Here is a 121,896-nt window from a genome sequence, read left to right on the forward strand (position 1 = left end):
CAAAATACTTATTTTAAGATTCAAATCCAGGAACGGATTTTCACATTTTTCCCACTGAAATTTCCTTAACCATTTATTGATTTATTTTCCTATTTCCTTCACATATTCATAAACATAAATAATTAATTTATATATTTAAAAATTTCAGGGTATTACATTATCATAAACGGACGGCATATAAACTTTCTTTAACGAAGGCGACCTTAACTTCAAGTTATACTTGAGAAAAAAATTTATGGTAGTAGAATATCTTCTATAATTTCATTGCATTTCATCAAGCCACAACTTGTAGATATTTTTTTTTTTCACAATGATGCTTACAGAAGGAGCAAAGAACATGTGTACCATATTATTCGTGTTTCTTCAAATGAAATATAAAGTGAAAGACACATGATTTGTTAGGAAGTGATTTTAAATCCTTGGTAAAAATCCAAGTTAATTTAAAAAAACGTTGGTAGTGCTTCTTGGAAGAATATAACATCCATATACAATTACTACACACGATCCCTACAAGAATGATCGTCCGGTTTTTGTTAAATTGAAATGAGATTCCTTATGAGAAGAAGCTCGTGCTCCATTCTTGGTGGGAGAAACATCTCATAGAACAGTCCATAAATGAAATAAAAAACGCTGTTAAAAAAGATGAAGAAGGAATACCAATCTTTGATGAGCATATTGGACAAGGAGTCCCATATGCAGTCAATACATTGTTATTCACAATTATAGAACATTTCATAGAAACACTTAGTAATGTCATCTTCAGGATCCATGATCAACTCAGCAATCTAAGATGTCCTACTCTAAGCGACTTTAGATGGTACAAAGATGTGTTCATGTATAGAGTCATGCTCAGAGAAGACAGTAATCAACCATTTTGGAAAGAAAAATTTATATATATATACGTCTACTATGTTTTCAACACACGAATAATTTTTTTTTTTTTTTTTTTTAAGAATAACATCTAAAGCCAGACTATTCCTTGAAATGCTTGGAATTTCATATGCTAGGTGTCACATCCTGGCTCGGGCCCCATCACATCCTGGGCTCGACTTCACCGTAGGACGATATTATTCGCTTTGGGCTCCGACCACGCCCTCATGGTTTTGTTTTTGGGAACTCACACGAGAACTTCCCAGTTGGTCACCTATCCAGGGATTGCTCTGGCCCCGTACTCGCTTAACTTCGGAGTTCCTATGGAACCCGAAGCCAATGAGCTCCCAAAAGGCCTGGTGCTAGGTAGAGATGAGAATATACATATAAGGCTTACATGATCCACTCCCTTGGGCAATGTGGTATGTTACAATCCACCCCTCTTAGGGGCCCAACATCCTCGTCGGCACATTTCCGGTCAGGGATTAGCTTTGATACCAAATTGTCACATCCCGCCCTGGGCTCCCATTACATCTCGGGCTCGACTCTATCGTAGCACGATATTGTCCGCTTTGAACCCCGACCATGCCCTTACAGTTTTGTTTCTGGGAACTCACACGAGAACTTTCCAGTGGACCACCTATCCTGGGATTGCTCTGGCCCTGTACTGGCTTAACTTCGGAGTTCCTACAGAACCCAAAGCCAATGAGCTCCCAAAAGACCTCGTGCTAGATAGAGATGAGAATATACATATAAGCTTACAGAATCCACTTCCCTAGACAATGTGAGATGTTACAGTAGAACTATTATTGCAATTCACTTTGCAGCCAAAATTGAAGTTTGGTAGTAGACATAATATGGGAAGAATCAAATTAAAGCACTTTCATAATTTCATGTGTAGATGGAATCCGTGTTGGCCCATCTCGACCGTGCATGAATCCTGGGTGGATGAGCAATATTAAGAAACCCTATCACCATTCTTCAAATGTATGGTGCCATCTAATCAATCCATGCATTGTATACCAATTTCAAGCCGCTTTCTTACCGCCATAGGTAGTGGAATTTTAGGCGTGGGAAATCCCAAATTTTAACTTCTTATTTTTAATTATTTATCTATACGTATGATTAGACATTTTTTCTTTCTAATAGTAAGGAACCTACAATTTCCATCCCCAATTTTATAAATTGTTAAACTTTTATATTTCTTTGATTTTTTTTCGCTAACAATTTTGGAATTAGTTTTTGTATAATGTACGAACATTTTGATGTAAAATAATTTGAATTCCGAGAAAAATATTTGGTAGTGAAATATGAGAAAATTGGATTTTTATGGATTAGTGAACAAATGGATGAGTATTTATAGAGTTTTGGAGGAGTTTTGATCTAATTTGAATTAATTAATAATATTACTTTGACTGTTGGATTTAAATTTGAGCCATTGAATCTTTTTATTACCGTTAATATTGATTAAATTGGATGTAAGTCGTTGAATTGGATATAGTTGGGCTAGCCGCATTGGATCAAAACTCAAGAGGTACACCAACCTTTGGGTGCTAGCAACGCTTTAATCTGGGTTGTAGAAAACATACTTTCCGTGCGCTTGCTCGCAGATAATTCGTCTGCCCTATTGCATCTGTTGCACGAGCCGTTGAGCTAGTCTTCACGTGCTGCAGCAGATAAGCTGGGGGCCTCAACCTACTTGTTTCCTTATCCATCCGAGGGGCCTCAGTATTTAGGTCATCTCCAACTGAAGGGTCCAGATGACTAGAGGGCCGAAAATAGCCCGAAAATCGTCTCCAACCGAGGGCTAGGCCAGAGGGCTCTGAAATCTGAGAAGGCCCCATAGAATCGAAGAGGGCTAGATGGCTGGCCAGAAATACTGGGAATCTTGTCGGTTATAACCGACAGGAATGCTTAAGAAAAAATTCAAATGCAACGGCTAGCTGACGTCAACTAGCCGTTGCATTTGAATATTTTTTTTTTTATAGTTTTATTTTTTTTTATTTACAAAATTTTTCCTATAACTTCTATTTTAATATTTTTTTTTTTTAAATTTCATTTTTTCCTATAACTTCTATTTCACATAGTTGCTTTATTTTATTTTAAATTCTATTTTTATCCTATAACTTCTATTTCACAAAATTTGTTTCATATTTTTTTTAAATTATATTTTTTTCCTATAACTTCCTAAGCCATTATACAACATTAAATTAAATTAAGTAACATGAAACAACATTAAACAATATGAAATAACATTAAATAACATTAACCAACATACAAATTATACAACATAAAAAAAAAACATTTAACAACATGAAACTTAAACAACATTTTAAAAAACATTTAATAACATAAAACTTAAACGCCTACTCCATGCTTCTTTTGACCCAAAGATGTGCAACAAGATCATGTTGTAGGTACTTGTTTGTGGCACAAGAATGTATCATTCTATAGCCTCATGTACTCATTTATAGAGATACTACCAGTTCTTGGATTGAAAGGCAAATTAGGCCCATCATATATTTTTCCACGAGCCCTTCTTGACCTATTTGGATCTTCTTGGTCGTCATCGAACTCTCCATCAATATACTCATCTTGCTCATCCTCCACTATTATATTGTGTAATATGATGCAAGACATCATGATGGAGTCCAAATTTTCTCTACTCCACCCTCTTGCCGGTTCGTTAATAATCTTCCACCGTGATTGTAGAATACTGAAAGCTTTCTCAACATCTTTCTAGTATGCCTCTTGGTGTAAGGTAAACAACTTTTATGCATCATTCCTAGGGTTTGGAATTGCTTGCACAAGTGTCGCCCACTTTGAGTATATGTCATCTGCCAAGTAATACCCCATATTGTATTGACAATTGTTGATGTAGTAGTGAAGTTGAGGTGCTTTACCTTTCGTCAAGTTATTGAAGAGGGGTGAACGCCCAAGAACTGTAATGTCAGTTTGGGATCCAGGGACTCCAAAGAAAGCATTCCAAATCCATGTGTCATATGAGGCAACCGCCTCTAACACAACAGTTGGCTTTCTCGACCTTCCGCTAAAGCCTACTTGCCATCCGGTATGACAGTTCTTCCAATCCTAATGCATGCAGTCTAATGACCCTATCATGCTTGGAAACCCATGGTTTTCAGCTTTGCGAAGGAGCCGATTCAGATCTTCTTGATTTGGCTCTCGGAGGTACTCTTCTTTGTGAACCTGAACAATTGTGTCACAGAATTGTTGAAGAGTATCAAGGCATGTAGACTCAGACATACCATGGGTTTCATCCATAGAATCAGTTGGGGAGTCACCATCATTCGAAGTGCAACAGTAACCTTCTGATGAAGTGAGAAACCAAGGCGGCTTGCTCTGTCCAGCTTTTGTCGAAAGTATGGTTTGACTTGTTGGACATCACGAAGTAAACGCTCGAAGACATGACGTCTCATCCGGAAGCGACGTCTGAAATCCTCTTCTGTGTACACCGAGTTAGGGTTGAAGTAGTTGTTAATCAGATAGGCATGCGACATCGCTCTATTTCGTGATTTGTAAGAGGGACCAGCAATAGAGCCACCTCATTGAGGTTGTTCCTCAGTTGGCTGACACACCATGGTTGCTGCCATGTTTTATTTGTTGCGCCTTACTTGAACTTCTTCATCACACTCCTCATCTTCTAGTCTCATTTGCGCCCATTTTGCTTCCAATTTGGAATTGGATGAAGACCCTCAGTTGGAATCCGAAGAGGATCCAAAGTTGGAATTCATTGCAAACTTGAATTGAAAAAGATTGAATTGAAAGATATTGAATTGAAAATAGATTGAATTCAAAGTTGTGTGAATTATAGCCCAATATCCACCCTATTTATAGCAAAAGAAAAATTCAAATCCAACGGCTAGCTGACGTCACTTAGCTGTTGGATTTGAATTTAAGTTGTAGTTTTTAAATAATAAATTATGTTTGACCCTCGGTTGGAGACGATTTTTTGTGGCAGGGTTAAAACGAGCCCTCTGACCCTCGGTTGGAGACGGAGGCAAATATGGCCCTGTACTGTTCATTAAAATATTAATATCTTGAAGAATCTTGGAGGGCCAAAAGGCTAAAACGAGCCCTCTGACCAGCCATCGGTTGGAGATGGCCTCACGTGAGAAATCTTACAGTGTAATAAGTTACACATATATTTTTCTTTTTCTATTTCTCACATCACACGAAAAATTTTACCATGCAACTAGTCGTACATTTTTATCTTTTTATCTCCACATGAGGGATTCTTGCGTTTAACTAATCATACGTCTTTATATTTTTATCTTCCACATCAAGTGAGGGATTTAACTAGTTTTACATTGTCTTTTTTCTATCTCTTGTATAACCTGAGAGATTTTATTGTGTAAATAGTTATACATTTATTTTTTTCTTTCTATTTCACAAATCATGCAAGAAATTTCACCATGCAAACGGTTGCATACGTGAGGAATTCTACCGTTTAACTAGTCATACATCTTTATATTTTTATCCATCACTCAAGCAAGGGATTTACCATGCAACTGGTTATGACTACAAGTCAGGATAGTTGAGAAAGGCTATGTAACCGTTCTTATAAATAAGTTCAAATTTTTATCCCGTCAATAACAGTATATTAGAAACATGCTATTATTAATACTCTAAAAAATTTATTGTACACTCTAAATTTCTATATTTAAAAAAGAAAAAAAACACTTATAAGCGTCGATAACAATACCATTACTTTTAAAAACAACTTATTTTCTTATTACCGCTGCTCCATAGTTCTTCCCCATTAGCACTCTCTACTTTATAAGGGCATTTCTGCAATAATCATCACCATTGTGTCCATTGTTCTTTCATTTCAAGACTCAAAAGCTAAAAAATAAGCAGGAAAACCCAGTTAATCAAAAAAGAAAAATGAAAAAGGAAAATTTGCAAAACCTTCTCGTCTAAAAATCTGACACTTTCTCTCTCATACTGTCCCTAAAGTCTTTCATAAATTACTTGTTCCCTTGGTATAAAAAAGACAGCCAAAAATAATGGCGGTTGTGCTTTTGATTGATTGAAGCTGAGAGAGAGAGAGAGGTAAAGCAATACTGGCAAAGCGAGCAAGCACTAGTGGTGTACTAGAACAATCACTACCACCACCACCGCTTACCACACCCAGCAGCAAACCTTGTGTTTCCATTAGTGGAAAGTTTGGAAGCAAACCCAACTCTTGGATTCTCCATCTGTGCATATATTCTTCCTCAACAGTCTCTGTTTCTGTCATCTGCTAGCCTATTTTGTGCAGAGTTGATCATCGCGTACCTTTCAGTTTCCTCTCAGAATAATGCACAGGCCATTTGATTGCATCTTGCTTTTACTTGGGCTCCTTGCTGTTTGAGATCTGGTCCTTTCCTGCTTTCATGCTGGCACAAGCAACTTTGTGTTCTGAGGCTGAGATCTGGGGATTCTGTTAGCACAGTTAGGGTTTTAGGCTTCTGGGTTTTGCCGGGTTATTGCTGTAATTGCTCGGTTTCTGAGATTGGACTATCTGGGAGTGTACAATCTGTGACTTTGAAGCTCTGTTAGTCACAAATGGTGATGTGGGTTTGTTGAAGATTGTGGCATGAAGTTTTTGGTTGCAGATTGGACATTTTGGGTGGTTTGATTGAGGCTGACTAAGTGCGAATGAGGCTGAAATTGATCGTTCTTATCAGCGAAACCAGTTTCATTTGAAGTTTCAGGACTTGGGGAATTGAGGGTTCTTTTGTTTAACTTTGCATGAATGTGAAGCTTCATGCTTTTGTGATTTCCTGGTAAAGTTTTGCATGAAAGTTTGTTTCTTTGGGGGGTTTGAATGTGTGATGGTGAAATATGATATTTTGCAGTAAAAAAAAAGAGGGGAAGAAAAGGATTGTCCTGTAATTTGGGTGAATTTTGGTGTTAAATTGTTGTGATTGTGACTGGGGTTGAATAACTTTTTGTGGAGTCAATTTTTAGGCTTCCAGTGTTTTTGAATCTCTGCGAATAATGAGGCTCTCTTCTGCTGGTTTTAGTCCTCAATCCCAGGAAGGTATGGTCAATTAATGTTGCTTGCAGAATTGTTCTGTGTGTATTTTTAATTTTTGCCAGGATTTTAAACTGAGATGTAGATATAGTTGTAATATGTTGTATGGATTTAGGATGTTGATAGTTCTGTTTGGTTGCCAAGAAATTTTGGGGAAAAATTAGATTTTAGAATTTTCATAACCCAAGTTAGCAGTTGTATTAAGCTCTCTCTCTCTCTCTCTCTCTCTCTCTCTGTTTTCTACTTTTCCTTTGCTCCTGGAGACCCAAATCCCAGAAAGCTTCTTATTTATTGTTTGGTTTCTTCTCTTTCCACCATTTTCTCAGCATGGCAGGGGCTTGATTTGGCTTTCTTTCTAAATTTGGAAGATAAAAAATTAGTGTGAAATTTGAAAGTTAACCATAATTTCCAGAAGTCCATATACGGATGGAAAATTTATTTCCCTCCATAATAAGGCCCTCGGATGACATTTTAGTATTTATTTGTATTCTTTAATTGGTGGATTTGTAATCAAATTCTGAAACCAAGTGTTGGCTTTAATTGGTCTTTGTTTTCTTGAATTCCATTTTGTAGGGGAGAAGAAAGTTTTGAATTCTGAACTTTGGCATGCTTGTGCCGGTCCCCTTGTTTCTTTGCCCGCTGTTGGGAGCCGTGTAGTTTATTTTCCTCAAGGTCACAGCGAACAGGTTTGTATAAATAATTTGTCAGTTCTTCCTTGCAAATTTAGTGGCGTGTCGTTTTATTTGTCAATTTATGTTTGCGAAAGGATGAATTTGTTTTTGCCAACTTTTTATGCAACAGATGTGATATTCTGTGTGATCAATCCTCTGTAAATGTTCTACTTTTTATTCATTTTCCTTCTATGCAAACTGTAATGCTTCATAATGTAGGTTGCGGCATCAACCAACAAGGAAGTGGACGCTACATATTCCCAACCATCCAAGCTTGCCACCGCAGCTTATCTGTCAACTCCACAATGTGACAATGCATGTAAGGCTTGTTTGGTTTGGTTAGTTCTGGTTCTTAATATTCCTATATGCTGGTTTCTAAAAGATCGATGTTGGTAACTGCAGGCAGATGTTGAGACCGATGAAGTGTATGCACAAATGACTTTGCAACCGCTAAATCTGGTATGCCACTTTGCCTTGATTGGCTTTGAAATTTTTGTTCTTTATCCTTTGCTCTCATGCTGTATATAACCTTCATCTGCAGCAAGAGCAAAAGGATGGCTACCTTCCAGCAGGATTGGGCAGCCCAAACAAACAGCCAACAAATTATTTTTGTAAAACCTTGACAGCCAGTGACACAAGTACCCATGGTGGTTTCTCTGTTCCTCGCCGGGCAGCTGAAAAAGTGTTTCCTCCATTGGTAAATTCTCTAATTAACTATATGCAGTATGACCTTCACTTTTGAGCTAGTTACTAGGGTTTGTACAATAGTTCTGGCACTTGGTCTCAGGGAAAAATGACGGTTAATGGTTCTGTCTGAATATTAAAGTATTTTCCATGTTTTTAATCTCTATTTTGTTTCTGAATATATATTTTTTGACATGCAGGATTTCTCCCAACAACCACCAGCGCAAGAGTTAATTGCAAGGGATTTGCATGATAATGAATGGAAGTTTAGACACATTTTTCGGGGTGAGTTTGCTAAGAGAATTTTCATGAAAAGTGGAGAAAATATTAAACCTCTCTTCGTATCTTGAATGAGTGAAGTAGACTGAGAATTAAGTTTGACTTTAGATGAGTACTTTCCCGCCATTGCAACTTCTTTTAGTTTCCCGACTTGAATAGTGAGAATATCATGTTACAAGGCCTTTCATTCCATGAAGTGATTATTGACATGTTTGTTGATTTTTTTTCTATTTTAGGCCAGCCCAAAAGGCACCTTCTTACAACGGGTTGGAGTGTGTTTGTAAGTGCTAAAAGACTTGTTGCTGGAGACTCAGTCCTTTTCATCTGGTAGGCTGTTCACCCGTTCTCTGCTGTGTTCTTTTGTTTTGGTCATATAAACAATGTGATCTTTTGCAATGTTCATACTATTTTTTTGCCTGCTTGCAGGAATGAAAAGAATCAACTACTCCTTGGCATCCGGAGAGCTAACCGACAACAAACTGTGATGCCTTCATCAGTTTTATCAAGCGATAGCATGCACTTGGGACTTCTTGCTGCTGCAGCTCACGCAGCTGCAACAAGTAGTCCTTTCACCATATTTTATAATCCAAGGTATGAGTCTATGTAGGCTGATGATACCAGGTCTTTTAGGTTTATCACTTCCCCTGAAACTTACTCACCTTTCATGCAGGGCTAGCCCATCTGAGTTTGTCATTCCCCTGGCCAAGTACATTAAAGCGGTCTATCATACCTGCATTTCTGTTGGCATGCGTTTTCGGATGTTGTTTGAAACAGAAGAATCAAGTGTCCGCCGGTAGGTCCTAAACTTTTATTTCGTTAAGGATGTTATAGACGATTACTAGATAATTCCGAATGCTTCTTCTCTCCTTTCAATAAGTCTTGGATGCCTGTAATCTCGTTACGAAAAAAATAATAAATTTATGGGTTGGGTGTTGGTACATTGAACACTGCTAGCCTCCTTCATATTATTTTTATTCTAGAAGTTGCAAGTTTTATTGGTTGGTATCTGACAATTATACATTATCAGCTACATGGGAACAATAACTGGCATAAGTGACCTAGATCCAGCTCGGTGGCCTAATTCACATTGGCGTTCAGTCAAGGTTTGTTGTATAATTATTAATAATTATACATATACATCTATATATATAAGTAGATCTGTATTGCATATCGTAAACTGAATATTTTTTTTTTGGATAGATCCGGGTTAAGTTCCTTCAGAATATTTTTTTTTTTTACATCTTTTGCAACTTTGCTGGAACATTCATGGATAATCTTAACTTAATTCAGGTGGGTTGGGATGAATCCACGGCAGGGGAGAGACAGCCAAGAGTCTCACTGTGGGAGGTTGAACCATTAACAACATTTCCCTTGTATCCATCTCCTTTCCAGCTTAGGCTTAAGCGACCATGGACACCTGGACTACCCTCTTTCAATGGTATGCTCATTTACCGCTAGATCTAGGCTATTTAACTCCCAATTTTATATCTTCTAGAATTGAGGCAGTAAGAAAATCTTTATTCTCTCAGGTATGAGGGACGACGACCTTGGCATGAATTCTCAACTTGTGTGGCTTCAAGGAAACAATGGAGACCGTGGAATGCAATCGCTGAACTTTCCTGGCATGGGGGTCACACCATGGATGCAGCCAAGACATGATGCTTCTATGATTGGCTTACAATCAGACATGTACCAAGCTATGGCTGCAGCCGCTCTTCAAGAGATGAGGGCTGTAGATCCTTCCAGACCGCTACCTACATCCCTTCTGCAGTTCCAGCAGCCGCAAAGCCTCCCTAATAGTAATAGGTCTGCTGCCTTGATGCAGCCCCAGATGGTGCAAGAATCTCATTCTCAACAAGCCTTTCTCCAAGGTGTTCAAGAGAACCATCGCCAGTCACAGCCTCAGGCGCAAACTCAGTCTCACCTTCTTCAGCAGCAATTGCAGCATCAGAATTCTTTCAGTAATCAGCAGCAGCAGCAATTAGTTGATCATCAGCAGATTCCAAGTGCTGTCTCTTCCATGACTCAGTTTGCTTCCGCCTCTCAATCCCAGTCGCCATCTTTGCAAGTTGTCACAACGCTATGCCATCAACAGAGTTTTTCTGATTCTAATGGGAACCCTGCTACCAGCACTGTTATATCTCCCTTGCACAATCTCATGGGTTCATTTCCACAGGATGAATCATCCCACCTGCTTAACCTGCCTAGAACCAATCAATTAATATCTTCTGATGGCTGGCCATCAAAGCGAGCAGCGATTGACTCTCTTCTTTCCTCTGGAGTTTCTCAATGTGTTCTGCCCCGGGTGGAACAGTTTGGACCTCCCCACACTACTATGTCTCAGAATTCTATTTCGTTGCCACCTTTCCAGGGAGAGAGTGCTCATTAGACCAAGAAGGTGGTACCGATCCTCAAGGCCATCTTTTATTCGGTGTCAATATAGAGTCCTCACCTCTTATAATGCAAGGCGGGATGTCAAATCTTAGAGGAGTTGGTGGCGATTGTGGTTCTACAACCATGCATTTTCCTTCTAATTACATGAGCACTGCAGGCTCTGATTTTTCACTTACTCCAGCAGTTACACCTTCTAGTTGTATTCATGAATCAGGTTTCCTGCAGTCTTCAGAAAATGCAGACAATGGAGACCTGCTAAACAGAAATTTTGTTAAGGTAAGTTGCAATGGCCTGTTTAAGGTTATATTATTTTGTAAAGTTAAATTTTCAACTAGACCTCAAGTGATATGATAGTGGCCTTAAAATGTTGTCGTCTTCTAAACAAAACCATAATTATTTGCAGGTTTATAAGTCAGGGTCCTTTGGGAGGTCACTTGACATTACCAAGTTCAGCAGCTACCAAGAGCTACGTAACGAGCTTGCTCGTATGTTTGGCCTTGAAGGCGAGTTGGACGACCCTGTGAGATCAGGCTGGCAGCTTGTATTTGTTGACCGGGAGAATGATGTTCTTCTCCTCGGGGATGACCCCTGGCCGTGAGTTCCCACTTCTATAATTTAATTTTTTTCCTAGCTATGAATTGTAGGATAAAAAAATGCATGAGTCCACTTGAGTCTGAACTTTCGGAGACTTAAAACAAGAGTTCCTCTAGCTGTAAGTTGTGCAGAGTTAAGACTGGGCGTTGTTGAGAATACTTGTTTAGTATTTTTGTCATTGCTTAAATGTTCCAAGTAGGAACGAGTTAATTTCCATGTGGACTAGGTTTCCAATTTTGTAGCGAATGACTTGCATATATTTAGGCTCGATTGAAATATTGACCGCTTGACAGTAAACTTTCCGGTGCACCCCAAAATTACTTTTGTCTGAATTCTGTTATTGATTGTCTGACTCTAGATTCGTTGTGTTTATGCTGATACCAGGGAGTTTGTAAATAGCGTGTGGTGTATCAAAATACTCTCACCACAAGAAGTTCAGCAAATGGGAAAACGAGGCCTTGAACTTCTAAAGTCAGTCCCAAATCAGAGGCTCTCAGACAATAGTTGCGACGACTATGGAAGCCGGCAGGACTCAAGAAACTTGAGCAGCGGGATAACGTCCGTGGGGTCACTCGAGTATTGAACAACTTAACCGGTTAAGATACATTCTCTTATGTAATATTTGCAGCTCCTCCCAACTTCTCCAACCCTTTTTGAAGAGTTGGGAGGGCGCCTTAATACTGTAGCTTTAAAGCTTAGTTTATATATAAGCTAATACTGTAATTAAACGATGCGTATCTCTTTTCGTTATTTCCTTGTATTCAAATACGTACAACGCATATGTAGTAGGAGACTTGAATGTTTGTGAAAATAGCCTTAAAATGGTATATTGCAGCATGTTCAGTGACTGTATGGCATTCTCTAAATTGTATATGAACCGTCATATATGCATGGCTTTTTCTAAGCAATATTGGAGGAGGGGGAAATGAACTCGGAATTTTGGCTGTAAGAGTGAATGCTCTACACACTACATGCATATCAAAATACCTGATTTTCTCATGTTTCATGTACACATGATTCATGGTTCATTTGAATGTTCATATATACACATGATTCATGGTTCATATGTGCATTCAAAAGCAGAATATCATGATTACTTTTCTTGATCTCAAAAGTCTAAACCAATGACACTTATGTTTTTATCAAAACCTTCATTCACAATTATTTGAGGTCCCATGCTGTGTCGGCATGCATGTTCTCAAAATTAAACGCTATTTTTTTTATTTTTTATTCGAGTAATGTTACACTTGTCACTTATTTATACCATCTATCTAGTAGAGGTAACGTCCACCAGCATATGTAGGTTTTTTCTCTATTAGAGATGTGGTACAAATAGACATTAAGAATATCATTTTATTAAATAAATTGTCGAGCATGTATATTTATAGCAGTCAAATAAAGGGTCGAATAAATGAGTTCAAATCTTTTGCATCGAAAATCCTCAGTGGCCTCTTTGTGTCCTATCTACTTCAGTGACACGTGTTCTTTGGACTTAATTTATCTTTAGTTTTTAATATTTTTGTTGAACAAATAAGTTGAAGAGCTAACACTGTTAAGTGTCATTCAAATGAAGAAACAAATGTCAACAAATGAGATAAGTCACAAAGAGTGCATTTTGATTCAAAAGATGGTCAAAAAATATAACTTGGTTATAGCATTTACTTATCAGATAGTGTATATATTAAGTAAATGTATGTACCGTAACTAACGTTTAACTTAAAGTTTGATGGTCAAAAAAGTTTACCACTAAAGTGATTAGTGGACCTGATGGTGAATGAGTAAAGGTGAAATTGATAGCGATAGTCTGGGTTTTCTGATGCATGTTGTGGGGCTATCTACACAGAGGGGACTTTTAAGAGGGATGGAATGGTGACAGAGGTAGGGCACCCTCTTCAGCAATGATAGGACCCAGCCCTTGGAAAAGGTAGGTTGGCCATACAATTATACGAAGGGAGCAGTGACTCAGTAACCTTTTCCTTGAACTAGTATTGTAATTTGCATGGTCAGTTTTCTGCAAGACCCCATCTGCTTTGTCATCCACAGCAGCATCACTGAACCAAAGTCTCCATCTTTGTGTAAACAGACAAGATGAGCATCAACGCTTTAAGTCACCTTTATTGTGTGAGGGGTGGTTCGGTATGGGATACCATACCGAAACTAGTATCCCGAATTCCAAACCAAAATTTTTCGGGACGAGAATTTGAAGACCAATCCCAAACCAAATTTTCGGGAATCCCAAATTTCGGGAATTCCGAAATATTTTCGGGATTTTGGGACAAATCGGGAATCCCAAATTGAAATATGAAATTATGAATTGTTCTTCAAATATATAATTCAAGAACACATTCATGAACTAGGAATTTCATTTCATTCACACTACCATTTAATTGAACACTGGCATGCCTGACTGTTTTTATCATAGTTAAAATTCAAATTAATTAAACCCTTTTTGCAATCTGTTGAGAGACAAAAGAATCAAGCCTTCTGAAATCATCAGCCATGGCAACATCAATAATAAAATCCACATGAATATCAAACAGAACATGAAAAATATGCAAGGTGTAGGGCATTCCAGGTTGCAAAGCATGAATTAGAAACTACTAGCATCAATTATAAAAGAATAATATATATAATAATTAATATTATATATTTTCGGTTCGGTATGGGATTCCCAAAATATCGAGAAGCCAATCCCGAATCCCATACCGAAATTTTGGGAAATTTCGGTTTGGGAAATTTTTGGTTTGGGATCGGGATTTTTTCGGTTCGGTTCGGGATTTTTGGGAATTTTTTCCACCCTTGTGTCTACCTGAATGAAGCTCGGTCCAAAGCCTTTGGAGAAAATAAATTATATATGATCTCAACATTTTAAGCAAACTAACAACAAAAAGTTCTCAAAAACTTTAGTTTTAATAAAAAAATAAAATAAAGGTGTAAGTAAATAATACCAGGAATGACTTTTCAAGATAAAAATGTCTTTAACGTTAAAAATGAACAGTACCGAAAGTGTTTCATTAAGATTTCCAACATTTTATTGTTAAGAGTTTTTTTATTTTTATTTTTTTATTTATTTTAATTTCTTCCAAATGTTGTGTCCTAGACTCCTAGTTGATGCTTTAATCTTGATTTCGAAGGGGGAAAAACATAATGGAACTTATTCTTGATTCTTTAGGCATCTGATTACAAATTTTAAAGTGAAACTTCCATTTTTCTTTCAATTTTATATGCGTTAATAAACGCACGAAGACGTTAAGAATCAAATAATTTTGGTACCTAATTTTATCAACTGCAAGAAAGTAAAGAATCAGGATGATTATATAATTTCAATACCTAATTTTAGTAAACATATAACGAGTGGCACGAATAAAAATTTCTTTGCTTGCAAGGATTGTTAATGTAAACATAAGCAACCCAGAAGGTATGATTATGGAGGGAATTATTATTTAGTTTATCAGAAAACAAATTCCAAAAAGTGGATGCTCAAAATTGTATGTTAAGCCATGATTGAAGCATGCCTACAGGAGTTTAGGTTGGAACTTTCTTAGGTGCTATGGAGTCCGTACTCATAATGTTTTAGCTGTTAAATTTAACAATAAAACACCCAAATTACCGAATACTCCGAAGCATCAATAAAGCTTTGGTCTAGATTATGTGGCCTGGCCTGGGCATTGTTGGCCTAAGTCATAATGTTTTAACCGTTAAATTTAACAATAAAACACCCAAATTACCGAATACTCCGAAGCATCAATAAAGCTTTGGTCTAGATTATGTGGCCTGGCCTGGGCATTGTTGGCCTAAGTCATAATGTTTTAACCGTTAAATTTAACAGTAAAACACCCAAATTACCAAATACTCCAAAGCATCAATAAAGTTTTGGTCTAGATTATGTGGCTTGGCCTAGGGATCATAATGTTTTAACCGTTAAATTTAACAATAAAACATCTAAATTATTGAATACTCTGGAGCATCAATAAAGTTTTGGTCTAGATTACGTGGCCTGGCCTATGGCATTGTTGGTGCCAAATATAAAAGAGCCCTCCAACTCTCGGGGTGTGCACAGGCATGTGGGTTTGATTAAACAATACACAAAGGGGAAAGCTTTTTGTCATTGAGGTAGGAAGACTGACTTGGGAATTGAAAGGTGTCCTATTGAATTTCAAGTGGGACTGGGCACACCTATATCCAGGTATCTTAGGGCTAGGATCCCAGGATTTTCTAGACTGCTTTTCTTTTTGGGTTGAAATAGGTTCAAGAATTTGATGGTAGTGGGCCATAATTTAAGGTAAAGTGACCTTCACCTTGAGGTAGTCTCTTATGCAGATCCTAATTGTGCGCATGTAAGTGCGGCTGTGAGAGGCCAGTCGAGGACTCAATATTGTTGGTCGACCGACGACTCAGTACTATTGGTTGACCGGCCACTCACATTCCCTACATGATGCACACCGTTGAGAGTTTGAAAGAGAGAATTTCCGCTTTCGGTGGTACCAGTCTAGCGACAAAGACGATCATCTCTAGAAAAGAATTATGATAATTTAGCTTAACCCCATAAAATTTTAAGAAAAACTAATGAAAAAAAAGTTTGAAAACTTTGACTTTTAATGATAAGAACAAAATAAAACATATAATGAATAGTATAAGTGACTTTTTAATGTAAATATATGATTTTTCATTCAAGTGAACAGTACCGTGAGCATTTCGTTAAAACTTCCAAAATTTTACTCTCGAATGGCTTTTAGATTTTTCTCTCAACGGTTCCTATTTATTCTCTTCTTTTCCTCCAATCTCAGATAGTTGGGGGGAGAGAGGATGCAAACAATGTTGGAACATAGATACCTCAACATTCATATGCATCTACTGAAAAATCTACTTCATCTAACAACACACTGTGGTTGCTCTGTGGATATAAAGTTTGTATATCATACACAAACTCCTTCAATCATAATGTGTACTGAAAACATACGCTCATCGTACGAAGCTTTTCTTCTATATTTTGTTTCAGGTTTTATCACAACCAACCGCAACAAATGTAATGAGATGATGGCACTCGTCCAGTCTGGCGGATGTATTCTGCTTGAGCTGCAGTTTTCTCTGCACTTTGATTCTTTCTAGCTTCAGCTGCTGCCCGTTTCTCTTCGGATATTTGCCTTGCTAGTGCTATCTTCTTCATTATCTTGGATTGAGCTTGCGCTCTCATTTGTTCAACTTGAGCCTGAAAAGTAGTCCTGAATTAGTCAAGACAAACAAAAGTTTCCAACCACAAAATCCTCCGTATCATATCCATATTGTTACGAAGTACCAACGCATTTTCTTGAGAGTCAAGAAAAGCATAAATCACAATACTTCCCAATCGCCTGGTATAAAGTTAATAACTGGAGCTCGCTGAACCAGTTCAATACAATTCAACAGAAATATCGGCCAAGGTTTCAGACTCGAAAATAGAACAGTTCTGCTGGCTAGAGATGCGAAATGAAAAGAACTTTAAATACCTCTATTCTCCGCATCTCTGCTTCGAGTTTTGCCTTCTGCTGACTTTCCCATGCTTGGATTTGGATTTCATCGCGCTTGTATCTGAGAAATGTTAGCATTCTCAAGTAATGTTAGGATGGCAGAACATACGTACATGGTTTCTAGTACAAAAGCATTGCAGTACTCTATTACAAAGCAACGAAAAAAGGTGATCCAAACGAAGTTCTAAAAGAAACCTTGCTGTATGTCTACATTTTTCAGCTTCCTCCCAGGCCGCTGCTCGTTTTTCAAACTCAATCCGCTCAAGTTCGGTCGCATCAGCTTTTTCAGCGGAAAGTTTCTTCTCCTGCTCCTCTTTACTTGCCCAAGCGGCAATGTTCATCTTACCAAGCTGAACACCAAGTTCTACGATCTCCCTTCTTGTCTTGAGCTTTAATTCTTCTTCTGACAATTGTCTTTTGTTGTTTTCAAATCGTGGCTGTGATTCGCCATCCGTGGTAGGTGTGGGAGCCGGTGCACCTCCTCTGGGAGTTGACGGCACTGAAGAAGTTGGGCTGCGGCGTGGGGTTGTTGCCCCTTCAGGAGTAGCAGTCCTTGAAGGCTCTTGACTCGGGATCGGTGTCATTTCTGTTCCCATATCTCTCATTGAGACTGATCTTATGGCAGCAGTGCCTGCATAAACCGAAAGCAAATGGTCAACTTCCTCTGCCTCTGGCTATACACATTGAAGTCTACGAACAAGGAAGCTAAAAGTAATGCAACCACAAGAAGTACAAATCCTACATAACATAACAAAGTACCACATGAAGTTCTTAAAGCCAATGAAAGCGTACCTGCAGCGTTTTCCACAGTACTTTTAGAACACATAGCATTCCCCTCGCAAGCTTGACCTGAACTGAAGTGAGACTCCGACGGGACAAAAGAGAACTTATCGAATCCAATCTGCGATGCAGGCTGACAGAAATCGACCCGCTTTGTGTCTGCTCCTCTGCCATTTGGCTTATAATCGTAGTTAGCAGACTCCGGAGCCACCCTCACCATACATGTCACCGGCAAACGAATTGTTTGGTTTTGTAAATTACTCTTTCTGGGAAAATTTGCTTGTACAATTTGCTTGTTCATTATCCGTTTCTCGGCATCGTTCCACTTCGATGGCATAGTTCTTGAAAGCGTTCTCGAGAGGTGCTTATGTACCGACTTCTCCCCTTTATGAAACTCGAAACTGGATGAACTAGCATTACTATCATAGTCAAGGTTTTCGTCATCCATCATTCTCACGGGGTGAATTGCGCATGAATTACCGCTCTCACCCTTTGAATAATGCTGCAATTTAACACGACCGCCATCGCCATTTTCTCGTGGCAACGACTCCTTTGGTTGACAAGAAGGTTGATCACTTTGTCCAAGGTCCAATGCCGCTGCACTCGACAAATTCATGGACACAACTTCCAAACTGGACGATTGAACTGGACAGCATAAGACTTAATCAGTAAACGGTTTAGCATTTGCGCAACGCATGGGAAATCCATTGGAGAACTAAGCTGGGATTAATCGATGCTCGTGTTACGAATTTTTGAATCAAAAGAGGAAAGACAAACCTTCCTCATCTCCATTCATGGGGTCTAACAAGCTATTCTTCACGAACTCGGAATCGGCAAGCTTCGAGGGCGAAGTTCTTGAGGAGTTACTGTTTGATCCATCCTTCGTTTTATGATGGTGAGGCCCTATAAGCTTCATCCTCAATTTACTGGGAGAAATTATACCAGTCTGAAAGAGGAAAGAAAAATGAGACAGTAAAGGTAATTACCCTTTCAGTCCACTACTTAAAAAATGCTAAAAGCTATCATCTTTGTGAACAAAACCAACTAATTAAACAAACCCAATTAATCAAATTACTAAAATCATATCCAAATTTGATTAAGCACATATATATTACAGCAGAAGCCAGTCCAAGGGTTTCTTTTTTTTTTTTTTTTTTTTTTTTTTGGAAATACAAGTTTCAACCAAATTCATGCAATTTGGAAACAACCCCTGAAAGTAAAATTCGTTCACAAAAAGTTCCACAACCAAAGAGAATAAAGCTCCATTCATCTCCAAAAGAACATAAAAAAGGAGAGTTAGAAAAAACAGACATGGGTTTTTGTTAAATTTACCTGAGCTTTGTGTATCCTCTCGTACTCCATTAGATCTCTCTCTCTCTAACTTTCTCTCTCTAAAAGAACCTTCTTTTCTCTCTACAATATCATTCTGAGGAACAACAACAAAGAAAGAAGAAACCTTTAAATGGGTAGAATCCTCTCTCTCCTCTCTCTCTCTCTCTCTCTCTCTCTGTATTTTTTTGGTAGGCAGACAGAGACAGGGGTGTTTTCAAAGTTCCTAGTTATAAACTTACAAGATAGGATGATTTTCGTTTAGTTCGGCTCCTCTGCAGCATAAGGCCGTGCTGTACTTCTTTCTGATCCTGACACGTCATTACTTGGACCCACATTCACCGGGACCATATGACGTGGCACAAATCTGCAGACCAGCCTCTTAAATTGTGGCTGGCGGGCTTCCTAACCAGAGGCAACGAGGAATTGCCGATTTTTAAGAGACCCAATTATTATTATTTTTTCTTTTATATTATATATATATTTGAATGTTCGAAATTTTTTTGAAAGTAGAATCCTTTGTGAATTTATGCCCATCTTATTTTTTAACATAATATTTTATAAGATTAACGTAAAAAATAACGTTGAACTGTTATGTATCAAAAAATTCATATAGAAATTTACTTCGAGACAGCCCTTTTTTTCGTTATTTCCCTTGTCTTTTAGCAAGAGGACAAAGTAAATTATGTAAATGGAACAAATGATTAAAGTCAGAGGGGTTTCGAACAGTGGCAATGATGAAAAGTGCGATTTCAGTTTGCTCTGCATAGAAACTGAACTGTGCATGTGGGTCAAAAATCAATCAATCAATCAAAAAAATTTACTATAAAAAGAATTTTACCCTTCTGCTTTAAGAAAATCACAGTGAAAAATAAAAATTACTGGCCAATCTAATCTAATCACCTAATTTGTGACCCCTAATCTTTGATTATCTTCAATCAAGCTTATCTTAATGGATGATCACCTTCGTATTTAGACTAATTGTCTGATTCAACATCTTCATGGCCCCCCACCACACTTTGAAAAGTTTCTTTTAGTCGCAATTCCACTATATGAAGTTTGAACAAATACTGGATTTCGCAAGATCACTTTTCCAAATTTTTACATTTCATTTCATCTCAAATTCAACCGTGTAGTTGGAGGGATGAATCCGGATTCTCGTCTGATCCTATTTGTGAGGATTCTGAAAATCCGTAAATCATATATGTTCATCGTATATTATACGATTAGAAATCATTTTAAATATTTGTATTTAAAATTAAATACAAACATTATATGACAAAAACTGACCTGCACGATGTATGAAGAATGAACATGATTTACGAATCCCTAAAATCCTCACAAAAAAAATCCAAAAAATATCTTGTTAGGAGGCATAATCCTGTTTATCTATATTTTTCATCACGTAGCTTGATCATAGATTGAACGAATAATCGAACAATTTCTGCATAATAAAACAAGAATAAGAAAAATGAGTGAACCATATAATGTATGATTGAATACACGTGAGAATAATCTCAGATTTATTTAGCACTAGTCTTAACTAATTATTGTCATTAACATTATGTTTGGGTGAAGAAATTTAAGATTACTAAGGAATTTAAAAATGACTGAAATTGAAATGACGAGATTTTATTTTCTAGAATTTGTAAATTTTCTTGTTTGGTTAACCTAAAAGAACAATGGAATTGAATACGAAATTTGTTATTTTTAAACTCTCAATCATAAAAATTGAGAAATGACATATATTTACATGGAATTTGAACTTGGGATTTGGAGGTTCCAAATTCCAAGTTTTTTTTCCATGCGGAAATTCTAAATTTCTATGTTTATGAATCCAAACAAGAGAATTGGTGCCTGTCAATTTATAAATTCTGACTTTTACCAAAATTCCATGGTTATTTTCCTCATCCAAACATAGTGTAAGAGTTTGGACAAAATATATTAATAATCACAATAGATATTAGGGTTTATATTTGAGAGGAGGATTCTCTCCCTTATTAATATTTCTTTTTTTTTCCCTAATTTCTTATTTAAATAATCACGGTTAAATTACGTTAATATCTTATATTAATTTTGAACCTTAATGGTGACAGCATGGTGTCTACATCCGTACAATTCATAATTGGATGGCCAGTCTTAGCTTCTTGTTCTACCTTCCTCAGATTATGCGTATATTTAGCAAAAGATTTTCTGCAGAAATGTAAGACTTTCTGCCACTGTTTTTTCAAACTTATATCCTAAATTATTATATGTCCTTTTTTAAATAAAAAAAAATTAGTATTTCATAAAAATTTTCTCCTTATTTTATAAGATTTTTGAAGAAAAACGAAGAGAGAATTTGTTTGGAATTAAATTTCCCATATTAGCGGCATAAAATAATGGATATTAAAAGAAATGTGTTTTTTAAGAAAGGACCGCGTTCGTCGGGTTAAATATTTAATGTGAGCGACTGTGAAGGTTAAACTCTCATTAAAAGATAATGATAGAAGGATTAAACTACTAATAGAAAATAAATATATTAATTAACACTTTGAATATTCAATTATCATCAATTACATCTTTTAGTCTACACAATTATATTAAATTTCTCTTAAAATGTATAATATTATTACTTTCGCCATCGCAATTAGCTAATAATAAGAAAATTAGGGTGAGGGGTGAGGTCAGCAGTCAAAGTGTCAAAAGATACTTTTGGTAAACACATGCACCAAGCAGGACTCATTATTATAATTTGGACGAGGAACGATGAACAGCCCCAGTTAGATCAGATGGGTCATTGCATTGGGGTTGTTTGTAGGGTTCAGAATTCTATAACCCTATCACAAACCCTATTCTTTTGTTGTTGTTTTCTATGTACCTAATGCCACTACAAACGGTTTGTTTTCATTTCTTTATAACAAATTTGAACTTCTTCAATTAAATTTTAGCAAAATTAACGGAAAATATTTGAAAACTTTGAGTTTGAGTTTTAACGAAAATGATAGAATAAAATATTAAATAAATAGTACAATGATTAATTTTTTAATGTAAAAATATGATTTTTTATTAAAATAAACAGTACTGAAAACTTTTCATTAAAGTTTCTTTAATTTTCAATCAAGAGCAATAGCGAACTACTTCGACTTCTGTTTCATAAGCGTAACATTTAAATCAATAACTCAATGATGCGTTGTTATTTGGAAATGTTGGAGCATTGTGTTATTGATATAAAGATAATATTAAAGAGATCAAAATTTTAAATTAAATTTATAAATCAAATGATGTGCCATCAATAAGAAATAAGCACGTTAATCGATACTTAATTAATAATTCAATCATCATTAACCACATTATTTTTTTTGTAAATTTCATTTAAAAAATCTAATTTCCCTAACATTACCCTCAATATAATATGTTATTCAAGAGGTCTAGATCCTTTCTAAATCCTTCCTCACTAAAGTATCTCTTAATATTTCGTTAAATGATATTAGCATTCATTTTTTGAAAAATATTTTGAGATTTTTAGTTCTAATTAAGAGTATTTATCCTTACATGTTAATGACCGCATGTTTAATTCTTTATTTTTTTTAACTTATAAGGCTCTACTTCCTGACACTATACGCTTCTTCTCTCTTCGTGCTCTAAAACAAGCTTACACTTGATATTTCATATATTTTTTCAATCTCTTATAATATGAATAAATATATAATGAGCGAAAAAAAAAAAGAATACGAAACATGTTGCGTGAAATTTTACTCCCTTAACACTTCTTACTTAACAAAAAAAAAAAAAATATAATAATAATAATTAGTTCTAAGTCCCATGAGGCAAAATAAGAGGGTCCTCCCTTACTTTATTTTATATTCATGGGTTCCGACACCTACGATTGTAACTCATCAAGAAAATATTTTGAAGCAAGAAACATTCTCCACGCAGAGTTTGTAATTGGCATTACTCTTCGCAATTTGCTCGATCCATGGATTGTGACTTGTAACCCTACTCACATGTTGTGTTTTCCTTGTCAACTGGTCCTCCATGGATGGAATATGAACACTTGGCACTTACAATATGTTTGAAAGATTAGAATAAAAGTGTTGCTTAATTAGTAGCCTACTTCTCTGACCACATTCTCCACATGCCAAGTCAACAGAAAATGAGTCGGCTCCCACCGTTTTTATCTTCTTTCTTCTGCTCATATATCAAACTACAAACCCAGATCATGTGTTTGATATTCTTAGTTGTGATTGTAAATTTCATAGGTTTTTAACTGAAAAGTTTGAGCTTTTTTCACTTTTTATATTTTGTATAAGCTTCAGTGGCGTTCTAGGATTTATACAGCAAACTTAATTTAATGAGATAAAATTTTATTGTTGTTTTCGTTATATTTTGTACCAACTAGCAACAATATTTGATGTTCATATTGGATGTGATTGTGCAGAATTACAATAATTATATATAGTTTAGTTCTAACTAGTTAGATACTTTTTTTTATTTTTTATTCAAGTGATATTCAATTCAAATTTAAAAAATTTGCATGCATTTCGCCATTTCTTACCGCTTCCTTTTCTATCTATCTCCTTGTATATCTTTGTACATGCAGAAACGAGCGTATATCATTTTGTTTGATCGGGCCTTGAGTATGTCTTTGACAGAGAGCTAGCTAGAGAGGAATATGAAGCGGGTGTAGCTAAGAAGGGTTAGGGAAAGGCTGAACCCTTCAAGCTAGCAAAGGATACTTGATTGCATCACTGCAATTTGTTATTCAATATTGTGGACAAGCCAACCGTCCATATTAAAACTCCGACGAGGGTCAGGCAAGACAACTTGCTATCACCCCCTCTTGTCGGCACCTTTTATCGTCCGACGGTGCTGTAATTTTTATGCTCGTGATTTTTTATCGTGGGGAATTTAATTCTGTTAACCATAATTAAGCACACAAAATGGTAAGCGTGTGGATGGTTATTAGGTCTTTCCCCTAATAACCTAAAGCTTTTTCTATGGACTCCTGTGTCGTGTGTGGGGGTTATTAGGTCTTTGGCCTGGTCTACAAGTTCTACAACAAAAAGTTGGAAAAAGAGTTTGAATTAGGTGGCTGAAGGAAACTGGGGTGTAATATAAAAATTGACTACCACTGCTAGTACTCGGGTCTTTTGCCTATATTTAGAATATGAAATAGGGAGTTTTAACGAAAAGCTTACTGTACTGTTCATTTTAACGAAAAATTATATTTTTACACTAAAAAGTCAATCATGGTACTATTCACTTTACTCTTTAATTTGTCCTTATCATTAAAACTCAAAGTTTTCAAGTCATTTTCATTAGTTTTCCTTATGAAATATGGATAATAGCTCAAAGTTAAAAGAGAAATGCTAATTAGACTCTCTTAAAAGTGAGACTAATCACGAATTATTTCACACTTCACAGTTTAAGGTTAATTATTGTGGCAACATTATAAAATATTATGTTTCAATATGGTAGTAGAGGTCAGAGAGTCTAAAAAGTTTCATTTTTTAAAATCTCCTTAGTTAGCATTTCTCTTTTTTAACTTTGGGCTAGAAAAATAAACCATATGAAAGGCAAAAGACCTGAGTAGTAGGTTTCCTTTAGTCACATAATTCAAACTTCTTTCCAACTTTTTGTTGTAGAACTTAAAAGACCAGGGCAAAGACCTAATAAGCACCTACACACATGACATGGGAGTCCATAGAAAATAAGGGCATCAATAGTTGCACATATTGCGGTATGAATGATTTAATAGTAAAAAGAACAAACTAGCGAGGGAGTGTGTTGGACCTGTTGTAGCAGAGAATACTATGTTTGTTTTGACCCTATTTGAATCAAAAGGCACAACGACCCTTTTGCTTTATTATATTTTGGTCCCTATGTAGTTGCCACTTTTTTCTCCACGTTGTAGGGGAATGTTTTGTTTTGATATGTAAAGCACTTTGTTTAGGGGACGGGCTTCTGGGTGCAACAATCCTTTTTTCTTTGGATGAGGTTTGATGCCTCGCACACAATTATCGACGAAGAGCTAATCTTGCTTAATATTTCTGTACAAAAAAAAAAAAGCACTTTGTTTGATTAATCTAATTCTAATTCGATCCCTTTTTTCTTGACACAAGGATAAGGTTGGTTTAACCTTAATTTATTTATAGTCATTGATAGTTTACAACTAATGAACCGTTTGAGACTACTTCTAAAAGTAGTAAAATAGCTTTCTGACAGCAGAAAGTGTTTATATCTACGTTTAAAAGTCTTAGAAGTGTTTTTGGCTAATAGAAGTGATTTTTGGTTGAAGAAGCACTTGCCAAATGCTTCCACCTTCAAGTATACTCTTTCATGAAACATTTAAATTTTTAATAGAAAAACTTAACGTGTTTATATTAAAAGTACTTCTAGTTGTGCTTACGAGCATAAGCATTTCAAAGCAATTATTATTTTGATCGTAAAGTTGGATGTGGTTCTCGTTGAAGATGGAAAAGAAAAAAGGTACTTTTCTTTTCTAAGTTTATAACCATGCACTGGGGGCCTTTGCAGTTCATTGCACGCATTAGCTTCTTGAAGATGGATAGAGAAAGCAAGGGATATGATACCTAATAAAGGTGATTTTCCTTGGAAAGTTTGACAAGTTGTTAGTTTGATCATGATTTCTTCAAGAGATTTGCCAGTAGGGTCCTAAACTGATTGAAAAGTCACGAACTAGCTTGGCAGTTTTGACTATCCCAGCTAAGAGCATCAAATGCAGATTTAACACAATGTAATATGCATACCAGAACCAAACCAGACTTGTTACTACCTTTAAATTGGCAGGCCAGGCCTTTTAATTGGGTCCCTAATTAAACAGTTTTCACATAGATGTCAAATGACTCTTCAAATATGTGAAAATTGTACTACGCTTGTAGTATGATCGATGACATGTAATTACATGTAAGAAGCTGAATATTTTTCTTTATTACATTGGAATGAATCAAACGCTATACTTACCATAATCCTAACTCATTGTCCCCACCTTTTCCTCACCACTTGACCTAACCTAAGAGCGAGAGCATTAAGAAGCCAAATATTGTTCTTCCAGATAGCATAGCTGTGTTAATAAGCTCGTGCTTGTGAAAATTAGTTATGGTATCCATCTTCAATATATGTATTGCATGCCTTGCAAGTGAAAGAGAAAAGGGTTCGTAACAATCGTGTGTATATATTATTTATATATAAATATGTAGATTTACAAAAAAAAAAAAGGATATGATCGACGGCCAGATAATACACTCACGATATATTAATTCAGTTCAGTCGTAATTAAATTATGGAAGTACTTTGCATGAGCTGCCCTTCTTCTTTGCTTTCGCCTCCAGCTTGTTCTAACATCTGATGACGAGGATATAAGACCTGCAAGTCGATATCACTGTCGCCGCTGACATAGACTACTCGAAAAATGTCGTACTTAATCTCAATCGAGACGCTTTCGAGATAGGGCGACAATGCTTTTCTTTGGTCGGAATTTAGAATCCATGAGTAGCAATATTGCAGAGACTTCCACACGAAGAGAGAAGCAGTTCTTTGCCCCGTTTGGCATTTCAAACAAACACCGGCTGTCGCGCCTTGCATCCTTTGAAAACCGGACTTGAACAACGCTAAGCATGCGTAAGAGATGTTGTTTATGTCACCACCGTTGATGAGGGCAGTGCTTAGTGATACCGTGTCACCTCTTCGAAATTTCGCTGCAGAAGAACCGTCTCTCGATTCTCCAGCATACGCGTCGAAGAATGAGTGATCGACTAAGATAGCCATGTTTGATATATTCGCTAACATTGAGAGCTGCATGGGAACATTAAACCTCCAATAAAGGGTTCTGCAATTGGATCTGTAAATTTGTTTTATTTTTTTTTTTGTATTTGATAAAGCATGGGTAGTTTTAACCTCAGGTTCAGTACTTGACACATCATTTATATACAAAGGTGACCACATGCTAATAAGACTCCGTGCTTTGTCAGGATTACGGATTGTAAGCAATTTTATCCTTACTTTGCAAAAAGATTGTTTCTACGACTCGACCCCTTAACTTTTCAGTCACAAAGAACAGTCTTTGCGAGCTAAGAAAGTACATATCAATTATTGTAATCTTTGTTTCGAAAAATATGGAGGTTTAGAAAGTTTAGTTCAAGGGAAGGAGCTTAATTTCTGGAGGAGGCTTGTGCCATATAGTGGAAATCAAGCACCGTTGTGGCCCTCCTCATCCGGATTCAAGACTCCCCCACCCCCTCAAAACCTCCTAGCTATTGACAAAAAAAGAGAGCTTAATTTCTGTTTCGATGAGATAAGGAATAAAATGAAAATAAAAAGAAAGGAAAGGAGAGAATATATAGGAGCAAGAAGTGAATAATTAACAGGAATTAGACTTACAAGCCTTGCTGTCAATGAATCTTGTTTTCACATGATCTCTTCAGCCACGCTCCAAACCATATGAACTGATGATCAAGAAGAAAGAACAACCCGATTAATTAAGATCGAATTATCGCTATAAATATAAGCAAGTATTTTATATTTAAAATATATACGTACCATATTTCCATGGATGCTCTGCAAGATGGAACTTTGAACACAACCAAGAGACTCGGTGCACAAAGAGAATTGCTTGAGAGCATTAAGAAGGTCATCGACCAACACAATTGTTGGTTTGAACACAAGGATGCTTATGTCTAAATTTTTACTGTTGAAAGGCACAAAGCATGCCATTTCTAATCTCCTCTTTTTTTTTTTTTCTCTGTAAGCTTATTTTCTGTTTGGTTTGCGAGAAAAACGAAAAGCAGAAAGCTAAGAGGCGACTAGAAAGTAGAAAGCTCGCCGAGAAAGTGTGAGAAAATGTGATGTTAATAAATATGGAGGTGGTTGGAAAGCTTGGAAGAGATATGAAACTTGATCAACGGGGCATCGCAGTCTCTGTTTGGTCTTCTTTGGCTTGTTTTGAAACGGAGATGAGGATGGCTATCAGTAAATAATAACAATAAAATAAAAATAAAAAATAAAAAAAGACTTGGAATTTGGAATTTGGAAGTATATAGCAAACATGCAGTTGTTGGTCTTGTGCATGCTTTGACTATTTCTAGATGATTGTACAAATTAAAATTTTGTGCTCCAAATCTAACATACAAAATAAGATAAAAGATTTGTCACATATTTATATATATATATATATAATAAATCCTTTTTGTAATTAAATGTAGTTCGATCACCACCGTTAATAAAAAGACATGCGTAAGATCTTGTTTATATTAATAATATTATTGAGAAAATAATTGGTAATTTGGTATTGGTGGGTCAACAAATTCCAGGATCTTGTTGTTGGAAGAACTAGTGAGCTTATGTTCTTTCAACAAACTTTATATACTACTGATGCCGTGTTCCTTGACCCAATTCAAGCACAAGTGGCACGTTTTGATTGGGCTAACAAAATGCGTCGTTGCAGGATATTTTAGTGTCCAATCAATTGTTAAATTTTTTTTTTTAGGTATCCATACAATTGTACCACTTATTATTATAATATAGTGCTATTATTCTTTATTTAGAAGGGAAATATTTTAGTTTCGATTCATTATTACTAGTTTATTATAAGATTTAATTCAAAACCCACCAGTATAACGTAAATGATATCATTTATTTAAAAAAATATCAACATATTTATTTTATGATACTTATTGTTACATGTTTTCGGGATATTGAAAAATCGTAAGGCTGTCATAACTTCCGGTAGTCCTTCCATTCCTCCTCCTCCCCCCGTCATCAATGAAAATTTGATTGGTTCGAGAAGTTTGGCAGTCAATGGGTTTGACTGGTCAACTAGAAGATTTAATTTGAAATGATCAAAGATTCAAAACCACCATCAATACTTCGTAGTAAATTAAGAAGAAAAAGGAGATGTCAATTGCCTGCCAAGGACAATTCTCTACGGTCCAGATTCCTGAAAGCCCTTGCTTCCGGTACTACTACTCCTGCTTTGAGAAAAATCAAACAAGTTTTAACGAAAAACTATCGGTATTGTTTATTTTTATAAAAATTTACAATTTTATATTAAAAAGTCAATCTTGATACTATTTATTTTACTCTTTATTTTGTCTTTATCGTTAAAACATAAAGTTTTCAAACCTTTTTTATTTGTTTTTTAAAAAACCAATGGGAAAATGAATCATCTCTGGATCTTTTCCACCAAATCCTACCAATCAACAAATCCAGACTTTTGAAATTTGATCCAACTGTTAAAAATAGGAGGCCTTTTACAAGTGATAATAATTTTAGCAGTTGGATCAAATTTTAAGGGCCCAAATTTGTTGATTGGTAGGATTTAGTGGAAGGGATCCAGAGAGGATCCCTTTCCAACTAATGACATTGAAAATAAATCATTTGGCTCGAGTTTCAAAACCTAAACCAAACGAGAAGACTTTCATACAATGAATCTCACGTCAATTACACGTTGTCATGCGAGAAAGTTAAAACGCATAATAATGCGGAAGTGACTTGAATTATTACATGCTAGCACCCAGTAGTAGCTAGGTTTGTTATTCAATTATATAAGATATGCTCTAACATCACACTGTTTTAACGTAAAAATACAAATTTGGTGAGCGTAAATTTTCCATCTTCCGTCGAAGTAAAGTGTCCTAAAATCCTTGTAAGATTGTTTTACCTCTTCAGAGACACCGGTTGATACAATCAACAAATATGGACTTCAAGAATATCACATGCATCTGCTTTCCTCCCATCAACATGGGGATGAAAACTGTGTATGGTGTATTCATTTTAACACACAACAACATTAACCTGCACCTAAAACATAACAAAGAATGAGCGTTTTTGTGTATCTTCCAATTCTATTAATCCATTAGTTCCAAAGATTTTAACGTTGTTCAGTTCGAATCCCACTATCCTGTGTTCTCTCATTTCAACTCACTTGTAGACTCGAAGATTCACAAATTCACAAATTCCCCGACTAAACAAAATAGTTAAAAGATTGCGCTTGCACCTTATCATAGGTCTATGGACACTCTCAAACCATCATGCGCAAGCTGCACTTGAATCCCTTCCCTATTTGAAAACAACAGAAAAGTTGAAAGCATAAGTTTCTTTAAGTAACGATATTTCTAACCTGTACAGAAAGTGAATTACAAAAGTAGTACCATAGCTCAATTTAGTCTTAACTCTAAGGCTAGAAGATTAATGCCACAGAACCCTGGGACTGTTATCCAATTTAATAAAGGAATTCGATCAAAATTCTTACCTCTCAGACCATTCCATAAGAAACTTATTGTCTACGTGGTGATCAAACTGATGAGTCATTCCAATAAAAGGGTTTTTTTTGGACAAATCCTCTTCACAGCTTCAAGAGTCTGCAAAACATTATAGTTCGTTGCCATGAACATTTGGCTATAAGAAATGCACATATTTTTTTGTGTATAAAACCAACCTGTGGGAGGCAAAGGTGAACATTATGGGATCTGGTCTGCGATGAAACAAAAGGAAAAGCAGATTATAAAGAATATGCCTTAATAATAACAGGAAACACAAGATGAGCGAACAGACTTTCTGCTGACCCTGTATAGTGTGTCCAAGATAAGAAGATCCAACTGTCCAGCTCCATCTTTTGAAATAACTGCAATATTCAAACGTATGGTTTTTTCAAATAAAAATAAGAGACGCAGAGAATGCTTTATAAATGACATGGAAGATCAAGAATTACAAACTTACAAGTGACAAAAACAACGATGAAACCAGTAAGGTGGCATGTTCAAAAGATGAGATGTCTTGAGAAGGCGTTTTATGCCAAGAACTGATTTTTCCTACTACAGGATAAGAAAGTTTCTACACAATGCTTCTCCATAAGGAACAATCTCCAAACAGATTCACCTAAAAAATAAAATTTCTTATAAAAGGTGACAGACGGTCATCCTTCCCACTGCATAAGTTTCCAATTTCATTGACAAAGTATAATCTAAATGGAAATGATAAAATGTCAGAGAGTATAATCTCCTCTGCAAAGGGTCTTCCCAGTGCTTTGGTGGTGAATTCAAGAGTGCAACGGTGAAAACCAACTCAGCTAATAGGAAGGTGTTCTAAGAAGGCAATCTAAAAAATCTCATCATCAAATAATCTAACAAAGCTAATCACAATTGAGCCCCATCATTTGGGAAATTATTTCTACCTATAAAATTCCTAACTAAGTAAACAGAAATAACACTCTAAGATGTTCACAAAATGCACTGAAAGTACAGGAAATATCCATAAAGTACAAGGACCTAGGCTCACCATGTTCTGTGCTTGCAGGAAAGCGTGAAACATCAGATATATAAGCTATTCTACATCTTCCCCATGCATTACCTACATATGAGGAATAGCAGTAAGAAACTCGGAAGAATTACAAGGAATAGGATATTCGTATCATGACTTACAGACTAAGAAAGGTTTGATGAGCGTAACTGGCAAAGGAACAAATTGTAGGCCTGACGCAAGAAACGGTGTTTCAATACTCTCCTCAATTATCCTCCAGTCAAGATGTGCTACCCGTCTCACTTCTTGTCCTTCAGCAAGTTTTTTCTTAACCAAGTAAGGAAATTTCACTGCAATGCTATTCAAAGGTACAGCAGGCACGACAAGTTGCGTTATACATAAACTGAAAGACACAAAAAATCAGATATAATGCCTAGAGTAATTTCATTTAACTATTTCCTCACCAATGACATCCACAGTTACATTTTTACTTATGCAAATCCTAGGTTTTAAGTCTATAATGTAAGCAGACTAAGGATTTATTTCTATCAAATGAGATGGAGCAACAATATACAAAGAGCACGTCAGAATCATACGGTCACAAGTATTGCACTAATTGCAACAGTATCCAGATCACGCAAAAAAGCAAACACACTTTGCTTTTGGACCAAACGATTTAACAATTAACAGAACAGTATCCAACTTCAACCCAAAATATAGTACCTCTCCATGGCATAATGACTTAGGTAGATGGGAGTAGGATCAATGTCATTTGTGGGACTAAATGGTTGAACGGCACGTATATCATCCAGACCAAGAACTGCATCAGCATGTTCATGAGTCAAAATAATCTGCAGTTGACGAAGAATAGCTCTGCAGGCGACGTATTGCACCTGCAACACACAAATCACTCAAATGCTGATTTTCCACCCACTTTCCTTCACTTTCTCGGGAAACAAACAAGCAGATAATGGAAGATCTAAGGCTCAATTTTACCGGTTATTAGGGTTTTAGTCCGGGGGGATGGAGAGCGCCTGAGCGCAGACGTTGCAAGGATCGGAGGGCAGGATCAGGCACATTGCGTTGGGGACGGCGCTCGAGCACCCGGTGCCGAGGAAGACCAGCCCCGATCGACCGCCGTGGTGGTTCTCGGCCGCCATTGGGGTCTCCTAAGGGTTTCAGTCTTTGTGAGGTTGAGAGAGAGAGAGAGAGAGAGAGGGAGGGAGGGAGGGAGGGAGGGAGGGAGGGAGGGAGGGAGGGAGAGCGAGAGACGTAGTGTAGAAGAGAATGAAGAACAGAATGGAAATATTTGGAGACGACAAGGCCCGGGAAATGTTGGCGGTTTTGTCGGTTGGGCATTTGTCTACGTGGCCGGAATCTATTGGTTCCTAGGTTGTTAGAAAAATATGACTGGAATAATTAATTTCTCAGTAGTAAGGTTTAGTGTTATCTCTACTAATTAATAAAACACTCATTGTTAATCAAAATCCTATAAAATTATCAGTTTAACCATCTAATTAAAACAGAACATGAATATGATATATGGGGCATAAATGTAATTTCACACAACCAAATTTTACTATTTTTTTTTTCAAAACCTCACTTACTTGTAATCTTAACATATCTTAAATAAATAAATAAATAAACTTTCCACCCCCACATTCTCTGTCACTTTCTTCCTCTCTCCTTGTATTTCAAAAACAAAAATAAAAAAAGTTCTCATACTTTGTGTATGCCCAAATGCTAGTTTAATTTAATTTTTTGCCAAAACATAAGGTATTCGGCGCTCTGAAGGGTAAGACTAATTCTCATCTAGCCACAGTCAAATGACCCGGCTCTTTTTAATTCTTTCAACTAGAAAGTCACACTTGTTTTTGTGGGCTTCGCGTCTCGAACTCAAGATCGGAGAGCAAATCTAACTTAAAATTCTACTGCAATTCTATTAGACCACTTGCCGTCGTTTTTATTTAGTTTTAGTATGAGCGGAGCTTTTAGATTCAATTTTTATGATGGTGGGTTCGATAATTATTATTATTGAAGGAGATTAAGAGATTGTAATCTTAAATACTACAACAAAAATCACAAATAACGTGGTGTAGGTTGAGATTAGTGGGCTCAAAACAAAACGGATGTTGTTGCAGACGGGCCTGGGTTGAGAATATTACACAATATCAATACGCCGTCGTCTCTGCCGTCCCGCCGTTTTAACTTTTCTTCGTCCTGTCTCTTCAGTTAACACAAACACCCAAATGAAACACATTTTCTAGTCGCATTCAGGCTTTCAGTGACCAAATCTTTCGTATCAGATTGTTTCCGTTCATTTTCTTCACATTTCAGTGCTTCTGCAGCAACTGAAATGCTCTGTACTCGTGGCCGTTGCGTTAGAACTGTTGGAACTCTCGTCGGACCTCATAACTCCACCGGGAAAGCACTTGCCTGTGAGCCCACCAGCCATTCTTCTGAGCACCCATTAACCTCTTCCGAACTCGCTACATTCTTCTCATCGTTTTCCTCAAGAAACTCCAACCCAGGTTCTGATTTAAGCTCTGAATTCAAAGCTCGTTCTTTTGACGATGATGGTTTTGATGATTCGAATAATGGGTATGATAGAGAAAGGAAAATGGGTTCTGAAATTTTGGGGTATTTGAGTTTCTTGGGAGGTAGGAAGAGTGATTGTGAGAGTGATGACAGCAAAAAGTTTGGTATTTTTTTATGACATTGAAAGGTCTGGTGGTGGAGAAGAAGAGGGTAGTGATGATAGTGATGATGGGAATTTAACGGTGTTGGATTCGTCGAGTCGGGTTCACGAGAAAGGCGAAAACTTTGGGAGTGTTGAAGGAGATGAAGAGGAATTTAGGCACCCATTGGCGAGAGAGGTTTGTAGGTTGATTGAGTTTAGGTCAGGTTGGAACCCTAAGCTTGAAGGGGAATTAAAGAACTTGTTAAGAAGCTTGAAGCCGAGGCAAGTAGTTTGCGCCGTGTTGAAGTCTCAGAGTGATGAGAGAGCTGCTTTGAAGTTTTTCTATTGGGCTGATAGGCAGTGGTTGTGTACTATGCAATGCTTGAGGTGCTTAGCAAGACTAAGTTGTGTCAAGGTGCTAAGAGGGTTCTCTGGCTCATGGCACGCTGGGAATTGAGCGTAGCCCTGAGGCTTTTGGTTATGTGATGGTGTCGTATAGCAGGGCGGGCAAGTTGAGGCATGCATTGCGTGTGTTGACGTTGATGCAGAAAGCCGGGGTTGAGCTTGATGTGTCAATGTCCAACACTGCGATTCGTGTTTTGGTGATGGGGAATAAGTTGGAGAAGGCTTTGAGAGTGTTGGAAAGGATGCAACTTATTGGGATTACACCAAACGTTGTCACTTATAATTGCTTGACAAAGGGGTATTGTGATGTGCATCGTATTGTGGATGCATTGGAGCTGATTGATGAAATGCCGAAAAGTCGTTGCGCGCCGTATAAAGTTAGTTACTATGCTGTGATGGGTTCTCCTTTGTAAGGAGAAGAGGGTCAAAGAAGTGAGGGATTTGATGGAGAAAATGATCTAGGACGGTGAATTATTACCAGACCAGGTCACTTATAATAATATTGTCCATATGCTTTCTAAGCATGGTTATGGAGACGAGGCTCTTGAGTTTTTAAGGGAAGCTGAAGAGAGGGGATATCGGTTTGATAAGGTTGGGTATAGTGCAATAGTTCATTCATTCTGTAAGGACGGGATTGACAAGGCAAAAGAAATTGTGAATGAAATGTTCTAAAAAGGTTGCACTCCGGATGTTGTAACATACACTGCTGTTCTTGATTGGTATTGCCGACTGGGGAAGGTGGATCAAGCTAAAAAGATGCTTCAACACATGTACAAGCATGGTTGCAGGCCAAATACCATCTCTTATACAGCCCTATTAAATGGGCTTTGTCGTAGTCAGAACTCATTAGAGGCAAGAGAGATGATGAGCAAGAGCAAGGAAGAATGGTGGACTCTGAATGCCATCACTTATAGTGTTGTGATGCATGGTCTCCGGAGGGAAGGGAAATTGGTTGAGGCCTGTGATATCGTCAGAGAGATGGTTAATAAGGGTTTTTTCCCTAACCCAGTTGAAATTAATTTACTAATTCAGTCTCTCTGCGAGAAGGGAAGATAAATGGGGCTAAACGTTTCATGGAGGAATGTCTAAGCAAGGGATGTGCTGTTAAGGTTGTAAATTTTACAACTGTGATTCATGGATATTGTCAAAAGGATGACTTGGACACTGCTTTGTCGTTGCTTGATGACATGTATCTCAGCAACAAACACCCAGACACGGTCACTTATACAACAGTGATCAATGCGTTGGGAAATAATGGTCGAATACAAGAGGCAACCGAACTTATGAAGAAGATGCTGAGTAAAGGGTTGGATCCGACTCCAGTAACATACAGGACAATCATCCACTGGTATTGTCAAATGCGTAGGGTGGACGAGTTATTGCAATTATTGGAGAAGATGTTCTTAAGGCAAAATTGCAAAACAGCATATAATCAAGTGATTGAGAAGCTTTGTAGTTTTAGGAACATTGAGGAGGCTGATAAACTGGTGGGTAAGGTGTTGAGAACGGCTTCAAGAGTTGATGCCAAGACATGCCATTCTCTTATGGATGGTTATTTGAGAAAAGGGAATCCTCTGTCAGCATATAAAGTGGCTTGTTGAATGTTCAATCGGAACCTTATTCCTGATTTAAAGTTATGTGAGAAGGTGACCAAGAGACTGATATTAGACGGAAACTCCAAAGAGGCTGACAACCTAATGTTACGTTTTGTTGAGCGTGGATGCATATCAAACCAACATCAGGAACATTTGCAAAGCTAATGAAAACTGTTCTGAGATCAGACTGCAAAAAGTATCGTTTCTATCCATACATCATCATCTGCTGCTAATATTCTGTCTTGAAGGGCCTTAATACGGTAAGGCCTTCTTTTCTTTATTGATTTCTCAATCGTATTTTGTCTCCACATTTTCCTAGTGTTCTTCTCTATTTGGATAAAGTGAACTTATAAAGTAGATTCATGAAATGTACATGTGATAGGTTTGTTTTGATACATATACTGTCTTCTTTGTGTATTCTATCAGTTTTACTTATATTTGGTTGCAGACGAGCAGGGAACAATTATCTTCATTTGAAAATTGTTTAGATGGACATTGGCCTAGCAAAATTTATTTGGCTTCTATAAAATTTCCTCTTAAGTACTATTATTTTTATACACATGATAGAATGTGTCCAGGCAAAGGGGGATTGGGGTTTAAGGAAAGGATAGTTGTAACGCCTTTTGAGTAGTCAATCCGTTGGACCCAAAACGTAGGTCTCTTTACAGAATAAAAACCAACAGAGATGTTGGCAAATATGAAATAAAGAATCTGGCCTTGGATAGGGAAGCCGTTTACTTGACCCCGGTGAACTAGTGATGAGAGCTGTATTTACTAACCATAGAGCCTCTATGTAATATAGATCTCTTGACATGTTTTACAGTATATAGTATAGCATGTTGACAATGTAGCCCTAGCCAAGTAACTAGAATATGTGGTTTCTACCCTTTGAGTTGGCTATTACACAAAATTCATACTTTACCACAAACGTTTTGTTTTCCCTTCTTGTATTCAGAATGAAGGAAGCTGACATAATGCATGTTAAAAAGGGTGTGATCAGCTGCAGTGAGCCAGAGATTCGGCTCGTATTAGAGTTTTTAATCTGTAATTAATTCCTTGTGCCATTTGAAATGCCAAGAACTAATCCTGGCTATTGTTCCTTTAATACTGTCATTTCTTGTCACTATTTAATCTGCTTGCTGCAGCTGATTGGTGGTTCTGAATTTCCTGCAGCTAGGTATTTATAGTGGCTTTAGAACTCGTTAGTTCTTTTATTAACATCAAGTATGCAATTCCTTTTTTCTTGCAGACCTCTGTTTCAAAGGCATCAGGATGAGGATGTCTACACTTCATTGAGCCTGACTGTTGATTCCAAGACCTTGGTACTGCTTTGGGGTGCATGCTTGACAGAACCAGCTGTGCCTTCGTACAGAGCTTAGAGGTTTGCTTTCAGACATGCTTTTGTGAGCTTTCGGTTAATGGTTTCATACAAGGATTTATTTCACACCAGCTGTGCCTTCGTACAGAGGTCAGAGGTTTGCTTTCAGAGTCGTGCTTTTGTGAGCTTTTGGTGAATGGCTTCATATGAGTGTTTAATCTACTTTGAACAACTTCGAGCACCTAGCAAGTTGAAACTACAAGTTTGACAGGTGTAGGCCTAGTCGCTTGAATTATTATCAATTAGCACAAAAAAATAATAATGAAAAAGCGGAAGGAAAAAGGAAATAAAAGCATGGTTTTGCTGGTGAATGCTTAGGAAGTATCCCTTGGGGAATGCCTCTTCCAGACGCAATCCATGTGACAACTTTTGATTTTGTCTCCTCCATTATTGGTCAGATGAAAGCCAAAATGTATGGACTTCAATGTTTTGAGTACTGCAGTTCCTCTCGCTAAGTAGTTTGGAAATAAAGGAAACTTATGCAGTTAAAAGTTGATGCAGATCTTTTTCCAGTGCATGGAATATGAGATTCCACAGGAAATGGAGCCACAATTTCTTTCAATGGTGCACTCGTAAGAGCTGATTACCAGAGATTCAGCGATACGGGACTTAATTTTGAAGAGGGATCCGTTGCTTTTCCTGTCTCAATCAAGCAAAAGGGCTTCCCCGTTGCAACAAAAATATGGTTTGTTCTTTCCTGTGACCCATCAAATGCTTATCAACATTCAGTGCTACTTTGTTGTGGGGCTTCACTTTTGCATTATTTGAAGAGATAAAAGGGGTGTCTTTGTGTTTAAAGCCACCGTATGGAGCCTTCTAAAATGTCTCCTTCATCGGGGAGAACCCATTCGCAGCCAAAGATTCTGCTGTTGCAATGCATAAACAGCTTTAGTATCTCATTCATCTCTGTGAGCAATCTTTGTTTACCCCTGGTGTATGTTGCTAAATTTCTGTAGCATTACTATGTTGATTAGTGCATTATTTGAGGCACCTGATGAAACATGTGGAACTTAAACACTTGCTTGGCGTCTAGTTTCTGCCGACGTCGACTCCTGCCATGTAAAATATCTAAGACTGAGTGAGCCCTTTCGTCTTGGAAGTATGCCTGTCTTTTGGATTCTGCTGTGAAACGTTTCTGGTCTTTACTGTATATCGTCCCTTGAATACTGCTTGCATTGGGGAACAAGTTTGAATATACTGCTACAAAAAGTCCATATGTTCCGTGCATATTGCATGAAATTAATCAGAGCATAGCTTTTGTTTTTTTTTCCATTTTTCCAACGTAACTCTAGCTTCGCTTCTTTGTCGTCTTCTTCCTTTTTCTCGAGATGTTTCTCTTGAGTTGATGAAGTTACTTATGACATTTCATATTTGTCGGGACTTTAAGATAACTCCTACAGTACACTGGTGCATTGTAAAATTTTCATAGCAAGATTGACGAGCATACGCGTGATCCAGCTGATTTGAGCAACATAGCCAGTTGTTTACAATGAGCACTGGGACAATTAAGGGGCACATGATTGTACCTCCAATATTAAAATGGATTGAAGGTGGCCATTCAAAGGACCTCAGATGATTGTACCTCGCCATATGGGATATACCCGTTTATGTGTCTTCTCACTCCTCGCGAGATGACACACAGAAAGTTATACATCTCTGTTGCAGGCAAGTTCCACTGCATTAAGAGATACTAAAAAACCAATTTGTTTCCTTTTTGACTGCCATCAATCACTTCATCAAGTTACTGAGATGATTGTACCTCGTGAGACGGAATATACCATTTACATGTCTTCTCGCTTCTGGCGAGACGACACAAAGAAGGGTATATATCTTGGTTGCAGGCAAGTTCCTCTGCATTCAAAGATGCTAACCAAATAACCAATTTGTTTCCTTTTTCGCTGCCATCTCATCAGGGCATGTTGCCTAACCCCACCATACATCAACTGCCGTATGGCAGCTCCATAACCCTTTGTCTCTGGGATATGTCCAGGACCACATCACAAAAACAGCAGACAAAGTCCGTGGTTTGAGTAAGGTGGAGTATTCTTTTGAGTTTGTGATCACGAAATATTAATTTATTTATGTTCATTATTTTATTTTTCTAACATAGATACATTAAATTTATCTAAATTATCAGTAAAAATATTCAAATTTAAGTGCAAAAGACGAAACACAATATTTTTTTAAAAATAAAATCCAACTGATTTTGTGATTGGGGAAGAGCACCAAAAGAATTTCTTAGTTAAGAATTAGCAAGAGCGTATAAGTGGATATTGTGGAGTTTTTTTCTTTCTCCAATTGAGTGCGAGAGTTGTAAAATTTTCTTAATTATAAGTTACCTTTCTCCTGATGCACTCTTTTCATTTTTTTTTTAGTTTCTGAACCACATAAGCTAAATGAGAATCAAGAAACCGAATTTGTAAGAGCCGATAGTTTGTAGAGTTTTTTTCCTTCTCTAATTGAGTGTAAGAGTTGTCTAATTTATGTACTTATATAAGTTATTTTTTCTCCTCATGCATTCTTTTTAGTATCTTTAGTCTTTAAACTGAATAAACTAAATAAGAATTAAGAAATCGAAAGAAAAAAAATGAAGAACGCATAAAAAGAAAACGGGAGTAAAAATCATTACCCGTGGGCCATGATTAATCTCACTACTGGTGTTGTAAAAACTGTAAAGTAGAGAGAGGTAGAGGCATAAAGCTTTTCATACATCAATCAAGTTGTGGCATGCTAGTGTCCCCTTTGGAGGTATCAACCATCCTTTCCCTCACCTGCCCTCCTTACACTTTGTCAGTACACAGCTAAATTAGTATCCTACCATACCATATGTTACCGTATGCAGCAAGAATCATGAGCTACATAATAATTTCTTTCCTTACTGAGAAATTAAAACTATATAAATATATTTGCAAAGTTCAAAACATTTTTTATGCAGATTGGAAAGATTGTTCTTTGTGGTCGAAAAGTTACGGATTTGAGCAATAGAAATAACCTATTTGTAAAGTAAATGTAAGGCTGAGTATGATAGACGTCTCTTTCCGATCATTTCCCTCCACCCCTCGGGATCCTCACAAAGCAAGAAGTCATGTTAGTTTGTGGTCGCTCTTTTTTGGATTTGTCTGGTTTTCTTGGTTATCATTATGCATTATGTTAATCTAGTGTAATCACAAGAGGTTACAACTTACAACATAGTTAACTTGTTCCTAATTGAGTAATTATGTAGCATTTAAGGTAACTAAGTGCCTCCTACTTCCCCAACACAGCATGAAAATCATACACCTATATTTTTTTAGATGGTAAACGAGAAAATAGATTTTTCGGTGTCATCAGTTATAATGCTAAACAGATAAATTGTGAACGCATATCAAATTATGAGATGTCTGCGATCATATCAATCACCGATTGATAACTGTAGTTTGCAGTATGAATTGTCAACGATATTAATAATATCAATGATACGTATGCATTAAATAAAATACGATAAACTGCATTGTAGAAAAAGTCTATTTTCAATCATATATGTAGACTATAGTTCTTATCAAATTAAACAAACAAAAGTCTCTCATGAGGCCAAAAGTCTAATTTTGCAAAGATTCTCAGGCCAAGGAAATCAATTTGGAATATTTCGCAGGAAATGCACACCACTACAAGAACCAAGAATTATTATTTGAAGGCCTACGTAATGCAAAAGGGGAAAAAGAGGTAAAAGAAGGGACATCAAAAGTGCTTTTCATGATTTATTTCCTTCGATTATTTTATTCCATTTCATCCACTGTTACTGATATTTTTTTAATCATACATGACAACAAATCTTTGATGTTGAAATTGATGCATTATCACAACGTTCTGAATTCGATTTTTTATATTTAAATCACACAATAAGCTAAAATACCTCTATAAGTCTTTCGACTTCCAAAATGATAGATTGTAGCAGGTGAACTCACTATTTGATTCTTTTCATAAGAAAAACAAAAATATTAGTCAATAATTATTCACACTTGAAACTTTTTTCTTTTTGCATGTGATCTAGTGGATAGGATGTTGGATTTTTATTCCTGCATCTCCTCTTTTATATTATTGTAATAGTTTTGAATCATTCTCACTTCCTTTAATAAATTATGTTTTAAAATCCTTTTTTCCTTTTAAATTTCCCTTCTCTTCCTCTCTTGAGTGATAATTTTTTTTTAACAAACAATATTATTTGCACTAAAAGGGTAGGGAAGTGAGTTAAGTCTCACTCTAAGCTAGCCATAATAATGTGGTTCAAATTCATCTTTGACGAGAACCAAACCTAAGATCTCTCACTTCTAAATGAAGAGAAATATCATTAATCACAGTATTGAGTGACTCTCTTGAGTGGTAATTAACTTTGAAATTAATCCTTTGTTTAATTATCAGCATAAAGCATATAAGCCACGTAGTACTAAATGCAGTTCATTTTTTTGGGTCAAATAGTAGCAATAGTAGTTCAACCTTTTAAGAAGAAAGTAGTATGATATGATTGGGTTTTGTTCACTCTTCACACACCGAATTGAGACTTTGACATTGCCACTTTTAGGACCTTGGCGCATGCATGGGCTATAATATACTACCAAGTTTTGTACTAGCTTAGTCAAAAGTGTTCTTTCCACCATGCATGTATTCTCAACTACTATTGCCCTCGGTACGACTTTTTAACTGGGATACTTCTCACATTCAGTAGGATTGTGTGGAATCGGTTGAAACCATAATATATGAAATCTTATTATTTCTTTGGTGAGAGGTGTTTTATAAATGACGTAATCAGACAAGCTCCTGCTTAAATTTTTATTTATAAGCTAGATAGCTACCTATGTCAACAAACCCAAATCCTAAATTTTCACTTACTTAATATTAATTAGTTAGAAATTAGTTTATTTTAGCAAAGGGAATTACATACCAACTAGATGTTTTTGGTTAGGGAAAGTACAAAAATAGTGAGATTCAACAAACACAAGGATAAACTCACCCACAATCCAAAAAGAAAAAGTTTGGTAAAAAATGATCTTGCACGATACTTGTGGGGACAAATTAAGCAATGAATTGCAAACCCCATAAGAAGTGACTTTTGCATTTTTTTAATTTTATTTTATTGTTTCCCTTCTTTTTATCCTATTTATTTTCTACTTTTAAGTTGTATAATTTAAAGAAAAAACAATAAATATGTACAAATATATATATATAAGTGGAAATTATTTTTCTCTACGAAATCAACCAAACTCTACTCTGATTTCTAAAGAAGCAATGAGCATGTGTTGTGCGAGAGATTTTTCAGTGTTGAAATACGGTCCGGTACAAGATGCCATAATATAAGTGGTTGAATATTAAAAAAAAAATTACAATTATTTTTATTATGATATTTATGTATCGAATCGTGTTATCAACGAATCGAAAAATTTATATGCTTTACACATTACATTCCATCATCAACATTTCAAATCATCACAAAAACTTATCACATTAATCAAATAAAGAAATTAGTGGGCGCCACCCAACCCCTTTCAAAAAAAAAAAAAAGTTGATAACTTTGTTACAAAGTTCCTTTTGTTCATATGATATCATATCATATGATCTCTCCTTCCTTCTTCTATACACACACAATACTTCTCCAAGTTTCTCCCATTAATCCGTCGGAAAAAGATGGACGAGTCCTGGCGCATGCGCATGGGATTAATGCCGGGACTCCCGCGGCGGCGCTCCGCGGAGCATGCCTCCACTCGCTCTGTATTTGCGGCCGCAGCCTGCCAAAGACTCCCATATGACGCTTGAACCCGATGACTTTGCGGATGTATTCGGCGGGCCGCCGCGGAGCGTCCTCCCGCGCCAATTCCCGGGGGCTCGACTTCCTTTTACGAGGAGATCTTCCGGCCGCCGGAGTTCTGCTTTACGGCGGAGAACAGAGACCGAAGCTTGCCTGCGTTTAGGATTCCGTCGAGGAGCGAGCGGTTTTATAGTGATATTTTTGGATCGGACGACGACGGACGCCAGCGGATGTCGAGAGAGCGGTCGAGGCCGAACTCGAAGACGAAGTCAAAGTCGAACTCGTCGTCGGTGCTGAGCTCGGAGGAGCTGAGTCCTCTCCGGCCGGTCATCGGCGATGACGTGGCATTCTCCTCCTTCGCTTCAAAGCTCAGGTAGTTTACTGTAGTTACTGTGCCTTTCGCGGTATGGCCAACTGTTTTTGCCGCTGTTATTTAGCTTGACGATTATACCCTTAACATTGCTTTATATTTGCGTTCATTCTGCCTTCAATTTGGTTATATTCGAAGGGTAAGGATTTGGAAGCCTTCTGAATTTTCTTTCCAAATTTTTTGAGTTTTTTCCCATAGTTTCCATTCTAATATTTTGAATTAAATCCTGTGTTTGGCCAAAACATTTGGAATTTAAATATTATTATATTTTTTTTCCAGAATCATTATTAGTCTTGTAATTTAATTTTTCCCTTGTTGATAAAAGTGCTTTAGTGGAAAGCGCTTGGACATCACTACTAATTGTTTTGTAAAAAGCACTTTGCTTACCCAAAAGGAAAATAATAAAGAGAGTATATTTTCGTGTTATATTTCCGTATTATTTGATCTATTAATCGATGTGTATTTACCGTGTTAATAAAATTTTACTAATTTTATCGCATTAGATATTAGTTATATGCATCATTTAGTATTCAGAAGTAGTACAATTACTCAGTCAAAAGATTAAGATTAGATTCATCTTTCAAAATTTTTAGCAATCCAATTATTAATGAGTTTCTCAACTCAACAAATTCTGGGTTGCCACAGACCACTAAATGTGCCATGTAGATGGAACTCATCAACCATGAAGCCAACCAAGGAACATCCAAAGAAACAAGGCACGTCAGCTCTGCGTTGCAATCCTCTTTCCTTCACTGAAAACCAAGTCCTGGAGAAATTATATGATGAAAAGTTCAGAAGCTCCAGTAATTTCGGATTCACAAGGAAGGTCTCGTCCCCAGAAACCATGAGTCCCGGACCCAGTTCGTGTCGAAGCGTCAAGCAATTTGCGGATGATCTGGAGCTCCTCTCACCATGTTCAGCAGTCTCTTCGCTCTGCCAAGAACATGAGATTAAATCCGGGATTTGGGATCGGGTTTTGCGAGAGAAAGAAGTGGGAGTATTGGAACAAGAAGAAAAGAAGAAGATAATAATGACGATGAAGTGATGAGCTCTTATGTGATTGAGATCAATTCTGATCAGCAAAGAGAAGAAGCAGTTGGTATTGAAGAAGCGATTGCATGGGCTAAAGAGAAGTTCCAAACACACAGTAATTCCGAGAAAGAAGGGACCAATCAGCAGTCTGTTGAAATGGATGAAGGTGATTTTTGTTAGTCTCTAAACTGAACCCGAAACCCTAAACCCTAAACCTGAAACTTTTATGCATGAGTAATAACTGTACTGTGGGCGTTTGATATGAATCATTTAGGTAGGCCTAATGTGGATGAGTACTCATATCACCAGCAAAGAGATGAACTACTACTTGAAACGACTCCATCTCCAGAGGTAAATTTTGAAGGCATGCAGCCCAAAATGTTCTACGTGTGTGTGTATGTGTGTGTATTATATATATCGTCATTTTCCGATATCGACTTGTTTGGCAGGAAGAAGAGGAAAGGACAGGGATAACTGAAGAGGAAAAGAAACCTTCAGAAAAAGATGTAAGCTTTCTCTTCTTGCATGCATAAATTTTGTACGAATAATTATAACAAAATAAGTTTGAGCAATGCTTTCTCTATATATATACAGATGGACTTGGAGCTCTTGGATGAAGACATAAGGTTATGGTCGGCTGGCAAGGAATCCAACATTCGTATGCTGCTTTCGACACTACACCATGTAAGTAAAAATCTTGAGGTTTACTTCGACGAATACTGCTTGGCTTCTTAGCGACAAAGATTTTATTTCTCCCTCCATGCAAATACGTAACTTATTGAAAGCACATAAGTTTTTTCATGCGATCGAATGTGATTGGTCTGCAAGGAGGATCAAGTTCGCATAATTAATGTTACATGGTTTGTTTTGGTTTTATGTGGTGTTGGCTGGTGATCAGATTGTATGGCCCAAGAGTGGATGGTATGCAGTTCCTTTGACAAGCCTAATAGAAAGTTCACAGGTGAAGAAAGCGTATCAGAAAGCAAGGCTGTGCCTCCATCCAGACAAACTGCAACAAAGAGGAGCAACACCTGCTCAAAAATATATTGCTGAAAGGGCCTTCGCCATCCTCCAGGTAAATAAATGTTTTTGTTATCTATGGGGAATTATTATTGACACTACAAAGGAAGTCGTCACACCTTCCTATGTACTTCATGAAAAGCAATAAAGTTCCATTGCATTCCAAATTACTAAACCTAATGATTAACAAAGAATTTAGGGCTTCTTTGGAAGTGTTTTTAAAATGATTGAAAACTCTTTAAGAGAAAATACTTTTAAGTTCCAAAAGTGCTTGAAGGGCTTCCTGGAAGAAGCACCAAGAAGCACTTTAAGTGTTTTTACAAGATTTACTTGTGTTTTTACTAAGGATTTGTTCCAAAAACATTTTCATCAAAAACAATTTCAATCATTTAAAAAACTTCCAAAAAGTTATGAATTAATTAACTCCAATCATTCTGACAAGTAATTAATGATGTGGAATTGTAGGATGCATGGGCCGTGTTTATCTCCCAAGATGTATTCAATATTTAGTGGATGTGTGAATTATTCTTGCCTTTTGAACTCATTTTTTGACTCCAAGGTTGCAAGTGAAGAATAAGCATATGAACAACTTTGTAAGATAGCTCGACTAGTATTCTTGTGGAAATATGTACATTAGTTTGCTCGATTAACTGTGCTTGGTTTTTTTATCTGTATATTTATTTTCGAGTGTTGAAACAAAATTTTTAGAATATAATTTTGAATCCTAAACAGTCCCCTTGTATCTGTATATTTTATTTTTGAGTGTAGAAACAAAACTTTTGGAATATAATTTTGAATCCTAAACGGCCCCTTTTGACTTTCATTCAAACTCCAGTCTGTAACGGAGGTTAAGACATGTTGAGAAAATCGCACTCCTATTCAATTTTCTTCAACAGCAGACGGACCATGTTTATAACTACACACGAATCCCCCTGTATGGAGGAATGAGCTATTTGACATGAGTACACCGCTACTAACGTATGCGCATGCATTGTGGTGGTTGGCCGGCGGGCATTTTACTCCGTTTGTGTAACACCATTTTCTCATAGCCTTAGGTGATGTCGTCATGTCCCTTTTCCCTTAATTTTCTACCTATTCTGCATGCCATTTTCGTTCGGTACTCTAAGAGGCAATGCAAACAGTACGAGCATCCTCCCAACAGCCGAAATCAGAGATGAAAGTCACTACTAGCTTCACTCTTGAAGCCTAGCGAATACGATCCAATTACATCAATTGACCAGAATCCGGCGGAGTTATGTGTGGTGTCTTCAATTACTCCAGAGTTTAATGTACACAATGAAGGATGTGTGTCAATTTTACTAAACGAAATGTAGTCTACGGGAAATTTTTTGGAAAAGAAAACGAAATGGTTGAAAGAATATGACGAAGAAAATGGACTCGTCCCTCGTATTACAGGGACAATGAAGTTCAATAACTGAACTTCAACACATTATTAAGTCAATATGGTGCAGATATTCTCCATCATTTGGTTCTTGTAATGACTACCTGGGTGAGATCTAGGAGTGCCCTCCTTGATTTTCTGACATTCTCGTCTTCGCTCTCGGGCAGAGATTCGATTGCTGCTGCAGCAAGGTTTGCATGTTTTGTGGCTAGCTCCCTTGTCATATAACAAGAATTGAATTGAAAACCAATAAACCAATAACAAGAATTGAATCTAATAAAACTGAGATGACTGCATTAAACTATTTATACTTGCTTAAATACCGTTTCTATTTTCTGTTTTTCACCTCTCGTTAATGAAATTTCATGAACAATATTCGTTAAGTGTTGGACATTTAATGAGAGGCGAAAAATATAAAACAGAAACATTTTTCAAAGCTGGATGGCAGAAACGGGTTTAGACGGGAGTTTTCTTTGGAACAATGCCAAAGTAGCCCAGACCGGCACTTAATGAAACAATGCAAACTTACGAGTTCAATATTTGCAGGGTTGTTATCAAGGCCCTGTTCAACAACTGTACGCAACTGAGGAAACTCTTCCATGGCAAACAATATTGGAGCAGTTATGATGCCCTACAAAACGATTATATGGTTCAAAAAATTATGACAATAACCGAAAAAGTAAGTGGGCTCTTAATCATGAAAGTTGAAAACATAGCAGCATGGGATTAGAATAGTTGAGGATTTCTCTCAACTTACTATGAATTGAAAAGTGAGACTTGGTTTCAACACGCTAAACAGAGAAATGCTGGCCATGAACTACATAATTTCTTAAGGTCAAGTATACCGTGCATTTTTTTCATAGCAAATGCAAGCAAGCTTGTTGAGCATGCCAATATGGAAAGAAACGAAAGAATGAAAATAAAAAAATGAACTGTGTTATAGGAAAATTAGAGCAACCAAAACCAACTTTGAGGCTGACAGACGCAGATAATACTCTCACTTTAAGCTACCAAACTCAGCCATGAGATGCACCTAGATCAGTAACGGACAAGAGAGACAAATCTCATGTGTTCAAACATAGAAATATCCCATTACCAACCAACACTTACATGGCGGATGTCAGATAAAGAGCCCTTTCCAAGTGAAGCTGATGTGCCCATAAAATCAAGAACGTCATCTATTAATTGAAATGCCAATCCCTGAGGGAAAAAAATTAGTCAGCTTGATACACATGCAAGCACATTGACTCATCAATCCTACATGCATGTAAAAAAACCATCAGAAAGTGTCCATTGTTTGAGCTCTAGCAGGAAAGTTATATAATTATTGTTATCATTATTTTTATTTCTCTATATGTGCTTCTGTTTGGAACCTGACCATTAAACTCATAAAAATATCTTAGAATTAAGCTTGCTCGTCAAGAATATTAGACAAAAGAATTTCAAGAGTTTACAAACCAGATTTTTTCCATACTCATAAGCCAACATAGCAACTTCGGTTGTATGCCCAGCAAGAATGGCAATTGCTTTGCAACTATTTGAAATCAATGATGCAGTCTTGTAATAAGTCTTTTGTATATAATATTCCATGCTGCAATGAATACCAAATTTTATCATAATTAGAATACCTTAAATCTTAAAGAAACCCTAATCAAGATATCAAATAACAAAAAAACTGTGCGCTTATTTACATAATATCAACAATGATTTGCTCACATACAACTAATTGAAGCTTTTGAAAATGGAAGATTTGAGTATTTTGAGTATGAGTTATGCATGCGTAATTTGTTTCTCACATTTCGTTGAAAGTTGTAACAACCCCCAACTTGTTTCTTCTATATATAATCCCCAATTCCCATCCCTACGTGGCATTATTAAAGAAATACTCTATGTAAAAAAAGAGATATAAAGACGAGCCCTATCATATACAAGACGAGACAAGCCAAATCCCAACCTAATAAATACTTTTATAACATAGTAGTTTACTAACTAAAACAAAAATGTACACATATGACAGAAGCAGCAGAGCAGTGTACCTACAACGTTGATCAGATGTGGTAGTCATTTGCATGGTTTCACCTGTCACAAGATGCTCAACAACTGTTGACAGTAATGATACAACCTACAAATGCACAAAAATGATGCAAAAATATGTTAAAAAAACTAAAGTGAAAGCACATCCTTCTGTCTGTGATACTTGGGAATATAACTATGAATAGGTATGGGATCCAGGTCCTGACTTGCTAAAATTTCAGGCAGATCACCTTCATACTTTACTGATGGATGATGATGGTGATGAATGATGATTTTCATGTTTGGTGATGAAAAAATTGATTCGGTAGTTTATCCACAAGAGTAAAAGTGCACAAGAAGGAAGGGGGAGGCAAAAATAAAATTAACTGACTTGCTTGACAAGATAAGGAGCTGGCACATTTGATTGAATAAAATCCATCTGGGGTTTTGCTCTCTTGTATTACTTGGTTGGCCTTAAGAATACTTTATTTTTGCTCCATCATCCTTCATAGTAGCATACATGACATGGAACATTGCAACGTGCTCAAAGTAATAAGTAGGTGCTTGGCAGTGGACCCAGAAGATAGTATGGACCCTGGTAATATACCATTGCAAAGTGAACCCCAAATCCCTGTCATGAAGAGACTTACAACACTCCCTCCCCAACCCCACCCCTCTGCAGCCTGACCCCACCAAAGAAACTTTCTAGTCAAGATGCATTAAATATAATTAACACACTTTTGATATGAGGATGAAATACAACTACTCTAATAGGGTCCCAGCACAGCATATCGAATATGTGGACTTTTGTGGCCAAGTCTCTCACATCCCTAATACTATAAACAAGATGAGCCAGAAAGCATGAAATATACTCCCACGTGCTATTTGCTCATCTCAGTACACTAGTGCATAATAATTCATTCGTACCTCTGTGTTTCTCAAGGAGGCAAGTGCGACACAGGCTCGGGAAAGCAGAAAATCCCCTGCTAAAACAGCTAACTGCATTCAATAATGGAAAGAAGAGTAACTATCATATCATATTTCATAACTCTGTATGTTCCCAATGCAGAATCATTAGTAATAACGGAAAGAAAAAATGGGAAAAATTGATATAATACGGCACTTCCATCTCACATTCTATTAAAATGTTCAATACTTGGCAAGAATTAATATCATTCAGCGGGAGGGGTATCAGCAGCAGCCATGTACGGTAACTATCCACATAGGGTGGAAAGTAATGAACAAATTATTTAGCCACCCTTCCCCAGTCCCTTTTAGGCATCAAAATAAGCTCTAATAGGAACATATCATGTTGTCCCGTGTTGCATAAAAATAGGGGTTAGTAGGAAATACACTGTTCCTTCATGTTCTAAGCCTTTATCGTATTAATTGTTTGATTTTCATCCAACGACTAGAACATGATACATGCCTTGTTTAAATACTTAATGTGATGCATATGGAAACTCTCTGAAACTCCAACAAACACATTCATCCCTATACTTTTGATTAAAATATAAATAACTTTTGAAAGGATAAGAAGAGAAGCGTCAAAATAAATTATATTCTTATAAGCAAAAAGGCAATTTGACCAATTTAAAGGAACCAAAAGCACACCTTATTTCCCATTATACAATTTAATGAACCAACACCACGCCTTGTGTCTGCATCATCCAATACATCATCATGTAGAAGGCTTGCCACCTGCCAAATGAAATAATTACGTTAGAAGCTTTTTTACGCTTCAAATCCTGAGAGAAATATCATATCCTCAATGTCAACAATTTACTCATGAAGCATTATAAGACATTTCATTCCTATCAAGTGTAACTAGATTCTTAATAGAAATTTACTGATAAGTACATGCTGTAGATAAGTTGCAGGGGTGGAAAGGTAAGATAATACATGTAATGCTTATGCCACAAATTTTGGAGGAAAAAGGAGTTATAATTCAAGCAAATGCACCTCAGAGAGAATTTTAAACAAGCCATTAAAAAACAGTTTTGGAACAACACAAATAAATTGGTCTAGGGAATCCTACAGGCAATGTATATTATTAGTACATTAGAAATGATATTTTTCCAATAATATGTAGCATACAATAAAATAAAGCGATAGCAACAAAATCATTAAGAATGATACAACTAACATGAATCATCTCTGTCACTTCTGCTATACATTGTTGCCTTGCGCGTAGCTCTGTTGACAAAGCCTCTTGCAGTTCCGTAGGAGGTTCAGGTACAGTGATATTCAAAGCGGTTGACATCAACAATAAGACCTGCATATAGAAATAATAGAATAAATCTACTGAGCAACTTTTAACCTTGACGACAATCATAATTCTTGAAAATACAAGGTTGGAATGACGAGTTACATATATATTCCACTGACTTCTCCAAACAGCATGATGTGCAAATATTGAATTTAGAGACGGAAGGCAAATTACTAAATGATATATACAAGAAAATATCCAGTATACAGCATCGTTGCGAAACAGAGAAAGTGAAATAATGAATTGGATTAGTACTAATATATTACCGTGGGACGAAACCTCTTTCCTTCCACTCCCATTTTAAAGAAGTACTCAGCAGCAGAGGCAAGCTTAGGGACCTGTGAATAGAAAACAAATCTGATCTATGATCATATGATATAACATTTGAATCTTACGAGACCATTAGGATCAAATCTCAGTTTCTAACATGTATGTCCTCAGAGTAATATCAATTAAATCCAACGAGACAGAAAATAGATATACCTCAGCAACTACCATTGCCCGCAACCTGTTTGCAATAATCGACAGCTCATCGGAAACAAGCGAGAATGGGTCAAGCGGTTCCTGCAAGGCAGTATGTAAGCACGTTATAGAGGTGGACAAACAAAATTATCTATTACAAAGAAAACTAAAGTCCCTAAGAGAAGGGTACATGAAATTTTGAGCCTTGACTACGACGACAAGTTAAACTTACTCCCATCTTTGCATTTGAGCCATAAGCAACAATAAACAACTCGTACATTTTGATCCAGAGGCTGATCTCACATAAACAAACTAAAAACAAACGAACGAACACTCGGGTATCTCGAAATTTTCGTGCTTTCATACATTTGGCATTGAAATATCAAATGAGCATGTGGGAAAACAAAAAAATAACCAAAAATGTGAATACCCAAAAACCTCACCTCAACCATGGAGCTGCTTTGATGGTGAATTTGGTGCCTGGAACCATAGAAAACCAGCGGCAATCCCCACGAAATAAATTCTCTGCAACCCATAATCTACCAACACACAACCAATCAAAACCCTGAAACATAACATAATACAAACACATTCACAAAACTTTCAATCTCTAAGAGATTTATAGAGCAAAATTACCTTCTGGGTCGAATCACTCAGCAATTGAGAGTAAGCGCTGGCGGCGACGAACTGTTGCGGGTCCCGGCGATGGGAAAGCAAACACCGACACAACCCATTGAAGCTGCTTCTTTGAATCCGAGAAAATCCCCGAGAAAATAACATACTTTTTCCTTTGCTTCTCTCTCAATAAAACTGATAGCGATTTAAAGGAACGAACTTTAACAGAGAGGGAGGGAGATTCAGAGTGGGTTTTGGGAGGTTGGGAGAGGAGGGTCAAAGTGGAAGAAGAAGAAGGAAATAAGAGGGGTTATGTGTAAGCGCCACAGCCATGTTCTCTCTCTCTAAAGAAGCAAGGAAAATGACGAAATGACGACGGCCAAACGCAGAGGCAGCCATGTACTAAAAACGCGCACTCTCGCTTTCTAATTGCCACTTGAGGGTTTGGTCATACATAATTGCTAAATAATTGAATATTTCTTTGGAGGTTTTAAGTGCTAATTCAGCAAAAATTGCAATTATTTTTAAAGGATTGTATCAGGGTTTAAGGAAAAGGGTTATAGAAGGGTTGTTTACATAAATAGCAACTAATGAAAATAACTTCAAAACGTTAAATTTTAACCAAGAGCATTTTAATAATTTTATTTAATGGTTAGGACAAAATTCTTTCATTTTCTTTTTTCCAATTATAGATTCTTCGTAAATCTCTTATATGGTTACGAATTCACACAAAGTTAAAGGTCATGAGTTCGTATCGACACCCTCTTTCTTGTAATACAAGAACCACACTTTGAAATTCAATGTTTAGGGAGATCAAGCTCTTCAAAAGTGGTGTTTTTCGGTTATTTTTGCCTATTTTTTACTAATATGACGTAATTGGATCTCAACCCAAGAGAGAAGTTTAATCCTCTCCTCATGGGTTTTCTTTCCATGTAGGTGCTTCCTCATAATTGATACTTTTAGATTTTATTCTAGAAATAGTGGCAATAGTGTTCAGTTATAAAAATAGTGACAATGTGTAGTTCTATAAATAGTGGCCAGTCCAATTCTATAAATAGTTGTAGTGGCAATGTTCAGTTCTAGAAATGATTGCAGTGGTGTGACATCCCACATCGCTCATGGGAGTGATCCTTATATGTATATTCCCATCCCTACCTAGCACGAGGCCTTTTGGGAGCTCACTGGCTTCGGGTTCCATGGGAACTCCGAAGTTAAGCGAGTAGCGCGCGAGAGCATTCTCAGGATGGGTGACCCATCGGGAAGTTCTCTTGTGAGTTTCCAGAAACAAAACCGTGAGGGCGTGGTCGGGGCCCAAAGCGGACAATATCGTGCTATGGTGGTGGAGCGGGCCCGGGAAGTGGTCCGTCCCGGGCGGGGATGTGACAATTTGGTATCAGAGCCTAACCATGGTCGCATGTGTGCCGATGAGGACGTCGGGCCCTTAAGGGGGATGGATTGTGACATCCCACATCGCTCATGGGAGTGATCCTTATATGCATATTCCCATCCCTACCTAGCACGAGGCCTTTTGGGAGCTCACTGGCTTCGGGTTTCATGAGAACTCCGAAGTTAAGCGAGTAGCGCGCGATAGCATTCCCAGGATGGGTGACCCATCGGGAAGTTCTCGTGTGAGTTCCCAGAAACAAAACCGTGAGGGCGTGGTCGAGGCCCAAAGCGGACAATATCGTGCTATGGTGGTAGAGTGGGCCCGGGAAGTGGTCCCGCCCGGGCCGAGATGTGACAAGTGGTAATGTTCAGTTCTAGAAATGGTTGTTGTGACAGTGTTCAGTTCTAGAAATGGTTGCAATGACAGTGTTCAGGTCAAGAAAATAGTTGGAGTGTTTAGTTCTATATTGGCAGTGTTTAGTTTTAGAAATAGTGACATTGTTTAGTTGTAGGAATAGCGAATTTGCTCACTTCTAGAAATAGTTACAGCAGTTTGGAGAAGCCCTTCTCATCGAAACTTTGTGTCATTTTCATTAAATGAAGTTATTACTATGACTCGTGATCGATTTCCATTACTCCGCAAAAGTCAATCGAAAAGTTCGATTTTCAATTACTAGCTACTCAAAACGTGTATAGCTTTTGGTTAGTTGCTACCAACTGCTAAGACTCGTGCGAAAAGAAATCAGATATTTTGAGGATTTTCAGTTTCTCGCTACTAAACCGTTGTACAATTTTCCACTTGTTACTATTGAATGCGCAGACTCATGACGATCCCAGTAAACATGAATAAAATTTTAGCAAATGCCTTCATTATAATAACAAGCGATGTCAAGAAGGGAGAATCAAACACATTATCTTAGGTGCATGATAACTGCTCTTAACCAAACGATTTACAGAAGAAACTATATATTTGAGATAACCTTGTACAATAAAATGTACAGAGTCGGAAACTTAATAGCAAACAAAGAAAGTGAGAGATTAAATTGGCAGTGCTCAGTGCTCATCCCCCACCCCCTAATTCCCTGAGCAGCTCCCTAAACTCCTCATCAGTGCTCTTAAGCATCAATGGCAAAGGCACTTCCACTCCCCTCTCCACAACCTCCATGTGGCTTGGCCTTATCCTCTTCTCCAAACTAAACGTAAAATGATGTGGAAACCCTTCAACTCCTCCAAACCTTTCCCCATCTCTACCGAAAAGTACTCGAATTTTGGCTTGAAGTTGTTCTTAATGCTGAAGGTCAGCAATCCAGGGCACCTCAGCACCATCCCCAGAGTCTCCTCCCTTAGGAATCCCAGACCCTCCAAGTACTCCAACTTGGGAACTAATGTCCTCTCCACATTGGAAACCAGCAGCACAGGGTCATGGTAGGGCAGGGCAATTAGGTCGTTGAACCGAAGTCTCTGGAGGTAAAGAAGTGCTGGTCTGAGCTGGTCTTTCCCACTTGAAGTAAGCAATCTAGTAGGAAGGAGCTAATCTTGAGTTGGATTGAAAAACTACCACGAGTGGATGAAAATCTAGAAGGAAACAATTCCCGCACATCATTTTGTCCCCAAGCACGCCCATGTTTATTTCTCAGTGTTTTAAAAGGCTCGCCTCGGGGCGCTAGGCGCCTGAGGTGGCGGTAGCTTGCAGCCTTGAAGGCTGGACGGGTAACTTGCCGCATTTGCTTGACATTTATTATCCCACTATCTTTTTTTTATTGACCTTTCTTTTTTTTTATATTATTTATTAGATAGATAGATAAGCATCTTTTTGTTTCTTTTTGTGTTTATTATTTATAGATAAGCATAATTTTATGGATATTCTCATAACATTCCAACAAAATTCAGCCTTTATTCCCTATAATTGCTACACTCAACATTTATTTCCTTTGAATTGCCTGTAAGTGCAAAATCTAGCCTTTATTTTCATTGAAATTCCCTATAATTGTGGCCACTTAGTCTTATTTAGTCTTATTTCTCTTGAAGTTCTCTATAATTGGTTACAATAAAATAAAATAATTACAACATTTTAAGACTATATGACATAGTTTCTAAGTAATGAAGAAGATGTTCTTATATTTGATTTAGTTATAATTATATTTGTTTTACAAGGTATTATATTTTATAAATATAATTATATATATAATATATAATAAAATCTTAGGTACCATGAGGCTTCGCCTCATGCCTCAAACCTCACGCCTAGACGGGACTATCCATAAGATGCCTCACCTTCGCCTTTTAATACATTGCTCTGGAAGAATCAAGAAGGGGCGTCCCTTTTCTTGGTTCCTGTAATGACTACCTGGGTGAGATCTATGAGTGCCGTCCTCGATTTTCTGACATTCTCGTCTTCGCTCTTGGGCAGAGATTTGATTGCTGCTGCGGCAAGGTTTGCATGTTTTGTGGCTAGTTCCCTTGTCTTATGTATCCCACGGCTCCTACCGAGGTAGTTGAGAGCCTGTAGAAATATACCATGAAAACCAATAATAATAATAATTGAATCTAATAAAACTGTGACAACTGCATTAAACTATTTATATTCACTTAAAAAAAAAAAAAAAAAAAAAAAAAAACTGTTTCTACTTTCTGTTGTTCACCTCTCATTGATGAAATTTCATGAACAATATTGGTTAGAGTCGGACATTTAGTGAGAGGCTAAACAGAGAAAACAGAAACATTTTCTAAAGATGACAGAAACATTTAGACGGGCATTTTCTTTGAAACAATGCCAAAGTGGCCCAGACCGGCACTTAATGAAACAATACATACTTACGAGTTCAATATTTGCAGGGTTGTTATCAAGGCCCTGTTCAACAACTGTACGCAACTGAGGAAACTCTTCCATGGCAAACAACATTGGAGCAGTTACAATGCCCTACAAAACGATTATATGGTTGCAAAAAATTATGACGAATGAGTCGAAAACATAGCGGCATGGGATTAGAATACTTGAGGATCTCTCTCAATTTACAATGAATTGAAATATCCCATTATCAATCAACACTTACATGGCGGATGTCAGATAAAGATGCCTTTCCAAGTGAAGCTGATGTGCCCGTAAAATCAAGGACATCATCTATTAATTGAAATGCCAATCCCTGAGAGAAAAAAATTAGTCAGCTTGATACACACGCATGCACATCGACCCATCAATCCATACATGCACGTAAAAAAACCATCAAAAAGTATCCATTGTTTGAGCTCTAGCAGGAAAGTCATATAATTATTGTTGTCATTATTTTTTCTTTCTCTATGTGCGCTTCTGTTTGGAACATGAATATTAAACATCTTAGAGTTCCAAGAATATTAGACAAAAGAATTCCAAGAGTTTACGAACCAGATTTTTTCCATAGTCATAAGCCAACGCAACAACTTCGGATTGATGCCCAGCTAGAACGGCAACTGATTTGCAACTATTTGAAATCAGTGATGCAGTCTTGTAATAAGTCTTTTGCATATAATATTCCATGCTACAATGAATACCAAATTTTCTCATAATTAGAAAAACTTAAATCTTAAGGAAACCCGAAACAAGACATCATAAGAAAAAAAAAATGCGTGTAAATACATAACATCAACAATGATTTTCCCACACTCCACTAATTGAAGCTTCTGAAAATGGAAGACTGAGAATTTCGAGTATGAGTTATGCATGCCTAGTTTGTTTCTCACACTTCCGTCTCCTTCACGACAGCACACTTCGTTGTAAGTTGTAAGGACATCTCAAACCGAAGGAGGATCAGAGGGCTTCCTTTAGCCCTATAGCCTTTTAAGAAATTAATATTTTAATAAACAGTGCTATGTCATATTTCTTACCATCTCCAACCGAGGGGCCAAAGGGTCATATAGCCCTATGACAAAAATCCATTTCCAACCGACGGTGCCAAAGGGTCATAGGCTAAACATAATTTATTATTTCAATTTAAAGACTACAACAACTTAAATTTAAAAATTATGTGAGAAATGGTGTATTAATGACTTAGGTATTTATAGGTAAAAATGGGAATTTTTAAATAATTTTTTTTGAAATTTTGCCTAGAAAAAAAAAATTTCAAATCCAACGGTCACCTGCCGTCATCTTGACTCCAGGTAGCCGTTGGGGTTCAAAAAATGGGCTGGTTGGCTGGCTCCTTTAGGCCAGCTGGTTGGCTGAATTTGGTGTTTTTGGTCGGTGGGGCTCACGAGCCCTCTGGCTTAGCCCTTAGTTGGAGACGGTTTTCATGTCATTTTGGGCTATTTTTAGCCCTATGGCTCTTTGGCCGGATCGGTTAGAGATGCCCTTAGGCCATCTCCAACCAAGGGCTGGCTAGATGACTCGTTTTAGCCATCTGGCCATCCAAGAAATTAATATTTTAATGAACAGTACGGGACCATATTTGCCTCCGTCTTCAACCAAGAGCCATAGGGCTTGTTTTAGTCTTGTCACAAAAAATCGTCTCCAACTGAGGACCAAAGGGCCATAGGGCCAAACATAATTTATTATTTAAAAACTACAACTTAAATTCAAATACAACGCCTAAGTGACGTCAGCTAGCCGTTGGATTTGAACTTTTCTTTTAATGTTGTTTCATGTTACTTAATTTAATTTAATGTTGTATAATGGCTTAGGAAGTTATAGGAAAAAATATATAATTTAAAAAAAATATGAAACAAATTTTGTGAAATAGAAGTTATAGGAAAAAAATAGAATTTAAAATAAAATGAAACAAATTTTGTAAAATAGAAGTTATAGGAAAAATTTTGTAAATAAAAAATAATAAAAAACTGTAAAAAAAAAAATAAATAAATCAAATGCAACGGCTAGCTGACGTCAGCTAGCCGTTGCATTTGAATTTTAGCTTAAGGATTCCTATCGGTTATAACCGACAAGAATATGAATTTTCTAGCCAGCCCTTTCAGATTCCGTGGGGCCCTCTCAGATTCCACGAGCCATCTGGTCTAGCCCTCGGTTGGAGACGGTTTTGCGGGCTATTTTCGAGCCTTTGGCCCTCTGACCCTCTGACCCTTCGGTTGGAGATGACCTAACTACCCCAACTTGTTTCTTCTCTATATAATCCGCTTCGCATCCCTATATAGCATTATTCAAGAAATACTTTTATGTTAAAAAGAGCTATAAAGATAAGCCTTACCATATACAAGCCAAGGCAAGACAAGCCAAATCCCAACCTAATAATGCCACGCCTATAGCTATTATTTTATAACATAAAGTAGTTTACTACGTCAAACAAAAAATGTACACATGACAGAAGCAGCAGAGCAGCGTACCTAAAGCGTTGATCAGATGTGGTAGTCATTTGCATGGTTTCACCTGTCACAAGATGCTCAACCACCCTTGACATTAATAATACAACCTACAAATGCACAAAAATGATACAAAAACATGTTAAAACAACTTGCGTGAACCCACATTCTACTGTTTGTGATACTTGGGATCACAGCTATGAATATGTATGGGAACCCTGTCCTGACTTGCTGAAATTTCGGGCAGATCACTTTTATACTTCACTGGTGGATGATAATTGTGATGATTGTCAGAGTGTAAGTGCACAAGAAGGAAGGGGGAGGCAAAAACAAAACTAACTCGCTTGATAAGATAAGGAGCTGGAAATTTTGATTGAATAAAATATATCCGGGGTTTTGCTCTCTCGTATTTGGTCTTAAGATACTTTATTTTTACTCCGTCATCCTTCATTGTAATTTGTAGCTTAAATGACATGGAACATTTAAATGTGCTAAAAGTAATAAGCCATTACAAAGCCCCAAATCCCTGTCATTAAGGGACTTAGAGCACTTCCAATGTACGAAGATCTCTTGGGCAATAGGAAATTTAATCCTTTTAAATGAATAGTAACTGCTCAAGTGCATCTTCATCCCTAAACTTAATAGCCCAAACAATTCATATTAAAATATTAGCATTTTTTTATTTTATAAAATAATAAAAGAGAATTTTATTTTTAATTTCGGATAATATTAATACAAGATTGGTTAAAACTATTCGAAAATATTGAAATGTAGTTTTTTTATAATTTCTATAATTCTTTAATAATTTAAATTGTGGATGACGTCATATAAGCAAGGTGTTGGGTTAGACAATTATTGCTTGACTCCTCCATCGGGTTTGACCTGGGTCCAATTGCCCGAGGGGGCTGCGGTGCTATTGCTCATCTCAGTACACTAGTGCATAATAATTCATCCGTACCTCTGTGCTTCTCAAGGAGGCAAGTGCGACACAGGCTCGGGAAAGCAGAAAATCCCCTGCTAAAACAGCCAACTGCATTCAACGATAGAAAGAAGAGTAACTATCATATAATACAAAACCCTTTCCTAACTCTGTATGTTCCCAGTGCAGAATCATTATAAATACCGGAAAGAAAACAAGGGAAAATATTGACCAATTTAAAGGAACCAAAAGCACACCTTATTTCCCATTTCACGATTTACTGAACCAACACCACGCCTTGTGTCTGCATCGTCCAATACATCATCGTGTAGAAGGCTTGCCACCTGATAGGCAATGAACGTTATTAGTACATTTGAAATGATATTTTTCTAATATTACGTAGTATATAATAAAATAAAGCGACAGCAACAAGATCATTAGCAAAGATATAACGAACATGAAACATCTCTGTGATTTCTGCTATACGTTGTTGCCTTGCGCGTAGATCTGTTGACAAAGCCTCTTGCAGCTCCGTAGGAGGTTCAGGTACAGTTATATGCATTGCGCGTAGCTCTGTTGACAAAGCCTCTTGCAGCTCCGTAGGAGGTTCAGGTACAGTGATATTCAACGCGGTTGACATCAGCAATAAGACCTGCATGTAGAATAAACCTATTGAGCAACTTTTAACCTTGACGACAATCACAAGAAAATACAAGGTTGGGATTAAATGTCCGTTTATATTACCGTGGAACGAAACCTCTTTCCTTCCACTCCCATTTTAAAGAAGTACTCGGCAGCGAAGCTAAGCTTAGGGACCTGGGAATAAAAAACAAATCTGATCTGTGATCATATGATATAACATTTGAATCTTACAGAACCATTAGGATTAAATCTCCGTTCTAACATGTACGTCCTTAGAGTAATGTCGATTAAATCCAAGAAGACAGAAAATACATATACCTCAGAAACTACCATCGCCCGCAACCTGTTAGCAATAATCGACAGCTCATCGGAAACAAGTGAGGATGGGTCAAGCGGTTCCTGCAAAGCAGTATGTAAGCACATTAGTAGAGGTGGACAAACAAAATTATATATTACAAAAGAAAACTGAAGTCCCTAAGAGAAGGGTACATGAAATATTGAGCCGTGACAATGACGACAAGTTAAACTTACTCCCATCTTCTCTCTCAATAGAACTGAGTGTAATTTAAAGAGAACAACTTTAAGAGAGAGAGAGAGAGATTCAGAGTGGGTTTTGGGGGGTTGGGAGAGGAGGGTCAATGTGGAAGAAAAAGAAGAAGAAGAAGAAGAACGAGTAAGAGAGGACAGAGTGTGGGGATTATGTATAAGCGCAGAGCCAGAGGCATGCAAAAAAGCGCGCATTTTCGCTTTCCAATTGCTACTCAACAAAAATAAGTGGTTAGATCATTTAATTCACACCGTCGCGAAGTAAGAAGATTAAAATACGGAAACGCAGTAGGTTGGACCTGCATGCCGTAACTGTTAGGATAATTCGCGACATGCTAAATTTGTGAACTCTAGATTGATTTTCGATCGACGACAATATTTTTACATTATTACTAATTATTACTAATTAGTATTATGGTCTAGTAGAATTCCTCTTCATTTGTAAGTAAGAGGTCTTAAATTCATTTTTCACCAAAAGCGAATTTGAACTACATTGTCGCTGATTCAATATGAAGCTAAGCCCACCTCTCCTCTTTAGTGTAGATAATATCACTTATTAAAAAAAAATATATATATATATATATATATATTTTACATTAAGAAAAGTTAGATTTTGGGCGAATCACACAATAAGCTAGTTACAACAATGTCGTATTAAATCTTCTTTTCCGTTAAGTGTTCCATAAATAAGTGACTTGTGTTTGGGGTTATTTCAGACATTTCAATACCTGACTTCCATTTAATGAGTTGCCTTTGACAAAAAATAAAATAAAATTATGGTTTCTAAAAGAATCCAAAATAGAGGTTGATCAACCACTCAGTATTACGGTCTGGTGGTATTCCTTTTCACTTGGAAGTGAAAGATCTTAGGTTCAAATCTCGTGAATGGTGAATTCAGTACAAAATTAGATTGCCCATTGTGAGGCATTTTTATGTTAAAATGTCCGAATTAATCCTAAACGCAAGTCATATGATTTATTTTGGATGAAAAAAACTTAACAGAATTAGCGTGAGATAATAAATCTTGAAATCGCAATGGCTTATGATGATGATGGTGCTAGGTACCGAGTACCAACTATTGAGCTTGTATTCAGCATACGCAATCGAATATTTTCGCGCGATTGCTAGCTACCGAACGTCTGCACAATTTTTCGATTTATTGCTACTCATTACTATGACTCATGACGGATTTCCGTTACTCCCTAAAAATCAATCAAATAGTTCAATTTTCAATTGTTAGCTACTCAAAAACGTGTATAGCTTTTGGTTAGTTGCTACCAACTACTAAGACTTGTGCGAAAAGAAATCAAATATTTTGAGGATTTCCAGTTTCTCACTACTAAGTGTTACAGAATTTTTGGGTAATTGTTATTGAATACTGAGACTCACAACGATCCTATTAAACATGTAGTAAAAATTTAGTGAGTACCTTCACTAAATTGACAAGCGATGTCAAGAAGGGAGAATCAAACACATTATCTCGGGTGCATGATAACTGCTCTTAACCAAACGATTTACAAGCTTAGAAGAAACTATATATATGAGATAACCTTGTACAACAAAATGTAGAGAGTCAGAAGAGTGCTCAATGCTCATCCTCCACCCCCTAATTCCCTGAGCAACTCCCTAAACTCCTCATCAGTGCTCTTAAGCATCAATGGCAAAGGCAATTCCACTCCCCTCTCCACAACTTCCATGTGCCTCGGCTTTATCCTCTTCTCCAAACTAAACGTAAAATACTGCGGAAACCCCTTCAATTCCTCCAACCCTTTTCCCATCTCCACCGAAAAGTAGTCGAATTTTGGCTTGAAGTTGTTCTCAATGCTGAAGGTCAGCAGTCCAGGGCACCTCAGCACCATCCCCAGAGTCTCCTCCCTTGGGAATCCCAAACCCTCCAAGTACTCCAGCTTGGGAATCAGTGTCCTCTCCACATTGGAAACCAGCAGCACAGGGTCATGGTAGGCTAGTGCATTTAGGTCTTTGAACCCAAGGCTCTGGAGGTAAAGAAGTGCTGGTTTGAGCTGGTCCTTCACACTTGAAGCAAGCAATCTGGGGCACTTGTTGATGACCCTTCTGAAGTAGCAATCCGGGACTTTTAGGTCTTGGGAGAGGAAGGCGAAAACTGGGTGGAGGTCGGCCTTGATGCTGGAGGTGAGGATGCTGGGGCACATCCCAAAGATCTTGGCCAGGTCCTTTTGGTGGATGCCTTTGGAGTGGAGGAAGGAGATTATGGAGTGGATGGAGTCGAGAGTCGCGGAGTGGAGATTAGGGTTTTGGGAGAGGGCTTTGCCTGCATCGACTCCCATGATTTCAAGGCAGAGGATCTTCTCTTTGAATTGGAGGGAGAGTTTGGTGTGGGTGGGTGTGTAGAGAGGATGCTTGTGGAGCAGGCTTTGGGTTTTGCAGCCAATTGGGTGTCCAAATCAGGAGAAGATGATGGATTGTTAGAAGAGAAGCAGAGAGATGACTGCAGAGCTGCAGCTGCTGAAACTGGCATGGTTTTTTGGAGAGAGCGAGAGAGAGAGGTTTTTCTCTGTTGGAATATCATCAGCGAATGTTTCTAATGGTATTGGCGGAGAAGGAGTCACAGCTGGCAGTTTGGTTGAACCTGATTGGTTGAGGTTGGATTTCAAAGATTTGTTTGGGGATTAAATCCAGACCAGACCACCATGGAAACAGAGTGAAAGTGAGCTATGGAGACGGATTTCAAACTACAACGGGTGGATGAAAATATAAAAGGAAAGAATTTCCGCACACCATTTTTTCAGAACCGGATCCCTTATGGACTTAAAGGAACTAAGCTCAATGATCAAATGATCCGGATCATTAAAATTTGATCAAACGGTTACAAACAGAAAACCCTCTAAAAATTATAATAATTATAACTGTTGGACAAAATTTCAATAGCCCGAATCATTTGATCCTTGAGCACAGTTCATTTGGATCCGGAGGGGATATTATTTCCCATACCTAGCCTCCCCTAATTATTGGTGGTGTTTGAGTTCAACATTTGCAAAGATAACAAAACGCTTCAAAACATCGAAATTGGGACAAACGTGGAATAAAATTTATTCATCGGTCGAGCAGAGGAAGGGTTCCCATCACTGCCCATAAGAAATCTCACTTCACAATATCACAGTTCACCATAATCCGCAGTCTTAAGACGTTATGACAACATTATTAGCAAAATGCAGGAAATTACAAATGTTCAAACATGTCCTATCCGATTGGTCCATCACATCACTGATTTCCTAAATAGTAGTAAACAAAAACCTTCAAAGGGAAGTACAGACAAGCAGTTAACTCCTGCATGAGAATGCATCTAAAATTTGTACCAAAAGAAAAACTCATCTAAAATTCCGGCGATTGTATAAATTACACCACCGTAAAGTGGGGGAATAGGAGGAGCGGCTCCAGTTGCAACTAGTGAAACTTTGCTCTCAATTTCCTTTCAACACTGAATGAGTTTTCTGATCCTGCGAAGAATGCATAAACAGATATATTAAAATACAAGGCGCCATAGAAAACGATTGTTACAGTTTATCTGGGCAGTTGGCACCAACATAACTGTAATAAAACTGTAATGGTTATCCTACTTAACAGTTAGCACCAACAGAAACTGAGTTTCCTAACCACCATATTCGCCCCCTCATGCGTGCCTATGTGTGCTGGTGCGTAGTTATAATCATTTCAGAAACTGTAACTTCTTGATGCAGTATTAGAGAAATATAAAACCAGGTGTTGATAATGAAATATGACTATGAATCCTTTCAAAGGTAGCAAAAGTGCTTCGTTCTAGTGAAACGTTTACCTTTAACTGGAAATACCTCCATTGTTCATCTCAATATTGCCCCTGGCTTCGACTTATAGAGTGGTCGTGAAGGAGTTTCTGGCTAGGGGTTTGGTGATCATCCTGCAGGTACAAATGCAATCAAAGCGTATAGCGCAGCGAGAAGATTTTGTTCAAATGATGAGGTTATTTTCATGCATTCAGCTGACTCATATGAAGCACTTGATTAGCATCAGAGGACGTACAACACCATGCATAAATGTAGGATCTAAAACACAAAAGAAATAGTGTAAAAGAAACTAACCTTGTATAAAGATGCCGCTGACTCGGACTGTAATGTCTGAATAGCATCCTGCCCCAGTGAACGCAGAGCATCAAGGGCATCTAAGGTTAGCTGCCAACCACAAAGTGCAACAGCATCAGCACTGGTACCAGAACCACAGCCACTACCGCCAGCAGCAGCAACATTCCCATTGACCCAGGGGCAGAATTGGTTGTGATGGCCAATTGGATCAAATTCCATAGGTTCTTCATAATTGCTTTCACCTTTTGGAGGTCCTGGATAACCATATAGAGTTAACAAAAAAAATAATAAGAGAACATATATGAATACAAATGAGTAGACCCTTCATTCTCCTTTACAGGTATAACCAAACACAAGTGTAGGAGTTGGTGGATGCAAACTATGCAGCAAAAGTGGGTTTTTTTTTTTTTTTTTTTTTGGGTAGGATGGAGTCATTCACAATATCACATTACAATCTTAAACTGCCGCCCGCAAATATGCCCTTAAAGTCCTAAATCATCATAATACTTAAAACTAAAAATAAGAACGAATAGAAGTCTGTATTCATATTTGTAAACGGTTTTGTTAGAGGAACAGGGAGGTAAGAAGTGGACAAATGTGCATAATCGCCCAAAATGGAAATTTTACCTAGCCCGTTGGCAACAGCATACTCTGATTCTTGGTACACACAATTGTTCGTAAATGAAGATTTGCCAGCATTTTTAACCTCCTTCTTGGTTGTTCTATAATTGGAGAAGACATTAGCATTACATGAAAGAGAAGGGCGGGCACTGTTCTCTAGCTTGAAGCTTTGACTAATCTTTTCACCACTTTCCACAGATTCAGCCTTAGTAGAACCATCAATCTTTGAGCCACTATCAGCCCTCCCCACAGATCGAGACAGCATCTCCTGGCTATCACCATGGGGATCTTCCCTATTTATTTCATCAGGGACAATTTCATCCATTAGTCCAGGATCTGGGGCAGATTCACCTGTCTGGCCCTGATTTTCAGCATCTTCTGTTCTAGGTTCCACATCGCCAACTACACTATCTGCTCTATGGACAGATACATCAGCACCATGAATCTCTGCTTCATGACTAGCACACATTCCGACACTTCCGCCACTAATCCCGAAACTAATACCATCCCTGGCCTGAGCAGTCACAGTTTCTGTGTTAAAAATTTCCTCCCCATCATTTGTACTACTAACACCCATTTCCCCAAGAACTGCATCAGCTACAGGTTGAAAACCAACGCTCTGCTGAGCTTGATTACTGTAATTCAATTCTGATGTATCATTCATGTCCAGATTTCCATATGTACTAGAAGTGGGGAAATGAACATCATCAACATCTCCTGGATAATTTTCAACACTTTCCATAGAGTCGTCATCTGTGCCATGACAAATTGTATCCATTGCAATGACTGAAGATGCACGTGCTGAATCGATATTTGAATGGATTCCAAATTGGTCGCTACCTTGCGGAAACGAAGCAACTCTATTAGCATCAGCATAAATATCAATACCCATTGAATGACTGGGACCAGCACCAGAGGAACAGTATGTATCGAACATATCTGAATCACGAGCACGTTTTGAAGGCCCAGCTGAGTATTGTCCGCCATCTGTAACTTCATCACCATCACGATCAATGACAGTTCCTTCAACACTATCAGTGTGCTGCGTCCTTAAATGAGGCCTATCAACAGAACTGCCTCCTATTTCCAAACTCCGCTTACGAGAACTGGGACCCCTTGATTCATATGAAGCTGCTCGATCACCAACCTCGCTGCCTGCAGGTTGCCCAATCATCAGATCCCTCCCCATATCTCCATCCTGAATGTTTTCAGACATTTCTGGTCTGCCAAACCGATTAAAAGTAAAACCCCCTCCCATTGTAAGATTCAAATCAACATCTGTTTTCCCCTCAGTTGTTGTTGCTACTTCATCACGGTCTTCAGTTTGGTCTTTCTCAGCATCATCAGCAGAAACCCAACCACTAATTCCACTGGCTGCACTTGCGCCACGTGTAAATCCCAATTTTTTGCTTGTGTCGGGAAGATCAATGTTATTGGGAGTAAATCGCGTAGGTCGAGGAATGGTTAAGAAATCCAATATTCTAACTGTAGCCCCACATAAGCTGCAATCTAGTAAAGGTGATCTGGGATCACGTCTAGATTCCTTAACCAACACTTTACTCTTTCCAGCATCTTTTCTAGCAGAAGCAGAGACTGCTTTCTTGCTTGGTCCAGGTTCTTGTGAAAGATGGACCTGGGCATACGTCGGCCCAAGAGAATATCCATTTCTAGCTGATTGAGCAGAATGTTCTTCACAGTCTTGCACATTTAAAAGCCATCTTGGTTCCCATCCACAAAGACTTATAAGCTTCTGAGCCTGATAATGGAAAGGTACTGGGTTAGAAGAACATATGCTTCAGTAATTTGACCAATACAACAAACCACCAACAGGGAGAAGTTTATAATTAACTCTTACACGAGAATATAAACAGATTGATCCATCTCGGGAGCTTTCCTGTTCTGGTATACTTTCTGGTTTAAAGTCTACTTCCCCTGCCATAAGAAAGCGATCAACCTGCGGACCCCGAGAAACCAACATTTGCTCAATTGCAGATGCAGCTACCTTAGGTAGAGAGTGGAATTGCAAAAGTCCATCACATCTATCCTTGTACCCCCCAATTAAAGCGGACTGAGGGGTAGGAGGGAATTGCACCAGGCTTTCGGGGCAGCTGTTTCCTCTCCAAGGACAAGCAACTTTGTGACCGGAATCCAGCTGCTTTACAAAGGCATCCCCCGCATTTTGAACTTCACATTAAAATGAAAAGGACAGAACAAAAAAAATTAAAAAGTAGGAATAGAAAAGCTTATGCAGATACCATAGAATTCTTAACACAATTTCTGATTATACAAAAAAGAGAAGAAATAGCGTATTCTAAAGCTGAAGGTTAGCATCATTGTACTTTAATTTATAAGAAACAAGAATTTATTAACAGGTTAAAAGTGATGTGCAGAGCAAGATGTGCAAGAAGTTCAGCAGGAAAATCCAACTAAAAGCACCGGCAAGACCACACTAAAACAAACAAACACTTAGCCCAAAACAGAAAACAATCCAGTTGGATCAATCCAAAGGGTGCATCCTTCAGATTTTTAGACTGGGTCACAAGGAAGCCTAACCAGAAGGAAGGAATATAACTCCGCCCACAGTTTGGACAACAGCTACTCATTTCAATTTTAATTTTGCAACTGAAACAAATATAGATGTAGTAGACTAAAAGACAACTTTCAACCAAATAATATAATGCCTTAATAACATAAGAAGTCACTCTAAGCCGACTGTAGCAATTTTTTGTACTTTTTTTAAAAGAATTTTTTGGGTATAATGAACATGCCAAAAGCGACACCGCAGCATTTTATATGTGAAATCAGAAATAAAACGTCTATCATGCACATGATATGTAGCTGAAAAGAATCAGAAGCTGTCCAGGAAAGTCTTCTCAGAAATATTTAGGGAGTTGCGATGTAATCCGCATAATAAAACAGAGGCTGTGTAAGTTTATAAATTATAAACATGTATTTTGAAAGACATTGTTTTAAACGTAAATCACTAGAAATCCCCTAAGACAGCTACAGCCAACCTTCATCAGGAGTCCAAGATGGCAACAAAGCAAAACCAAGGGATGCGCCGCATGATTCACATGCAATTTTATCAACATCAACATTCACCCAACCTCTCCGAGCACATGCCAGTGAACTGATGACCTGAAAGAAATGACATAAGCAAAAGTTAGATACTTGATACTGTCATAAGCCTATTGTAGGAAGGAAATGAAAGATTTGTGGCAGGAAGTTCAACTGCTTACAGTTGAACGTTTAAAAGTTGTCCAAGAATATCATATTTCACTTCTAAGGATAACATTTATGGGAATCGTAATGTATAAAAAAATTTAGCTGAAATTTACTAAACGATGAGCCCACAAATGGGTACTTCATTTATGTAACATAATACTATTTATTATGGACAGACAACTTAATTATACTATCTATATGTGTGTGTGTGTGTGTTCTAAATGACTTAAAATGGAAGTAAAGACTTCAGATTTGAAAGACTTAAGTTTATGGGTATATAGCAGCTAAAGTACAAACCTTGGGCTTCGAAAACCAATTTGACGGTTTAAAAGTAGCCAAGCGGCGCAGTAAGTCCCCTCTTTCCCAAGGTCTACAGGACAGTCTTGATGATCCGAAAACAGAGCTACCCCCACCACCTCCTCCAGCACTGGTGCTCAAAGAAGTCATCGGGGGTTGCGAACCAACACAAGATATAGATGCTCCTTTAGAGCCTTGTCCATGAATAGACCCATCCACACTGCCCACGTTTGCCGGAACAGTAGGCGATGATGCCCCCGCCGAACTAACAAACGCAAAGCAGACATATTTAGCCAAAATTGAACATTAATACACACAACAAAATCTAATTAACCAAAGTTTAATTCTTTACAGCAGGTTTAATCGAATTAAGCTGAAAATCATGCAACATTAGGAAATGAAGCTGAAGTTCCAGCACCCCACTATCCGAGCAACCAAGTTACCAAACAGAGGAACAAATCGACCAATTCGACACATAAATTAACCAAATCCTAACACTAACTGCAAAAATTGGAACACTACAGTCGCAGCTCGAACCAAACAGCAATCAAATGCAAAACCCTAATTGGATCAGCAGCAGAAATTGGAGGAAGACGAAGACCTCCGAGAAGCTTGACAAAGACGGAGGTTTAGAGAGAGAAGAGGAGAGGAGAGAGAGAGAGAGAATGGAAGGGGTACCTGGCAGCAGGAGCAGGATCAATGTTCCCTCCGGAGCTGATGACCTCCTCCCTCATAGCTTCGGTTGATTTTCCCCCACAATATTTTCTTTTTCGAAAGCAGAGAATACGAAAGAGTGCGTGCGTTTTTATAGCGAGTACCGAACGCGTGTGGTATGGCGCGTAAAGGGTTCTCTCACTCCTTTTCGGTGGAACTGTGGGTCGGTTCGATGGGCGGGCGGGGATGCTAGTGGTTCGGGTTTTGAATTTCATTGGAGTCAGGGCGTTGAGTTGGACCCACCCACTCCCTTGATGCTGAGAGAGGATTCTCCTGATCCTAATTCTTACCTTTCAGAAATCCTTCAATCATATCTGTTAATCGTATATTATGCGATCAGTTTTTATCAGATACCGTTTATATTCAATTTTAAATAAAATTTTTTTAATAATTTATGACCGCATGATGTACGATGAACAGATGTAATTGGAAGATCTCCAGAATCCTCACAAAGAGAATCCAGCAAAGATTCTCCTTACTCTATTCTGGATGGACAACATGACAAAACCGAGATTTTTCAGTGTGAGTAGAGCACATGGTGATACATCACATGCTATTCTAAAATTGGTCAGATAATTATGTAAAAAATTAACAACTTAAAAAATAAAATTTTTCTCTATTTTTATATTAACACACTTTTCGCACAATAAAAACTTTCTAACTAGATCAGCCCAGTTTTTTATTGCCTGGTTATCTTATTGATCTTTTAAATATGATTTGCCTTTTCTTTTTTTTTTATCACAAAATATGATACTTTTAGCGAGTGATTTTCAATTAAGGGTGGTTTGACATCGTGATTAGACCATTTTACGATCGTTAATTAAGGGTGGTTTGACAGCATGATTAGACCTTTTTACGGTCGTTTGATAACAATTATGTTTTTAATTTTTAGTTTGAAAAGTGCTAGCAACATTTGCTCTAACCTTCACATTTAAACTTTATCACTTAAATAAATGATATGTGACATTTTTTTCACACAAAAAATAAGTTTATGTATATTTTCTATTTAATTTCTAGAAAAAAAAAACATTAAAGTTCTAGTGGGAAAAAAATATATATATCACAACTCACTTCAAGACCTTAGGTACAGAGACATGCTAAGGGGGACTCTATAGACTCTCTCTTACCTCACAGATTAACGTCAATTCCCATGACAACATTATAAAATATTGCGCTATAAATATGAATGACAAAGAATGCATGAAAAGTCCAACTTTAGAAGAGACTTCTTACCTGTTTCTCGTAAAAAAGTAAGACACCACAAATGCCAATTACCTTTGCCTATACGATATACCCCAACGGAGGATTTAAACACTTTCCAAAAGTGATACAAATTTACATCTCTTTATTTTTATATATATTGTCACCATAAAATGTAGTTGTATTTGGATACAAACCCTAACAAGTACATAACGCATTCTGAATGACAGGGTCACTACAAGGATATAACCCCAAGTGCTGCTTATAAGTTACAACAACAAACACGTGACAACGTTCACCCAAAAATTTGAAGAGAGAAACAGAATATAGCTATAAAACCCCATCAACATGTTCGCCCGAGGCCCGAGGAAGTCAATCATCTAGATGGCACAACACCGGTACCAGCACCAGCACCAGCACCAGCACCTGCGCCAGCGCCAGCGCCAGCACCAGCACCTGCACCTGCACCTGCACCAGCACCTGCACCAGCACCAGCACCAGCACCAGCACCAGCACCAGCACCAGCACCAGCACCTGCACTTGCACCTGCACCTGAGGGAGAAAAGAAGTGTCCGAGGGTTTCACTTTAAAAGGGATTGTTGGGGAAGACAGGAAGATATGCTCTGTGAATAATCTTAGAATTTAGACAGATTAGAAGGTGATGCTTACCGCCATCTGCTTCCTTCCTTGATTCATCTGCTGATTTCCAGACTATATCCTTCAGCCCCGTCGACAGGTTTTTGTAGAACTGTAAATACAAGACAATCGAGTATATATATGCAAAGGACAAAAATTCGCAACACAGCACACATAATGGTGCAAGATATGTGCAATTTCAAAAGTTGTGTGATTGCCCAAGCTGCAGCTAGATATGCAATAACCCTAATGCTGCAAGGGATTAATAACACGTCCAATCCATTAGGGACACTCTTCTGTGGTGTAGTTATCCTTAATTTCTCTTAATTAGATGAATATGAAATACTTATTAGATCAATTAGTGCATCAACGTTAACATACATTGTGAAATTCCAGAGTGTCTCCTCCGGACTTGCGAACCTCAACCATGTAGAGTGAGGGGGCCACCTCAAAAATCTGGAAGAAAGTCATTTTGTAATATCCATTGTCAAAGGGAATGTCAAATGAACAGAAGAAGAAAATTTGAAAGAAAAAAAAAAAGTGAAAGCCTAACAAAAAATGAAAATGAAAGAGGCGAACCTCTGTTGCAACGGATAAATGGCCTTTACGTCCAGTTTTTTCACCTTGCAGCTTCAACTGAGATATAAATAATGGCATGGAGATGTGTCACATAGCGACGCATTTTCCCCAGCTTTAAAGTCTACTTTCCCCAGTAAAATAGAGAAAGAAAATCGAAATGCAAGAGAATAGCCATTTACCTTGAAGTTATTTTTCTTTACACCAAATCCCAAAGGTGCCGCAGCTTCCTCAATTTTAGAAATGATCTCATTAGCAGGACGTTTGGATGTGAACCTTGTTTCTCGTTTAACAAGATCCTGGTTTGTTAAAGAAATGTCAGTTGTTTCCTTAAACTATATGTTTATGAATAAACCAAAAAACCAGAACTAGAGAGGAAAGGTTAAGACTTGCCAGTTAAGCAAAGAAAAACAACAGCATGATATAGAACAATCACAATTTTACGTTTGTTTTTCAAATTTAACCATACCATGTGTTTCTCAAAGAGACTACTGAGATTCAGGCCCTCGGATGTAGAAATAAGCTCAAAGGCATTCATTGTGACAGGCGCCACATTCCGCTCTTCTCGCCTCTCCACTACAAGGTTCTGAGAATCCTGTGCTTGGGAAGAATAGAGTACAAAGTCAAGCCCTGGCATCATGAACCAAGATAAATCTTAATACATAATGTCTCGCCCTTACCCCTGATTCATTGAATATAGAATCCACATCATCAAGACTGACATCAACTTGTTCAAAGCTAGGTGGCTTATATCCCTTCTTAAACCACTCATTCTCAATGACCTCAGCAATTGTAATTCTCTGTTGCATGAAATTAGCTTGTGCAGTAAATGCAAGACATAAATAATAGCGAAAGGAATTGAAACGCCTGGAAAACGGACAAATTTAATTTATATAGTAAAAAAAGGACAGGAGACCGGGACATACTGTCACGGGGTTAGGATCCAAGATTCTCTTGATTAGCTTCTTTGCACTCGAGGAGAACCATGGAGGACTTTTGAACTCGGCCTTAAATATCTGGTGGTCACATAAAAAAGATGGATGTAATCATGTAAAACATGAATAACAGAGACATGATTGATCAAATCTGGTGATGAGAAAAGAGAGAGATTCACCTTTTTGTATAATGACATGAGGTTGGAATCTTCAAAAGGCAAATACCCAGCCATTAAGACGAAAAGAATCACACCGCAAGACCATAAATCTGCTTTCGCTCCATCATACCCTTTGTTTTTTATTACCTAGGAAAAAAAAAGTATCATTAAGTGGAACACGGTAATAAGATAAGAAGAATAGTTAGTTTAACAAAAAAGTTTATACACCTCAGGGGCAACGTAATTTGGTGTTCCACATGTTGTGTGAAGCAATCCATCTTCCTGAATGAAAGAAATAAGATAATGACTCATACATTCAGTATTGCTAAAAGAAGCTGTCCAGTCCTGACTATCAAATTTTGAATGGTTACACGAAAGCGTAATACTCACTCGCACTTGCTGAGGTAGAGCACTCAGTCCAAAATCTGAAACCTTAAGAGTCCCGCTAACATCTAGCAGCAAATTCTCTGGCTGCAAAAAATTGACAACCGCAAGAACAGTTTAGTCTTACATTATAATATAGATGCATCAAAGGGGGCAACGAAAGATCTGAGCTCCCTACAAACTACAGATCCGAACTTATTACGCTAAAATAACAATAGCTATATATTTACATATATAGATACAACAAATGGGGCAACGATAATTCAAACCTTTAGGTCCCTATGAAAAACACCTCTGCTATGACAGTAATCAACAGCATTTATAAGCTGCTGAAATACTTTCTTGCTTCATCTTCTTTCAATCTTCCTTTACTTGCCTAACAATAGAACATGGCAAGAGGATTCTGATTATATATATCATCAGAAGTAAAAAGAATGTCCAGCAAATCAATTGAATAAGCACCATCTTACAATTTTGTCAAATAGTTCTCCACCAGTCACGAATTCCAAAACAATGTATATTTTCGTCTTGCTAGCCATCACCTACACCAAAAATGCATCCAGAAGTAGTTTGTAAGTACCAAACAAATCACGGTTTTAAAACTCTGCCTGCACCACGCACCAACAATATTGACAGTGGACATTGTACTATTGCCATGCCACCAACCAAAAAGCAAAACAAGAAATGGAAACAAATCCAACTGCCATGACCACCACCTCATCGTAAAATTTTGTTCTCATAACGATTAAACACATGTAATTCATCTTCGGTAGTGAGTGAAAAACATAAAACGTACAAAAAACAATAATGACCAGATTTGACTAACCTCATACATGCGAATGACATTCGGATGTCTAATTAATTTCATTGTTGATATTTCTCGTTTGATCTGCAAAAGGAGAGGAAATGACAGCAATTCATATTAATTTTACAAACCAGGGTGATGCTTGTGCCCTAAAACAAAAATGATTGTGAAAAATGATCATTTCCTTATTTTAATTTGACAAGTAAGTATGGATGTTAAAGAAACTGGCAAGGCAGGTGAGGGTGACGAGCGTATCCATCAAGTTAGACCATGTGATCAGCTTGTTTCTTTTCAGTTGAAAGTAATCTCTTGACCTTTAACATTCTAGCGGGTACATAACATCTACTAACAGGGTATGCCAATAGCAAATTATGTCTATTCAATTCTGATGTCCGTCAAGGTTAGTTCGATTCTGATAATATCCTATGCAAATTGTCGAACTTAAACTCAAACATGTTTACAGAAAACCATAATTTCCGTAATCTTGCTTTGCTTGTGTAACTGATGATATCAAAAACAAAACAAGAACCCTCATAAATTTCTTCAGAGTCAAGAAAGTCAATAAATTTCTTCAGAGTCAGAAAGTCAATAAAAGAGTAGCAATCAAACAGTAAAATGCTTAGGTCATCAAACGATAAACCCTACCCGCTCTTTTCAAAGTTGACTTTTTATCCCTACAACTTTACGTAAACAATAAACAATAAAACATTTTCATTTTCCGTGGTTCTTCCCAACTTTCTCACCAACCAAACAACGGGCCATCCAATATTTCCAGAGAATAACTCAATTAACATGCAAGCGAAACGCGAAATAAAATACATAATGATTAAACTAATAAAATTTGACAAAAATTCAAACCTGGCCGATCATCTTGTGCTTGAGGACCTTCTCCTTGTCGAGAATTTTGATCGCGAAGTTCTCCCCTGTCTCGACGTTGCGAGCGAACTTGACCTTGGCGAAATTGCCCTCCCCGAGAGTCCGCCCCAGCTCGTACCGCCCGACTCGCGTCCTGCTTCCGGTGTTCGACCTCGACGCCATCTCCAACCTCTCTCTCTCCCTCTCCTCTCCCTTCCCTCTCTAGAATCTTCCAAATTTTCTCTCTCAAAATTCCACTTCCAATACCTCTCTCTCTCTCTCTCTCTCTCTCTCTCTCTCTCTCTCTAATTTCTCTCTCTAAAACTACCTCTTCTTCTTGCAGGGCTGCCAAACCTGAGACTTCGTCACGCTCATTCTTCCTGAATTTGAATCCCAAAAAAGCACGAAACCCTTAATCTGCAGAGACAGCCGAATCCCGGAGACGCGATTTGGAGGTTCAAATAGGGAAAGAAGACGGAGATTTGGAGGTAAAAGCGAAAGAAAAGGTTAAAAAAACGTTGACCGTCCGATCCGACAAGAAACCCATCAATTCGGATTTCCTAATTATACAGAAGATCGAACGGATTGCGACGACGATGATGCTGCATGCAGAAAAACCGAAAGCTTTTGTTTTGGAGCGAAACAAATCAGAGATCTCCAGGAGATTGAATCTTTTTTCGTGGGGGAGTGGGGGGGGGGGGGTGGATTTTTGCTTTTGTGCTTTTTTGGGTGAGAAATTGGAAATAATTAACTGAAAAAACCGATATGATTGGCGGGACACGTCACACGCTGGACGGCTCGTTTCTATACGAGGAAGGTCAAGTACGAGGATATATATTTAAAAATACTTTTTCCACCTCGGAAGTTGGGATCCGGTGTTTTGCATGAAAAGGTCTTGAGTGCGGCCACAGCTGCGATTACTTTTAAAACTAGCATTTATTTACATATTTTGTGTCTATGAACATATTTTTTTTTTAAATTGGAAGGAGAGAGGGAGAGAGAGAATGTAGAAGAGAGTGGGAGGCTTTTGTTTTTTATTTTTTTTTAATTTTAAATATTGGAGATATTTTTTAAAATTATCTGTAGGTGAGGTTTTAATAAAAACAGTAAATTTTGAACATATGAAATTACATTATTACTCATCATTTTTTTTGTGTGATAGAAGACTAAATAGTATTTTCACTTTCTTTTTATTGACAAAAATAATTTCATTAATGTAATTTTAGATAAAGCAGCTTTTGGTTGTAACTATTTCTACGTTCATGGTATTTTTTTAATAAATTATTATTGTCGTTTTAAAATTTTTAACTTGAATTTCAATTTTTTATATTTAAAAAAAAATACACGCAGAATAAAATTTAAAGTATCAATTTTATTTTATATTATATTTGACATTTATGATTTTAAAGTAGTTTCAATGCGCGTGTTCTTTAGTAGCTTAATTTTATTATTATTATTTTTGTTCTTCGAGAGGAGTAGCTTGATATTCAAGCAAATGACGTGTGGATTAAGTTTAAAATTATAGTAAACAAGTGAATAAATAATGTAACTACAAATATAATTTAATTAACAAATAAACAAAACTGAAAACTGTGGACTATTTTGGTTGATTTGTTTCTCATACTAAATTATAAGCGTAATATGTAAAGTAGCAAAAATATCTAAACAAATTATATTTTTAATGTCCATTTATTCCACAATTTTCAGTTTGTAAGCATGTATGTTTGCAAATCGTCAACAAGAAAATGTGTTTTTCACTAAAAAGGTAATAAGATATGTTTTTAATGTCCATATATTATGTGGATAGGCTAAAGTACGATAGTACCACATGCAGTACCAAATTGCATAAAAACAAGTGCTATCAATGTGTGATGGATTAACTACTATATTCTAAAAAAATTTAAAAAAAAAAAGGAAAAAGAAAAGACACAGGCATCTTTTGCGTTTAAGGAAGGTGGCCTTGATAGTTGGAATGAGTTTGAACCAGAGTGATGGTTTAACACTATGACATTTGATGTAAACATTTGAATTTGAATTTAATCAAAGTTTCTATTGTTTTGAAAAATAAAAAAATTAAAAACAAAAATTCAAAGACCAAATTTGATATATGGACTTATGGGCCGGTTAAAACACAACCGCAAACTTTCATCCATTTTGTAAATGCAATATCTTGGGCCTTGGGGTTGGGCTTGGTTCAAGCTCAATGTCAAATCCATTTTCATCCCTGCCCTATTTTGTATTGACTAATAAGTCCCTGTCACTGAAACTTGTTTCTAAAACCCTAGTGGAAGCCGTTGAAGCTTGAAGCTAGGGTTTTAGTAACCAGAACCTGGTCTCTTTTTTTTTCTTCAGATTTTAACCGAAGCTTCAAAATTTGTTCATAATTTAGGAAAATGGGCGCCGAAGAAGAAGATAATCAGAAGAGCATACCAGTTCTGCCATGGATGCGAAGCCCAATCGATGTCAGTGCCGTCCACGAATGCCCTCTCCTCTCTCCTCCCCTGCATTGATCCCAGGTAAAAATACCAACCCGATTCACCAAAACTCTCTGAGAAACTTACCCACAATTCAAAATGCTAACTTTCTTGTTCTGCTTTGTGTTATGGACAAACCCAATTCACTATTTTTTGTTTTACTGTGAATTAGGTTGAAGGTGGCGTTGGAGAAGATGGGAATCTCTTCACTTTTCCCAGTTCAGCTTGCAGTTTGGCAGGAGACTGTTGGCCCGGGAGGTTTCGAGCGCGATTTGTGTGTTAATTCTCCAACTGGAAGTGGGAAGACTTTAGCTTATGCATTGCCAATTGTACAAATGCTGTCGACGCGCTCTGTGAAATGTCTTCGTGCGCTCGTGGTGCTGCCGACTCGGGATTTAGCATTGCAGGTTTCATTGACTTCCTATGCTTACTTCTTTTTTATCATGTCAATCTGTCTTAAGTGAATGAATTGTTTAAAAGTGATGCTATGGAAACTTTATGTGGATTTTGGGTGAAATATTAACTAAATTCGCAATTTTCATCTGCCGCTGGGTCAGGTGAAAGAGGTTTTTGCTGCAATTGCACCTGCAGTGGGGTTATCTGTTGGTCTTGCAGTTGGCCAATCTTCTATAGCTGATGAAATTTCAGAGCTTATCAATAGGCCTAAGCTTGAACTGGGTGTTAGATTTGACCCTGATGATGTTTTGCCCGAGTTACGAAGTTCTGTGGACATATTGGTGGCTACCCCAGGAAGGCTAATGGACCATATAAATAACACTAAAGGATTTACACTTGAGCATCTCTGTTATCTTGTAAGTGGCAGATTTGGTACTTCAATTTTCATCCATGTGTTGTGATACTGGAATTATAGAAGCAACATGCACTACAGTATATCTTTTTGCAAACTGGAAAACTTGATGATGCATGTTAAATTTCAAAATCGGTTTCAGAGTTTTGCGTCTGATGCGAGTTGAAACAATTTTTTATTCTGGTAGTCACTAATATGGCAAAGCATATGATGATTTATAGGTTGTTGATGAAACAGATCGATTGCTAAGGGAGGCATACCAGTCTTGGCTACCCACTGTGCTTCAAATCACTCGCCCTGACGATGAAAGTTTCCTTCCCTGTGCTCAAAATTTTCTACCTTCCCCATTTGGTTCCTTAAAAACCATAAGGAGATCGTGAGTTCTATGTCCATTTTCTCTTCCTCTGTCAATTTTTTTTTTTCAGATCATTGTCATGACACAGAATGAGCAATATTAATTCCTCTTGTCATTTTGAAATAGAACTACATTTTATTTTTCCCACATCACTACCATTCTCGTTTTCTAACGTACTTTTCAAACAAGGTTTTATATTCTTGTCTTAGTTTATGAGAGTGCAATAGGTTAATACCATGTTATCACTGCCACTGATTATCAAATGCTGGCTTTCGAATTTTTAGGATTCTTGGCACATACAACCAGCCTATTTCATGGGTTTGCCGGCTAGGGTTATAATTCTTACTTGCAGAAACTGAAACTCATATTCTGGCCACTACTAAAACTTGACTCTACCTGCAAGGGGATCTTGAATACTGATGGAAATGATAACTTGTGTTTAGTTAAAAATTTAAAGCATGATATATGCCTTGCTTTTGAATGTTATCTCAAATTTGTTTCAGTGGTCTTGAGAGGGGGTTTAAGGGTAAATCTTACCCCAGGCTTGTGAAGATGGTTCTGTCAGCCACGCTAACCCAGGATCCAAGCAAACTTGCTCAGCTAGATCTGCATCATCCTTTGTTCTTGACAACTGGACAAAAGCGTTATCAGCTTCCAGAAAAGTTACAGTCCTACAAACTGGTATTCTATCTGCACTCTATTGGTAAACACATGAGATTGGCTCTGTTTCTTTTTTATACATAAGGGAGACTTGTTAAGCTCATATTATGCATACTTTCTTGTTTGCCTTGCAAGTGTGGGATGATGGCGACGCTAGATTCATTTAGTCCCTTGGTAGCATAAATAAAGTGAAAAATCTGTGTATTATGTTTTGATAAATTTTTAATATTTTGATGTCTAAGGGGAACACTGTGTCTCTCCTAAATTTTTATTCCGTCTTATTTACAGTTATGCGAATCAAAATACAAGCCATTATATTTGGTTGGGCTCCTACAAAGTTTAGGAGCAGAGAAGTGCCTTGTTTTCACATCCTCTGTGGAGTCAACTCATCGTCTATGCACCTTATTGAACTCTTTTGATCATCTGCCTTTCAAGATTAAGGAGTATTCAAGCCTTCAACGTCAATCTGTTCGAAGGTAATTTCTGGGATATTTATATAAATTGAAGGGATAAAATTTTGAATTTGTGATTTACTTATGGCAGCAAGACATTGAAGGCATTTCGGAAAGGGGAGATTCAAGTACTCGTTTCATCTGATGCAATGACTCGTGGAATGGATGTTGAAGGGGTGAGGAATGTCATTAATTATGATATGCCTCCATACATAAAGACATACATACACCGTGCAGGTCGGACAGCAAGAGCAGGCCAAAATGGTTGTTGCTTCACACTGTTGCGTAAAGAAGAGGTATGTATTGTCTTGTTAGTCTCCACCCCAACGTGCATTTCAGATCAAGATTATGTGGAATAGAAATATTGTTACCCTATACCCATGTTTTTCTTTTTTCTCTTATTTTAGTATTTCCATCTTTCTTCTACGCCCTGGTGCAACTTAAATGGGCTGGTAAGTATCAATTCGTTATGAGCTTGTCATGTAAAGTAGATATTTTCTTTAAGTTTGGAACAAATTTATTTATCCGCTGAGGTCTATCCGAAAACTGGGATTATTATTTACCTTGGTTTTGCCCGTGTGAATAATCAGTTTCCCAATGAACAGATATATTTTAGCTTTCATTTATATCGGGCTTGAGCTCAAATAAGCAAAATCATCAAGGGACAACCTGCTCAGAGTTTGGGTTTGTTTGGCTCACTTTGCAGTGCTTTTGAGTCCTATTACTTGATCGAATATCTTAACTCATGAAAATTACTCGCTGATCTTGCTCATCAGCACATGGTTGGAATGAAAGTCATTTACGTGTTAATTATCATTCATTGTTCAGATTAAGCTACACTCACATCATTTACTTTAACTATCGATTATAAGTTGGGATATTTGCAATTTTCTCCTTTCGTTGCAGGTTAAGCGTTTCAACAAGCTATTACGCAAAGCTGAGAATAACTCTTGCTCTAAATACTCTGTTCCTTCTAGTTACATTGAACCACTCCACTCTATCTATGAATCTGGTAATTGCTTTGCTTATTTGTCATGTCAATAAAGATTAATGTTCACTCTGATGGCTTCCACCATTACGATGTTTGGCCTCCATCGAATTTACATGTTATCTCTAGCGGTTTTAAGCTTACACCAGCTAGATGTAGTCGAATGACTTTAGATGCTTAAACCAACAATGCTCCTTATCATATCTTTTCTTTTCTCAATGTGACAGCACTGGAGAAATTGAAAGAGACTGTTGAAATGGAAACATCCCGGAAGAGAAAGCGGTGAAAGGAAACAAAACAGAGCAGCCGCGAAAAGAGAGTAATTACTGAAGCAAGTTCCGCGTAAGAGTTAAGGTTTGTGGAGGGGTAAATGTGAAGGTGAACTCCCCTCAGTGTACATGCTTCATAGTTGGTGTAACAATTAGTATGTTAGCAACCATTTATAAACTTTTTACCACCAAAGCATTTTGCTACCTTCTTAGACGTAAATGGTTGGCTCAGATGATCTAGCAGCAGGACCTTGCAGGCGATCGGACGTTTAGTTTGATACAGAGCTCAGGTCGAGGTCGTATCGCAAGAAGACATTAATCTGTATACCGTTGAACTAGCTCATGTTCTTAAAACTTCAGTGACCAAACAATCTGATAGATTACGTCACAACTATCATAGATACGAATACGACAATAATGGAATTAAGCTTAAGATATATTCACAAACTATTATTACTGTCGCATCATTTGGTGTACGAAAATTGAAATATTCTTCGTAATACTATATCGCATTAAAATCCATATTTATACGATCTCTAATTTTCATTAATGTAATGTTTGTTATAATATAAAGAGTATCGATTTATCAGATCTCTCTTACTGCTGTTTGAAGGGTTCTTGTTTTTGTGATAAAGAATATATATGCGACTGCTATCAGGCTACGATATTTTTCTGTTTTAACATATATAGCCATCCTATATAAAAAACACACACACATATATAGCCATATCTCCTTAATTATAAAGAATATGCAATTGCTAGGATTCAAGTTTGATAATCCGATTATAAATGGATCTATATAAATCAAGGCTAATTCAGTCTGACTTGATATAGTTATGACTTAATATAACATATTATTTGATTTTTATATGCTTATTGTTAGATTCCACATCATCTATGGGAGAGAATCTTATATGCCTTATATGTGCATGCTTACTTCCATATAGCACGAGGCTTTTTAGGAGCTCACCGGCTTCGAGTTCCATGGGAACTCCGAAGTTAAGTTAGTTCGCGCGAGAGCAATCCTAGGATGGGTGACCCACTGGGAAGTTCTAGTCTGAGTTCTCAGAAACAAAAAAACGTAAGGGTGTGGTAGTCGAGCCCAGAATGTGGTAGGGGCCCGGACCGGGATGTGACACTTATGTTTTTCTATAGTGGTAGTTTAAAATTGGAAAAATGTACACCTCTACGCACTTTTCTTATTATTCAACATGAAACTTTTAATTTTCGACAAAAAAAAAAAAAAAAAAAAATGAAACTTTTAATTAAAATCGAAAAATATAATAAGAATGAGGTCGCTAATTAATGATATTTTGATATTTTCTAGGTTTTAAATTAACTTCGATCTATCCAAATCCGATGTCCATCAGATCTGAATCAATAAATAAGATTTAATGATCTGGATAGGATTCAAATCCGTTAATATGATTTTAAACGAATCCACATATGGATCAAGGGTAATCCAATCCGAACCCGACTCATTTACATCTAGTTTAAAATCTCTCAATCAAAATTGAACTTATGTCAGAAACTTGAGAATCAAAGGGTTGAAATGTATATCCCTTGTGTGTATTGAATCAAGAATTTTCTAAAACGAAAAACAGGCTTTTTTTTTCGTGAAACGATAGTAGATTGATAAACTTATAAAGGGTTACAAAAGCCAATTAAGGCAGTACAGAATCCATGACAAATCATGAAAACCCCTAACTGACGACCAAACCAAGAGAGCGCGGAGAGCCATAGCTTACAGCAAGAAGAGGAGAGCATACATGCAGGAAATGAACACATTAGCCGCTACAAAACAGCCGCGATCATCACGAACAACTCCGCCGTGGCTGCCTAATTTCCTTTCCGCATCCCACGCACCATCGACATTCAATTTCAGTTTGCCGGATGGAGGTGAAACAGGCATTGAAAGTATTGAATCAAGAACTTCTCGTTCAGCATTCGCACTCTGTGCCAAACACACATTACTGAATTTTCAGTATGGCTCAACATCTCAGATGGTGCAGGTTGAGCCGCTCATATGATCTATATACATTGAGTTCCGGATCTTTGAACAATTTGTGACAATGGTCACGAGTACTAGTGCCTATTGATGGTAAAAGACACGAATCTCGTTCATGCTTCAGCCCAGTTTTTGTGTAGTGATGGCTACATTAACATTACATGGAATTGCAATGTGATCATGTGAAGCTTTCAAAAATTGCAGCAAGAAGTTACGCACCAGATATTCCAAACCAAATCAAGACATTGACTCAATAATTTATATTTTTGAAGCGAAACCAAATCCAAGAAATCGAAGGTATCTTTGAAGCATGAAAGGGCTGGGGAGCTTTTCTATCCGGGCTTGTCTCTCCCATTGCTCGGATGGGGACAATAGTGGTTTGCTTGAAAGGATACCTATCGACAATTTGAGCCCTGGTGTGTGGTTTTGCTCGTTTTATTTTCTAATCAATCGGGCAATTTTAAATTATAAACTTTTTCTTCCAAAAATGAAAGCACTAAATAAATAATTGCAAATTTACAAACAAGATTCGGAAGTTTGGAATCGAAGGGACATTTTGGTCAATCATCGGACATAAATCGAAATGCAATAAGATCAGACGAAAGTAGGATTTTTGGCATGCATTTGGTGGATTTTTTTCAGATACTTATTTCTATGTACATAGAGATACCTTTATATATCTATCTAAACCTACCCACATTTAAGCCTACAAATACAATGCTACGAGAGTGACAATAGTACGTATAGAGTTATTTGTAAAATGGTTAAAATCATTGTGGCTTGTCGGTGTTTTTATTATTTTTGTTTTTCTTGGTTCATGTAATGAATCTCCCTACATCCAACTTCAAGTAATCTATGCATACCAATAGGTTGAACTAGCTCACCGATCATATGATCTCCAATTTTCATTTATGTCTGTAGCTACTAGTATGATGTCTATGAGACCCATAGATAAACAGTTCTGCAACTCGGTGATAGAAAATGTGACGTGCACAGCTGCAGGAACGGATTAAGCGTGTGTTGATGCATGTGTAGGCAAATACAATGGGTTATCCGAACCGATATGCGAAGATATCCTTGGCGAGTCGAGTGCATTATCTTGCATATGCAGACATCATCCATGCTAGATAGGTGCTCATGTCCTCTCTTGTGTGTTATCTTCGTGGATTATCAGTAACAAGGAAATAAAAGAATGTTTGTTATAATTATTGTAAGGAATATCAATTTATCAGACTGGTTGAAGAAAATTCAATTGCTACCAGGCTACGATACTTTTCTGTTTTAACATATATGGCCATACCTTTTAAGTTCGATCTATCGGTTGGGGGGAAGAAGGGCAAAGCTGTAGCAATATTTTCCAAGCCATGCATATATTAGTCCTCATATTTCCCAGAACTAATTAAGAGTAGCAAATAGATATGAAACATTGATTGATGGAAAAGCAATAGTTAGTGATTCTGTACTCTGTACAGCATAATATTGCCTCTCACTTTCCATATTATATATACATATATGTACATATATATATTTCCTCCATTCGCCTAATAGAAAAAGTTCCCTTCACAGTCTTTCATTAGCTCAACTGATTTGGTCATCTCACTAATTCTCCATGACCATGCATGCATGTTTGTTGAACCAAAAACAGAAAAAAAAAAAGGAGAATACATAAAATAGGGCCTAAAAAAGACGGCTGCAACTCAAATACTTCGTCACAAATTAACGCCTTCAAGGCTAGATAACGAGTTTCCCAGTTTATTTGCTTGGCTTCAAAGGCGTAGTCTTAGACTCTTAGTGTCCCAACACCAAGAAAGACCTACGAACTTTCCTGAGAAAGTACTTTGACTCGGCACCGGAGGCAGAAGCAGAAGCGAAACTTGGTGCCGACGATGACGATGAGGAGGAACGAGCAAACCTGTTGGATGATGATGAAGGGAGAGAATCATTTGCGGTATGAACATGTTCTCTCTCCTCCTCATTAATTGTATCCAACACCTTTGAAGTTCCTTGCCTCATCACACTCACAAATTGTGGCGGTGCAACTTCTGTGATGAACCTTGCTAGCCGCGCATTCGCCATTTTCTTCACTACAAGTTGAAGAAAACTAGTAACAATTGAGAATTTAGAAGCGATCAGGCAAGAGAAAAAAGAAGAAATCTGAGAGAGAAATGTACTTGAAGAAAAGGGTTTGCTTGTCAAACCGAGTATATGAACACAAACTTATATAGATGAAATTTGTTTGGGTTTATGGTAATTAAGCCGCGGGTCCTAGTCCAGGAATGTTAAATCATGTTTTAATAGCTAGTGCCGCCTCTTACTTTTAACATTGATTGCTAGGGCTGACGTGGGACACACTTATTGGTCGGTGTCTATCCTTGGGTGGAAGTCAGATATCCGCAAGAGATATGATTTTTGTTGGGAACGATGGCTTCCAAATTTGTACTTTTCCAGCCGCACTGGGAATAGCATGGCCATGCCACGTTTCAGTTTAGCTTGCTTGATCTAGGCGGTGATGCTGACAAAAACTTTCTCGAGAAAATCTTGTTCCAAGAAAATAATGGTTGGCTCAAATCCATTTGGGGATACATGTTAGGAAAATATCCCAATCACGGTTTACTAGCACGTGATACCTACCGTGTTTGTTAGGTTGACAATTACTAGGATAATTGGTTTAGTTAGCTCGTCAAATTATGTAACATCATGCTTTTAACACATGATTAATTAGTGATTTGAGAGTTGCACTAGCTCACACTTGCAAAGAAAATTTGAGAAACGTGTTTTACTTAGTCATTCGTTATGTTTTACTACTAATCTGTGTGTGCTCCAACAGCCAATCAATCGTCAGAAATGCTAGGTGAGGTAGACAATCTTTCTTTACATTAGAAGGATTGGCTTTGTTTGTTGGTGGGATAGATCTTTTCCAATTCTTTTATCATTAGTAAGAAGATTTGAGTTTGGAACTTTTTTCAACATTTATTTTTTGTAAATTAACTTTGAAAGTTTTGCTTTGAGTGAAACCCTAACTCTTGAATGTAGAAATTCTTGTACTCGACTATGGTTGGATGACATTGCTAATGGTTGATCTAGTGTTGGTGTGACTAACTAATTATATCATAGTTCTCAAATTTTTATTGCAAACGATGAGAGCTTGATTGATTGGTGCCTGCTTAGAGTGTGCTAGGTGTATACCGCCACGTCGAGACATCTTGAAAGTGAGCTCACCGCGGCTTGTTGAGGTTCCAAATGCCCAGCTTCTTAGAACCAGCAGGCGCGCCCTCGCAGTCAAAACTCTCCTCTCCAGTGGGACCAGTCGGGCCAGAAGCCTCGTTTCCTTCAACTAAAAAAAGCGATTCGGTCAGTAGGAAAGCCTTGGAGAAAATTGCAGAGCAAAAAGGCATACAGATGAACTTTTACATGGTCCTACAAATGCTAAAAAGTGCAAATTTGGACTAGAATGCTCAAAGAAGGGATCGATGCTGGATGGTTGCCCAAGCATAATCGGCCATATCATCATCTTCATTTATTCAACTTGATCGTCCATATATTGGTCAAAATTCATACATTATTCCTCTTCCATGCTTTATGAATTGCTTCTTATCCGTGGCATGAACAGTGTCAAATGGTCCACACTCATATTCTTGCCCTAACAATTTCCATGCTCTTTCCCCATCCGTCTGCATCTTATCAGACATTTAGGGCCTTTTCTGGTTCTTTCCAATTATTTTTTTTCTGGGCGTGGCATTTGCCTTTTTGATCGTGATAAAACAAAGGAATGATCGCCTAAGACGGCTTGAATAGTGAACACTGCATTGTATGCATAGTAGAAAGGTTTACTAGTGTACCTCAAACCCTGCCTTAATATGTCCGCCGCCGGATCAGTAACAGATCAACTAGTGCTGACCGATGATTATTTTATCTTAAGAATATGTTCGTGAAGTAATTTGATAATAATGATAAAGGGACCATATTATAGTTAACGATCCGTGATGTTCCAACACCAACATATCGTAATAAGACGTTGTTAGTCGCATAATGTGGTTCACTAATGCGGTCTAGAAATGCAGTGCATATATCTAGCTATTTGGATAACTTTTCTTCATAAATATAGTGGGTATGCACATATACAATATATTTAGTAACAATAACTATAGGGTGTTGTTATTGGCACTCCACAACACTCATTGTGCACTTCTCAAAGTGTATTTTTATTTTCAAATATAGAAAGTTTTGAATGAACAATGAGTTTTTCAGAAGTGAATATCTTATTGTATATATTGGATAACATGTTTTGTATAACATCCTATATTTCATCATCAATAACTAAGGGTGTAAATGAGCTCAAGTTACGTTCAAGCTCGATAAAAGCTTGCAAATGTATGCTCAAGCTCGGTTCAAGTGATTGTTTCAACCTCAAGTTAGGCTTGACACAACTCATTTAAAAACGAACACGAGCTTTTAGATGGCTTGGCTCAAATCGTTTTACAAAAGAGAGATTGAACTTATATTTAACTCAACTCAATGAAAACTAAAAACGAATAAAATGAAATAAAGATAAACATAACTTATTATAAGATATTCACTTCCAAACCTTATGCAAAACATATTTTTCTTTAAAATTACATCACACTTTTGGAAAGTTTCTCCAAAAAAACGATTGATGGACAGGTAATAAAAATAAATTAAGTAAAATTCATTAGCAAAAGCTTTAATTAACGATGAGCTAAGCTCGAACCAAATTAAACCTCAGTTGTATCATAAAAAGATATGATCGGGTTGTTCTCATGTTTTATGAGCCAAACATACATAAACTCAATCTCCGCTCATTTTTATAATTATTGTGAATAATTTGTTCAAGCTCAAATAATTTGACTTGTGAATCGAGATTAAACAAGCCGCGAACCAAATGTGAACCGTTCGAACTAATTTACAGTTGTATCAATAACACATAGCCACCGAATCCATCCATGAATGCCACAACTTGCATCGTTTGCTTTGTTCGAATGGAGCTGTCTTAATGCAAACTGAGGCTTAAGACGAAAATGAAATAATGGATTCCTAATTTAGTACATTAATATGATTTTTTTTCACAATAATATGAATTTAAGGATCACCCGATTAGATTTATGAGAATAAAACTTTTTTTGCCTTCTTTCTAATCAAGAATACGATGAATGATGGAAACTTTAAACATATACTAAAGGTATAATATGAGTTCTAATATAAAGTGAGGCCCAAGACATTCTTTGTTCGCCTTACCTCCGGCCGCCTCTGCTTACGCCTATCGACTGAGGTAGGTGTGCCGTGTGAAGCAGGGCACCAATAAATGCGAAAAGCTAAAATAAAGTTGTAGTTGGTACTGCATGTCAGTGGGTGAAAAAGCCTGTGTGATCGAGACCGTCAACAATCTGTCAGCCCCCCCCCCCCCCAAATTGTCAAATGATTCCAATGACTTATTTGCATAAAACTAAAAAGACTATGCAGACTGATTTGAGTATGTACGTAGCTCCAAGATTTCCATTCAATTCATAAAGTACTCATGCTCATCTCTTTACCAACAGATCGACGCGGTTTCTAAACTTGGCAGCAAAGCGTTCATCTGATTTTCAATCCCCCAAACCCTAATTCCATGCAATATATGATCAGTAAATGTTCCAAATTTTACAGAGGAAGATGCATGTGCATGTTACAGAATTACAGTCAATATGTAATGATTTTGACTAATCAGAGAAGAAAAAGGAACATGCATGCATGTGATGAATTTTACTCTTTACCTATCATAGCGTAATTAGAAGTTAAAAAACTTGTTTTCTCAAATAAAGTTGGAATGGTTGCTTAATATTTTGACAATTAATAAAATTTACTAGCGTTTCACAATAAATAAAAATAAAATTGTACTGAATAATTACCTTTGAGATCAGCTCATATGGGGCGGCGATAAGTCCTCACCAGCACGAGTCACGACCTTTAACTACAAATCCCGTACCAAAGCATATGTATAATAGTATTGAAGAAGGTATGTATAATGGTATTGAAGCAGGTTGTGTGCTAGCTATTTGTTTGCAGACAAGAAGAGCAACTTGCTTTCTATTTTCCACAAAACAAAACAAAAGGAAAAGGTGCAAGTTGAAAAGTTTCAACTTCAATATACAATATTCATTATGAAAAATTAGTTAATGCAAGTTGATAAAGTAATACTCCAGTTAATTCCAACCATCTCACCTATATAAACCGACAATGGCATTACAGAATCCACAACATATCCCTCCTTCTTCCTCTGCAATATCCATATACAAATCAAGCTTAGCCTATTGAGGTTCTAAATCCGGTCCAACCTACTTATAATTATAACAAAATGGCCAACACTACTGAAACTTCCTCATTGACCCCATTATCTGCAGTTGCACCTTCTCGCTTTCTTCCACTGCTTAAAAATTCTAGCAGGGTGCAAATCCAATCTTTGGAAACAATACACGAGGAAGAATCCGAAGGGGATAATATGATTGCTGATGAGATGTGTTCTCAGGTGCCTTCTTCACCGGCATCATCACTCTTGTCGGCGGCCTGCTTCTTTCAAGTGACGAAGTCATCGTACACTCGCCATACAATTGCATGCCAGTCCTGTGCTTAGAAAATAACTTAAATATATAATGACCCGTTAGCTAATTAATATTTCCTTTGAAGTATTTTGTTTGGTAATTTTGTTTCTAGATGGACTTAAGTCAAAGTGAATGCTTCCATTTATCCTTTCATTTCCTGGCTACAAGTCTTTTTCATTGTAAACTGTTTATGTTATCATGTATGCTCCTAGTTAAGCCTAATTAAATGAAAAATTAAGTAGTTTTAATTTTTAATCTTTTCTGTGCCCCTTTCCCAGCCTATTTTCTCTACGACTTTTGCCCATTGCCTTAATTCATTTTTTACTAATCTAGTAATTGATCGAGCCAACTCAACAAAAAGTGTAAGAAAAATGATCCACACTCATATTCTTGCCCTAACAATTTCCATGCTCTTTCCCCATCCGTCTGCATCTTATCAGACATTTAGGGCATTTTCTGGTTCTTTCCAATTATTTTTTTTCTCGGCGTGGCATTTGCCTTTTTGATCTTGATAAAACAAAGGAATGATGACCTAAGACGGCTGGAATAGTGAACACTGCATTGTATGCATAGTAGAAAGGTTTCCTAGTGTACCTCAAACCCTGCCTTAATTAATATGTCCGCCGCCGGATCAGTAACAGATCAACTTGTGCTGACCGATGATCATTATATCTTAAGAATATGTTCGTGAAGTAATTTGATAATAATGCTAAAGGGACCATATAATAGTTAACGATCCGTGATGTTCCAACACCAATTGATCGTAATAAGACATTATTAGTTGCATAATGTGGTTCACTAATGTGGTTTAGAAATGCAGTGCATCTATCTAGCTATTTGGATAGCTTTTCTTCATAAATATAGTAGGCATGCACATATACAATATATTTAGTTACAATAACTACAAGGTGTTGTTATTGGCACTCCACAACACTCATTGTGCACTCCTCAAACTGTATTTTTATTTTTAATTATAGAAAATTTGGAGTGAACAATGAGGCTTTCGAAAGTGAATATCTTATTGTATATATTGGACAACATGTTTTGTAATACATAACATCCTATATTGCATCATCAATAACTAAGGGTGTAAATGAGCTCAAGTTTTCAAGCTCGATAAAAGCTTGCAAATGTATGCTCAAGCTCGGTTCGAGTGATTGTTTCAACCTCAAGTTAGGCTTGACACAACTCATTTAAAACGAACACGAGCTTTTAGATGGCTTGGCTCAAATCGTTTTTCAAAAGAGAGATTGAACTTATATTTAACTCAACTCAATGAAAATTAAAACGAATAAAAGGAAATAAAGATAAACATAACTTATTATAAGATATTCACTTCCAAACCTTATGCAAAACATATTTTTCTTTAAAATTAGAGCACACTTTTGGAAACCTTCTCTAAAAAAACGATTGATGGGTAGGTAATCAAAATAAATTAAGTAAAATTCATTAGCAAAAGCTTTAATTAACGATGAGCTAAGCTCGAACCAAATTAAACCTCAATTGTATCATAAAAAGATATGATCGGGTTGTTCTCATGTTTTATGAGCCGAACATACATAAACTCAATCTCCGCTCATTTTTATAATGACTGAATAATTTGTTCAAGCTCAAATAATTTGACTTGTGAATCGAGATTAAACAAGCCGTGAACCGTTCGAACTAATTTACAGTTGTATCAATATACATAGCCACTGAGTCCATCCATGAATGCCACAATTTGCATCGTTTGCTTTGTTCGACTGGAGCCATCTCAATGTAAACTGAGGCCTAAGATGAAAATGAAATAATGGATTCCTAATTTAATACATTAATATGATTATTTTCACAACAAAATGAATTTGAGGTTCACCCGATTAGATTTATGAGAATTAAACTTTTTTTAAACATATAATAAGGATATAATATGAAGCCTAATTAAAGTTAGCCCAAGGCGAATGCCCTTGTTCGCCTTACCTCCCGCCGCCTCTGCGTAAGACGATCGACTGAGGTTGGTGTGCCGTGTGAAGCAGGGCACCACTAAATGCGAAAAGCTAAAATAAAGTTGTAGTTGGTGCTGCATGTCAGTCGGTGAAAAAGCCTGTGTGATCGAGACCGTCAACAATCTGTCAGCCCCCCCCCAAAAAATTGTCAAATGATTCCAATGACTTATTTGGATAAAACCAAAAAGACTATGAAGACTGATTTGAGCATGTACGTGTATGTACGTAGCTCCAGGATTTCCATTCAATTCATAAAGTACTCATGCTCATCTCTTTACCAACCGATCGACGCGGTTTCTAAACTTGGCAGCAAAGTGTTCATCTGATTTTTAATCCCCCAAACCCTAATTCCATGCAATATATGATCATTAAATGTTCCAAATTTTACAGAGGAAGATGCACGTGCATGTTACAGAATTACAGTCAATATGTAATGATTTTGACTAATCGGAGAAGAAAAATGAACATGTAGCATGTGATGAATTTTACTCTTTACCTGTCATAACGTAAGTAGAAGTTAAAAAACTTGTTATCTCCAATAAAGTCGGAATAGTTGCTTGACAATTAATAAAATTTATTAGCGTTTCAGAATATATAAAAATAAAGTTGTACTGAATAATTACCTCTGAGATCAGCTCATATAGGACGGTGATAGGTCCTCACCAGCACGAGTCATGACCTTTAACTACAAATCTCATACCAAAGCATATGTATAATGGTATTGAAGCAGGTATGTACAATGGTATTGAAGCAGGTTGCGTGCTAGCTACTTGTTTGCAGACAAGAAGAGCAACTTGCTTTCTATATTCCACAAAACAAAATAAAAGGAAAAGGTGCAAGTTGAAAAGTTTCAACTTCAATATACAATATTCAGTATCTAAAATTAGTTAATGCAAGTTGATAAAAGTAATACTCCAGTTAATTCCAACCACCTCACCTATATAAACCGACCATGGCATTACAGAATCCACAACAAATCCCTCCTTCTTCCTCTGCAATATCCATATACAAATCAAGCTTAGCCTATTGAGGTTCTAAATCCGGTCCAACCTACTTATAATTATAACAAAATGGCCAACACTACTGAAACTTCTCATTGACCCCATTATCTGCAGTTGCACCTTCTCGCTTTCTTCCACTGCTTAAAAATTCTAGCAGGGTGCAAATCCAAATATCTTTGGAAACAATATACGAGGAAGAATCCGAAGGGGATAATATGATTGCTGATGAGATGTGTTCTCAGGTGCCTTCTTCACCGGCATCATCACTCTTGTCGGCGGCCTGCTTCTTGCAAGTGACGAAGTCATCGTACACTCGCCATACAATTGCATGCCAGTCCTGTGCTTAGAAAAGAAGTTAAATATATAATGTCCCATTAGCTAATTAATTTTTCCTTTGAAGTGTTTTGTTTGGTTATTTTGTTTCTAGATGGAAGCTTAAGCCAAAGTGAACTGCTTCCATTTATCCTTTCATTCCTGGCTACAAGTCTTTTTCATTGTAAACTGTTTATGTTATCATGTATGCTCCTAGTTAAGCCTAATTAAATGAAAAATTAAGTAGTTTTAATTTTTAATCATTTCTGTACCCCTTTCCCAGCCTATTTTCTCTACGACTTTTTCCCATTGCCTTGTTTCATTTTTTTTTTTACTAATCTAGTATTTGATCGAGCAAACTCAACAAAAAGTGTAAGAAAAATGACTGTGATGACTGATGAGCATATCAATGATTCTATCACATAATTCGCGAATTAACCTAGTTATTGTGTGGTCGAGAAAAACCTTCATGTATATATATCATATCTGATACACACAATAATACTAATCTAAGACGATGCATGCACTACACCGTTCACATGTCTTGGCATAACCCATACACGCAGTTTTAAGGTTACGCAGTTTACCAATTTGGTAATTACACGCTTATCTGTTGTGACTGTAAGATGTAACGTGCTTTTGCCATTCTGGATTCGACACACGGGTAAACTGTAAAATCGAAATCTATCATTTCCTTCATTGTCTCCGTTCGTTTTGCTCATCACATGACGTGACGCCTTGTCAACCGCTGATTGCTGCAGCAGGGCCAGCCCACCACCCTCCTATTTTTACACCCTTCTTCCTTCTTCCTTCTGTATATAATACCATGCTTCACCAACTCTTCTCTCCAACACAATAACATTCATGAGCATACAATTCTACAAGAGAACATATATAATATTACCTTCCACCTTAAGAATTATACATTTAGTGAGATATGGGTTTGATGGCAAAGGATATGAGGTACATGCACAACTGGGGTGAAGTTGCACCAGCTCTTGTCATCCCCCACGAGAAGCCTTCGAATAACGTTTCGAAATTGGAGCCCATTGCCGAAGAAGGATCGGAGGTACCAGAGCTTTGAGATTCTGCCCAAACGAGTGATGTTTTTCTTTCCGGTGTTTCTTTCTTTAGCGACATACCTCATATTGTACAGACAGATCGCTTAATTTGTAAGGGAGTTCTCTCGTGTAATATGGTCAGCAGGCAAAATTGTATGTTGAATAGATCCATTTGCAGACTAGAGTTTGAGGTGCATTCACCTCTGAAAAAATGATGATGCATTTCGCACATTATAAACAGTTCTTTCATTGCTGAATTCTCTCTTTTACTAAAGTTGAATGGTTTGACACGATTAACTAAATATGTCATCGATCTTTCGGAAGAAAAAAATAACATGACGAGAACAGAATATAAGTCAACCCTTAACTTTCGTGAGCGTCATGTGGAGAAAAATTTAACCAAATTTTGACTACCGATTGTGTTAAAATGCTCTAAGCTGAGCTCTTATTGGGCAAGAGGGGATTTAGCAAGTTATGATTATAAAATTGCTCCATTTAGCTTATGGCACTCCAATTAATTAATCATCTTTAATTTTTCTATAGAAAATGAGAGTCTATAAAATAGTTGTGAAGACTTAAAAGCCAAATCTCTAGGCCCATGACCATTTTTTTTTAGGCCTAATCAGATAAATGGATCATTGTGGTAATGAGGCAATTGAAAGATAGCCTCTGTGGTAAAAAAAGCTAAGATTTAAATCCTCGAGATGTAATCCGTTAGTAAATTTAGTCCAAAACTAATTTTTCTGTTAAATGTCCGTTAAATGCAAGGATAAATATGCATTTTAACTTGTTATTATTCCTTGTCTCTACTGTTTATCTCTCACCAAGAAAATAATGAAGATGGTGAAGATGTTTAGAATTTGTCTTTATATAGCACAAACATCATAGCATCCTATAAATTTTGAGAAGTGTGTCACAACAAATCAGAAAAGGAATGAAAACCTTGTTAACCAAATCAATCGACAATAACCAAGGTATAAGTCTCACCAATCGTAGCAAACCAAAAACCAAACCAATCCGACATAGCGAAATCCAGTCAATAAACAGAAAATTACTCCGAAACCCATCAGCCAATATACAGCATGTAGAAGCAAAGCAGCTCATGCACCCTCCCTCTCTTGTCGGTGTTTCCTTGGCCCTCTTTTGTATAATTCCCAAGTTGGGGTGGGAATAACCCCTCCATCTCGGCCGTAGGTAGATTTTTTTTGTAGCCTTTTTGGCTTGATAGTTATTCATCATATTTACGGAAACATGTATGTTCCTGTTCTATGTAAGAGTCGTGCTTATCTTCTCCTTTCCTAAGGAGTTTTTTTTCTATTTTTCTATTTTTCTATTTTTTTACCACGACGGTTTAAATCCTAATTTTTTTTACCATAATGGCTATTTTCCAATAACCTTATCACCACGTGGACCATCTATCCGATTAGGTTTTTTTTTAATCCCATAGTACAAAAGAAATTGTCCTTATCTTGACCGATTTAGATGACTGGATCTGACGAATACGCTCTCTAGAGACGCTTTCAACCATTTTAAAAGTATTTCTAAACGATTTACTTACATTTTTACTAAAGATTGATTCAAAAAATATTTACATTAAAAGCGTTTTCAATCATTTTAAAAATATTTCCACACAATTGTTCTTTTATGCAATAAAACAAACACATTTTAATGAGCAACAAACTTCTTGCATGGAAAGAAAACATATCTAACAACAAAAAACCGCCACGTAGGATAGGCAAATTGTTAAAGAAAGAATATTTACAAAATCGTTGTAGGCTTCTAGATCTCCTTCCATCGAATTTTCCAATATACCTAACACTTGTATAATTCCAGAAGGCTGAGGTATCATCACACGCAGTTTTCAACAAGTATTTTAGGACGTTGTTACACCAGATATGACGCCTATTTTAGAAAGTTCCTAGACTTCTTCAAACTGAATGACTTACGTGTCACCCTGTGATTGATCCACCAGTGGTCATTAGCCAGCTCCCACCTCCTGTAATTTCGTATTAATTTTCAGTATATATACAACGCTTCACAATTCATTTCCTACAAACCCAATATCTCCACCTCCCTCAGTAATCTCACAAGGTTATTCATAATTTGTATTTTTAAGGTGCTTAATTCAGAGATAATGATGGTGAAGGAGGTGAGCTACATGTACAACTGGGGTGAAGTTGCACCGACCCTTTTCATATCTCCCCATAAATCTTCGAAATGTCCAGAGCTGGAGACGATTGTTGAAGAAGCAGGACCGGCTGAATCTCAGATTAACATTGAAATTCCGCCATTTTCGAAGAGGACAATGTTTCTAATTCCGGTGTTCGCTTCTTGTGTTTCTTATTTTTTGATGTACAGATATGATGTTTGATTATTGATTGGTGTACATGGAATAGATTTGAGAGATCGAGGGTAGATTCGTCTCCGAATTTAGGGTTAATTGGTAAGGGATCCAGATTATGTATTGTAGCAGATTGATTAGTTTCATAACAATGTACATGCTCATGGCATTCACATTGGAAATTTGAAGGCAGATTCTTCTGGCATATTTCTATCGAAATGTTTTAAATGTTCGGGAGTTCTTCGTCGATCATGAAATATAAATTGGAAAAACAACTTATTCGGAGAAATGAAATGACGCAGAAAATTGATACATGGGCAGTCAGACTGCAAAACTTTGTAGATGTTTTCGGTGCACCAGGGCCGAACGTGTTCACGACCTGCAATTTTAATGCTGCAAACTTCATGCAACCCATGCAAAATGCAATTTCGTAAGTGATATATTATTTCATTTCATTTATTATGAAAATGACTAATGAATATATAGTAGCGAGGATCGAAGTGACCTGCATGTAAAAAGATTCAACGTATGATGAAATTAAAAATATATCTACCATTTTCTAGAGATCGGAATTTCTTTCATGAGTACTTTTATCCTCACCTCGGACCAAAAAATTCTTCATTTCGTCATATAATCTATTAAGTTATCCAATCCATTTATGATCAGAATATTTGAAGGCTAATTGAGAGAGAGAGAGAGAGAGAGAGAGAGAGAGAGAGGAAATATGGTACCTTGTGGGAAGCCAATTTCTTTTATTAATTAATGGCACTAATACAAAAAAAATTGGCAAAAAACCGATCCATGCCTCACATTGCAACATATTGTTTGTTTGAAGTGAATGGAATATTTCTTCCTAACACATGACATGCATGAATTTGCTCTAGAGATCTCATATCTTCTACTTTCCACATATATGCTTTCATGCACCATATATATATATGTGTGTGTCAAGCCACAAATTCCTGGAACAACAAGATATACATAAACCCAGAGAGGAGCACAGGAATAGCATTGAAGAACACCCCCTTCTGCCCAATTTCGAAGCTCCCTTCTGACCCCTCTTCGATTATGGGCTCTAGTTTTGTAAAGCTGGAAGATTTTCTGCGGTGGGATACCGAAATGGCTGCCGGTGCAACCTCTCCCCAGTTCTGCATGCTTTTGAACCCCTTCCTCATTTTATCTCTCTCAAAAGCAGTCTTTATATAAAGATTGCTTTTGAAGATCAATTGCTAGTTCCTTCTTCTTCTTCTTCTTCGTCTTCTTTTCGGGCGAAGGGTTTAATCAGTTTCGGAGGAGGATTAAAGAAAGGTTTTGCAGGAACTAGCAAACCAATGGTGTGGGGAAATGATCTTCAATATTTTGTGTTTCTCAATTGGGAATCAATGGGATAGGGTGACATGGATTATAGAGGGCTCAAATGATTAGGGTTCCAAAAATAGGGAAAGGATGGAAAGGTTTTGGAAATGTAAACCAACCAATATAATGCAAGCAAATCCATGTTTGAACATGTCTAAAACTAAATTTGCACGATAGTTTTTAGCCAATGGTCTACTGCATTTCACCCAAAATAAATTTTCACCATATAGTACAAGGATACAGAGAAAAATGACAGTGCATGTACAACACGTAACTAGCTCGCACGCTGTTTTTCTTACATTTCACAGAAGAAGAAGAGGAAAAAAAAGATCCCCTTTCTATTTTTCCCAGTACACTAATCGCTCAAGATTTCGATAATTCGTGTGTGTGTGTGTGTGTTGAGGTTACATTACTTCCACTTGATTCAAACTATTCAAAAAGTATCATCACCTCTTCTGCTGGAAATGGTTTTCTTGTTCCAAGAGAGATAAGTTCTTTCCATAGTAGAGGGCCTGCAAAGATAAACAAACCAAAACAGATTTGAAAATTAGCAATTTAGCATATCGGGGAAAAAATGATCTTTACGTATAATGTATATGAGCTTAAATTTTTGAATATAATCGTTCAATGACTAATAACAAACATAATAAGTCAACAAAAGATTAAGTAATGCACAAGTACGTGCAGCATAACTGTATAAAGGCATAAAAAGATGTTAACATGGAGAAAGAATAAAGGGACGAGAAACAAATATGAATGAAGGACTAACCGAATGAGTATGACAACCGGTGGCAGTGTAAAGTTGAGAAGGCAACCCAATTACGGAGATTAAAGAGTTCTACAGAACAAAGCAGTTATCAGCGAAATCCAAGAATGAAGTTCACTAATATTTGGAGGTAATCCGGCAAAAATATAAACTGACAGAGAACTCTTAGTAAAAAGACGAGCAGTATTCTTCTCATGATATAGTAATTTCGTTAGCTCCACTAGTCAAACATATGGCATCTCTACACGTTAGATGTAGCAACAATAATATGCACAAGATGGAGAAGTCGTGCACGATATATATCATATCTACCTTGGATATTTCACATGCAGCAACAAGAAGACAACAGAAATGAAGATGGAAGTTGAACCAACAAAAGTGTAGGCAAGTCCAAGGAAGTCGTTCTTTCCTCCTAACCAACTTGATGTTGAAAGGATAAGCTTCTTTTTTCCACCAAAACTGTAAGTATTGTAGTTGTTTGTTAGATTCACTACTAGAACATCATCTGCATCCAAATCCTCTTCAATTCTACCGTACAGCTTCCGGAAACTGGGGAGCGCAGCTGTCCGCATCCATACAATAAGGTCTTCTTGATCGCTTAGCTAATTCAATACAGCAACATTTACCAACAGTTTATGAGAAATTCAGAGATACTGTAAGAACTCAGTTTTACTCAAAGAAATTACAGAAGTGGAAAGAATATATAAAGAGTATCCTTTTTACAAGCCATGTCTACGAACTATAAAATGGCGGCATCATATTCAAGGGTATAGGAGCACAGGAGAGCAATATTAATAGATTGTTGTGCAGTTGTAATACTTACAGGAATTTTTGGATCTAGCTTTGCACCACCAATCAAGGTCCCGTTCTGGAAATTAAAGGGATATACATGCTTCCCAAATTTGTGATCACGGTCGCTCTTCCAAGCTATGTCTTTCCTGTTGACTTTTAATTCTGATTCTTCCGCGAATAAAAGTATATGTATCATTAAACAAACTCCATGCTATCAAGCCACAAGGAACAATGGGAAGATCCTTGTTGGACTCCTCAGGTTGACAGGAGCTTGTGTCATTGTGCCCCAATCCATGTAAAAGCTGCTGATCACTTCTACTTTTGACATACCTGAAAAAATGAGAATCAGATGAGTAAAACTGTAAAACAATACGGCTGATATCAAAACCAGTAACATAAAAGTTAACTTGCCATAAAAATTAACATAAAAGGGAGCAGTACTCAGTAAAAATATGATTTAACAGACTTTTCATGATAAAAGAAAAGTAAATCGAAAAACAAAAGAGGGAGAATCTTCAGGCATAAACCGTTATTTCCAAAATCAGACAACAAAGAAACTTGACTTTCTCGAGTTTTCCAGCAAAAAATTCATCACAACCAAATAGCCGGATATTGAATAATAAATTATCCAAATAATTTTCCCTGGTTTAGCAAATTATTCATTTTTTGAATTACCAATAACACTAAGCCCCCACATAGATCAGTAAATTTTGAAAATTCTATAATGTCTATTACAATAGTTTTTAGGAGTGTATCCAAAATTAATTTTCCCCACTGTGATGCATCTTCCGAAGCCCAGATCCGCTACATATTATCCCACCGTACTTGTTTGAAAATTCAAAGCACTAATAGCTTATCATGAAGAATAGACAGTTGTTGGAGATATAGAAACCAAATACATTTCAGAATGCTGGAATAAATAAACATCCAAAGGAAATTAAAAAGGTAGGAACAAAGGTAAATCAAAATAAGTGACGGATTCATTGCTATGCCCGAATAAACGAAAGAAGTCTCACCGTCGGTGGTTTTGATAGTAGTTATCAAGCTGGTAGTAGATATAAATTGGAGCTTTCATGTCCTTGTAAACCTTCAAAGAGAGATACATATGTAAATTTAGAATCAAAAGTAACATGAAAAACAACATGGTTGAATAAAGCAAGCGAAATAATTCAACCCAATACATCATACATGATAATATTCAGACAAAAAGTAACAAAACAAAGCTGTGAATACCTCAAACCACTCTACATAATTTTTTGGTTTATTGGAAACCACACAAACTACTGGAGCAAAGCGTCTAAATTAAGGAAAATATTTGGAAGGAATGGATCTGAACCTAACCATAGTTATAGAAGAATTCAAAGTCAACAAAACTGAACAAGAAGACTTGAGTGTTCATAGCACAATACTTTCCACTCCGATCAATAATTTTCAGTCATAGATCACCAAATTTCTTGGATTCAAGATTAAAGACTAATGGAAAAGTCATTTTACGATTAAATCACTGTCTGTGAAAGCAACTTGAATAATGAATCAGCATACAAGAAATGTATCAGTTCTTACGTCATGGGATATTGGATAATAAGCATTGGAATAAAAGTTGGCTACAGTCACTGGGTAGTAAGCAATAGAATTTGCAATTCTCCACTTACCAGCTTCTCCTTTACAGTTCTACTACTCTACATATTGTGATGCTACGGTCTTGCCTCTAACACAACCCTAACTACTCAAGCTATATATAATTAAATGATTAATGATGATACCCGTTATCTATATAACTGACAATATGCAGTTTTCGTATTCTGTGACACCCTTAAAGAAGCAGACAATAAATCCAATCAACAAGTTGCAAGGAATGTAATAGCTAACGGTCTATTCAAAATCAAAAAATGAATTACCTTCAAGTACCTAGAACAGTTTTTAGGAATTAAGTTATCTTTGATATATGCCACCTTGTTACTCTTGAATGCCTCTGGTACACAATCCGCATCATATTGGTCCACAATTTCCACAACCTATGCATCAGATATCAAACAAATAACCATCCACAAATTTATGCTCCAATCCAAATATGGGTGCAACTGAAAACAAGAACAAAAGAGCAACAGAGACAAGATTCACATTCTGGGAGACGTTAAGAGTAATAAGCCCCGCAGGTATGAAAATGGCCCCGATCAATAAAAATGTGGTAATCACCTGCAGAAAAGATAGTTAATGCCACAGAGTCTACATATCTAGTGAAGTGCTTACTACATAAGAGTTGCTTATGATAATCAATAACTCACCCATGCTGGTGTGAGGACGGGTTTACAAGCCGGTAGACTCTGCTGTTGAAATTGATAAAAAGCTACAAAACAAACATAACTATTATTTTTTAACAAAAATAGACGAAGTACAAGACCACCTCTTTTTTCAAATCAGATTCTTGCTAAAAACACATTAATACATGGTAGACTGTATGCCGCCACGCTATTATCATTGCACAATTGTTCCAGTTCGTTATTTTCCAAAGCCATGACAACAATTTGATATTAATTATATTCTAATTTCTCCTTACTACTTTAGTGATCATGCTTCAAAACTCTGAAGTTTGAAACGTAATTTGATATACAACTCGGCTACTCAGGTGACCAAAAATTAGATGATTTACTATAAAAACATCTAAAAGCAAAGTTATGCAGCTTTTTCGCACTGGAACTTGATGGAATATTCTTAGATTGAAATCCTCAATAACTCTAATTTCTACAACAATGTGTGACAAAGAATCGCATAGAAATAACCTGACTGAAGTTTCAGAGCACATTCTAAGGCGACCGAGTCACGATCAGAAACGGGAAAGTTTCGAAAAACATACCTTTCTGTCGCCTGGTTTGCCGTGGAATTGATTGAGCACCCCTAGAAACTGTTGAGGCACTTCCATCCACTTCCATCAAGTTCAATCTTCAACAATACAACCCCAACAATGCACTATCTTTAACCAGCCCTATGTTCAAACTTCAGAACCAGTCTCAGTTCCCCAGTTTGTATGTGTATCCCAAATTAAGCAAACTGAGTTGCCCACCACACTAACCAAAGCAAAATGGTTAGCAAACTAATCGAAAACTCGAAATAGCGGAATCAAGCTCAATTGGTTTAAGGGTTCTAGTTTTCCCTGTTTCCTACAAAACCCAGAAAAAAAAATATATAAAAAAAAATGCATCAATTTATGTTCTTTCTTTTTCCTACATATCTCAGCAACCAAACACCCAATGGGTTCAATCAAAAAACAAAATTTAATTCAATCAAAATGCATATGAAACTGAAAGAGAAGTGAGATCTGGAAATACCTGTGAAGATTGAGTGAAGATATGGGCGATTGGATTGGGGGTTTAGTGGGAATTGAAAGAAGGAGGAGGGAAGAAGGAAGAGATAACTTGGTGCTGAGACAAAGCTCAAATCTTTCAAATCTTCCGATCTAATCTGTCTTTGTTGTTGTCAAATTACATAAATTCTTGGCTTTCGAGGACAGCAACTTCCCAAATATCGGAAACTTCTGTTTACCACTCCTCCTCCTCCTCCTCCTCTGTTTCAAGTTTCAACGCTCAAATAGTTAAATGGTGTATTTTTCTCTCTTAAAAAAAAAAACCTCTATTGTGCAGGCAGGCTTGAGGCAGTCACATTAGTTAAAATAGTTGTGTTCGTGGGCTAGTTTGGTATTACTTTGTTTTAAAAAAAAATTGTTTCAGCTGTGATGTGAGAATAAACTCATTTTTACTGCTTGACGTTTTTAATTTTTTTCATCCAAAACTATGAAAATAAGTTGTTTTAAATGTTTACCAAATACATTTTTTAACTTAATTTTTTTTTAATACCCACTTTTTATAAAAACAGCTTAGTACCAAATATGTAATATGTATTCGAGTTTAAATTTTTTTCTCGCATGTGTAAGTGTGACTGTTTCATAACTAATTATGATTTGTGCAGCTTAGTTTTTTTTATTAGAAGTTCAGTTGGTTGGCTAAACAAACTAGATTGTACATCTATTTCCACGAGTGTATCACAAAATGCCCACTAAGATTATCTTTTGATAGTATTTTTATTTAGTTATTAGTGGAATGTCTCTGGTTCGAGAGGATCACAACTCACATGAATTGCGATTTCAATACTTAATTATGACAAACTTATTATGTGATTATTATACATATTCATTAATTAATAAAATATTAATTGTTAATTAAAATTTTATGAAATTATCAGTTTAACTCTTTAATTAAAACACAACATGAATAAGAAATATAGGGCAGAAATGTAATTTCACACAATCAAATTTTGCTTTATTTTTTTTTTTAAAACCTCATCTACATGTAATCCTAACATATCTCTAATTAAAAAAATAAAAAAAATTTCTCTTTCACATTCTCTATCACTCCCTTCCTCTCTCCTTCTATCTCAAAAACAAAAATAAAAAATTTTCTTACACACTTTGTGTATGCTTATATGCTATATGTATATATACCCTTAAATAAGTGTTTTAAATCAGTGTTTTTTATTTTATTTTTTTATATAAAAGAGCTAAGAAATATAAGGAGTCACCCCTATACAACCAAACCCTAGGGCCTAGACAATCCAACAAAAGAGCCCTGATCGCGACAGAAGAAAAAGATCTATCAAGGTTGCCATACTGGAAGCCAATACCCGTAACCGCAGGGCCACAAAATTTGCTTCACAAAAGATATGAGTTCAAATAATTCAATCAAAATAGTCGGCAAACATCTAATAGGTGATTTTTATGAGTTTTTATGGTTTCATTAAACAATTAAGATTTTCTTTAATGTTACGGAGCATGAGATACTTCAAAATTTTTAGCTGAATATCCTTGTTTAGGACCTAATTTTCACATGAACTCATCACACCAAGATTATGCCCATTGGTCTCCCTTCTGCCTAACATGCTTCACTCCCAACGGTCAAGACACGTTCTCCACAACCCTCTCCTCCTCAAATTCCTTCACTATCCCATAAACCTGGCAATTTCTTCTCAAACAACCTCATTCAGCACACTCTCCTCCCTCTTCAGCCTCTGCACCGGACCAAGAAAGCTCAGGCAACTCCGCGCCAGGTTCGTCCTTCACAGCCAGCACCAAATCCCAACACTCTCTTCCAAGCTGCTCGGCTGCTACGCAAACCTCAGCCTCCTCGGTCTTTCCGGACAGGTCTTCAATTCTGTCACCGGCCCAAGTTCGATTCTTTACGACACGATTACTAGAATCGAGCTCCCTTGCATCTGTTCAATACTTCCAAGCCAACTCTGTCATAAACTCCAATTCTGTTAGTTGGATTTGGAGGAACATTTGGCCTTCACTTACATTTTCTTAACACATTTCAAGTTTTGGTTTTACTTCCATACGGTTTTACTCAAAACTCAGATTTACACAGGAATATCTTCACTAGAAAATTTAAAAAGAATACAATGATGCACAGAAGTTTCACGGATAAATACTTGAACATTGATACAAACAAGTTCTAAGACAAAATTGATATGTTGGACCAAGCACAGCCACTTCGGGTAACAAATCTCCATTTCCGGTTTCTTAGCAATGGCAAGAACCACACAGGCACACACATAGGAAGCTATTTTGATTTGGTTATAACTTATACACCTTATGTTTCTGCATCATGCTTCTCTTCTTGAACGCTTTTTCCAACCTGTGGCCGTTTGAAAGCTGTACAAGAAGGAACGAGAGAATAATAAGAGAACGGGCCACTGGAAACAAGAATTACAGAACAATTCTACATCCACAAACATAATCACATATTCACATTGCATCAGAAAATGGGAAATCAAGATAGGTACTACGGTACTACAGTGAGCCCCATTTCACAACGCATAAGCAAACCAACTGTACGGAGAAAAGAAAACTCCAGAACAATACCACTAATAGTTCACTTATACGTGAAATCTAACAATTAAGAAAAATTCAAGCTACCCAAGCAGAAATCTTACATTTAAGAGATGACCCAGCCAGACAAGTAAGCCTTGATTTTGTATTAGCCTCGGCCAATGGATTTGGCTTCTCATTAACAGCCATGCGAACATCCCAAACACGTATAACCCCATCTGACGAGGCCGATGCCACAAGATAGGGATCCTCATTGGCTACAGCACCAGCTTTGCTTGTAAGCGTAACAATTCCCTTCACACGGGTAGAATGTGCATCCTCAATGCGATATGCAACCTTCCCACTGTTTGTGTCCCACGCTGTAATACTCCGATCTTCACCACCAGTAAATAAAACTCCATTCTGTCAAAAATCAAAATGTAATATTTGGGCAAGCTTCTTTAAAATGTAGTAACTTCTTTAACAAACTGCTTTAGCATGAAAACAAGCAAGACTGCGAGCTGAATAGTAAAAAACATCTTAACAAAACGAAGAACTGCAAATGTAGCAATACACTTACTCAAATGGAAAATTGCAGACAATGTATGAATGAGTAAGGGCCTATTGGGGAATGTTTTCGGAACGGCTACAAGCACTTCCAGATAACCAAAAGCACTTATTGCAGAAGTACTTTGATCGTTAACAAAATATGTGTTGTGGTTCTAATAAAAGCGCTTCTAGAGTAAGTACTCTGATCCATATTTTGGGATTCTTACACACAGATCACAGATAACATAAAGACTAATCACTCACATTATCAATGTGCAGATCATAAATTGCATAAAGGAGACAGATTTAACCCGAAAACCCAATACCAAATGCCAAAGAAACTAACCTCACCGGGCTCAACACAAAGAACCCGCTTCGAATTCTCGAATTCGCAAAGCAACTTAGCATCTTCAGCCTCATGAACCATCACCTTCTCCTCCATAGCCATATAGAACTTCTCTCCAGAGCAATCATACCTCACCAAGCTTGCCTCCTTCGCCACTCTGCAATAGAAACTCCTCTTCCCCCTCACCAAATTAATCATCGCCAAGCACTCGTCTTTCCCCACCGTCAACGCCAGCTTCCCGGACGGGTGCAACGACACGTCGTTGATGGCCTTCCGGTGCGGCTTGAGGCTCTTGAGGAGGACGAAAGGGTCGGCCTCGTAGATGCAGAGGGACCCGTCGGCGTCGGCGGAGATGAGGTTGAGGGGGAAGGAGAGGTGGGGAGGGGTGAAGAAGGAGAGGGAGGTGACGGTGGCGGAGTGGTCGTGGAGGGAGCCGAGGGAGGTGGCGGAGGACATGTCGTAGAGGTGAATGGTGTCATCGGTGCCGCCGGAGGCAGCGGCTGAGCCGGCGGTGGCGACGGTGGTGATTGAGGAGAGGTGGGAGGGGTAGGAGAAGAGAGGGGTTAGGGTTAGTGATTGGGAATCGGGGCTAGGGTTTAGGGGTCTGAGCTTGAAGCCCCATATGAATTTCTCGTAGGAGCCTGCGATTAGGCTCATGATGGAAATTGGCGACGGCGGTCCTGCTGATTTTGTATGATGTCTGTCTGCGAGGGTTTTAGGCAAAGGAGAAGGGTTTTACATGGAATTATAATATTTTAAATGACCATAAAACCACTTTGAATTATTTTTTTCTTTTTCATTTTATCGTTTTTTTCTCAAAATTCTTGTTTTTTTTAATTTCGTAGACGATGAGTTTACAACTAAATGCTCGTTTTAAAATACTTTTAAAATTATTAAAAGTTGTTTAGAAAAAATCTTTTTTGATTTCAAACGTACTTGAGGTTTTTCCCAAAATATCAAGATTTACTTGCATTTTTATTAAAAATTGATTTCAAAAATATTTTTACTAAAAACGTTTTCAATCATGCACAAAACACTTCCCAAAGAGCTATAATTTAGGATTCGTTTGGAGGTGTTTTTAAAATAGCTAAAATGATTTTAGTAAAAATATTTTTGAAACCAATTCATAGTAAAAATGTAATTGAATATTGAAAAAATATTTGATGTGCTTCATATAAAAATCACAAAAATAGTGCCTTTTTCATAAAGTGTACTTTTAAACTCTAAATATTTTTCTAAAACTGATACACTTTTAATCATTTTAAATGCCCTCAGAGCATCTCCAAATTAGATGTCAATTTTTAAACATCAAAATTATAGTTAATAGTTTATGTGACAATTTGACATTTTGTACAATATTTTGCTCCACCCGATATGTTAAATAATAATGTTATTTAATAAACTGTTTATCTTTTTGTAGAGTCCAATGATTAAGGCAACCAATCAAATATTTAAAAAACATAAAAATATTTATTATACATTATATATCATTTAATAAATTTGACATCTGCTGTCAAATTTAACAGCAAAAGGCTTTGCTTTCAAATAAATCAACGCCATCTAAGAAATTAAATGCTCAATTAGAGAGAGTTTGCTGCTATTTTTTTAGTATTGTATGCCTACATGGCAATTTTGACATCTTCTTTTGGAGATGCCCTTATTTTACACCCAAATAATTTTTCCAACATGAAAAAACACATAATTTCCGACCAAAAATAGACCACAAATAATTTGCCGCAACAGAGAAGGAGAAGAGATGTAGAAGAAAGGTCCGCTGTGGTTGTAGCAGAGTAGAACCTTCGCCGTACAATGTTGTCGGCTTATAGTTATACCTAACCTAGTTGTTTACCTGCGTTGTAATTATATTTAAACATAATCATAAACATCCTGGGTAATTCCGAACTATTCAAATAACCCATTGCTGTCGCTGATTAGCGATCTGCCCGCAGAGGATTCTGGGAATTCCGATTGAAAGAAAAGAACCCCCAATGGGTCAAGAAGAAGAAGAACAGCAGCAGGAAGGAGAAGAAGCTCCTCCACCTTCTTCCGACGCGACCTCTCAGGAACCCACCACCCAAACCAGCCCTCCTCCTCCCCCTTTCGATCCCAGTCGAAGTAACTCTCTCTCTCTCTCTCTCTCTCTCTCTCTCTATTGGAGTGTTTTGAATTTGTGACTAATGTTTTAAGATGCGTTTTTTTATGTTTGAATTTGAATTTTTCCATCTGGGTTTATTGAAAGATGCGGAATTTCATAGTTTGCAGGTTGTATAATGGGATTCAATTACTTGACTTTTGATTGGGAAACCATGACGTAGTAAATATCTGAAGCTTAAGAGCATGTAAATCTGTCAAATTTTAAATTAACCTCAAGTTTTTTTCTTGAAACATCGGGTCAGTGATTGCAATTTTTTGTGTAACTACATATGTGTTAAAAACTTAAAAGTAATGTATTTCTCTGTAGGAAGTAGGAAACAAAGATGAACCCATGTTTTCTTTTTCTTTCATATTTCACTTGAATTTGTGGGTGAGAGTTCTGGAGTCTATTCTCATGCTCTCTGAGATGGTTTAGATATGAAGTACGGAACACACAATCGATAGTTCAATAGCTAATGCAGTAATTTGTCATATGTCCAATCACATGTTGCAATTTCATTCCCCCAATTCAAGTGGTATCGCTCCCGTGCAAACTTTAGATATGATGTGTGTTTTTCTTGCCATATACTGTTAAAGAATCGGGATTTGTTGTTTGTTCCTTGTGGAAACTGACATGTAGTGAACCTTTTCCAGGGATCTAACCTTTGTCATATTGTTTTTTTTGAAGTGATTGGCATCATTAAACGAAAGGCCTTGATAAAAGAGTTAGCTGCTGCATACCATGCGGAGTGCCTTGCATACTGTCAAGAAATTTTGGAACTTCAAAAGAAATCAGATGAGGTAATATACGATGCCCTCTTATTTATTTCTAATTTTCGTTTGATTTATTGTTTGATAAACACATGTTCACACATTACGGAATGTGTTAATTATGGGTACGGTTAACTCCTCGTCAAGTGATCTGTATATTCCAGTTAAACAGTGTTTCTAGGAATGGCAACAAAACTAGGCAGGGCCAGTTTTTCTGTCCCCACCTTGCCCTACTAGTAAAGTCAAATTCGCTGGCAGGGAGATGTACCTTCGCTCCCTGAGTATTCTGATAAAACTGGGGTTGGTTTGCTTTAGCATTCCTGTGATGCCTTCCCATTCTGGTCTCCTGTATTTACATCTCTTGAATATGGAATTAGAGCTTAAGATCTTTCAGTTGAAGTTGTTGGCTAATGTGGTAATGACTCTTGGCTATGCAATAATGCTATAAAGTGAAGTAGATTGGAGTTGGGTAGGTCTCGGGTGAATACTTTTCCCATTCTATGGCTCGACGGTTTTCTCATACGATTGATAAGCAGTTAAGTTTTTATGCCTTGAAAAAATTGCTTACATCATTTTTAAACAATGTGAGAAGGAATGACCTACATATTCAAGGTCCAGAATCCGAAAGGTTATTGGTTTGAGAATTACAGACTGGATGGTCATATGAAATAGTTCAGTTGGAAAATATGTTTAAATGCCACCCAATTTAGTTTATTGTCAATTGAAAAGTTTTATTGTTGTATGTCACGATTAAGCAATTTCGCTGATGCATTGCTGGTTTTAAGTTTTATGGAATGATGAATTTGTCTTTTGAATATGGTTGCAGCCATTTATTGACCTGAAACCTCCAGAGGATCTGAAGAAGGAGATAATGCGGCCCCCCAAGCGTCTAAAGAAACCCGCTAGACACTGATATTGTTGTTAGCAGCGTACTCTCGAATATGCACAGAAAATTCCCTTGGAGTGTAGTTCCTATGCAGTTCCTGACTTTCGGTTTGTTTAGGCGCAACACAAGATACAAACATTTATCATCTCTTATGATGTATGTAAATTTCGAATGATGCACGAAAAGTGCCCTGTTATTTTGGATCATTACGGTTGCAGAAGCAGCAGTTTGTAAAAATTGGTTATCGTAAGGGAGCGTCCCTTGCCTAGTTGTATGTAGGTTTTGCTTCACTTGTGGATCAAATGAATGCTATTTGTCAGAATGTATCTTATTTGAGTGCATCAATAGTATAATGATTGCAGATGAATCAAAGGGAAACAAGGGCATGTTTGGGGCCGATTCGGTAGGAAGCACTCATCCACTTGGAAGTGGTTTTGGTTGTCAGAAAGCACTTTTAGCCTTTCCAGAACAAGTTCCAAACAAGCCCTCACTAGAACGGTACATATAACAATGGCATTAACCTCACAAGAAAGAAAATTCATTCCGCAATGACCGAAGTCCTTGGCTGCCAAGTTTTACTAGAGTCCTTCAGCAAACCCCATGATGACATGAAGAAAATGCTATGGTAATCGAATTTCAACAGCTCAAATTTCAGTAAGGTACAAAATTTACGGGTCGCATTGTTTTGAGTTTATACACGTCTGTATCCCTTAATAGAAGGGGACACGTCTGTATCTAATATAGTACTTTTACATTTCTCTGCAGTTTCTTAAACTATTTTGAAGATTTCGTTCTGTTTTACGGTCTCACCAGTTAGTTCTCCTTACCTGCGAAAACATAGGTAATCTGCTTAGCAACGGCAAGAATCGAAGAGCTAGAACAGGAAGAGAGATTAGCTATAACCTCAAGTTGCCTACCTAGGTTTTAACGATGCCCACATCCTTTGCAATGGGCAACTTGGGGCTGGTGTATTAAACATTGACGCCCACATCCTTTGCAAGGGGCAATTTGGGGCAGTGGGTGAAGAAATCTGCCCTTCTGCAAGCATTTCGGTTGATGATGCCATTTCATTAACAAACTTGACAGATTCTGAGAGCCGATTGAGTAGGTTCATCAGGGCAATCACTTCATTTCTTTGCAAGTGCAGCTGAAGAACAATACAATACAGTTCAGTCGATACAGAAAGTATATCAGACTATCAGTACTCAACAACAACACCTACAAATGATGTAATCGCAAATGACGAGTGACACGTATGTCCTGCATCAACTGGCAAAAGGAATAAGCAAAACTGTACTGTCATTTTAAATTGACGCGAACACTCTTGCAGGATGTACGTCCATTCCCACAAAAATCACTACTGATGGGAAGTTTGTACATGCCATGTCATTTTTAACAAAGTAGGATATGGTGTTGACATGGCTTACTGAGAGTTGCACAGTTAGGGTCGATTAGATAAACTATATGGGAAAAATCCAATGCAGTATAGTTTCAGAGCTAGAACCTTAACCTTCTACCATATTCGATAACTATTAATTATTTAAAATCTTGCTAACTAACTTAGCTGTGATTATCTTCTGTGCATGCCTCTAAATCAAAGGCAAAACACTCAAGGCACAAAAGGGTTCCATCAGCAAACTTTTGAGACCCCGACTAAATACCATAGCAGGAAACATGTTTCTTCAAGCAAGTGCCATATAAAGTTAGCTTTTAAAGAGATACTTACAATCTGAACAGTATTTTGTTGACCGTCAACAGAGAAGAGAATTTTAAGTGCAGTGCCTAGTACCAAGGACCTGAAGCTTCCCCCAAAGTCGACATTTTTCACATCCAACACAATCCATCAATGCACTACAATACAATGCAAACATTTAAATTAGTCACATAAATGATATGTTTCTGAACAACCAACCCCTAAAAAGAGAAAAGAGGAAAACTTTAGACTACTACATTGTGGATGCCAGTTAAAAATTTGTGCCATCCTCAGTATGATTAAGCACATATATAACACCAAGTCCAACAAAAAGAAAAACATAGAATACCTAATGTTTCTGAACTCTTTTTGTATTTTCTGCTTTAGTTCAGGTCCACGTTGGCCTTTCCACAGCTTAGCTTCATCAAATGGGACAGGGCATGCAGCTTGTAGATTGGGATTATAGAGTAGCTGTCTCACCAAGGATTGCGTCTTCAGATCCTCAGTAGGATTTCCAGTGTCATATTCTGCATGTTCCAAGTAATCTGCAGCCTGAATGCATTTGAACAAGATTGATATTATTATCTCAAAGACAAACAATACTTTCAAAGATGAACAAGAAACTATTGTCAGTAGACTCAGTATGCTTCAGTATCCCTGACAATAAGAATAACATAATACTTTCAAAAGGATTCTAGCTTATACCCACCTTTGTCACTGCTCGGAGAACGAAGAGATACGTGAAGTACAAGTTTCTGACACGGTCGGGGTATCTTAACACCCGATCATACAACAATGAGAGATTTTGACCCCACTGAAACACAATTTAGAAAGAAGAAAATGAAGTAAGATCTTTAAGTAGAGCCACAAAATGATAAGTATAGTGAAAGGCAAAAGTTGCCTTTATGACGCATCTACTAATGAAACAGCCAAGATTGCCATCTTTTATATTAAAGTATGGTTAGCACTAAATTTCGAACAGCGGGGCTGGGGGCTGGATACAGTTTGAAATGTTTCAGGAACCATGGAAACTGTTTGTTGCCTCATCAAATGTAAGTTTTAAAGAAAATTATGAATCAGAACTTGTACCGTCTGTGTAGTTTCATCAAGGAGATAATCAGAAGCTATGTGGACTGAAATGGAGGAATGAAGGCCAGATATCAACTTGTACAGAATTCTTTCTTCAGTGCACAACTCTTCAGATGGATCTGGAGATGAAGTTGGAAATTAAAACAAAATTCTTATTCTTAAATAATAATGACGAGTAAATAACTCACGTCATCTCTTAAATACAATGAGACATGCAGTGTAACTGTCCCAAACATTAAGGTAAGTGCATAAACTGAAATATCCGCAAAGTAACTGCTAACTTGTAATTTTGAAAATAAGCATAAGTCAACTGAAAAACACATGCAAAACACTTTGAATAGGGAATATTGAAACCCAAAACTTGGCTAATGATTCTGCCCCAAAAGTCCTAAGGTCCAGTTCAAAACACAATTAAGGTTAACAGAAGTTAAAATCTGTTAATGAATAGGCACCAAAATAGAATGGAGTACAAGTGGAAATGGGCACAATGATATTGAAATGTCCCGGCTTACCCAAGTTATGAGATTATAGTGCCCACAATAGTCTAACAAAAGGCTCATTAAGAGCTCTAGTTAAACTTATAAAAGTAGAGCATCTTTTAAGAAGCATTTTATCAACAAACTTACATGTCTGGAAACTAAAGAGAATAACGTTTTAGGTACATTCATTAGGGTAAAAAAAGAGAAAAAGAGATCTTACATTTAGGACAGTTCTCTGCGTAGACAGCATCCCATATCCTTCTAGCAGATGGACCAGTGTAGCCGGTATATCGTTCAGGATTCAGTTGAAGATTCACATATGTCATCTCAGCTGCAAATGTAAATATGCAATCAATCATTGCAAACTCAATAAAATATTAAAATTTAAGCAGAAGATACAATTGGCAGGAATGGCATTCAACTCAACATAAGCTAACATATATGAAACAGCTAAGTTGAGAAAGAAAGAAAAGCAAGGATACAAACCATTGTCTGTCTCATCGTCATTTGTCCAGGGATTATCTATTTCTGTCCATCCTCTGAAAGCTTTATTATCTAGTGTACGGTCAACAGCTGCTTCAGGCTTTCCCTCTTGGCAAATAAGATCATCCACAGGAAGGCCATGATAGGGCTTCTTGAACAACTCGGGGAACTCACTATCTGGGCATTCACATACACTGCAGTCCCGCAGACGGCACATACCATCATCAGGCCAGAAAGGGCAGTCACACCATAACTTAGCCTAGTACACATTATCAACCATGCTCCACAAAATTCAGATACACAAATGGTAAACAGAAGCAAAGTTCAATACAGATTGAAATATAATGCATCAGATTGATTAGCATATGTCCCTAACAAATTAATAATCTTCAAAATCAGTATATTCTTAACAAACATGCAAATCTAACCAATTTATAGAAATCATCTAACCTTGAAATATCGAAAGAACGGAGTTTTGACGAGCTCTTGGAGTGATGGATGCAGAACTTCCTTGTTAAGATGGTCTACGGTTTCGTAATCACAACAACAATCCTCCACTATCCCACTATACTTGTGCGTTTCCTACACAGATCATGAGAGGGGTAAAAATCAAGCAGAAGAACAATCAAAATCCCAACTTGTAACAACCAAGAAAATAAAAATTTACACTTTACCAACATTAAGTCCAATTTCACATAATTCAAACAACAAATCATTCACCATTCATCTGAATATTAAACCAAAATCAACAATGTGCCATCTTACAAACAATGACCTGAAATTTAAAGCTCAAAACTTTCACAACCAAAAACAAACAGGCCATCAAGTTTTCATTTTTCTCATGAAATTTTCCCTCTACTTTCTCGGCAACCAAACAGAACATGCAAGAATCCATACCTGAGAACAATTACAAGCCTTGTTAGAGCGCCCGAAGAACGATATCTTCGGAGCACTTCTGGAAGTCAATGCGACGGCAACGAAGACCGCGATCAACGCACCGACGACCCAGAGCCATCGCCTCGGTTTTCCCTTTGCCCCGACCATTAATGCAACAAATTGTGTACGAAGACCTACAAATCTATATAAAACCCTGTTTGGTTCCCGAGAAAATGAGGAGGAAAATTCTGGGTTTTCGGTTCTGTGATCTCTGTTTAGCTGGGAAGGAAATGTATTTATAAGGAGGTGGAAAAAAGCGGGTTTAGTTTTAATTGGGAAGAATTAAAGAGGGTAAGTTTTGTCTGATGGTTTTTGCGGTGATTAATTTGATTTGATTAGGCGCCGTAACGATGGGCGAGAAGGAAAGTGCCGAGAAAATCAACGGCCGACCGTGGGCAGTTGGGAAAAGTCCGACCAAATCAGCGCCAGCGGGAATGGGTAATGAGGTGAGAATTTTGGGCTGGGCCGAGTCAGGTAATATTGGGCTAGATTAGTGTGTTTCAATCTATATATGGCTGCGGTTTTAAAGCCCAAATTTGAATGTTCAATGGGCTCTTTCTTCTTTTGATTTTCTTCGTTGATTTAGGGGAGAGGAGTATCACTAACTTATTTGTAATGTTTCAAGATGAAACGAATCATCTATTTTGTTTTTATGTATATAGACGAATTATAATTTTAGTTGAACATTAGAATTAAAATTATGGCAATTTTCATCGAGTGGTTCATGTTTTTTGTAAAGCTGACTTTTAAGGGTGGCCTAGAAAATAGATTGCTTTGATCACTAGACAACATTGCACGATTGCAAAAAGAAATGAGAAGGTATAAGAAGAAAGTACAAATGAGCAAATTGCTAGCATAATCCCTAGAGAAGAAGGGGACGATGAGGGTGAAACGATTCATACATGTGAGTTAAAGTACTCCAATTCCCAACCCTTTTAGGAGCTTATCAAGAGGTGGCAAATCAACTTATTGGGTTGTTAATGAATACCTGTTAATATCTATTTAATTTGATATCACCATAATACAGAGGTAGGATTGGTAATGGTTATAATGGTGTGTGGTGAAATCAAACTAAATGAGTCTTAACAGGTATGCATTAACAATTCAATGTGTTGATTTACTGCCCATCCCACCTTGGATACTTTAGTCCTCACCCCACAACTATAATGTTATGAGTTTAAGTTTAGAGTTTGAAAATTTAGAGTAATGATAGTTCGACACGCAAAATTCCAACATTATTGTTGACACAATCTCTAATATAGGTGAGTTTTCTTATATAATACTAGGGTTTATTCATATTGGATAGTGCATTAATAATAGTGTCTGTTTTGTGTGTATAAATAGAATTACGGAAAAATTTAATGCATATTGTTTAAAGCCAATTCTCCTGTTTGAAATTAAACAATATCGACATTGCTACTTTAATCCACATTGAGTAATTTTGTGTTTAGACTCATATGGTTATTTGTCATTACTTGTTTTGTACACAAACACGACGCATACTTCATTCGGAAATGCTTGTAGAATGCCAAAAGCACTGTAGTATGCCTAAACGTGCTTCTAACATTATAAAGAAGTCAGAGGTACTTTTCAGTTTTGGATATCACATAAAATTTGACGTGCTTCCAACAAAAGTGTTTATAACAAAAGCACTTAAGAAAACCACAATATAAATCCAACAAAATGGGGTTGAATAATCTTTGGATATTGTTTACCCAACTTTAACTTCTCACTGCATATCGGTTTCAATAAAAGAAATGGAAACGTTGCATGCAGCAAAAGAAATGAAAACCCTAGTTTCTCCGTGGATGACAAAAAAAAAAAAAAATTATATATATATATATATTTTTGCTAGTCAAAGAGTCAGATAAAAACAAGATCGATCGGTTTGAAAATGGTCAATGAATCATATGAAGGAGGGGGTCAGCTGGTCAGGGAAACAAAAATTTGGGGATTCTTCAAGGGTCACACGTACTTCATTTCTCGAAACAGCAAAGATCATGGTCAAATTTCATATCTTCTGATATTTCCTTTCCTTTCCAGAGAAAATTCACTAAAATTTTCTGGGAAAATTACCAGTTAATAAAATAATAGAAAACTAGATTTTAATCCCCAAATAAAATGAAGTTTGGAAAAATGTCTTATGCAAGATTAAAAATTAATTTTAGTCTCTAGATTCTATTTAATGCCAGCGTGTGTATTCATATTTCTTTTTTTATTTATAATTTTATGAATTTGAATTTTATGAAAATATTATAAATTTTAATTCCCATTATGGTAGGCATCTTATATAAGAAAATATTTTCGTAGAGATTTTTCGGTACACTTATATTTTTGCATATTTTCTTATCTGCCACTAATTCATACAAATATATTTAGGTACGAACATTTCGGTAAAATGGGTTAGTGTGACATCTCACATCACCCAGGGGAGTGAGCCTTATATGTATATTCTCATCCCTCCCTAGCACGAGGCCTTTTGGGAGCTCACTGGCTTCGGGTTCCGTAGGAACTTCGAAGTTAAGCGAGAAGGGGGCTTGAGCAATCCCATGATGGGTGACCCACTGGGAAGTTGCTCGTGAGTTCCCAAAAACAAAACCGTGAGGGAATGGTAAGCCCAAAGCGGACAATATCGTGCTATGGTGGTGGAGCGGGCCCCGGAAATGATCCGCCCCGGGCCGGGATTTGACAATTTGGTATCATAGCCTAACCTTGGCCGTGGTGTGCCGACGAAACTTCGAAGTTAAGCGAGAAGGGGGCTTGAGCAATCCCATGATGGGTGACCCACTGGGAAGTTGCTCGTGAGTTCCCAAAAACAAAACCGTGAGGGAATGGTAAGCCCAAAGCGGACAATATCGTGCTACGGTAGTGGAGCGGGCCCGGGAAGTGATCCGTCCCGGGCTGGGATGTGACAATTTGGTATCAGAGCCTAACCTTGGCCGTGGTGTGCCGACGAGGACGTCGGGCCCCTAAGGGGGGTGGATTGTGACATCCCACATCACCCAGGGGAGTGAGCCTTATATGTATATTCTCATCCCTCCCTAGCACGAGGCCTTTTGGGAGCTCACTGGCTTCGGGTTCCGTAGGAACTTCGAAGTTAAGCGAGAAGGGGGCTTGAGCAATCCCATGATGGGTGACCCACTGGGAAGTTGCTTGTGAGTTCCCAAAAACAAAACCGTGAGGGAATGGTAAGCCCAAAGCGGACAATATCGTGCTACGGTAGTGGAGCGGGCCCGGGAAGTGATCCGCCCCGGGCCGGGATGTGACAGTTAGTATAATATGTTTAGGTACGGACATTTTGGTATACTAGTTTAATATAATATATTTAGGTACTGACATTTTGGTACACTAGTTTAGTATCATATAGTTAGGTACGGAATTTTGGTACACTTACGTTTTTACATATTTTCTTATCTATCACTAATTCACTATAATATATTTAGGTACGGGCATTTCGGTACACTAATTTAGTAGAATATATTATGATATGGATGTTTAGGTACACTAATTGGAGAAAGTTAAATAAAATTGTATAATAATAAATTTAAAATTTAATGTAATAACATTAAATAAGTTATCTATTACATATAAAAACTTTGACAAAAAAAAAATTCTATTAAATAAAAACAGAAATATAATATGAATTTAAATTAAGTACACATTAAGGGTCTAAAATCAATAATCAATCTAACATCAGTTTTTTTTTTAATTTTAATCTTTGTAAAGGATTAAAATTCAAAAACTCTCACTCTCTGATGATCTCTGATCGCATTGTTGTAATCATTTATTCTTCTGTCTGGGGCAAATCTCAGCCGTACAAACTGCCCCTTCAGCCCCACAGCCACTTTCTTTCTCTCTCTTACTCATTTTGTCTACTCTTTTCAGAGTTGGAACAACTTCACCATAATTAAATAGTACTTTTTTACTTCACCAGCACAAAAATTAAAAAGAAATATCAACCTATAATTTATTTATATGGAAAAAAGAAAGAAATGAAAAAGAAAATCAGCTTTGGTGGTCAATACTCAATAGAACCGTTAGTAAAATTGGTAAGCCTAGAGAAGTGCCAGTATTCGCATGGCATATGCATGTCCTCAGTACTCAGTTCTGCGGGGTCATGACTGACGTTTTACCCTTTGAATTTATTCCATATTTTCGCCGGTACCAGAGTATAGTTTTCAGGCACCACCCATTTCACTTACCATCTACATATTTTTCCAAATCTTATAAAAATTCTCTCATAAATAAAACAAATTCATGCAGCACCCGTTGCAGAGGAAATTGATTTTTCTTAGCTTTTGGATTGAATATACCAAAGGAGAAATCAACCGCAGATGTGTAGAAACAGAGAACGGAAATGTAAAAATCACTGCCAAATATATATATATTATGTATATATGGTTGCAATATTAATTCATTGTCAGATATTGATATGAACTAGCTTAGATTTTAGCTAGCAACACTGTCTGTACAACCACCTCATAAAGTACGTAATACATATTAAACCTATAGGGCTAGCTAGAAAGAAAGACATGGACAAACTTAATAACCCTAGCTAGAGAAATATTAAGACATTAATTCATATATTAAACCTGATAAGTACTTATAATTATGATGTAATACGTGCGAAACTGAGATGATAGTGATGATAATAATAATGATAATGACTTGATCAGAGCCAGAGAGCGCCGGAGTCCTTGAGGAGGGGGACTAGGGTTCCGTTGATGTGCCACGCCATTAGAGTTTCCACGCCTCCCAAGAACTTCCCACCGACAAACACGGCCGGGATGGGCTGCTGCCCGTCCACTGCAAGCTCGTAGAGGACGGCCTGGATGTCCGGTCCGGCGACATGCTCGTCCAGCTCGATGATGGTAGGGCCGACGCCGAGGCCGAAGAGGAGGCGCTTGGCCACGGTGCACATGCAGCAGCCGCTCATGCTGAACACCACCACCGTGTTGCATGCCCCTAGCTGCCTCACCATCTCGTAAGGGATGGGCAGGCTCATGGTCTCGGCCAGCATCTTCCCGGCAGCCGACTCAGCAGCCATGTTGGTTGGGTCCATTGAAATCCCTGATGGTTTCTTCGCAACCTGCATTTTCTCTGGTATGATTTTCCTTGAGAGAGAAGGAAAAAAGATTATTAAAAAAAAAAAAAAAAAAAAAGAGGGGCTGAGAAGAAGCAAGAAAACAGAGGAAAGGAAGAAATTTTGAAAAATGTGGCGGAAGTTGAACAAAACGACGAGAAAGTAAGAGAAGATGTCTTGTATATATACCTTGGAAATGGGAGAAAGTAATATAAGGCGGCTTATGGATAAGCACACTTTGTTCAGTTGCTAAATGATGATCTCTATGTATCAGGCTACCAGCTGCAGGGCATACCTCCTTTAACGTACAGGGCTCTTGATCCAACCAATAGAGAGAGAGGGATTGAAACTAATGGGTAAAGGGTGGGGTTTTATAAGGGTTTACATGCCATGCATAATCTCATGAACCGTACACGTGTCAGTCAAACCAATAAAAACATATTGAAACAAAGAGTAATGCTAGAGAAACTAAATTATGGAAACTAAAGAACATGAAAGTTGATAATTGGTTTATTACTTAAGCGTTGATAAACGTGCTCATTCTAATTGATGATACATTATTTAGTTTACAAATTTTATCTCCAAATTTAGTCTTACTAGCATTACCCTAAAACAAATAAATATGTCAAAAAATTAGTACATTTAGATGAATAAAAACGATATTTCTCAAACATAACCAGTTATTTGAAGTCTCAAGTTTCAGCACTACTACTTTAGTTTGCAAGTTTATTGAAATTTAATTCTTATTAGATTATCGTGAAAATTTTAAATATAGAGTAGACATATAAATCTATTATTTCCTAAAATTTTACAAGTGAGCCAAAAATAAATTCCAAATGGAATATACTGCAAAAATTCTGCATTATAGGCCCAAGATTAAAACTCACCAAACATTACGTTTTCAGATTTGAAGTTCACATCGCAATGTATAACATGTTAAAATTTCACAAATTTGGCAGTTACGTAGGTCTACCAAAATCATAACACAAATCGATTATGCTGCAGAAGTTCCAGCGGCTTAGTTTCTTGTCCTAAAAACATAAAAAAAACATTCGGGGTTTAGAATCCATTTTAGAATGCAATGCAACATGATAAAATTTCAAGATACTTGGAGTTAAGGAAATATATAATAATAATAAGCATCAAAACAGGATGTGTTGCAGGACAAGATTAATGACATAAAAGGTTTGTACCTTTTTTTTTAATTAATTTCTCTCTCCGAAATCATACTCGCAAAAAATATGTGGGTAATATAAATTCCTTTTCGTGCCCTAAATGATTCAAGCTATTAGTTTCAGAAAAGAGAAAAACAGAAGGACGTGACTCACCCGTCAGTTTGGTTATGCAATTCCAAGTGATACGATTTATGAACATAATGTTGTTGAGACTGAGTTTCACATTGATGAGATGAGGGATATTGTATATGTCTTTATAAGAGGTTGGGTTACTCTCCATATTGTCAATTGGTTTTATGGTGGAACCTCAACTTTCTTCATGGTATCAGAGCAAGTTATCCCACATGTGAATTCACGTCACCTCATTGTGTTGTCCACGTGTTAGGCTTGAAAATTCGCCACACGTGAGGGGGTGTGTTGAGAATGAATCTCACATTGATGGGAGGAGGGACCTTGCATGTGTCTTTATAAAAGGTTGGGCTACTCCCCATATTGTCAATTGGTTTTATGATGG

The 121,896-nt window shown here is 37.2% G+C and overlaps 14 protein-coding genes, 1 long non-coding RNA gene and 3 pseudogenes across 17 annotated transcripts; 5 read left to right on the top strand and 13 right to left on the bottom strand.

Annotated features, from left to right (window-relative positions):
* Positions 1-3,960: 3,960 nt before the first annotated feature.
* Positions 3,961-4,388, bottom strand: LOC125476446. The gene is made up of 2 exons (XM_048582623.1): positions 4,137-4,388; positions 3,961-4,077 (listed from the first exon to the last, which is right to left on the bottom strand). The coding sequence occupies exons 1-2, from the start codon at positions 4,386-4,388 to the stop codon at positions 3,961-3,963; spliced, it is 369 nt and encodes a 122-aa protein (XP_048438580.1).
* A 1,401-nt stretch (positions 4,389-5,789) lies between these two features.
* On the top strand, positions 5,790-12,369 carry LOC103966082 (auxin response factor 6). The gene is given in 16 exon segments (XM_009379210.3): positions 5,790-6,916; positions 7,484-7,596; positions 7,801-7,833; positions 7,835-7,900; positions 7,984-8,040; positions 8,123-8,278; positions 8,466-8,550; positions 8,781-8,871; positions 8,971-9,135; positions 9,215-9,337; positions 9,572-9,647; positions 9,835-9,982; positions 10,074-10,910; positions 10,913-11,214; positions 11,342-11,532; positions 11,917-12,369. Coding segments are annotated over 16 exon segments (2,685 nt in total). The 5' UTR covers positions 5,790-6,873; the 3' UTR covers positions 12,116-12,369.
* A 3,981-nt stretch (positions 12,370-16,350) lies between these two features.
* LOC125476406 lies at positions 16,351-19,351 on the bottom strand. The gene is made up of 6 exons (XM_048582550.1): positions 19,152-19,351; positions 18,597-18,765; positions 17,832-18,464; positions 17,235-17,670; positions 17,019-17,100; positions 16,351-16,741 (listed from the first exon to the last, which is right to left on the bottom strand). Exons 1-6 carry the CDS (start codon positions 19,179-19,181, stop codon positions 16,538-16,540), a joined length of 1,554 nt encoding a protein of 517 aa, XP_048438507.1. The 5' UTR covers positions 19,182-19,351; the 3' UTR covers positions 16,351-16,537.
* A 6,505-nt stretch (positions 19,352-25,856) lies between these two features.
* On the bottom strand, positions 25,857-28,223 carry LOC103966084. 2 transcript variants are annotated; one of them, XR_007257747.1, is made up of 4 exons: positions 27,690-28,217; positions 27,531-27,595; positions 26,401-26,945; positions 25,857-26,282 (listed from the first exon to the last, which is right to left on the bottom strand). It is a non-coding gene; the product is annotated as an uncharacterized LOC103966084 (long non-coding RNA). The 2 variants fall into 2 exon arrangements; XR_007257746.1 differs by having other exon boundaries at positions 25,857-26,945; positions 27,690-28,223.
* Positions 28,224-29,610: 1,387 nt separating this feature from the next.
* Positions 29,611-32,545, bottom strand: LOC125476447 (annotated as a pseudogene).
* A 1,105-nt stretch (positions 32,546-33,650) lies between these two features.
* LOC125476346 lies at positions 33,651-38,712 on the top strand (annotated as a pseudogene).
* Positions 38,713-44,493: 5,781 nt separating this feature from the next.
* Positions 44,494-46,375, top strand: LOC125476298 (J domain-containing protein required for chloroplast accumulation response 1-like). Its single transcript, XM_048582165.1, has 6 exons — positions 44,494-44,790; positions 44,899-44,975; positions 45,074-45,130; positions 45,219-45,308; positions 45,523-45,699; positions 46,110-46,375. Exons 1-6 carry the CDS (start codon positions 44,637-44,639, stop codon positions 46,152-46,154), a joined length of 600 nt encoding a protein of 199 aa, XP_048438122.1. The 5' UTR covers positions 44,494-44,636; the 3' UTR covers positions 46,155-46,375.
* A 502-nt stretch (positions 46,376-46,877) lies between these two features.
* On the bottom strand, positions 46,878-52,819 carry LOC125476297 (solanesyl diphosphate synthase 3, chloroplastic/mitochondrial-like). Of its 2 annotated transcripts, none has more exons than XM_048582164.1 (12): positions 52,427-52,819; positions 52,234-52,329; positions 51,812-51,892; positions 51,595-51,666; positions 51,206-51,334; positions 50,674-50,760; positions 49,987-50,058; positions 49,083-49,168; positions 48,505-48,637; positions 48,157-48,246; positions 47,536-47,677; positions 46,878-47,272 (listed from the first exon to the last, which is right to left on the bottom strand). In XM_048582164.1, the coding sequence occupies exons 1-12, from the start codon at positions 52,568-52,570 to the stop codon at positions 47,127-47,129; spliced, it is 1,278 nt and encodes a 425-aa protein (XP_048438121.1). In that variant the 5' UTR covers positions 52,571-52,819; the 3' UTR covers positions 46,878-47,126. The 2 variants fall into 2 exon arrangements, with proteins under 2 accessions (XP_048438121.1, XP_048438120.1); XM_048582163.1 differs by having other exon boundaries at positions 46,878-47,262; positions 47,576-47,677; positions 52,427-52,818.
* A 2,667-nt stretch (positions 52,820-55,486) lies between these two features.
* On the bottom strand, positions 55,487-60,986 carry LOC125476499 (solanesyl diphosphate synthase 3, chloroplastic/mitochondrial-like). Its single transcript, XM_048582697.1, has 11 exons — positions 60,957-60,986; positions 60,741-60,812; positions 60,583-60,648; positions 60,454-60,525; positions 60,254-60,340; positions 60,036-60,107; positions 59,102-59,187; positions 57,174-57,306; positions 56,845-56,934; positions 56,610-56,711; positions 55,487-56,294 (listed from the first exon to the last, which is right to left on the bottom strand). The coding sequence occupies exons 1-11, from the start codon at positions 60,969-60,971 to the stop codon at positions 56,097-56,099; spliced, it is 993 nt and encodes a 330-aa protein (XP_048438654.1). The 5' UTR covers positions 60,972-60,986; the 3' UTR covers positions 55,487-56,096.
* Positions 60,987-62,530: 1,544 nt separating this feature from the next.
* LOC125476448 lies at positions 62,531-63,681 on the bottom strand (annotated as a pseudogene).
* A 656-nt stretch (positions 63,682-64,337) lies between these two features.
* On the bottom strand, positions 64,338-70,249 carry LOC103951312. The gene is made up of 8 exons (XM_048582166.1): positions 70,100-70,249; positions 69,422-69,686; positions 68,914-69,037; positions 67,755-68,083; positions 65,906-67,655; positions 65,279-65,532; positions 64,996-65,097; positions 64,338-64,660 (listed from the first exon to the last, which is right to left on the bottom strand). The coding sequence occupies exons 1-7, from the start codon at positions 70,153-70,155 to the stop codon at positions 65,026-65,028; spliced, it is 2,850 nt and encodes a 949-aa protein (XP_048438123.1). The 5' UTR covers positions 70,156-70,249; the 3' UTR covers positions 64,338-64,660; positions 64,996-65,025.
* A 1,211-nt stretch (positions 70,250-71,460) lies between these two features.
* Positions 71,461-76,402, bottom strand: LOC125476299 (CBL-interacting protein kinase 23-like). Its single transcript, XM_048582167.1, is given in 16 exon segments — positions 71,461-71,887; positions 72,005-72,083; positions 72,353-72,427; positions 72,551-72,607; positions 72,730-72,846; positions 73,017-73,142; positions 73,228-73,347; positions 73,474-73,563; positions 73,662-73,787; positions 73,869-73,922; positions 74,031-74,111; positions 74,294-74,355; positions 74,358-74,400; positions 74,495-74,566; positions 74,851-74,913; positions 75,688-76,402. Coding segments are annotated over 16 exon segments (1,521 nt in total). The 5' UTR covers positions 75,868-76,402; the 3' UTR covers positions 71,461-71,711.
* Positions 76,403-77,967: 1,565 nt separating this feature from the next.
* On the top strand, positions 77,968-81,883 carry LOC125476300 (DEAD-box ATP-dependent RNA helicase 1). Its single transcript, XM_048582168.1, is given in 10 exon segments — positions 77,968-78,173; positions 78,175-78,200; positions 78,331-78,565; positions 78,716-78,970; positions 79,188-79,342; positions 79,825-80,002; positions 80,270-80,457; positions 80,525-80,729; positions 81,340-81,445; positions 81,649-81,883. Coding segments are annotated over 10 exon segments (1,503 nt in total). The 5' UTR covers positions 77,968-78,077; the 3' UTR covers positions 81,708-81,883.
* Positions 81,884-98,521: 16,638 nt separating this feature from the next.
* On the bottom strand, positions 98,522-103,505 carry LOC125476301 (putative ALA-interacting subunit 2). Its single transcript, XM_048582169.1, is given in 11 exon segments — positions 98,522-98,856; positions 99,114-99,182; positions 99,423-99,712; positions 99,934-100,074; positions 100,076-100,232; positions 100,919-100,989; positions 101,801-101,917; positions 102,024-102,098; positions 102,188-102,249; positions 102,757-103,060; positions 103,229-103,505. Coding segments are annotated over 9 exon segments (999 nt in total). The 5' UTR covers positions 102,833-103,060; positions 103,229-103,505; the 3' UTR covers positions 98,522-98,856; positions 99,114-99,172.
* A 1,846-nt stretch (positions 103,506-105,351) lies between these two features.
* On the bottom strand, positions 105,352-107,326 carry LOC125476353 (p21-activated protein kinase-interacting protein 1-like). The gene is made up of 3 exons (XM_048582320.1): positions 106,655-107,326; positions 105,885-106,182; positions 105,352-105,603 (listed from the first exon to the last, which is right to left on the bottom strand). The coding sequence occupies exons 1-3, from the start codon at positions 107,309-107,311 to the stop codon at positions 105,542-105,544; spliced, it is 1,017 nt and encodes a 338-aa protein (XP_048438277.1). The 5' UTR covers positions 107,312-107,326; the 3' UTR covers positions 105,352-105,541.
* Positions 107,327-108,574: 1,248 nt separating this feature from the next.
* Positions 108,575-110,785, top strand: LOC125476303. The gene is made up of 3 exons (XM_048582171.1): positions 108,575-108,769; positions 109,476-109,588; positions 110,385-110,785. The coding sequence occupies exons 1-3, from the start codon at positions 108,643-108,645 to the stop codon at positions 110,469-110,471; spliced, it is 327 nt and encodes a 108-aa protein (XP_048438128.1). The 5' UTR covers positions 108,575-108,642; the 3' UTR covers positions 110,472-110,785.
* A 263-nt stretch (positions 110,786-111,048) lies between these two features.
* LOC125476302 (endoplasmic reticulum oxidoreductin-1-like) lies at positions 111,049-115,521 on the bottom strand. The gene is given in 11 exon segments (XM_048582170.1): positions 111,049-111,271; positions 111,362-111,591; positions 112,171-112,230; positions 112,232-112,295; positions 112,487-112,689; positions 112,847-112,951; positions 113,227-113,345; positions 113,926-114,036; positions 114,192-114,447; positions 114,639-114,770; positions 115,086-115,521. Coding segments are annotated over 11 exon segments (1,431 nt in total). The 5' UTR covers positions 115,233-115,521; the 3' UTR covers positions 111,049-111,267.
* Positions 115,522-119,524: 4,003 nt separating this feature from the next.
* LOC125476502 (glutaredoxin-C9-like) lies at positions 119,525-120,527 on the bottom strand. The gene is made up of 2 exons (XM_048582700.1): positions 120,397-120,527; positions 119,525-120,238 (listed from the first exon to the last, which is right to left on the bottom strand). Exon 2 carries the CDS (start codon positions 120,217-120,219, stop codon positions 119,797-119,799), a length of 423 nt encoding a protein of 140 aa, XP_048438657.1. The 5' UTR covers positions 120,220-120,238; positions 120,397-120,527; the 3' UTR covers positions 119,525-119,796.
* Between the last annotated feature and the right edge of the window lie 1,369 nt (positions 120,528-121,896).

The sequence above is a fragment of a genome, unplaced genomic scaffold (genome assembly GCF_019419815.1).
Source record: "Pyrus x bretschneideri cultivar Hongxiangsu unplaced genomic scaffold, Pyrus_bretschneideri_v1 Contig19, whole genome shotgun sequence".
Classification (NCBI taxonomy): Eukaryota; Viridiplantae; Streptophyta; class Magnoliopsida; order Rosales; family Rosaceae; genus Pyrus; species Pyrus x bretschneideri.

Excerpts from the sequence above, each read along its gene's own strand:
- LOC125476303 (XM_048582171.1), top strand. The coding sequence starts at position 108,643 with ATGGGTCAAGAAGAAGAAGAACAGCAGCAGGAAGGAGAAGAAGCTCCT. Across the intron at positions 108,770-109,475 it reads CCCTTTCGATCCCAGTCGAA|TGATTGGCATCATTAAACGA; the intron begins GTAACTCTCTCT and ends TTTTTTTTGAAG. Across the intron at positions 109,589-110,384 it reads TTCAAAAGAAATCAGATGAG|CCATTTATTGACCTGAAACC; the intron begins GTAATATACGAT and ends ATATGGTTGCAG.
- LOC125476406 (XM_048582550.1), bottom strand. The coding sequence starts at position 19,181 with ATGGAGTACGAGAGGATACACAAAGCTCAG. Across the intron at positions 18,766-19,151 it reads AGAGGATACACAAAGCTCAG|ACTGGTATAATTTCTCCCAG; the intron begins GTAAATTTAACA and ends TTCCTCTTTCAG. Across the intron at positions 16,742-17,018 it reads CAGAGATGCGGAGAATAGAG|GCTCAAGTTGAACAAATGAG; the intron begins GTATTTAAAGTT and ends ACTACTTTTCAG.
- LOC125476297 (XM_048582164.1), bottom strand. The coding sequence starts at position 52,570 with ATGTTATTTTCTCGGGGATTTTCTCGGATTCAAAGAAGCAGCTTCAAT. Across the intron at positions 49,169-49,986 it reads CCTCCTTGAGAAACACAGAG|GTTGTATCATTACTGTCAAC; the intron begins GTACGAATGAAT and ends GTGCATTTGTAG. Across the intron at positions 48,247-48,504 it reads ATGAGTATGGAAAAAATCTG|GGATTGGCATTTCAATTAAT; the intron begins GTTTGTAAACTC and ends TTTTTCCCTCAG.
- LOC125476499 (XM_048582697.1), bottom strand. Across the intron at positions 60,526-60,582 it reads CTCCTACGGAGCTGCAAGAG|CTGCAAGAGGCTTTGTCAAC; the intron begins GCTTTGTCAACA and ends CCTCCTACGGAG. Across the intron at positions 56,295-56,609 it reads ACCCTGCAAATATTGAACTC|GCTCTCAACTACCTCGGTAG; the intron begins GTAAGTATGTAT and ends ATATTTCTACAG.
- LOC125476298 (XM_048582165.1), top strand. The coding sequence starts at position 44,637 with ATGAGCTCTTATGTGATTGAGATCAATTCTGATCAGCAAAGAGAAGAA. Across the intron at positions 45,309-45,522 it reads TGCTTTCGACACTACACCAT|ATTGTATGGCCCAAGAGTGG; the intron begins GTAAGTAAAAAT and ends GCTGGTGATCAG. Across the intron at positions 45,700-46,109 it reads GGGCCTTCGCCATCCTCCAG|GATGCATGGGCCGTGTTTAT; the intron begins GTAAATAAATGT and ends GTGGAATTGTAG.
- LOC125476502 (XM_048582700.1), bottom strand. The coding sequence starts at position 120,219 with ATGCAGGTTGCGAAGAAACCATCAGGGATTTCAATGGACCCAACCAAC.
- LOC125476353 (XM_048582320.1), bottom strand. The coding sequence starts at position 107,311 with ATGAGCCTAATCGCAGGCTCCTACGAGAAATTCATATGGGGCTTCAAG. Across the intron at positions 106,183-106,654 it reads TTTGTGTTGAGCCCGGTGAG|AATGGAGTTTTATTTACTGG; the intron begins GTTAGTTTCTTT and ends GATTTTTGACAG. Across the intron at positions 105,604-105,884 it reads GGCTGGGTCATCTCTTAAAT|CTTTCAAACGGCCACAGGTT; the intron begins GTAAGATTTCTG and ends CTTCTTGTACAG.
- LOC125476446 (XM_048582623.1), bottom strand. The coding sequence starts at position 4,388 with ATGTCGCATGCCTATCTGATTAACAACTACTTCAACCCTAACTCGGTG. Across the intron at positions 4,078-4,136 it reads TTCTATGGATGAAACCCATG|GTTCACAAAGAAGAGTACCT; the intron begins GTATGTCTGAGT and ends ACAATTGTTCAG.
- LOC103951312 (XM_048582166.1), bottom strand. The coding sequence starts at position 70,155 with ATGAGGGAGGAGGTCATCAGCTCCGGAGGGAACATTGATCCTGCTCCT. Across the intron at positions 68,084-68,913 it reads ATCTTGGACTCCTGATGAAG|TTCAAAATGCGGGGGATGCC; the intron begins GTTGGCTGTAGC and ends TTTAATGTGAAG. Across the intron at positions 65,098-65,278 it reads CAGCGGCATCTTTATACAAG|GATGATCACCAAACCCCTAG; the intron begins GTTAGTTTCTTT and ends TTGTACCTGCAG.